This window comes from Electrona antarctica (genome assembly GCF_951216825.1).
Source record: "Electrona antarctica genome assembly, chromosome: 22".
In the NCBI taxonomy this organism is placed as follows: domain Eukaryota; kingdom Metazoa; phylum Chordata; class Actinopteri; order Myctophiformes; family Myctophidae; genus Electrona; species Electrona antarctica.
The window spans coordinates 16,260,540-16,400,088 of NC_136805.1; the positions used below are offsets into that span (position 1 = coordinate 16,260,540).

Here is a 139,549-nt window from a genome sequence, read left to right on the forward strand (position 1 = left end):
TCTGGTTTGAGATGAAATCCCTGCAGGCATCCATCCGCATATAAAACAGAAGTTGTAACGTTGACGTACAAATTGACTCAGTGAAGTGGTCCAGGGACCGTGTGGAGTCATGTCAGGAGATTACAGCTGCGCCTGTTGGAAAGTAAGTACATTTACTCAAATACTGTACATGAGTACAATGTTGAGGTACTTCACTTGAATACACCCTGTTTTCATTACTTCATACTTCTACTCCACTACATAGGCCTATCAGAAGAATGGCCGTAGCCTATTGCTACAGTACTTGTACCGTGAGTATACTTCCTCCACCAGTGAGGCTCAGGGCTGGGCGCTCAGCGGTTATCTGGCCTTTTTCTCATTAACTGGAAGATGAAAGCGAGGAGGCTTGTCTCGGGCTCAACGCGTCCCTCAGAGGAACCCCGGGAAGACGCCGTTAATAAAGGTCCCTGCATGTGTCTGTCTGCGGGGAATCGCTGCGGTCTCTATCTCTCGCAAGCTCACATAAACGAGTCGCTTTCGCTCTTTGAGGCGACGTTCATGAAAGCCCCGTGTCCCCCCGACCTCCCATCTGTCTCCTGTCCTCCGTGTGTCCCCAAAACTACAACATGAACAGTCTCCTGTCCTCCGTGTGTCCTCACAACTAACTACAACATGAACAGTGCTGAACATAATGTTTGGAAACAGACAGGCAGTGTAGAGGGCAGCCAATCATGAAAACCTCGCCACTACATGGCTACTAGACCATGTGTGACTATAGACTAGAATGTCTGGTCATTGATCAGCTCTGCAAGCTCAAAGCTGATATTTGTTTTTAAACATTTACTGTTTTTGTGACTACATAACCTTTTCCATCAGTTTAGGATTTAACAACTTTATGAAGAGCTTTGTCGTCCCGACCTCTCCTGTTTGAACAGAAGATGGTTTAATGGTCTTAAATACTGCGTACAGTCTGGTATTTTTCTCTTTCAGAAACCTTTTTCCCTGTTGTTTGACCTTCAACTTTCTTTCTTCTGCTTCTTTTCTCCTTTTGACATTTTATCACATTGTGTGAACACAGACATGCAGTATAACTATACGGAATGTTTGAAATTAGTCTCTACAAAGGTGCTGCGACTGTGTACAGTAGGTCATGTCAGTGCATCATCACTGAGTTTGAAAAGAAAGAAGGAATTGTGACCATAAAAAAAAACACATCTCGTGGTGCCTTTATTTGCAGGCTGTGTAGGCCATCGGTTATGGCTGTGATTATTTTGGTGGGTGGCAGGCAGCCACCTCCCAAAAGTGCTATCTGATTGTATTAAACAACGTCAAACTCACCAACATTGCAGTTGTATGAAAAGCTTGAATGATCCTCTTTCTATCTGCAAAGTGTTTGTTTTATAAAAATCCACCGTAGATATGTTATGAGCTACTTCCTGTATCAGGTGATTTGGAGTTTTGGAGTTTGGAAGCTCTCCTTTTCAGTAAAGCAACCTCCTTCTGCCTCCTGCATTATGTCCAAATTCAAAACAAGTGGCACGCAGAGCCATTGAGTGATATCCAACGAGCACTTCCAAATTCCAACACTTACAGTGCACACACACTGTAGCGCCACGGAGATGCCAAATGCCGCTTGCGGCAGGAGTCGCTTCCTGGTTTTTAGACAGCTGGTGGATGGAAAATGAATCTTCCACTTGCCGCGGGGGCAAGCATTTACGGTTTTCTGGCCGATGCTGCAAGTTGCAGCGTGGGTGGAGCTTCTTTTCCATCCACCAGCTGTCTAAAATCCAGGAAGAGACTCCTGTGTAGAAGCACCCTTATGGGGGCATGGTGGCACAGTTTGTAGTGCTGTCGCCTGTCTGTCGAGACAGACAGACAGACAGAAAACTGTTCTGCGGCTGTCCCCTGCAGTGCCATGCGATCAAAAATACTACTTTAAAAAAGCATTACTGTATCTGGGATTATTCTAGACATCCAGAGGCAAAACTGTCGGTGTAATTACTTATCTATTGGTGCTGATTGATTAAGCCCTACTTAAAAAAGTGAGATGTAGTTTGCTGTAAGTCAATGCAATTTCCCATTGGAATATGCATTGTATCTTAATTAACAGAGGACTTGACTTGATTCATTATTTGAGGCAAAACAAAAACAATACCTTTGGAACATAATTTCACAGTCTTGTTAGGGTTCATGTGACCTCATGGTTCCAGGAGGGGGTTCCAATTGTGTGAAGGAAATAAGAAAGAGGCCCAATTTCTTATCAGTACGGTTGCTGTGCATAGAGCAACATAAGCCAAAGAAGGAGAGGTCACATCGCACACTCTCCCACACTGGGATTCAAACTGCGGCCGAAAGTTTGCATATTTGAAGTGTAACACGGGTGCCGGGTGGGGTTCTGACTGAGTTTGTTGTCCCAATTTTTCGTACAGCGGTGTCAAGTGAAAAGTGCCAACCTACAAGTTAACAACACGCATCAAGATGCTATTGTATTTTTATTCAATTCATTATTATTAACATTCTGGCCTGTAATGACCTGGCGTCTTAAGTTAAACTATGGGCGCCAGGTTGAAATTGTTCACAGCATACAAGTACCGACTGACAGGGACGAAACTCCCTTTACCAAAAAGGCACGCCTTGTGAATTGTAATAACTCTATTCTGTCGTATAGCCACCCATGCAGTATTGGAACTTGAAGACAGTGTTCCGCCTCAGAGGCTTGACAGAGATATCAAAAAAGGAGACTTTGTTCTGAGAATTCAACCAATTAAACCTTGAAGGAGCTAGTGATGGAAAAAAAAAAGCTTAATAAAAAATGAACTTCTTGACAGCGCCCTGACCGTTTGAAAATTCTGTTTGAAACCCGAGCTTATGAGAATTCCTGGTCTTCTTTGCAGTGCTTCGTTTGTCTTAGCAATTAAAGCACAGGATAAAAGCACGAGGACCCTCGCTCCGTGCGGATCCGGCGGATCAGAGACAAAGAACAGTTATTATATCACATGATGGCGTGGAGATGAAAGGAACATGGAGCTATTCTGAGCCCATGACACAGAGGTAGAGACATAGGAGGGAAATTTAACTAGATACAATTAGTTGTGTACTAATGTGTACATTTTATGTACTTACTCCAACCTTTCTGTTGACATAATGGGTTGAGATAGGACCATTGCAGAGACACACACACACACACACACACACACACACACACACACACACACACACACACACACACACACACACACACACACACACACACACACACACACACACACACACACACACACACACACACACACACACACACACACACACACACACACACACACACACACACACACACACACACAGGCTTCTGCAGACCGTAATCACTATACATAGATTCGCTCGTGACAAGATGTGACATGGAATTCCGCAAAGCAATCGTCAAAAGAAAATAATAACAGGGCCGCCGGTATGAAAGATGCAAGTCAATAAGCCTGTGGTTATAATTTGAAACGGGAGCGGTAGAGGAAATAATATACATTAGAAAAGAATGACATTCATGACGGGATGACAGGCAAATAATGACTTCTGGTCTCGGATAATAAATTCTGAGGACATGTTTTTTCTTTTTATTATTGTTACTATTATTGTTTGGCCTGACAGATGATGAGATAGAAGCATCACATTTGTAGGCGAGGAAAGGCTTCTGAGAATATTATACCCCCCGTGGAACTTATTAGCTACCATAAATAAGCTGCCCAAGCCTTAATTATATGTGGTTTCTACTGCTCTGAGTCTTTATATGAGTTGAGAGCTTATACAGTCCACGGTACTGGAGTGGTTTTCAGTGGTGGAAAGTAACTAAGTACATTTACTTAACTGTACTTTCTTTACTGGAGTATTTCCAATTGTCCGTACTTTTAATTCTACTACTCTACATTTCAGAGGCAAATATTACAAATATTTCTACTTTTACTCCACTCCAATTATTGGCAATTTAGTTATACTATAGTTACTTTGTAGGTTTGGATTTTTATTATTACAAATCATACATCAACCAATTCAGCCCTATATACACTTCAGCCATTTGAAAATAGCCAATCTACAATGTGTCACGATGCGACGCATTGTAGATCTGCTATTTTCAAAGGAGTTTTTATACATTTTGAAAACTTGAAACGAGACATTCTGCATACTGACTACTTTCTACTTTTGGTACTATACATTTTGATGACAATGCTGTACTTTTACTCAAGCACATTTTTAAATCCCGGACTTTTACTTGTAACAGAGTATTGGTACTTTTACTTAACCCATTTTGGGCGGGAACCCCTTTTGGTGTTAGCATTATGTTATGCTTTAGCTATTGAAAAATAGCAGATCTACAAGCTCATAGCGCGCCACCGAGTGGCGCGCTACGAGCTTGTAGGTCTGCTATTTTTTTCGACTGACATAGAAACATAGCTTTTTCAGAAAACTGTCAGGATGTAGAAGACAGGAGTGGTATCTCACATTGCAGCCTGCTGTCTAGTGTCTAGTGTCTAGCCACGAGCTTGAAGCGTGTCCCTAGAAAGTGTGTTTTGAACTTGCCCATGCAGCGCCTTTCTGCCACGTACTTCTCTCTCGGGGTGCAAAGCTTTTCGGCGCAGAACCCCCGGCACCTCAAGTAGAAAACAGTACAACTTTTTGGAGACGAGCAATGGTCATTCATGTCACTTTTTCTCTCGACTGAGCGATCAAAGTCGAAGAAGTGGGAAAACTCCCGTTCCCCTTTGCAGAACTTTCTTATAAGTGTTATATATGTATAACAAAGTTTTAAACTAGCTGTTGTTGGTGTGAAATTAATCAACATTGGCCTATTTCTTGATAATTTAGGGCATTGTTTCTCTACTGTACCTTTTCAGGCCGAGAGCCCCCAAAATAATCATTTTTGAACTTGGGACCCCCCCACTCTTCAAAGGTATATTCAGTGATTTCACTTCATTCAAATATCACTTATTTTTTCTTATGTTTTGGATAATCCTCCCTACTATAGAGAGTGCTGACCATATAAGGAGTTCCTCCCTGTCCCCAGTGAGCCCCTGGGGTCAAAAACCCCTAGTTTCGGTTTGGGCTTTGGGTGGCAAAGCCTTCATCCAATCAGGATGAGAGGGGCCTTCCTCCAATCATGATCGAGTGGGGCGGGCATTGGTGCACGTGCTGTTGGTCTGTTGTACTTCCCCCCACTGTAGAGCGCGTGCATGTGCACAACTTGTTACCGGGTGGACCGTTTTCTTTTCCAAATCACCCAAATCACTGAATGATCCTTTAAAGCCCTTGAACGATTGAACGATTTAAATCGTTGAATGATTTAAATCTAATAATAGCAATCAATTCTTTGCCTATTTGAGTTCAGGTTGGTCACATTGGACCTGTGAAGACCTCTACAGTGTGGACAGTAACATTTCACAGAGCAACCTTCACTTATATAGTCGAGTAATTTTTGACTTGAGTACCTATTTTGTCTGGCACTATCTGCGGACACAGCCCCTAAAAGATGAGAATATACAACGCCCCGTTTGACATGGGTGAGAAAATGCCGAAAAAGAAATGAACCCCTATCTTTCCAAATGAGTGCCATTAGCTCTGAGAGATTGCAGAGGCGGAGGCAGGGGGAGGGAGGGGAAGAGGAGCGTTCTCACTTCAGCAGTTTGGCATAATATCTTCATCTAATAACAGTCATTTCGTCAAACCGACCCACTTCCTGGTTCCTAACTGGGTCTTGAATGACTACCTTGTGAATTACCTGAGAGAGTCGTTCTGCTAATGGCTTTTTAATCACCTTGAAAATCACTATATCCTCCTCTGTGAAAGTTGCTCTGTTTCTCTGAGGGAACAAACTTCTCACTCTGCCTTAATGGCCCTGCCAAGCAGGATGCCATATTGTTTTCTTTTTTCTGCTGCTCGGTGTGCGTGTGCGTGTGTGCGTGTATTATTATAGGCTACTTGTGAGCTCGCAATGTCCCCACAAGTTTAGGCTGTAGTAGAATTTGAGTAATGGACATTGTGAGGACATTGGGGAGTTAGTCTTACAACTAGGAATAGTTAGTTTTAAGCATTTAGAGGTCAGGTTTAGGGGTTAGGCTAGGAGGATTTATGCTTGCATGCCGGTGTTACGCACCGAAAATAGCTGACTCACAAGCTCACAATTTGTCACAGTGCGGCGCCTTGTGAGCTTGTTGATTGTCTATTCAGTCATTTTTAGACTTAAGGTTAAAACTGAAAAAAACCCATACGGACAGCATTCTTAACCCACAATATACAACAAAAATACACTGGTATAGGGCCCTGGGGGACTCCATTCAACCATATGGGGTTTAAGTGGTTAAAATCTAAAATGTCCTGTATAGTAAGTAATGTGTGGGCTTGCATGTGTGCGTGCGTGGACGCTCATGCGCATTTGGTGTGTGGTGTGTGCCTGAGCATGCTCTGCTAATGGCGCTCGTGCACCTCACCAATCTCCAATTTCTTCCCCATACTGTCCTGCTTCATCACTGACGCACGGCGGCGACGAGCGAGCAATAAGCCTACGCCCCGCCGCCGCAACACGCTGAGCTATAGGACAAATGGATGGAGACAGCGCAATTCCTTCACCGTGGAGGAAAAGAGTGTGCATGTGTGTGTCTGTGTGTGTGTGCGTGTGTCTGTGTACGCACGCAGGTGTGTGCGACTGTGCGTGTGTGACAGTGAGAGTGAAGAGGGGCGTAATCTAAATTGAGTCAAATCCATACAAAAAAAGATGGTATTAGACCACTGCGGTCTAGCAGCGTCGCTGTAGAGAGACTAATAAGGGAATTAATCCTGCCGCTACGCCTCAGAAGCTTCCTCCTGCCTCTTCCCGCTGTCCTAATTTATCATTTTCTTCCCCCTTGGCAACAAACAAAAGCACTGAACTCCTCCATTCCACCGTCGTATAGAGGCAGACCCATGCAAGATTTTTTTTGGGGGGGGGGTCCAGTGCCAATCCATATTTTTGAGTGCCCCAGACCACCGATTACCAATGCTTTGACCGATATTTTGTAATTAAAGTCTAATCTTGAAATCATTTTGAAAAATGTTTGATTAAGGTAGCGGGTTGATACAAGGATATAGTATAGTCTAGGGGTTTGTATAGTCTAGGGGTGGGGCAGCTGGCTTGGATGCACCACGGTGGTGGTGCATAATGTGTCCCAAGTTCCCAACTTGGCATATTGGACTTGTTTCACAGCACACCAGTTACACTTAACCGTTTGGGAATCATTGACCTGTAGGCCTAATTTATATGGTAAAGTTGGTGTTGAGGGAAAAAGCTGAGGGAAAAAGCAGCAGACCTAGTATAGGGCCTGCAGGGACCCATTAGGTCAACTATAAGCATATAGGGGTCATTGCGTGATTCCACTCAAAATTACCCCATTAATTTTTCAAAAAAATCTATTATTTTAAGCCTAGAATCAAGCCAGCCAGGCTCCATGGTGAATCATGGTGAATCATGACCATATAATTATATGATATAGGCTTTGTTCTGTCTGACAGACAGACAGACAGACAGACAGACAGACAGACAGACAGGCAGGCAGGCTGACTGACTGACTCAGACATGTACACACGTGGTCAGTCATTGGCACTGCTCAAAAAAAGACAAGTAAAATACACTTTTGCCACATGCATGGGCTGCATCTTGCGTGTAGAGGAGCGAGCATAACAATGACAAAACGTTCCTCTTGTCACATCACGCACACAACTTCCAGCCAGTCTACACTGTACCTCTCTGCCCTTTATTGGTGGTCATCTTTATGTAACGTCGGTCCCTCGCGAACAAAACAGGGCCCGTGACCTTGACTTCATAAACTGAAGCATTGTCACTTTGTGTGAGTCGAGGTGAATCTGTATGTGTTGGATGGAGGGCCTCGGTGGGGGGGTGTGGGGGGGGGGGGGTACGATAGCGGCTGCTGCTCGAGCCCCGGTGGCGTTTGGCCCCCGGGGGGACTGATCCATAATTCATGAGGTTAGTCCTGTGCATGTCGTGGTGGCTTCTTTCCACCGAGAGTAAATGACGCGGGTGACTGGCAAAACCAGACCATTGTCATGCTGCAACTGTTGGCCTTATCTGCCAACCAGGAAGATCTACAGAATATGTATGGTATTCAGAGCGCTGTCTGCATTGTAATGACATTCCAGGGAGGTGAAAAGGGAGCGCTGACCTCTGCAATGCATGCTTGTCTACATATTTTATCCCACATGAACCCTAGCATTCCTATTCTGGGGAGACCAAAAAAAAGCAAAAGGCTTAGCATCTACAAGCTACAAGGGAAATACTCACCCCATGCATGCGGATGCTGTCAATGCACTGAATGGGACATTATCACGTTTAATCAGACTATATTGATTGGTCTAAGTAGGTGAGATACTGACCTACTGACGAGCTCAGTAGGTGTTTTGTCGTTATTCTGTGGGTTGATGATGCCAATAAGGTATCGTTTTTGACCACGACGGAGGCGCACCGTCTCAAGCGAACTTGAGCCACGAGAGGCACCACCGTGCCGAACGTTTAGTCGATGTTTTGTCAACTAAAATATTATATTTAGTCAACTAAAACTAGACTAAAACTAACACTGATGGACACACACTCGGAGCCGGAACCCTGAATGCTGCATAGGACGGAGTGGAGAAGGTCACAGAGAAGGCCAGGAGAAGTCCCGAGTTGATGTTGGCTGATTTGCCTCGTCAACACCAAGCTTCCACATCCTAATTAACATTATAACTCCTAAAGTCATGGAAGCATTTGCCTGTGAAATGCTGCCGTGTTAAGAGAGACAATTGCTCCATCAGGATATGACAAATGGGATGTATAAATGCTGAGACCACCACAATACATCAAAAAACACCATATGTTGAATATGCTTATGTGCACTGCTGAATCAAAAGTGAGCCTCCCTGCCCATCTGTATCACTATGCAGTGGTGTGAAGTAACTAAGTACATTTACTCTACTGTACTTTTTTGAGATATTTTACTTTCTTTTCTTTTTTTACATATATTTTACAATTTGCTGTACTTTTACTTCAACTCCACTACATATCGGATGAAAATATTATACTTTTACTGCTCTACAATTATTTGAAAATGATTTACTTTGTGGATTTGTATTATTATTATTACAAAACATACATTAACAACTTTAGTGCTATATACATTTCAGACATTTGAAAATAGACGATCTGGCCCAGGCTGCCGGCATGGTGGTCCATGGCACCCTAGGCTGCAATGCCAACCTGACAATGTGTCGCGGGTTCGAATCTCGATCCCGACGACCTTTGCTGCGTGTCAGTCCCCATGTCTTTCTCCCCATTTCCTGTCAGTCTACTGTCCTATTCGTCTCGCGTTGCCAGATTGTTGCTTCTTGCAATTTTCAAATGCTTTCCATCATACAGTCTGGAGCAACGGAAGCTCTATCATGAGCAAGCGATAAAGCGGAAGTGGAAACTCTTCCCAACCTCCGTTTCGACTTTAGAGTCGCGCAAATGTATCCTAATATAAATATAAATCATCTAAGCATATATAGCTAGCTGTTTAGCATATTTTAAAATATATTTTAGAGAACGGAAATGGCAGCTTCCTTACTCGGATTTGGTAGGTGTAACAGACTCTATATAGCATTCAGAGATTGTGGAATAGTTGTCTGGCTATGCGAGACCACTGTCTGTCATATCAATGAAGGCTTTAAAGCCCAAGAATAAATTATATAAAAAAATTAATATCTAAATTTTGTTTCTACATTTGAAAGGTTGTGAAACCTTTCATTCTGCATAAGCAGTAGCCTACTTTCTACTTTTTGCACTTCAAGTAGATTTTGATACCAATACTTTAACGCAGTGGTTCCCAAACTGTGGTGCGTGCACCCCTTGTGGTGCGCGGGCGCCTTCTAGGGGGTGCGCGACATGAAAAGGCTAATGGTGGTGCTATGGTTTTATTTTAAATATACTAACATATTATGCCAATATATGGAAAGTATATGCAGAATATAGCCTATGCTGCCTATAAATGCCATATTCAGGTTCATATATGTATGTGCATATGTGGATAGATAGGAAATGTATGTCTTTATATAGCAATATGCAATTTATATTTCCATGTCGGGGGGTGCGTCAGCTAGGTCAGGAGGTAACAGGGGGTGCATGGCCAAAAAGGTTTGGGAACGGAATGTAGAATTCCGGACTTTTACTTGAAAAAGTCATATTTTTTACATTGAAGTATTGATACTTTTACTTAAGTAGAAGTAAAAAAAATATGTGAGTACTTGTTCCACCACTGATATACAGTACTATATCACCCAGGCTTTCATTACCACTGGCTCATTACCTCTCCTAATACCATGTACCTCGCAGCTGCTCTTTGTCAGCGGTAATTAGGCGATGAACCGCACAAAAGGATATTGAGAGGAATTCTAAGAGCAGCACTTTGGAATCATATAGACACAGATATCTCCTAACTTAACCAGATATAACACAGCCACAAGGAAGGTGCTTTGGGAAGAGTGGTCCTAAAAATCTACTGTAGCCTGTGTGTGCCCAAACACGCTGGCAAGAGTGGAAAAAGTACTTGTGTTACTGTTACTTATACAGTAACAGTATCAATACTGCAATGTAGAAATACTCCATTACAATTAAAAGTCCCAAATTCAAAATTTACTTGAGTAAAAGTACAAAAGTATTGGTATCAAAATGTACTTAAAGTACCAGAAGTTGAAAGTTTACTCATTGTTCAGAATGTTTTCAAATGTATAAACTTTCTTTTTTAATAGCAGATCTACAAGCTCACAATGTGTTGCATCGCAACGCAATGTGTAGATCAACTATTTTCAAATGGACAAAATGTATACTGTATAGGGCTGAAGTGGTTATGTATCACAATCTACAAAGTAACTAATTGTACAGTAAGTACAGTACTTGAGTAATGAGTTACTTTTACACCACTGGTGCACACACGCACGCACACACACACACACACACAGGGGCGACTCACACGTGCACAAGAGATTGATGTATGCTTGTTGTATGAGATGTATAGCTGATGCAAGCTCGCAATGCATTTCCAATGGGAGTCGCATGGTTTGACACAACATTTGTGTTGTATGAAGGGGAGGGGGGGGCAGTCGAAACACAGTCGAAAGCCAGACAACACAAATGTTGTGTCAAACCATGTGACTCCCATTGGAAATGCATTGCGAGCTTGCATCAGCTATACATCTCATACAACAAGCATGCATCAATGTTGTATGCTAGATGTAAAGGTGTGAGTCGGGCCACAGTGGTGGAAGAAGTACTCGCTCACATGTTGTACTTAAACAAAAGTACCAAGTAAGTACTCATTTTGCAGAATGTGCCATTTTACAAGTTTCCAAATGTTTCCAAAATGCTTTGAAGATTCAAATGTTGTAATTAGGATGACTAATTCCTTAGCTTCGCGAATTAGGGGCCGCTGTCAGCTGTGTGTGCTCGGGCACACGCAGGCGCACACACGCACGCACGCACGCACGCACAGTTCTTCAAGCGAGGTTGAATCTAAACCTACAAAGTAACTAGTAATTCACATTTTCAAATAATAGTGGAGTAAAAGTACAATATTTGCCACTGAGATGTAGTCGAGTAGAAGTAAAAGTAGGCCTACTGACATTTGGAAACACATTTGGTAAACTATATACAACGTTTACTTAAGTACAGTACTTGAGTAAATGCACTAGTTTCTTTCCAACACTGCACACGACACACACGACACACACGCACACACACAGGCACACACAGGCACACACACGCACGCACGCACACAGGCACACACAGGCACACACACGCACACACACAGTCTGAGTCGGCCACACACACATTCTCTCAATAGAGAATATTGCAGCAGTAGTCAATTGGTTTAGTGAGGTATATTGAAATCGCTCACTCTCTCCGCTTACTGCCATGCCTCGTTGAAGTTTCTTTCCTATCCCTCCATTCTGCCTTCAAAACAAACAAACACCGTACTTTCTCGGCTCGCCAGTTACTGGATGCCTGGATTTCTTTGTAAACAAATCAAACGACCAAACCGACAATGCACCTGCTGAAAAAAAGACTCCCTAAGAAAACGGCTTAAAATCAGAGTCAGTGTCAGTCACACACTTTTCTTCCACCGCCAAAGGTGTAAAAGAACTACCGGTAAGTACATTTATTCAAGTACTGTACTCCTGGACCTTCGGAACCATGCTTTTCCGTTGAGGCAATCCGGGGACATCGAGGTGGTTGAAATCCCTGACCACCTCGAGCCACGCAGCTCGTAGTGGCTCTGTACTCCATGTTGAGTGGCATCACTTTCATTTTCTTGGCATTGTGCTTAAGGCTGATCTAAGCCTCACTCTATTTCCACTGCCAGTAGTTCCTTTCCTTTCTCTGCTGTCTGAGAGACTAGGCCACTTTTTTCTCCCCTTGGAGCCCTCAAATTAATCCGACACAAGCTGGTACCTCTAGGGGTGTGCTGAAATATCGATATTGCGATATATATCGATACATCCTGCGATAAATAATCGATATCAACGGCCATCCATCATTTCCTTTGTCTCAGTTTTGGCACGTTACTGTCACAGGCATGGTGGGAGTGATCCTATTACGCAGTACACAGAAAACAGGTACAGATAGATAGATGTCCAGTCGTTGATCCAGTTTGAGTTATTTATTGAAACAGAAGTGAGCAGTTGAAATTGTAAACATACCAGTTGTATTGAATTGTTATTTTCTTTCTCTGAGTGCTGAGTGCTGGTGCTGGTAGGAACGGTGTGCTCCCATGACCCTGTGTCCTAGTCTGTGTCCCATCTGAATCACAGCACCTGTGCACCCTCTAAATACACACCCAGTGCTGTCAAATCTAAAGCCCGCCACCAAGTGTTCAAAAACAATATTGCCAACAACAGAAATAATACACCACTATCATAATGGCTCCTACACACCGGCCCCTAATTGTTTTAAGTGTAGCGACACAATTACAAAAATAAACATAAGGAGCCAGTATTAAATTCACATTTTCACATTGTTCATTTGTTCCATTTTCTTTCCATAATTTTTTGTGACAATTTCCAAAAAACAAATCAAAAGATAGTGTTGGCATTCAAAGTCTCTTGGAGCCTTGTGTGGTGCATTTAATGTTCTTTAGTGTCTTTCAGTTTTTTTGTTTTTCTATGAACAGGAGTTCCAGTGCATAGCCCATGTGTGCATCTTGTCATGTGTGTGCTGAAGTACAGAGGCATCTCTGCATGCTTCCCATAGTACCTCGGTATTTGAGGTGTTTTACAGGCCGGAATCCTGGGTTCTTCGGATGGAGGTGGTTTAGTGTGCAGGGTCCTGGACTTGTCTCTCCTTTTCATTTTCCTGTGTTCATTTGGCTGTTTGTGGACATATTTCAGATATTTCCTGTTGACATACTGTCGAGTTGGATAGGTTCTGGGATGATCGATCTTTGTTGATTCAGTTGTACTGTTGCTGTTGTAGATTTTAACCATGACTTTGGCTTCCATTTCCATGCCAACTCTTTCACTAGAGTCCTGCTTATTTTCCAGGATGGGGATTTGATGTCTCCTTTTCAGGAGGGAGATTTGGTTGACATGAGCAGCAGCAGGGCAGCCAGTCTCATCCCTGGTGGTGTGGTGACTGTGGTCTCCTCTTAATGGACCGTAGATGACCCACCCCAATAGGGTCCTCACAGCATATGGTCCGTCTGCCTGGCTGCTGACCACCTCCAAAAGGTTCCAATACCTTTGAAGCGTTTGTGCCAATGAGTAGGTCAACACCAGAGTCTATTTCAGGTAGTGTGATGTGTTTCAGGTAAGGCCATTGTGACAGGTCATTTTGTCTTGGGATGTTGTGTTGTGAAACAGGCATGGTTTTGTGAGTAAACACATCAGGGAGTTGTGTGAAGTTGTTGGTCTCAGGCTTCACTTGATTCATTGTACGGAGAAGTATGTTTGTCTTTTGTCCTGGAATGTTTAGCCTTTTCATTAAGCTCTCTGTGCAAAATGTAGAAGTGCTTCCGTGATCCAAGAATGCATACGTTTGCAAAACTGTGTCTCCTTTGTGGCTCTTCACTTGTACCGGTACTATGGAGAAGAGTCTCCTTTGTGGCTCTTCACTTGTACCGGTACTATGGAGAAGATGGAGTTTATCACTGGCCCCAATATGCCCACAGGTGAGGTGTGACAACAGCATTGCTTCCAATTTCCAATTTCTCATTCTGTTCTGATTTTAGTGGTTGTTCGGTTTGTTCAATGTGGAGTATGTCAGGATGTCTTTGTTTGCATGTGGCACAAGTTAAACAACCTCTGCAAAATGTCGACAAATGTCCTATTTTTAAGCAGCCAAAACATATTCCTTTTTTCTTTAGGAAATCCATTTTCTCCCTGTGGCTCTTTTCCATAATCTGAGGACACCGCTCCAATGTGTGGCCACTTTTTTTGCAGAACAGACATGGGTTGTGACTGATGGATGCATTTGTTTTCACTCCATTTGAATCATTTTCCACCACTGTTTCTATGGTTGTTACAGTGGTTGCAAAACTGCTTCTTCTTGGAAGGTCTCTTTCTCTTGGTTTAGTGATGGCGGATGTTTTGACAATTGAGGTCTGCTTGGGGTCCTGGATGTTTCCAAAAAGTGGGTCGGACATTATCATCACTTGTCTTTCGATGAAGTTAACAAGATCAGGAAACATTGGCCGACGACTTCCCTCTTTTAGCTCACAGGCCCTGGTCCTCCATATGTCTCTCAGTTTGTATGGCAGTTTCAAAAGAATGGTCCTCATGTTGGAAGTCACATTCATCTCATCCATGTAGGATATATTCTCCATAGCATTGCAGCAACCTCGGAGGAATAGAGAGAATGCTTCCAACCCTTTTGCATCCTCTGATTTGATTGTTGCCCAGGCAAAAGCCTTTTCCATATATGCCGTGGCAATCTTATTCTCATTTCCAAAATGCTCTTTGAGCAAATGTTTTGCTCTTGGGTAGCCTTGTGACAGAGGCAGATGTTGGCAGCTGCGGACAAGATTTTTTTGGATGCCCTCTTGTATATTGCGCCAAAAAATTTAGACAGTCACCATAATCATCTGTCTTTTTCTCAATTGCCCTCTCAAATGCCCTCATAAACATTTCATATTGTAATGGATCACCATCATAAACCGGAATGTCTCTGGGTGGTAAAGTTGAATACAGATTTTGTTTGACCAGTAAAGCAGTTATATCATTCTGTCTTTGTAGCACATTGCAAATGTCACCTGCAGGGGGTGTACTATGAATGACATGACCTTGAACACCTTTCTTAACATGAACCTGTGTATTTTCAGTTTGCATAGTTTGATTTGGTACATTTTCAGTTTGCACATTTTGCCTTGTGAGAGAGTATTGCAATAGTGTTGTTTGCCTGGGGAGAGAATATTGCATGTCTGGAGTTGTATAATGAGCTTTGGCAGATTCTTCATAAGTCTTTTCCTTTGGCCTCACAAACTGTAGCTGGGAGGGAGGCTTTGTTTCCATTAACACTTTTCCCTTTTGTTGGGTTTGAGCAGGTAGGTATGTGTTTGGATCTAATGTAGTTGTTTTCCTTTGAGTAACAGCAGCAGCCGCTCCTTGTATATCCGAGTTCATCCCCATTGATATTCTTGAACCTTTTCTTGATCCCATAGTTTCCAGTACCCGGGCCTTTGCATTGGCTGCTGCCAGTTTTGTCTCCATCTCCAGTTTCTCTTTTTGCATTCTGAGTTGTTCCTGTTGCTTTGTGAATTGTTCCTGTTGTATTCTTTGCTGTGCTTCAATCTGATGTTTCTTTCCCAAGGCAGCCATCTGTTCCATCAGAGCAGCTTTTTCAGCCTGAGCAATAATGAGAGCAGATGATGTCGATGAAGATGCTTTGGATGTGGTGGATTTGCGTGTGGATTTTGATCTAGAAATATTTGACACACTGTCATCGGGTCCAACATCATCAGAATTGATATACTCAATACTCAGGTTTTCACTTTCAACAGGGATGTGTGTTATTGGTGGTTCATTTTCAACAGTGATCTTTTCAACAGTAGGATGCATTTGAGATTCATTTTCTTGGGTGACAGGTATGTATGGCTCCGTTTCAACATTGACAGTGACATCATGTGTAGTTTGCTGTTTCATTTCTGACAGCCATACATGTACATCTTTAATGAAACCCTCAAGAATATCAATATTTGGTTGAAACCATTGATTCTGCCTCTCAATCTCCTCTTCAGGCAATGGCAAAACCACCACTGACGAATGATCTGCTCTTGCTTCACCACACAAATGAATTATTTCAGCTAAGTGACATTTCACTGCTCCTACATTGTCACTTGACTTCATAAGTTCCTTCAATGTTCATCTTAATTTAGCAGCCTTTTTAACTGCCAATCCTCTTGAGTTTTGATATTTTTCAACCAACATTTCTAAGCCTTTGGCTGTATGTTTCAAAATTATTTTTTTCCTTTTCAGGATCCTGTGCCATGTCGGCATCTTGTGGCCGGGCATCACCATCACCACCAGACATGATTGTTCATGAGTCACAGCCAGCTTCCACACAACTCACCCCAATAGAGCTGCACAGGTGTTTCCTATCACCCGTCAATTAGTAGCATCGGCAGTGAAGCAAACGATCTGTCCTTCCATTTGTGGCTTTTTGATGTCCTTGGCGTCCTTTCTTTTCCTTTTCACTCGTAGTAGAGCGACGTTCCTACTAGAATGTAACGGCCATCCATCATTTTCCTTTGTCTCAGTTTTGGCACGTTACTGTCACAGGCATGGTGGGAGTGATCCTATACGCAGTACACAGAAAACAGGTACAGATAGATAGATGTCCAGTCGTTGATCCAGTTTGAGTTATTTATTGAAACAGAAGTGAGCAGTTGAAATTGTAAACATACCAGTTGTATTGAATTGTTATTTTCTTTCTCTGAGTGCTGAGTGCTGGTGCTGGTAGGAACGGTGTGCTCCCATGACCCTGTGTCCTAGTCTGTGTCCCATCTGACACAGCACCTGTGCACCCTCTAAATACACACCCAGTGCTGTCAAATCTAAAGCCCGCCACCAAGTGTTCAAAAACAATATATGCCAACAACAGAAATAATACACCACTATCATAATGGCTCCTACAATGTTGTTCATAATAAAGTGATGAACAACATGTTTAGAAAAGGAGGAAATGACAGCTAAAATAAAGCAAATCCCACTCTCAGATTCCACAGCAACCAGAAGTACTGAATGTTGATGTTATCGTTATCGAGGGCCTAATATCGCGATATATATCGTATCGTGAGGTACCCATATCGTCCCACCCCTTGCGCAACCCTGTGCGCAAGCTCGAGAGCCGAGCGCATTAGACGAAACCGTTTTCGCTCGTTCATGTGTCTGGCCCCATGCAGCCACAATACGCTGCAGTACCTATGATCGCCCAGCATGTCCATTACGCTCCATAGTAGTTTTTATTTATTTATTTTTTTCCATAATGCGTGCTGTCGGACCAATGGTAGACCATTTGGGAACACTGGACTGTCTTGACTATAATTCCACGGCACCCCTGAAACCTAGAGCCTCTGCTCTGCAGTAGATTTGTGATTCTCGGGGCAGGAATGGAATGGAGCCAGGGTATCTCCTCTTGTAGGACACCAACCGGTATCTCAAACTCATTAGTCCCGCCATCAGGAGACAGGTCTTTGGCCCGAGTCTGACTGTAGCTCACCGCTCTCGCCTGCATGCACCATCCTTCTTGGGGATTCCACACGCCCGTGGCACGTTGAAGTGTTTATTAAAAAGTGATCTAAGCATGTGTCAGCCGTTGAACTAAATCATGAACAAACAAAACAGCATTTTTTTTTTGTCTGCATGACCTTGTTTTTAGTTTTGTTTTCATAAGCAGTGCTAGCCGCTTCTACACCCATGTGTGTGTGTGTGTGTGTGTGTGTGTGTGTGTGTGTGTTTCTTTGTTTGTGTGTCTGTCTGTCTATATGTATAGCTGCAAACAGTGGTGGAAAACCACTGCTTGAGTAAAAACGTTTTAAGTAAAAGTATCAATACTGAAATATAGAAATACTAAAAAAATCCGGAATTCAAAATGTTCTTGAGTAAAAGTACAAAAGTATTGGCATCAAAATATACTTAAAGTACACATTCTCTAAAAAATTTAGTGGAGTAAAAGTACAATATTTGGATCCGAGATGTAGTGGAGTAGAAGTAAAAGTATTGGAAATTGGAAATACTCCAGTATAGATAAAAGTACCTCAAAATGTTACCTAAGTACACTTGAGTAAATGTACTTAATTACTTTTTACCACTTCCTGCAACTAATTGGCAACTATTAAAACCCGCTGGCTGACACTGCACACGTGGGAGCGAAGCTCATCAAAGGCACCGCTTGCTTCACACTTGGGTGTGTGCTTTTGTATGTTTTTTTAAGAGCCAGGGTGAAAACCTACAACAGAACACAGAAACACACTAACACGAGTCCTCAAGCTTCCGAGCTCACGCACACGTGGTGTGTGTGTGTGTGTGTGTGTGTGTGTGTGTGTGTGTGTGTGTGTGTGTGTGTGTGTGTGTGTGTGTGTGTGTGTGTGTGTGTGTGTGTGTGTGTGTGTGTGTGTGTGTGTGTGTGTGTGTGTGTGTGCGTGCGTGCGTGCGTGCGTGCGTGCGTGCGTGCGCCTGCCCAAGCACACACAGCTGACAGCGGCCCCTAATTCGCGAAACTAAGGAATTAGTCATCCTAATTACAACATTTGTAAGCCTTCGGTGTAAGGCCACCCTGGCCTCGGACCAGGTGAGTGGGCGCCAGGAAGCCGTTAGCGGGCTGAGCCCATGCCTGCTGTCAGCCTGGAGTGACAGAGTGGCTGCGGACCAAGGCGGGCAAGGGCAATCTGACTGTGGGCACTGAGGAAATGACGGGCAGATTGGCACCGCAGGCTGTCACGAGACGGACACATGGCAGTGTTGGGTGGGAGGATGATGGCGTAGGACACAACAGTAGTCAAGGTAGTGACAGGTGTAGGTTGCACACATTAGCCACGTATTTCATGATATTTTTGGAAATGTTCACCTATAATGAGTCAAACATGGCCAGAATGCCAGGTTGAAAGTGACTGTGATAATCAACATCAGCAGGCTACCGAGCATAATAACCACCTACATTCAAACACATGTGGCCCATAGGGCAGGAACCTGCCCTATGGGGGCAGGAACCTGGGCAGGAACCTGCCCTATGGGGGCAGGAACCTGCCCATAGGGCAGGAACCTGCCCTATGGGTACACTAGCCTCGGAAGTACACTAGCCTATATAATAATAATATAATTATAATAATGATCCCTCTGCAGATTTGGTCTGGCCCCGCTCGGTTAGGTTAGGGATTGGATTTTGCCTCCCCCGAAGTTGTGCGGCTCCAATCAGGGACCAGTATGCCAATATGTGGCGGGTTTATCAGAATTGCCAAATCACATGGGAAGAAGTCATATATCAATCCTCTCCTTTGGCAAATTGAGATCAAGTCTTCTGGGCTACAGACAGGGCTATACTCCACACAACACATTTTTGCCAGGCGCCAAGAGCGCAGACTCAGAGTGCATGAAGCAACACGTGGACGAAGACAAGTAATGAAGAAACGAGAACAAAGCAACATCCAGTGTCCACATGGCATCTGCCTGCATTGGGCAAATGGCACAACCTACGGTAACCAGACACCAGTGAGCGAGTGGCAGACGCTGGCTTTCCAGCAGCCAAACCACACACCCTGCAGGGTGCAGAGAGGCTTTGGCTGCTGTCTGCGCCATGATTAGACTGCACATCTACTTATTATACACATATTATATTTCTTTCTTTCTGGAAAATCTTAAATCGGTGGATTGGGATAGATGTCTACATTAATTGTCACAATACAGTGTTTTCCGTTGTCGTTGCCGGTCAGAAACCTCTCATCTCCATATTCTGTCTTTTTGCGTTTTGTTTTTTGTTTTGTTTTTTAAATTAATGCCGACTTGATCATACTACAGTGGCACACAAAAGCATCAAAAGTAGCAGATCCACAAGCTCAAAACACGATGCGAAGCAATGGGTGTTGAGCTTGTAAATTGTAGATCTGCTGCTTTTGATATTTTTGAATTTTAATCCTGAAAAGTAACACTTTTTTCCACCCGACAGAGACGATATACAGCATTGATATTTAAAAAAGTTGTAATGAGTAGCCTACTTTTGAACACTTAAATAACCACTTCACCCATTTTCGACCTATCTTTTATTATAATTGTCCTCACTAATGCAATTATAATGTGGTACCTTTTCATCTCCTAATGGAGTTTTTTTCAGGTCCAATTTTTTAAGAACCCAATGTTACACGTCCTTTAATGGATGGTGTCAGGTCATTCCACATTGTGTGGTATCTTTTTAAAGCAAGTGCTCCAGCCAGCACTTAAAACTCAAGTACCATTTTGATTGAACAACTTTTAGCTTGTAGCCGAGCAATATTTGACCAGAAGTATCTATACTTTGACTTTTATGACTTTGAAAATAGCCGATCACACAACGCGTTGCATCTTTTCAAAATACTTTTAAAAAATTGTATTTAATTTTTTTAGACATGTGAAACGGGACATTCACTTTTGGTATGTTAAGTATAATATAATGCTAATACGTTTGTACTTTTACTCAAGTAAATTTGGATTACCAGACTTTTACTTTTAACAGATTATGTCTACATTGCAGTATATTTATACTTTTACTTAGTGAATAATGTGAGTACCGTAGTTGTTCCACCACTATTGAACACCGGTGAGTGCATGGTTTTCCAACACGGCAGCATGCCCGCTGCCGGTCCAAATCAAACACCCTGCGTGAACCAGAGAGGCTTTTTGACTGCAACCTGCGCTGATTAAACTGCACATCTGGGATGCCACTCACACATTCAAAATGATCCCGGGCTAATGAGAATCGCAACAGAACGGGGAAGACGTGATGAATTCTCCGGCAGCAAACAAACTTTGTCAACACTTCCACCGGCGAGCGAGGCCCCAGTGGAAATTGAGATTCTGTCAAAGTCGACCCCCTCCCCCCTCCCGTGCCCCCTCAAGACTCTCCAATAATCTTCGCCCTCATCTCGCAGACGTACGTACTTGAAGTTCGCCTCCGATAAGGCCGGCCGGAAGAGGATCAATACTTGACAAATCAATCCGATCAATGATCAAGGAGATTAGGGGAGTGGAGGAGAGATAGAGAGGATGCGAAGTGCTCTCTCGCTATAGCCGCTGCATTCCTGAGTATGTATGAGTATAGGTGCACTTGAACATACCTTCAATGACACAGACAACAGTTGTTATGTGTCCTTCGTAGGCCTACGGGAGCCGTCCAAAGTTAGCTCTGGCCTGGATGAGCCTGCATGGTTACACTGAGACATAACTCGCTGTAGTTCAAATGAGTCGTTTTCCCAGGAGTAGTTATATCAGTTACATATCAGATACACAAGCCTTGAATTCTTGTTTTTGTCACATTCCTAAACCAATAATTCGATGACCATTCGATGTCATCGAATTATCGACTCTTTGAGTCGATCAGATTATTGGCTTAGGAATGTGACAAAAACATGTTGTGTGTATTGTAATTGATAGAAAATAAGTTTTTTTTTCTGGTGAACTACTCCTTTAACCACCAATCTCAAATATTGTTGAGCGGAGTCCGTCAGGGCTCTATAGTAGGGTATTATTTTTTTCTAGATTTTTATCCCACATTTTTGTAACCCCATTTTTTCACCAGCATCAATTATCTAATGTAATCATGGGCGCTACACTACCTCTGCCAACCTGGGGAGAGCAACGGACTGACCTCATACTGTATTTCCTTCACTGCATGAGAAGTCCAAGTTCTTTTCACCTGATGGGGGAGTTTCCCTGCATGGTTGGAGGTAGCGTGTGGAAGGAACACGTTATTCCAACCAGTTCCTTTCACCTCCATCAGGGTATTTTCTGTTTCATGTTTATTGTGGGGAATGCTTTCGCTGAAAATAGTCTTATCGACAGTGAGCTTGTCGATCTGTTAACTCATTTTCTGCTGGGTTGTATAAAGTGGTTAAAGTCTTACTGTGTAACATTCATTTTAGTAGTGTTTTTGGCGACACCTCTCGTAGTTCCAGTGTTTGTCTATACGTAAGTACTGCTCAAAAAAGTAATGTTGCAGGGTCCTATAGTGTCCAGCGATATTTTGGAACAGAACAACAAGTTGTCAGGAACGGTATTCATTAAGTAAATGTAGAAATAAACACATTTCCGGTGCATTTCCAGTAACTACACGTCCTTTTAGGTGTGATTGTCTGGGGCACACACTTTTAGTGTTTAACACAGAATTGTAGTGTTTAATAGTCTTCCGAGAAGTTGTTAAAAGAAACATTTATGTGAAATTGAAAAGAAAAAAGTGACATTTTTATTATTATCAAAACAACTTTAGTTTAATTGAAAGGGCCACCAAAAGAAACTTTGAAGAGCACTGTATTAAATGAACAAATGGCTGTATTTCAGTGCATTATGCATGCGCGTACTAAATTGTAGTGTACACACACCACTTCATCACCACCCCAGGTGGTCAATCTTATAAAAAAAATACATTAATTCTGGTATATGATTGCATAACTTGCTTCCGCGAATGAATTCATCTCAATCCAATAAGCGACGATGCCTCCGTGAACTCATTCCCTTTTTATTCCCGCCGCCGTTACAGCCCTTAACCAAATCATGATTAATGGCGTCGCCATCCGCGGCATTACTCATTAGCTCTCAGGCAAAACCGCTGCTCTACTGTGTAGACTAGCGTGGTGCGACTGCGGCGCCCATGGGGGGGAATGATGTGTGTCATTACCTACGATGTCTATGTTACTGCGCCCACAACTCCATCATCTATGCTTTACATGTCTATTAACGCATTTTCTTTATTTTTATTTTTTTAATTTATTTAAGGCCCTCCCAGCTATGATGGCTTCCATTCCAGGACAGAACTACATTGATGCAAAGCACTGATCAAGTCCCTCATTTTAAGGTTATACAAATTTGTATTCAGATGACAGTTTTTTAGCACAAAGGAGGGTGTTACATTATTAGGGGGGGAACCAATTTAGTCCAAGGTATAACTCGGTTAAAAAAAGGGGGGGATGCTATTTCAATTTTCAGCGCTGAATGAGTTCACTGGCAAGTGCCACCACCTAAATAAATAAACAGTGGCTCTAGGCGGGCACATTGGATTTTTTATTTATTTATTTATTTTGGCAAGGAGGAAAAATAACTTATTTATAAATGCAAATTACAAAGTGGAAGGCAAATCCATACCCTTCTGAAGGCCCGTCGACAGCAGGTTTCAAGTTTATCTTGGGCCTTGTGTGGCGCTGGAACAAATCTTTTGATGTGAGGGGGAGGATTTTGGATTTGCACGGGCTAGTGCACATGGCACACTTGACTACCAGGGGTTCTGGGGCGACCCTGGGCCACAATAGACATTTTACATGTGATAACACACACGTGATAACCTCTTTAATATATAGGCCTATTTCTATTTACTTGCATAATGGGGATGCTTTAGCACTTTGCAGACATCACCTGTAATTTCATTCATGAACTATTACCCAAACGTTGTATGGTATTCTCTTGAATACTATAGAACGCTCACCTCAAAACACAGTCACCCCGGGCGTACAGCTGGCGGAACTGCTCAGCCTGGTAAATTATGCAACAAACCTAACCTTATTCCTAACCTTAACCTCAGTAAAACGGTGCCAAAACCTGACCCTATTCCAAATTCTAACCTTATTCACAGTAAAACAAAAAAGCGGTCAGCGTGGGGTTGTGGAAAAACATTAGGCTGAGCATGTTCTAAGGCGAGCATTCCTGTTACCGTTCTCTTTGGACTGCTTCAGAACATACCTACACCTACAGTACGGTATACATGTACTTAACAAACAGGTCACACAATGGACCATTGATATGACATGCATCCAGCCAGTTGTTTTTGGAGTGGAGCGACACGGTAGAGCAATGAAGCAGCTGTCAAATCTGAGAATACAATACTTCTGCATTTAAAATGCTACTATGCATGCTTTTATTGTCTGACTGCCCGTCTGCCCCACCCCCAAACGCTAGTGCGTCTGCCCACAACTCTATGGACTCGCCCTATTGACCTCAATGTTGAGGCCAATCGGGGTACTTCCGGCAGACTTCCCACCCGGTGCTTCAAACACCACTGAGCAACTTCCATTGAAATTAATATCTGGGGAGGAGGAGAAGTCTGCCTTCTATAGTTTATATATAATAACTCTATTGCCCCAACTTACATGTATACAGTCAGAGGCACTGCAGAGGGAGAAAAGTGAGGGGACAATATTGGTTGGCGTGGCTAGATGGTGACCTTAACATTGTGGTGAGCGATGGCCAGGTGTATCTCCGAAGAGTATACAAATGTAACCAAATTGATTTTTTTTTTTTCATTTCTTTTATCCCACAATTTTTGTAATCCATTTTTTTCACCCATGCAGTGTCAAGTGTCTAATCTAATTCTGGCCACTACACTCCCTCTGCCAACCTGGGGAGAGCAACAGACTTCTTCTTTTCATCTGACAGGGGGGGGGGTTCCCTGGTTGGATGTAGTGTGTGGAAGGAACACGTTATTCCAACCAGTTCCTTTCCCCTCTATCAGGCTGACCAGGGGGAGGGAGTATAGAGACCAGGATTATTTTTTTTTAATGTTTTTTTGTGGTTTTCGCCTTTATTTTATATTTTTTATGGAGTAGGCTGACAGGAAATGGGGAGAGAGATGGGGGGATGACATGCAGTAAAGGCCGTCGGGATCGGGAGTCGAACCCGCGGTACACTGCCAGACTGGATTACCAGACAAGGTGCCTGGACCGCTGAGCCATGGCCCAGGCCTAGAGACCAGGATTTAGCCTCTCTTAGACCCGAGACTAATGAATACTTTGTTGTCGGTTCATAACTCCATGCTGAATTGAAACGTTGTTCAAAATAACAATTATTTTACATTCTCTAATTGTGTAGACTTCTTGTAAATGTACTCTTGAGAGTGTAACATTAAACCAAATGGACCTGTACGGGTCCATTTGGTTTCATTTTACTCTCTCAAGAGTTAAAGATCTGTAAGGGTCCATTTGGTTACCAACTCTCCATTTAGCTGGGGACCACCTGCGGAACCCCATCAGGGACCACTGGTTGAAAACCACTAGGGGACACAGGGAGAACATTCACACAGAAAGGCCCTTTCGCCAACCCCATGGGCGGTGATGACCCATGCGGTGCCCACAGCCTCCCCGGCCGGAGTCGAACCCAGGACCTTCTGGCTGTGACTGGGTGCCAGCGCTACCGACTGTGCCACCATGCCCTGACTCCTCAGACTAGTTAACATATTTGCAGATGCATATAATATATATTAAAGTGCTAATGTGGCCTTCAGTCTTTCTTTTGGGCTTGTTTGCATAGACCTGGTTGCTTATTTCTCTCGCAGAATCTGCCAACACTGGCCTCCATGAGTCTCCCTGAGCCCTCTTTTATTTGGTCAGGTTTTAATTCAGGCTTGGGATTCAGCAAATGCTCCGCATGGCTCACCAGTCACCAACGCCCTAAATCTCATGGTTGTGTAACACTGAGCTATGATATAGCTCCTATAGTAGTGAAACACATCTTATACGCAGCCTTGAGTTCGTCTGAATGCTTGAAAAATGGATTCGAAATTAATAGCTCCTGTTCCTAGACCAGAGACAGCTCATATACGCTGGGACACAGCGCCCCCCAGCGTCTGCAGTCAGAATCACACGGTTTGTAATGCACACAAGTGGTTCTCAAAGTGGGGTCCTTGGTGGTGGTGGTGGTGGTGGTGGTGGTGGTGGTGGGGGGCTATAGCTATTCAATAATTAGCTGATCTACAAGCTCACATGGCATTTTAATTTTGAAATTATAGCAAATGTTCTAGACCAGCTATTTTTGACTAACACATTCTTGAACAACACTAATCTTCATATGGGGGTCTCTGGCTCTAAATATTTTCATATAGGGTGCCTGCGGCGCCACATGATTTTCTTTTATTATTGGTTGAATACTGCCCTCTGCTGTCAGAGGACTGAAACAACATACCTCTGGAGTGGGAATACAGAGAGAACACAACAAAACAGAAGTAGCACGGAGGAACATCTCTGCTGCATTTGTAAGCAAATCCACCTTTCTTTTGGAATGAAAGCCCTGAGATGTGAGTGAGCCTTTGTGCTCCCTTCCGTGCACCCCTGTGCTCACTGACTGCACACTTTTATTTCAGGTTTGTAAACTATGCTTTCAAGCAGGCTGACTGTGCAAGTGCAACGATCCCTAAGTAGGCTATAGGCTAATGTAGAGTTACGTATTCTCGACTACAGTTTGGGTACAAAAGATTCATACTAACTGTTTATGACTTGGGTGGCCTTCTTGCGACTAGGAATAGAAGTAAATTGTCAAAGATTGTGAGATTATGTGATGTGTAACAAATCCCTGCTAATCCTGAGATCAATTCTTTAGACCAGTAATTATAAACCTTTTCAATTTCAAGGACCCTCAGTTTGATATGCATTAGGCCACGGACGGATCTCCATTTTCATACAAATGTTTATTTATTTATTATTTCTCTCTCTAGGAAACGTATCAATGTTAATTTAACACAGGAGCTTACAAAAGTTTAGAACCAAATAGACCCTCATGGGGAACCCTAAAGTTATTACGTCCAAATTTCAAGGTCAAAGTGAAGGTCAAGCTAAAAAAGATTTTCATGAAATATGATTATTAGTAGGCTACCGAGATGATTCACTTTCGGTTCGAAAAGGTCTAAGGTCTCTCTCTCTCTCCCTCTCTCTCTCTCTCTCTCTCTCTCTCTCTCCAGTGAAACGTGTAGCCTAATATTTGCATTCTGTGTGAAATGTTCTCATCATGAGTTGACACAACTACAGTTTGATACATATATTCTATTTCTATTATCGTACCCACTTCGTGAAAGTGCCCAGTATCCAATGTCAGAAGATGTATAAGCTCAAAACTCGTCTGAGTCATCATGCCCCCCCCCCCCCCCCCCCCCCCCCCCACACACTTTGAAAACCAATGTTTAACACAGTTTCTGGGGTGATTGATCACTTTTCATGCCACTATCTATGCTTAGTTACAAATCATTTGTATTCAGCGAGATCTTTATCCGAAAGTCTGTTTGGGCGACAGACTATGTTGATTGACACAGGAATAATGTCAATCTGCAAAAAGCATGAATGAAAATGAATACATTCTACAAAAAACATAATCTAAGGGGAGCTGTCCCTGGAACACAGGTAGACAGTAAAATACTGTAATAATATATAAACAAGAAGATTGTGGAAAGTAATTTACTCAAGTACTGTACTTAAGTACAACTTGGTACTTTACTTTACTTTATGATACTAGCCTACATCTCAAACATGTCAAATTTGTATGTCTTACTTTGTAGATTTGAATCAGTATACAAAACATGCATCAACCACATTACCCCTGTTTTATACATAATCTAACAGCCGATCTACAAGCTCAGAACGGCATCACTTGTAGATCTGCTATTTTCAAATTTATAGTACTTCCACTACAGTATACTGCAGTGCACATATATTTTGACGCTTTATTTTTACTGAAGTAAAATCTTTACTTTAGCTGTATCAGAGTACAGCTAAAGCCGCAACTTTTACTTAAGTAAAACATCAGACGTCCAAGGTGCAAAATTTAAAAAAACATTGGATGAAAATGAATCAATTCTACATGCAACAGATTGATAATCTAAGAGGAGCTCACCCCAGAAAACACGGTGCAGACAGGCAGGTACTAACAAGCACCATAATCAAAAATGACTGGCCTGATGTTTCCTGTCTTTAGAAATTAATGCGCCGTCAGAACGCCGCTCCCCCGCGGAAACATGCAGGTGCCACTCAAACTACAGCACAAAGCCGCAAGTGTAAATTATTGACAAAGACTAGTAGTAGGCTAATGTATAATACACACATCCACCGCGTTGAGTTCATGTGCGTGCGTTTGACTGACTGGTGTAGTAGAGTGATTTATGACCCCAGACATTTTGCCGGTGCATATTTATGATTTATGAATGGATCATAAGACCCTCACTATACCTACCGCCCCCACCCTCCCCCATTTACTCCTCTCCCCTCCCCCCACCACATTCAGGTTAGCCTCGGGTACCCATGTGTTGTATTTTGTTTAGTTTTTTGGATAAACATCTGAGGAGGGGGGGGGGGGGGGGGGGGGGAAATGTTGTTCACTTTTATTACGTGTGAATTGGATCTACAACAACTATAAGAATGGTTTCCACAAAATGTTTGTCATTAATTACATTATTGTCTCCACCAGAGTATGTTTTGAACTCCGTCCGTTTGTCCGTGTGTGTCTGTCCGTACGTACGTACGTCTGTGTACAGCTAATCTCCAGCACCGTTTGCCCGTCCGATGCCAAACTGTGTATACACTCTCCCTGGATGCCAATGACGAACCTCTGCCCCACTTTTCCACAATTTGAGGTACATTTTGCATGCACATTCCCACTAGGCCAAGGTAAATGCCAGTTGAAGATTTTCACATCAGCCTCATGGTGGCACTATAACTGGCCCATTCATGCTTTTACCTATAACTGCACCTGTAAAACTTTGTACACTCCCTAGAGGCCAAGGGAAAACCTTTGACCTGCATTTCTGCTCTTTATAGTGCTACCAGGAGGCAGACTTTTATAAAACTCATTTTTTGATATTACTCCTTCAGATTTGATGCTAATCTCACGCAAATCGGTTCTCATGATCTCTATAGTCATGTGATCAAGACGGGTCTGTTTGATTTCTCATATTCCATCCTGATTGGCTGAGATTGGCTTTTTCAGGAGTGGCTTGTTTTTTACAAAATGCTGCAAACCATTAACACAGCGTCCGATTACGGTGCAACTGTGCAGACATATTCCCACTAGGCTGAGGAAGAAATGCCACTTGACATTTCTCTAAAAACGCTCCTATAGACCAATTATTTGTTTACAAACATTGTTTGGGCCTGTTGTTTTGGGGAGCGCTGGTTTCAGTTCAACCTCCTCTTGTGAGTTGTCTAGTGCGGTGCACCCTAGGAGACATTTATACTTCAAAGCGCAACAGTATTGCGCACAGAGAACAGCTGATATACAAGCTCACCATCGCGGGACGAAGCATAAATTATACTTGATGGGCTGCAGGTGCGCGTGCAGCCATGGACAAACAGGCTCTGCTGCCGTGATCATGAGCGCACCTCCCGTTCTTATGACAGCGACTGGAGGTGTGGTTTTGAGGACAACTGCTTTGAATTACTATTATTGTTCACACACAACAGAAACCAATGGATTATATATTTCAGCCTGTTTTGTCATTTCCAGCCATGAAAAACACGCATGCGCGCGTTTTGGCATTTCCAGGCATGAAAAACGCGCATGCGTGCGTTTTGGCATTTCCAGGCATGAAAAACGCGCGTGCGCGCGTTTTGGCATTTTCAGCCATGAAAAACGCGCATTTGCGCCTGGAAAGGCCAAAACGTGACGATGCGCGTTTTTCATGCCTGGAAAGGCCAAAACGCGACGATGCGCGTTTTTCATGCCTGGAAAGGCATCGGTGTATGAATGTGTGTGTGAATGGGTGAATGTAATGCACATAGATGCACATCTATGTAAAGCGCCTTGGATAAAGGCGCTATATAAATGCACCATTTACCATTTACCATTTATGGTCTCGGACGCCATACTATAGCATGCCGTTTTTCATCATTTTTGAGGATAAAAAAAAAGACGAAAATCACTCAGACCATGGACTATAGCCCATTGTCTCAGAGTGATTTTCGTCTTTTTTTCAAATCCTTGTTTTTCATTTTCTACCATGGGCTATAGCCCATGGTCTCGGACGGCATACTATAGCACGCCGTTTTTCTTCAAATCCTCGTTTTTCATCATTTATAGCCCATGGTCTCGGACGCCATACATATTAAAAACAAAAGACGAAAATGACTCAGAGACCATGGACTATAGTCCATGGTCTCGGAGTGATTTTCGTCTTTTTTTCAAATCCTCAAAAATGATGAAAAACGGCATGCTATAGTATGGCGTCCGATACCATGGGCTATATTTGTCTCCACCAGGCCGAAGGCATGGGGAGAGAGTATGTTTTGCACTCCGTCCGTCCGTCCGTCCGTGTGTGTGTGTGTGTGTGTGTGTGTGTGTCCGTCCGTCCTTCCGTCTGTGAACAGCTAATCTCCGGCACCGTTAACCCGGTCGATGCCAAATTTTGCACACACACTCCCTGGATGCCAACGATGAACCTCTGCCCCAAAATTTCCAGAACGGCCTGTTATAGCACCACCAGGAGGCCGCTTTGTGCAAAACAAGTTTTTGGACAGTACACCTACAGATTTTGTCCAAACATCACGCAAATTGGTACACAGTCTCTCTAGAGCCATTCAACAAAACGGGTCTTTCAGATTTCTCAGACTCCATCCTGAGTGGCTAAGATTGGCTTCCAAAGTTCGCAGGAGTGCTCAGTTTCAAACAAAATGCTGCAAATCATGAACACATCGTGTGATTTCCGTGAAATTGTGCACGCACATTCCCACTAGGCCGAGGAAGAAATGCCACATGAACATTTTCAACTCAGCCTCATGGTGGCCGAAAAGTGTTTTTACCTCTAACTGCAAACTGAGTTGGCAAACTTTGTATGCCAACTCCCTAGAGGCCAAGGAAAAACCTTTGCCTGGAATTTTTCACATCTGCTCTTTATAGCGCCACCAGGAGGCCGACATATGTAAAACACATTTTCTAATATTACTCCTTCAGATTTTATCCAAATTTCACGCAAATCGGTATACATGCATAGTCCATATTCATGTGATCAAGACGGGTTTGTTTGATTTCTCATAATCCACCCTCATTGGCTACGATTGGCTTCTAAACTTTTCAGGAGTAGCCCGCTTTGTACCCGTTTTGTACAAATCGCCACAACTACTCAACGCAGCGTCCGATTGTGGTGAAACTGCATGCATATTCCCACTAGGCTTTAGAAGAAATGCCACTTGACAGTTTTCAAATCAGCCTCATGGTGGCGCTACAACAGGCCAAGCCGTGTCTCACACACACACACACACACACACACACACACACACACACACACACACACACACACACACTCGTTTATATTGCTCCTAAACATTTTGCCAAACATCACACACACACTCCTATCCTCCTGGTGGAGACCTGTGCCTAGTTTCATCTTTTTTTTCAAGTTTTACAGTTTTACAGTTTTACAGTCAGATTACAGTCGCCTTGTCTATAACCTGAAGGAAGTGGCACAAATTTTCCCCAGCAGGGAACGACTATAATGGGACAACCTGAAGCTCTAAGACTTTTCTTATCTTCTCCAAAAGTAGACTACATCAGCAACATGTGTTTATTAATGACCGTAGGTCTTTCCCAACTGCACCCTGTGCATACACTTCATAGTGGCTTAACTTTCTCTCCCTGTGTGTGTGTGTGTGTGTGTGTGTGTGTGTGTGTGTGTGTGTGTGTGTGTGTGTGTGTGTGTGTGTGTGTGTGTGTGTGTGTGTGTGTGTGTCAGATGGTGGAGTTCCCTCTGGAGCCAATGCTAAGATGTTGATCATGTCCGTCCATCTGCGTTGTAGTGAAGAGATGCTCACCATCGTGTCTATGCTGTCTGTACAGAACATCTTCTACAGACCCAAGGTAATGCACAATTATACAAAATAATCGTTTTTCATCATTTATAGCCCATGGTCTCGGACGCCATACTATAGCATGCCATTTTTCATCATTTTTGAGGATGAAAAAAGGACGTAAATCACTCAGAGACCATGGACTATAGCCCATGGTCTCGGAGTGATTTTCGTCTTTTTTTCAAATCCTTGTTTTTCATCATTTATAGCCCATGGTCTCATACGCCATACTATAGCATGCCGTTTTTCATCATTTTTGAGGATTAAAAAAAAGACGAAAATCACTCCGAGACCATGGACTATAGCCCATGGTCTCGGAGTGATTTTCGTCTTTTTCTCAAATCCTCGTTTTTCATCATTTTTGACCATGGGCTATAGCCCATCTCAGACGGCATACTATAGCACGCCGTTTTTCATCATCTTTGAGGATTTGAAAAAAAGACTAAAATCACTAGAGACAATGCACTATAGCCCATGGTCTCGGAGTGATTTTTGTCTTTTTCTCAAATCCTCGTTTTTCATCATTTTTGACCATGGGCTATAGCCCATCTCAGACGGCATACTATAGCACGCCGTTTTTCATCATTTTTGAGGATTCGAAAAAAAGACTAAAATCACTCGAGACAATGGGCTATAGCCCATGGTCTCGGACGGCATACTATAGCATGCCGTTTTCCATCATTTTTGAGGATTTGAAAAAAAGACGAAAATCACTCGAGACAATGGACATAGCCCATGGTCTCGGAGTGATTTTCGTCTTTTTCTCAAATCCTTGTTTTTCATAATTTTTGACCATGGGCTATAGCCCATCTCAGACGGCATACTATAGTACTCCGTTTTTCATCATTTTTGAGGATTTGAAAAAAAGACGAAAATCACTCGAGACAATGGACTATAGCCCATGGTCTCGGAGTGATTTTCGTCTTTTTCTCAAATCCTCGTTTTTCATCATTTTTGACCATGGGCTATAGCCCATCTCAGACGGCATACTATAGCACGCCGTTTTTCATCATTTTTGAGGATTCGAAAAAAAGACTAAAATCACTCGAGACAATGGGCTATAGCCCATGGTCTCGGACGGCATACTATAGCATGCCGTTTTCCATCATTTTTGAGGATTTGAAAAAAAGACGAAAATCACTCGAGACAATGGACATAGCCCATGGTCTCGGAGTGATTTTCGTCTTTTTCTCAAATCCTCGTTTTTCATCATTTTTGACCATGGGCTATAGCCCATCTCAGACGGCATACTATAGCACGCCGTTTTTCATCATTTTTGAGGATTCGAAAAAAAGACTAAAATCACTCGAGACAATGGGCTATAGCCCATGGTCTCGGACGGCATACTATAGCATGCCTTTTTCCATCATTTTTGAGGATTTGAAAAAAAGACGAAAATCACTCGAGACAATGGACATAGCCCATGGTCTCGGAGTGATTTTCGTCTTTTTCTCAAATCCTTGTTTTTCATAATTTTTGACCATGGGCTATAGCCCATCTCAGACGGCATACTATAGTACTCCGTTTTTCATCATTTTTGAGGATTTGAAAAAAAGACGAAAATCACTCGAGACAATGGACTATAGCCCATGGTCTCGGAGTGATTTTCGTCTTTTTCTCAAATCCTCGTTTTTCATCATTTTTGACCATGGGCTATAGCCCATCTCAGACGGCATACTATAGCACGCCGTTTTTCATCATTTTTGAGGATTCGAAAAAAAGACTAAAATCACTCGAGACAATGGGCTATAGCCCATGGTCTCGGACGGCATACTATAGCATGCCGTTTTCCATCATTTTTGAGGATTTGAAAAAAAGACGAAAATCACTCGAGACAATGGACATAGCCCATGGTCTCGGAGTGATTTTCGTCTTTTTCTCAAATCCTCGTTTTTCATCATTTTTGACCATGGGCTATAGCCCATCTCAGACGGCATACTATAGCACGCTGTTTTTCATCATCTTTGAGGATTTGAAAAAAAGACTAAAATCACTAGAGACAATGCACTATAGCCCATGGTCTCGGAGTGATTTTTGTCTTTTTCTCAAATCCTCGTTTTTCATCATTTTTGACCATGGGCTATAGCCCATGGTCTCGGACGGCATACTATAGCATGCCGTTTTCCATCATTTTTGAGGATTTGAAAAAAAGACGAAAATCACTCGAGACAATGGACATAGCCCATGGTCTCGGAGTGATTTTCGTCTTTTTCTCAAATCCTTGTTTTTCATAATTTTTGACCATGGGCTATAGCCCATCTCAGACGGCATACTATAGTACTCCGTTTTTCATCATTTTTGAGGATTTGAAAAAAATACGAAAATCACTCGAGACAATGGACTATAGCCCATGGTCTCGGAGTGATTTTCGTCTTTTTCTCAAATCCTCGTTTTTCATCATTTTTGACCATGGGCTATAGCCCATCTCAGACGGCATACTATAGCACGCCGTTTTTCATCATCTTTGAGGATTTGAAAAAAAGACTAAAATCACTAGAGACAATGCACTATAGCCCATGGTCTCGGAGTGATTTTTGTCTTTTTCTCAAATCCTCGTTTTTCATCATTTTTGACCATGGGCTATAGCCCATCTCAGACGGCATACTATAGCACGCCGTTTTTCATCATTTTTGAGGATTCGAAAAAAAGACTAAAATCACTCGAGACAATGGGCTATAGCCCATGGTCTCGGACGGCATACTATAGCATGCCGTTTTCCATCATTTTTGAGGATTTGAAAAAAAGACGAAAATCACTCGAGACAATGGACATAGCCCATGGTCTCGGAGTGATTTTCGTCTTTTTCTCAAATCCTTGTTTTTCATAATTTTTTACCATGGGCTATAGCCCATCTCAGACGGCATACTATAGTACTCCGTTTTTCATCATTTTTGAGGATTTGAAAAAAAGACGAAAATCACTCGAGACAATGGACTATAGCCCATGGTCTCGGAGTGATTTTCGTCTTTTTCTCAAATCCTTGTTTTTCATCATTTTTGACCATGGTCTATAGCCCATCTCGGACGGCATACTATAGCACGCTGTTTTTGATCATTTTTGAGGATTTTCGTCACGCTTTTTCGTCATGCTTTTTCGTCACGCTTTTTCTTCACGCTTTTTCGTCACACAATGAGCAGAAAATTAAAATAAACCATTTAAATACAACAAATTGAGCCGAGCACTGCAGGGACTTGAACCCCGTTCTGGTAAACCAGGAGTACCACACCAGTGCCTTTGTTTTGTTGTAATTTACAGGTCCATTAAATGATGATAAATGATGATAAATGATGACACATGATAAATGATGATAAATGATAAATGATGATGAATGGTAAATGGACTATAGCCCATGGTCTCGGAGTGATTTTTGTCTTTTTCTCAAATCCTCGTTTTTCATCATTTTTGACCATGGGCTATAGCCCATCTCAGACGGCATACTATAGCACGCCGTTTTTCATCATTTTTGAGGATTCGAAAAAAAGACTAAAATCACTCGAGACAATGGGCTATAGCCCATGGTCTCGGACGGCATACTATAGCATGCCGTTTTCCATCATTTTTGAGGATTTGAAAAAAAGACGAAAATCACTCGAGACAATGGACATAGCCCATGGTCTCGGAGTGATTTTCGTCTTTTTCTCAAATCCTCGTTTTTCATCATTTTTGACCATGGGCTATAGCCCATCTCAGACGGCATACTATAGCACGCCGTTTTTCATCATTTTTGAGGATTCGAAAAAAATACTAAAATCACTCGAGACAATGGGCTATAGCCCATGGTCTCGGACGGCATACTATAGCATGCCTTTTTCCATCATTTTTGAGGATTTGAAAAAAAGACGAAAATCACTCGAGACAATGGACATAGCCCATGGTCTCGGAGTGATTTTCGTCTTTTTCTCAAATCCTTGTTTTTCATAATTTTTGACCATGGGCTATAGCCCATCTCAGACGGCATACTATAGTACTCCGTTTTTCATCATTTTTGAGGATTTGAAAAAAAGACGAAAATCACTCGAGACAATGGACTATAGCCCATGGTCTCGGAGTGATTTTCGTCTTTTTCTCAAATCCTCGTTTTTCATCATTTTTGACCATGGGCTATAGCCCATCTCAGACGGCATACTATAGCACGCCGTTTTTCATCATTTTTGAGGATTCGAAAAAAAGACTAAAATCACTCGAGACAATGGGCTATAGCCCATGGTCTCGGACGGCATACTATAGCATGCCGTTTTCCATCATTTTTGAGGATTTGAAAAAAAGACGAAAATCACTCGAGACAATGGACATAGCCCATGGTCTCGGAGTGATTTTCGTCTTTTTCTCAAATCCTCGTTTTTCATCATTTTTGACCATGGGCTATAGCCCATCTCAGACGGCATACTATAGCACGCTGTTTTTCATCATCTTTGAGGATTTGAAAAAAAGACTAAAATCACTAGAGACAATGCACTATAGCCCATGGTCTCGGAGTGATTTTTGTCTTTTTCTCAAATCCTCGTTTTTCATCATTTTTGACCATGGGCTATAGCCCATGGTCTCGGACGGCATACTATAGCATGCCGTTTTCCATCATTTTTGAGGATTTGAAAAAAAGACGAAAATCACTCGAGACAATGGACATAGCCCATGGTCTCGGAGTGATTTTCGTCTTTTTCTCAAATCCTTGTTTTTCATAATTTTTGACCATGGGCTATAGCCCATCTCAGACGGCATACTATAGTACTCCGTTTTTCATCATTTTTGAGGATTTGAAAAAAATACGAAAATCACTCGAGACAATGGACTATAGCCCATGGTCTCGGAGTGATTTTCGTCTTTTTCTCAAATCCTCGTTTTTCATCATTTTTGACCATGGGCTATAGCCCATCTCAGACGGCATACTATAGCACGCCGTTTTTCATCATCTTTGAGGATTTGAAAAAAAGACTAAAATCACTAGAGACAATGCACTATAGCCCATGGTCTCGGAGTGATTTTTGTCTTTTTCTCAAATCCTCGTTTTTCATCATTTTTGACCATGGGCTATAGCCCATCTCAGACGGCATACTATAGCACGCCGTTTTTCATCATTTTTGAGGATTCGAAAAAAAGACTAAAATCACTCGAGACAATGGGCTATAGCCCATGGTCTCGGACGGCATACTATAGCATGCCGTTTTCCATCATTTTTGAGGATTTGAAAAAAAGACGAAAATCACTCGAGACAATGGACATAGCCCATGGTCTCGGAGTGATTTTCGTCTTTTTCTCAAATCCTTGTTTTTCATAATTTTTTACCATGGGCTATAGCCCATCTCAGACGGCATACTATAGTACTCCGTTTTTCATCATTTTTGAGGATTTGAAAAAAAGACGAAAATCACTCGAGACAATGGACTATAGCCCATGGTCTCGGAGTGATTTTCGTCTTTTTCTCAAATCCTTGTTTTTCATCATTTTTGACCATGGTCTATAGCCCATCTCGGACGGCATACTATAGCACGCTGTTTTTGATCATTTTTGAGGATTTTCGTCACGCTTTTTCGTCATGCTTTTTCGTCACGCTTTTTCTTCACGCTTTTTCGTCACACAATGAGCAGAAAATTAAAATAAACCATTTAAATACAACAAATTGAGCCGAGCACTGCAGGGACTTGAACCCCGTTCTGGTAAACCAGGAGTACCACACCAGTGCCTTTGTTTTGTTGTAATTTACAGGTCCATTAAATGATGATAAATGATGATAAATGATGACACATGATAAATGATGATAAATGATAAATGATGATGAATGGTAAATGGACTATAGCCCATGGTCTCGGAGTGATTTTTGTCTTTTTCTCAAATCCTCGTTTTTCATCATTTTTGACCATGGGCTATAGCCCATCTCAGACGGCATACTATAGCACGCCGTTTTTCATCATCTTTGAGGATTTGAAAAAAATACTAAAATCACTCGAGACCATGGACTATAGCCCATGGTCTCGGAGTGATTTTCGTCTTTTTCTCAAATCCTTGTTTTTCATCATTTTTGACCATGGTCTATAGCCCATCTCGGACGGCATACTATAGCACGCTGTTTTTGATCATTTTTGAGGATTTTCGTCACGCTTTTTCGTCATGCTTTTTCGTCACGCTTTTTCGTCACGCTTTTTCGTCACACAATGAGCAGAAAATTTAAATAAACCATTTAAATACAACAAATTGAGCCGAGCACTGCAGGGACTTGAACCCCGTTCTGGTAAACCAGGAGTACCACACCAGTGCCTTTGTTTTGTTGTAATTTACAGGTCCATTAAATGATGATAAATGATGACACATGATAAATGATGATAAATGATAAATGATGATGAATGGTAAATGGACTATAGCCCATGGTCTCGGAGTGATTTTTGTCTTTTTCTCAAATCCTCGTTTTTCATCATTTTTGACCATGGGCTATAGCCCATCTCAGACGGCATACTATAGCACGCCGTTTTTCATCATCTTTGAGGATTTGAAAAAAATACTAAAATCACTCGAGACCATGGACTATAGCCCATGGTCTCGGAGTGATTTTCGTCTTTTTCTCAAATCCTCGTTTTTCATCATTTTTGACCATGGGCTATAGCCCATATCAGACGGCATACTATAGCATGCCGTTTTTGATCATTTTTGAGGATTTTCGTCACGCTTTTTCGTCATGCTTTTTCGTCACGCTTTTTCGTCACACAATGAGCAGAAAATTAAAATAAACCATTTAAATACAACAAATTGAGCCGAGCACTGCAGGGACTTGAACCCCGTTCTGGTAAACCAGGAGTACCACACCAGTGCCTTTGTTTTGTTGTAATTTACAGGTCCATTAAATGATGATAAATGATAAATGATGATAAATGATAAATGATGATAAATGATGACACATGATAAATGATGATGAATGATAAATGATGATGAATGATGATAAATGATAAATGATGATGAATGATGATAAATGATAGACCATGGACTATAGCCCATTGTCAAAATATAACCCATGGTCTCGGACAGCATACTATAGCATGCCGTTTTCATAATTTTTGAGGGTTTGAAAAAAAGACGAAAATCACTCCGAGACAGCCCGTGGTCTCGGAGTGAATTTCATATTTTTTTCAAATCCTCGTTTTTCATCATTTATAGCACATGGTCGGCTGTCAGCACATGGGGGCGGCTTTGGCTCAGGAGGTAGAGCAGGTCGTCCAATGATCCATGGGTCGGCGGTTCGAATCCCAGCTCCTCCTGTCTACATGTCGAACTGTCCTTGGGCAAGACACTGAACCCCAAATTGCTCCCGATGTGCTGGTTGGTTAACCCCCATCTGGCGGAGTCAGGTTACTGGTTGGTACCTTGCATGGCCTCCGCCGCAATCGGTGTATGAATGTGTGTGTGAATGGGTGAATGTAATGCACAATCTATGTAAAGCGCCTTGGATAAAGGCGCTATATACATGCACCATTTACCATTTATGGTCTCGGAGGCCATACTATAGCATGCCGTTTTTCACTCTGAGACCATGGACTATAGCCCATGGTCTCGGAGTGATTTTCGTCTTTTTTTCAAATCCTCGTTTTTCATCATTTATAGCCCATGGTATCGGACGCCATACTATAGCATGCCATTTTTCATAATTTTTGAGGATAAAAAAAAAGACGAAAATCACTCTGTACAGAACATCTTCTACAGACCCAAGGTAATGCACAATTATACAAAATAGTCGTTTTTCATCATTTATAGCCCATGGTCTCGGACGCCATACTATAGCATGCCATTTTTCATAATTTGTGAGGATAAAAAAAGGACGAAAATCACTCCGAGACCATGGACTATAGCCCATGGTCTCGGAGTGATTTTCATCTTTTTTTCAAATCCTCGTTTTTCATCATTTATAGCCCATGGTCTCATATGCCATACTATAGCATGCCGTTTTTCGTCATTTTTGAGGATTAAAAAAAAAGACGAAAATCACTCAGACAGGAGTGATTTTCATCTTTTTTTCAAATCCTTGTTTTTCATCATTTATAGCACATGGTCGGCTGTCAGCACATGGGGGTGGCTGTGGCTCAGGAGGTAGAGCAGGTCGTCCAATGATCCATGGGTCGGCGGTTCGAATCCCAGCTCCTCCTGTCTACATGTCGAAGTGTCCTTAGGCAAGACACTGAACCCCAAATTGCTCCCGATGTGCTGGTTGGTACCTTGCATGGCTTCCGCCGCAATCGGTGTATGAATGTGTGTGTGAATGGGTGAATGTAATGCACAATCTATGTAAAGCGCCTTGGATAAAGGCGCTATATAAATGCACCATTTACCATTTATGGTCTCGGACGCCATACTATAGCATGCCGTTTTTCATCATTTTTTAGGTTTAAAAAAAAGACGAAAATCACTCTGAGACCATGGACTATAGCCCATGGTCTCGGAGTGATTTTCGTCTTTTTTTCAAATCCTCGTTTTTCATCATTTATAGCCCATGGTATCGGACGCCATACTATAGCATGCCGTTTTTCATAATTTTTGAGGATAAAAAAAAAGACGAAAATCACTCAGACCATGGACTATAGCCCATTGTCTCCGAGTGATTTTCGTCTTTTTTTTAAATCCTCGTTTTTCATCATTTTCTACCATGGGCTATAGCCCATGGTCTCGGACGGCATACTATAGCACGCCGTTTTTCTTCAAATCCTCGTTTTTCATAATTTATGGCCCATGGTCTCGGACGCCATACATATTAAAAACAAAAGACGAAAATGACTCCGAGACCATGGACTATAGTCCATGGTCTCGTGATTTTCGTATTTTTTTTCAAATCCTCAAAAATGATGAAAAACGGCATGCTATAGTATGGCGTCCGATACCATGGGCTATATTTTCATCTTTTTTTTTTACAGTTTTACAGTCAGTTTACAGTCGCCTTGTCTATAACCTGAAGGAAGTGGCACAAATTTTCCCCAGCAGGGAACGACTATAATAGGACAACCTGATGCTCTAAGACTTTTCTTATCTTCTCCAAAAGTAGACTACATCAGCAACATGTGTTTATTAATGACCGTAGGTCTTTCTCAACCGCACCCTGTGCATACACTTCATAGTGGCTTAACCTTCTCTCCCTTTGTGTGTGCGTGCGTGTCAGATGGCGGATTTCCCTCTGGAGCCAATGCTGAGATGTTGATCATGTCCGTCCATCTGAGTTGTAGTGAAAAGATGCTCACCATCGTGTCTATGCTGTCTGTACAGAACATCTTCTACAGACCCAAGGTAATGCACAATTATACAAAATAAACACCACTATTAGCTGTTGCCTTTAGCCTCCAGTGTTAGCTGTAAGTAATGCTAACTAGATTAATTTGTGAATGAGCTACTACTGAAACTGAGACGAAGTTTTTACTTACGTTTTTACTCAATTACATGGCAAAGATTAAAAACACCAAAGGCCAATGTTGTTAAAGCTCCAATGTGCTGTGGAACAAATAAAACGGTGGTGTTCTTTCTACAGGACAAGTCAGCCCAGGCTGACCAGAAGAAAGCCAAGTTCTTCCAGCTTGAGGGAGACCATCTGACTTTACTGGCCGTCTACAACTGCTGGAAAAACAACAAGTTCGCAAACCCCTGGTGCTTTGAGAACTGTATCCAGGCATGCTCCTTAAAGAGAGCCATGGACATCCGTAAACAGATGATGAGCATCATGGACAGGTAACCTACACTGGACATGTGTCTTGTTTAATTGAAATTTAAGCATTTTTTGTTTTGAATTCAATGGTACCATGAGCCACCTACCATATATATACAGTAGCCTATAGGAAAACTTATTGTCATATATTGAGCAGTCATTTCTCAATTATATATTATATTACTACCCCCAAAAAGCAGACCTTTTATTTATCCTTCGGGTAATTCAGCTTCACCCAGCTGATGGCTGCTCAAATGGTCATGATGAGCGCTCTGGGACAATTGGACAATACATACATACTGGGTGGAACCCCAGAGCTCAATCTGTTACCTTCAGATTAGCATTTAGCAGAAGGCCTTACACAGTGACTTGAAGAATGCAAGTCACACAAATGTGTCTTCACCTTTCTCAGACATAAGCTAGATGTGGTATCCTGTGGGAAAGCTTCCATGCGGGTCCAGAAAGCCATCTGCAGCGGTTACTTCAGGAACGCAGCCCACAAACACCCTCAGGAAGGCTACCGTACCCTGATAGACCAGCAGGTGGTGTACCTCCACCCTTTTAGTACACTCTTCAACCGACAGCCTGAGTGGTGAGTCTACGCTCATTCCCTGCTGGGAGGGTTTGGTTACGTTTTTGTAAGATGCAATGTGATGAAAACGAATATTAGTTGAACATTGGGTCTGTTGACATAAGTTATGAGATACTTAAGTTGAGATAGTGGTACCCTGATTGTTTCAAGGTGTACCTGGCATCAAATGTTTTTAGATTTTTACACAAAATAGTCTATAGCTACTTTAATTCGGTAGTGTCCCCCCCCCATTTTCTTTCCACCACATTCTATAATCCAAGTAGCCTTTTTAATTGCTTGAAAGATGTTTTTCTGGTTGAATCATAATAAATTGTCAACCCATTCCTCTCCACATGATACTGTTCCCAGGCTAGTGTACCATGAGCTGGTGCTGACCACTAAGGAGTACATGCGTGAGGTGACCACCATTGACCCACGCTGGCTGGTGGAGTTCGCCCCGGCCTTCTACAGAGTCGCCGACCCGACGCGCCTCAGTCGACAGAAGAAGATGCAGAAACTGGAGCCTCTCTATAATCGCTACGAGGAACCCAACGCCTGGAGGATCTCCCGCGCCTTCAGGCGACGCTGATCAACTGCCTTTTGCAACTCTGTTGTTTTTACCACAGGGACATACAGTGGGGTTCATATTGAGAGCTGCCAGCTGACAACATTCTTGACCCTTTTTCTGATTGTCTAAACAATGTTTGAGGTCATAAAATATGACATAATTGATTTCCTTTTGTTGAAGTGAATGATACTGTCTTTAATTGAAACTGTATCCAGTTGTAAGTGTAGGTATACTCTATGAAACATCAAACTCCAGTTGTTAGTGTTGGTATACAGGACCAGAACACACCTGGGCTGGCTGCCAGGATCACATCCACCAATGGGGAGGTCAGCTGCATGGATGTATGCAGTGGTGCAAAGTACTTTTACTTAAGTAATGTACTTGAGTACAATTTTGAGGTATTTGTACTTTACTTGAGTATTTCCAATTTCCATAAAAAAGTGTGTATGGAGTTTCTAGGTGAAAGTGACTTTTTGACGTGCCTATATCTGCCATTGAGCCCCATTGTAAATGTTCCAGCATGTGTGCCCACAGTAAGCTGAATTATAAAAAGTGAATGGAATTTCTCAGTGAAAGTCATTTTTTTGACTTCAAGGTCCTTTTCTTTACCAACTGCTCTCATTATACCTTAGCCTGACTGAGTGAGATTTCCGGTTTTATCTTCTTCTTTCTTCAAAGTAAAGTTTCAGAGTAAAGACCATTTTCATAACAACAAGCCTATTGGGACAAGGAACATCAGTTTGAAAGTGCAAGCCAAGCCAAGCCTTACTGAATATGCATGTGTTGTGTCGCTTGGTCTTCAACCAGCCAAAATTCTCACATGTCTCCCCCCTGCTCCGCTCCCTGCACTGGCTCCCGGTCGCTGCCCGCACAGAATACAAAACTCTGATGCTAGCATTTAAAGCAACCAAAGGTATGGCTCCCCCATATCTTGCAAGCATGATTGAACCCTACAAACCCTCCCGAGCACTCAGATCAGCCAACGCAGGGAAGCTGGAAGTACCCTCACTAAAAACGCCGGGACAACGCTCCACACGTCCCAAACTCTTCTCCCTTCTGGCCCCAAAACTGTGGAACGCACTTCCCGTTGCAATCAGAACTGCAGCATCACTCCCTATCTTCCGCCGTAGTTTGAAAACCCACCTTTTCAGACTCCACCATGGCCCATAGCACTTACCCTACCCCCTTAGACAGCACTTTTTTAGACTTAGATAGCATTTGAAACAGACTTATAGCATGTCATGTAGACAGCACAATAACAGTACAGCATAGTATAATATATATGTATAGCTTATATGTATAGTGTCATTATATATAGATATGTTCTAGTTACGTTCTTAGCTTAAGCATGTTTCTTGATAAATGCTGTTTATATATGTGATGTATTCCCATGCTTTTTGTTCTTGCTTAATGTAAGTCGCTCTAAATTGTAAATTGTAATAGCGTAATCTACCCACTGAATGAGGGAGGAAGGGAGGGAGGTGGCGAGGGGGCGAACGGGCCTGCGGGCAGAATGGACCTCCACCCCCACACACTATCTTCATTACATGGTCAATTGGCAGGGCCAGGAGTAGTTTTCCACTATAGAGGACAATAAAAGTCACACATATCAGCAGGATTTCTTTACACTTTAGACTGTACATTTTCTGCAATGCAGCCGGAATAATGTTGTCCCAGGAAAATGCAGATTGGACTTTGTAGATGTTGACTATAAATTCTCTTTTGTGAAAATCTAGGAATTAAATCGTATAGTACAGTCTAGTGAACGTACAGTACCACCAATCTAGGTATGGATGCAGGGCACTGTGAGTGAAAGCAGTGTTTTACTTTTATGTGATGGAAGCTGTGATCCTGTGCTGCATTCTAGTGGAGTACACAGGTCATTGCAATTTCACTGCATCATATGAATCCAACAGAATGCTGTCAGAATGCTTGTAGGTTCTGAAGCTATGGACAAATATATCAAATATAGTTTTATATATTGCCTGCATGAAGAAGGCAGGCGTACTAGGTGTACTGGCAGGCGGTGGTGGCTCAGGGGTAGAGTGACCGGATAGCAACCGCAAGGTTTGCAGTTCAAACCCGGGCTCCCCCAGAGTTAGTGTTGAAGCGTCATTGAGCAAGACTCTGAGAACCTCTAATTGCTCCCGATGTGCAGGTTGGTGCCTTGCATGGTTTGTTGGTGTGTGAATGTAATGCACAATCTCTGTAAAGTGCCTTAGATATAGATGCTATATAAATGCACCATGTTACTGCATACGGACAACAGAAATGATACAAATCAAAATGGTCAATCCTCATAAGTAACCGCTGCCAACACCAGAGGATGCTGTGGTTCAGAGAAGATGATGCTAGTGTGGGCTACCATAGGCAGCTGTGATGAGAGTAGTTGTATCTCAGTCAATCCAGGCATTAAAAAAAGACAAAATAGATTTACAAGATCATGTAAGCTCAAGTAAGCTTGTAGATCTGCTAATTTTGATTAGCCCAAATATAATGTAAGGCTTGTGTAGTTATAATAAACGATGAATAAAATAAAAAAGGATAAACATAAAATAAATGTAAAAGCATAGGAAGCATGTTGATTGCATGTGTCTTACAGTTAGATGGTGGATAACCGGTACAGTGGGCACCTGATTTATTTGATAAATGAGTGGCCAAATACACTATATGTTTTATGGCCCTATATTTCTACAAAATACAAAACCTGTGATGTGCAGTCATTTGCATACTTTGCATACATACCTGATTGGTGGCCCAAAACTTGGTGGGAAAGTCCCTCTTTTATGTCTGGCTTCCAGGCCAGTTGGAAAAGGACACACTGAGAGCTGGTAAGAGTATGTTAAATTGGACATTTTCATGGTAAAAGTTTAGCTGGACAGGGTTCTTTCAGACATAAGCCCCAACCGTTACATCTCAGGAAACAGGGGGAGAGAGCACCGTCTCCCAATGGTCCTCCAGCACCTTGATTACATGGGACTTGAACCTGCCAACTGTCTGTAGCAGAGGCAACCGATCAAGCGCACCACACCATTGAGCCAAGGCACCTTTGGGCATACAGCAGACGTCTCCTGGTGCTTTTGAGTTTTAATTTTTTTATTCGAGCCTTGAAAAGTTCAAGTTACTGCAGCATTGAATGAGACATGAACACAGAAAGCCTGTACTGAAAGACTCATCATTAGACCACTGCGCCATCAGTCAGACGCTCTCAGCCAAAGTCTCCTGGTACTTTTGAAGTGATCTTTTGTGTGTTAGGCTTCAGTTAGTAAAGTGAAGATAACACAGAATCATATTAATCAGATGTTTCTTAGCGCTGTTGAGGTCTTCTTTTGCATGTTAGTGTAACAGCTGGGAATCGAACCCAGGTCCCCCGCACGGAAGGCCAACATCCTAACCACTAAACCAAAGCAGTTGCCTATGGCACAGGGGAGATATGAGAGGTCATCAGGCTGGGGCTGTGAGCCCCTGCTACAATAGGCTTCAGTTAATACAGCTCTACATGTTCAAATCCCTGTTCGCCTATAGTTTAATATTGGAGTGTTTCAACTTTACTAACTGAAGGCCAACAAACACAATTACCAGGAGACTTTGGCTGAGGGTGTCTGACTGATGGTGCAATGGTCTAATGATCAGTCTCTCTGTACGGACATTCCATGTTCCAGTCCCATTGCTGCTATATAGGACAATGCTCTAGTACTTTGAACTTTTCAAGGCTCGAATACAAAATAAAAACTCAAAAGCACCAGGAGACATCTGCTGAATGCCCCAAGGTGCCTTGGCTCAATGGCATGGTGTGCTTGATATTGGTTGATTCGGTTCCCTCTGCTACAGACAGTTGGCAGGTTCAAGTCCCATGTCATCAAGGTGCTGGGATGGACCATCGGGAGACGGTGCTCTCTCTCCCCTTGTTTCCTGATAAGTAACCGTTGGGGCTTATGTCTGAAAGAACCCTGTCCACCTAACATTTTACAGATAAGAATTAGGTCAAACGTTTAAAAATAAAATAAGAATGCATTTTGGCCCATCATCTGACAGAATAGTCTGTGTATTTCATCTGACAGAATAGTCAGTGTATTTGCATACTGGGCCCCGATTATAATCGTCGACAATGGCAATGTCATTTTTCTTGACTTTTGACGATGAAAAAACGACACACTATAGTATATTTGTTTAATCATTTTTATCTTTTTTTGTAATCGTCGCAAAAACCATGAACTATAGTTCATGGTTTTGGCAACGATTTCAAAAACAAATATGAAAATGATGAAAAAACGACATACTATAGTTCATGGTTTTGGCCCATCATCTGACAGAATAGTCTGTGTATTTGCATACTGGGCCCTGATTGGTGGCCCAAAACTTGGTGGAAAGTCCCTCTTTTATGTCTGGCTTCCAGGCCAGTTGGAAAAGGGCACACTGAGAGCTGGTAAGAGTATGTTAAATTGGACATTTTCATGGTAAAAGTTTAGCTGGACAGGGTTCTTTCAGACATAAGCCCCAACCGTTACATCTCAGGAAACAGGGGGAGAGAGCACCGTCTCCCGATGGTTCTCCAGCACCTTGATTACATGGGACTTGAACCTGCCAACTGTCTGTAGCAGAGGCAACCGATCAAGCGCACCACACCATTGAGCCAAGGCACCTTTGGGCATACAGCAGACGTCTCCTGGTGCTTTTGAGTTTTTATTTTTTTATTCGAGCCTTGAAAAGTTCGAGTTACTGCAGCATTGAATGAGACGTGAACACAGAAAGCCTGTACTGAAAGACTCATCATTAGACCACTGCGCCATCAGTCAGACGCTCTCAGCCAAAGTCTCCTGGTACTTTTGAAGTGATCTTTTGTGTGTTAGGCTTCAGTTAGTAAAGTGAAGATAACACAGAATCATATTAATCAGATGTTTCTTAGCGCTGTTGAGGTCTTCTTTTGCATGTTAGTGTAACAGCCGGGAATCGAACCCAGGTCCCCCGCACGGAAGGCCAACATCCTAACCACTAAACCAAAGCAGTTGCCTATGGCGCAGGGGAGATGTGAGAGGTCATCAGGCTGGGGCTGTGAGCCCCTGCTACAATAGGCTTCAGTTAATACAGCTCTACATGTTCAAATCCCTGTTCGCCTATAGTTTAATGCTGGAGTGTTTCAACTTTACTAACTGAAGGCCAACAAACACAATTACCAGGAGACTTTGGCTGAGGGTGTCTGACTGATGGTGCAATGGTCTAATGATCAGTCTCTCTGTACGGACATTCCATGTTCAAGTCCCATTGCTGCTATATAGGACAATGCTCTAGTACTTTGAACTTTTCAAGGCTCGAATACAAAATAAAAACTCAAAAGCACCAGGAGACATCTGCTGAATGCCCCAAGGTGCCTTGGCTCAATGGCATGGTGTGCTTGATATTGGTTGATTCGGTTCCCTCTGCTACAGACAGTTGGCAGGTTCAAGTCCCATGTCATCAAGGTGCTGGGACGGACCATCGGGAGACGGTGCTCTCTCTCCCCCTGTTTCCTGATAAGTAACCGTTGGGGCTTATGTCTGAAAGAACCCTGTCCACCTAACATTTTACAGATAAGAATTAGGTCAAACGTTTAAAAATAAAATAGCAATGCATTTTGGCCCATCATCTGACAGAAGTCTGTGTATTTCATCTGACAGAATAGTCAGTGTATTTGCATACTGGGCCCCGATTATAATCGTCGACAATGGCAATGTCATTTTTCTTGACTTTTGACAATGAAAAAACTACACACTATAGTATATTTGTTTAATCATTTTCATCTTTTTTTGTAATCGTCGCAAAAACCATGAACTATAGTTACACTTTGAACCACAGTGTTTCTTTCTACCGTAGCTACATTGGTTTTTCTATCACTGAGTGGAATCAAACCAAGGAGGATCTCTCACACTTAAAGACTTGAGACGGTAGACCACTGTTAATGAACTCAATTAGAACTTTTAATGATTTGTGAGTTCAAGGTTTAAAGTTAAATGTTGTTATCTAAAATGCCTAACAACACCAACGACAGAAACATCTAGCTGCCCTCTGAACACTAACCACTTTACACAGCGAGTGAGCTGTAGTATAGGCCCGCCGCCCTACAAAGGAAATGCATTCATTCATTATTTGATCCCTACGATTAAATCCAACTGGTGTCGTCACCTTGGGGCGCTCTGTACCAAGACGATCTGACGACGAACTGGAAGAAAATGTATTCGTGTCATGTGTGGTCCTGCTGATTGAGCTGAGCAGGAGCCTGGAGGACATCCATGCTCCATCCATCCATGGGGAGGTCAGAAGCAGAGAAAGGTGAAAAGGAGGAGGCAGCAGCCATGGCGTCACATTCCCCTCAGCTGTATGGATGTATGTGACAATCCACTCTCTGGAGTCTGGAGGTGATGGAAGGAACCTAGCCCAAACATAGACTCTCGTAGAGGTTTTTTTCATTCGTCAGAATCGAAAAAACCCTCTACGAGAGTCTAAATGTTTGGGCTAGAAGGAACCCGTCATCAGCCACACTCAGCGACGGATACAGGTCCAGTGCCAGTGGGCACCTCAATGTTAAATTACCATCCCCAAAACATAAGTCTATGCTTTGGAAAATGGTTGGAATAATACATGTAAAGTATATGATTTGAACATGCCCAGTACATCTTTAAAACAACTTTATTGACCCTTCAATTCCTTGTTTATCCCCGAAATGACTGCACATCACAGGTTTTGTATTTTGTAGAAATATAGTGCCCGTAGCACTTGCCCTAGCCTAGCCCCTTAGATAGCACATTATGTAGACTTAGATAGTATTTTAAACAGACTTATAGCTTGTTATGTAGACAGCTCTAGAATTGCACTTATGTAGTCATAGCACTTTATAGTACACATGTATAATATATTATATAGTACAGTATGTATAGTTTACATATACTCCACTGTTACGTTCTTAGTTTACGCATGATTCATGATAACTACTTTTTATATATGTGATGTGCCATGCTTTTTGTTATTGCTTAATGTAAGTCGCTGACGCTCTGGATTAAGAGCGTCTGCTAAATGCCTAAATTGTAAATTGTAAATTGTATAGGGCCAAATATTGAGACAAAGCAGTGAAAGGTCCTGAAAGATACTTAACGTCAGTCTTACCCAATACCCAATCTTTCTGTTTTATGAACACAAGGCTGCTGTACTTTATACCTCATACTAAGCATTAAAGTATGAGGTATAAAGTACAGTAGCCTTGTGTTCCTAAAATCGTCATGCTTTTTCGTCACGCTTCACACTATAGCATGCTGTTTTTCATCATTTTTGAGGATAAAAAAAAAAGACAAAAATCACTCAGAGACCATGGACTATAGCCCATGGTCTCGGAGTGATTTTCGTTTTTTTTTCAAATCCTCGTTTTTCATCATGTATAGCCCATGGTCTCGGACGCCATACTATAGCATGCCGTTTTTCATCATTTTTGAGGATTTAAAAAAAAAGACGAAAATCACTCCGAGACCATGGACTATAGCCCATGGTCTCGGAGTGATTTTCGTCTACTGTAGTACTGGCCAAAATCCTGATTAACCCTCAAAGTCGACTGATGGACAAAAGGCCTCTTCAGTCTGACCCAAGTGGACCAGTGTGACAACCGCATCCTCTGTGCCGCAAACTGACACTGACAGGGGTCGAATTTATCTTTGGTTATAGGCCTACTAACAAGATGTTGTAACAGTAGGCCTATTCTTGTGATTTAATAATCACTGAAGTGAGAGGAGCTATGGGTCTATAGTCCTACTAGACCCCAGGAAATTACATCTGTCCACAAAAGATCACAGGATCTACTGAATGTGAATGTAGAGGTACTGTGTTGTAGGCTCAATATGTGAGTTTAATTGTCCCATTCAATAGATCCCGTGATCTTTTGTGGCCGATGTCATTTCTTGGGGTCTAGTAGGACTACAGCAAATAATTAAAACAATTTTTTTATAAAGAAATACCTATTTAGCACCATGTTCGAATGCCCCCGCCCCCTGTCAAAGATAGCTAAAATCGCTAAAACAAAAGAAAGCAGCAAACGAAAACAAAAACAAAAAAAACTTTCTCTAATAACAACCCAATACATGAACCTTGGTTGAAAAAAACAAAAGTTGTCCTTTAAGTATCGCTTACTCATGATAGAGCTTCCGTTGCTCCAGACTGTTCGACGGAAGCATTTGAAAATTGCGAGAGGCAACAGTCTGGCAATTCTACACTCATTCTACACTCATGTCCCTCCCCTCCCATCTCAAAGGCAGACAATGTGTAATCTGGAGTGTTTTAACCCTCTCGGCAGGTTCAGAGTAAAACACGCTTTACTGTTTACCTGTATATATTTCCATTTGCTACCAGTCCTGTAATAGATAGGTTGTGTAGTCACGTTAGTGTTTGTCTTTGTTTCTGACATACCGTAAATACAAAATCAAGTACAAATACAAAGGTTTAACAAAGTCTTTGTATGCCCTGTATATGTATGTATAGGCCTATATATGGGAAAACTTGACAGAACACGACTCGCTCACTGTATAACAAAATTAAGTAAAAACTTCTATAGACTGAGACTTAAGGAAATTTTTTTCCTTTTATTTTATCATGCTCATAAAGTGCTCTGTGCTCAAAGTGCAATTACAAAGAAAACGTTCGGTCCCTAGACCTTCGTCAGTGCTATATATTATTTCTCCTGTTATCCAAGATTCAGTACGAGCTTTGACCCTTACCTCTTTTGTGGGTGCAATGTTATCAAGAACAGTCAAAAATGCAGATTTTAAATAAGCCCAGGTGAGGTGCCAGCTGAGGTGCCATTTAGAACATCTGCCCAGTCCATCTTCTCAAGAGCTGCTGTGAAAGCTTCACTAGAGTAGCTTTTCATAGATCTGTTAATTGTGGTGTGACACTCAACTACAGATCTATGAATTTTACGAGTGCAGAAAATGATATTGTGATTGAGATTCTAGGTCTATGATGGATTGGGATGCAGGCCTTGTAACCTGAGTTATCAGCTGGGTAAGGCTATGCAAGATGCAGAATTTGTTGAATGATTTCAAAATGTTCTTCTTTCCGAAGAACACCAATTAAAATCACCCAACAAAATAAATTTGTTCTTAGACCCACAGTTTTAAAAAGATTTTGGAATCAACCAATATTTTCTTCTGTGATCCGTTAGTAAGAACAAAATCTACGCACACTGTGGAGCACTCTTAGGGTGGCTTTTCTTCCCTAGCAGAACATTTTCAGATGGGGGTCTGCAGAACGCATGTCAATTTGGGGGTTCTTGACATGAAAATGAACCACTGCTTTAGAGTTTTCAATGGGCCTAAAAATTACAATCCAACCCAAATAGACCAGCTGAGTTGAAGCCAAGCACCATACCCACCCCATAACCCCCACCCACCATCATCGCCCCCATACCACATATAGAGTACACATATATATACAGCCACCACCTCCATTTTCCCGTCCCCTTCCAACCTGAAAGCCCCCCACCCCTGGCACCACCATATCACCACATTCCTATTTCCTCCCCATTACCAAGGACTGTCTAAAGAGGACGAGACGCGAAGACCGTACGGGCGACGCCATGTTGCTCCATGGAAGGAAAGAAACATGCGCAATGGGCATACTTGGTCTGCATATTGAGACAGGCAGATATGTAGGCACGGTTGAGGAGGATAGATTATGTAGTCTGTGTGATCTAAAGGAAATTTTTATTGTCCATTCTACAACTCTATTAGGGAGAGACTTTTTAATGAGATAGATCCAAATCATGAATTTATATGGTTGGAGGACTTCGAGAAACTAAAACGACTATTTCAAAAGTACACCTTGTCAGTTGTTTTCAATGTACTTTGTTAAATGACTTGTCAGTGTTGTTGTCTTCTTCTTCTATCGGGTTTCATGGCGGTCGGCAAACCTAAATGGTGCATTACCGCCACCTACTAGACTGAGTGTGGAAACAGTGTTGTTGTCAGGGGGGGAGTGGGGAGGTCGGGGAGAAGCAAACCACACCTACTATATTTAGGAGACCATTTGTAGGCTGTGTGTACCATTTCGCCTCTAGTGGCTCCAATGAAGTTGGCCCATCTTCATACATAAACCATCTTTGGCTATATGCAGCCTACACTTCCGCGTTCAGCTTCCTTGGTCTCAACTGCGCATGTTTCTTTCCTTCCATGGAGCACCATGGAGAAACATGGCATCACCCGTACGGTCTTCGCGTCTCGTCCTCTTTAGACAGTCCTTGCCCATTACTAAGGAAGCTTAGAGAAGGAAGTGTCATGGTCACGTGACTGTGCTGCGCCATGACACTTTCATGGGAGCCAAATCTTGCACCAGTAACATGAATGTCACCAGTTACGTGAATGGAGCAAGCTGGACCAGCTCATAAACATTATTTATGAACCATTGAGACCTGTGTCATATAATCGGTTCAGGCGCATATATATATATATATATATATATATATATATATATAATTTTTGTTTTAATTATAAAATAAGACATATCACAGTTCTAATCAGTTGCTTTTCGATGTGCACAGAATGCACAGCACATCATTTTTTGCTCGATTTGGCTGCCAGACGATGGACAGTCTCACGATACTTGGCTGGCACGTACAGAAACATACTTTTTGCTCTTTAGATACCTCTATAAAATTACAGTGTACACATCGAAAAGCAACACAGCAGACAATGTGTTATGAGGAAATTTGTTCTTAGACCCACTTAGGAAGTTTTTAAGAAGGTTTTGGGATCCCTCAATCTTTTCTTAGCTGTGATTTGGTCGTAGGTAAGAACAGAATCTACGCACACTGTGGAGCACTTCTTAAGTGCAATCTGACAACATAAAGGGAAAACAGCGCCATCTGCATGATGCTCAAAGTTTGGTCTGAGGACCTCAAGGGGTCCTTGAGGAAGTTCCAGGCAGTCCACAGCAAAATATGGAATATTTTACCACTTTAATCCCATTTTATACTTTGAAAATAGCCAATCTACAAGCTCACAAACGCGTCCCATTACTGCCCATTTTGAGCTTGTAGATCGGCTATTTTCAAAACATTTTGATAAATCTTCAAAACATTACCCTAGCAGAAAATATTTTCATATGGGGTTCTGCAGAATGCATGTCAATTTGGGGGTCCTTGACATGAAAATGTTTGAGAACCACTGGTTTAGAGTTCACAACCCAATCCAAACAAACGCACGCATCTGACTGGACTTCTCTTAGGAATTCACTTAGGAAGAAATGTAAGAGGAAAAGTTAGGAACTTATTGGCGCATGAGGCCCATTGATTCCAGTGCATTCTGCCGAACTTCCAGGTGCAGTTTGGCTCCCATGGTGCGACGAATCTGCCACCTGGAATTGCGTGATAGCGAAAATGACGTTGGCGATTAACACGCCTACGTCACCTAGTAATTCATTTTCAACTAGGGGCACAGGTCTCCACCAGGCCAGGTCAGGTCGCGGCCTCCTCGTGGCGCTAAAATAGGCAATGTGAAAAGGGTGCCATTTGTTTTTATTGGCCCATGAGGCCCAATCTTTTTATTAATTCATTTTATCTACAGTTACATAAACATCAATGGCACTTGGTTGTCACAGGGGTAAAGTCCAACACGCCATGGAGCATCCGGCTTGGACGCACATCGATACAAACACGCTGTCCGTGTTCGGGAGAGGGAAGCTGTGTTAGCGACTCCAATGAGCTGGGGGAGGGGGGTCACCTGTCAGAGGGGGGTGTTGAACAGCAGGAGTAGGATGGAGGCACTACGTAATCCCGGTTGGGGATCCTCACTGGTGGGTGAGTCAGTACGGTACAACAGCATTGGCGTACTGGTCTCTATTTATTCAGGTTGTGGTGCTCGTGTGTGTGTGTGTGTGTGTGTGTGTGTGTAACGAGAAGGTTGGTGAAAGGATGCTGGGGTTGTCTGTGTGGAAAGGTTTTCAGACACGGTTGATGTCCAGGTCACACTGATTGGTCAACTCGGTCACAAGCTCCTGAATCTGTTGGGAGTTTTGTTGTGGATTCCTTAAAGTTTGACAACAGCTGGAATTGTAATTGTATAGCAGACATGAAGTCCACACATCAGCTCTGACAGTGGGATAAAATGTGATGGAACCAATTTGGGTTCCTCAATGTTGGATCCGGTACCTCCGGACCCCAAACCTAGTCACCATCAGAATCACCATCTATGGGTTGACTATGATCCCTCCTCAGCTTGAGAGACACACATTTGAGATCGAGGCGAACATACGGCATCTGCCCCACAGTTTTCCACGTGTCCGTCTCTTCACAGTAGCACTCGATGTTGTGGACAAAGCTACTTGAAGGCAAAGCTACAAGGAGAGACACAAACAGCCATGAGAGAAATGTCTGGTGTGGACAAGCAGACATTCATGGAGTAGAAGTGTCATACTTACTCATACTGCCTTCTGTGCCACCACTGCCACCAGTGTGGCCATCATGACCTCCTAGTACGTAGAGCTTTCCATCCACCACAGCCACGCTAGGCCAGTTGCGTTCCACTTGCATTGGGGCACACATGGTCCACTGGTTGGTCTGGGCGTTGTAGCATTCCATCGTCTTTTCAATTGTCTCAATATTATTATTATTATAATGGCAGCCACCTATGAAACCGGAATTAACAGGATAGCGACGGTTAGTGTGTTTTATTATGTGCCCAAACTACAGTGAAGATTCAGTGAATATATTATGGAACTAAGATCAGTGGTGGAAAGTAACTGAATACATTTACTCAAGTAGTGTACTTTTAATTAACTTTAGAATTAAATAATAATAGCATAATAATAATAACTAGAACTGCACTCTGTTGAGTGCTACGAACTTCAAAAATCTCAGCCTCTCTGTAAAACATTGAAATTAAATACTAAAGTCGGGTTATAACTGGCTGTCAATGGTGACGTAATTGCGATACGTTTCAATATTGGTTGGGTAACAGGTAACGTATGCATGTATAGTATGTATGCAAGTTGTAAGTTGAAAGTACTATACTGTGGTCGGCTGGCTTTTTTATGTGCGTATTCTTGGTAGGTATATATACTGAAGTTGATGGTGACGTAATATTATATGTTATTATATGTGTTTATATGTTATATATTATATGTTTCAATGTCGGGTTATAACTGGCTGTCTTTTTTAAACCCTCCTTGCAGGTTCTACCGCAGTCTGTATTATAATAAGCATTATATAATTGGACCAATTATATGAAGATATGTTGAAAATGTATTGTATTTATTTTTGATAGTAATAATAATACTACATTTATTTAGTCATTTCAAATATATTTTCAAAACAGCTGTCATGGTCGGATATTGCACCACATGATATTTAGACACTTTAGAAACTTGACACATTCTCTGCGGAACACAGGTTTCAAAAGCTTTTTTTCCCTTTTTTACACAAAGGAACGCCATTAGAGTGCCCCTTCCCCCCGCAGGCAATGTGTAGGTAAAAGTAGGTATAAATATACTCATTTAAACCTAATTACATAAGCACAGTGTTACTGGAATTTGGATGTGTTTGGATTCTCTGAACAGTTCCTGCATTTGTTTATGCAGGGAACATAGAACGTTTTTTGGGGAGGCAGGGGAGTGGGGAACATAGAAGCTTGGGAACATAGGGATGACCCCTATGATACCTGTAGTGGTCAAGAGGTGCGCGCACATCACAGTAAATTCAACGGGTGCTCGAACAAAAGAATAAACTGCAAAATAAGAAGAAAGTCTGCACACCATTTTAAAAGATCCCGAAAACATTATTTACCAGAGCGGAAAAAACAATCGTTTCGGCGTCTGTGGCCTTCGTCAGTTATACCTGTATACCCGACGGTATATGGTAAATAAAAGTTTTTGGGGAGCTTTTAAAACGATGTGCAGACTTCTTACGATACCTGTAACATAGATCTTTCCATTCAGAACACAAGCAGCTGATTCAGAACGTGGAATCTGCATAGGAGCGACTTCTGCCCACACAAATGTTTTAGGGTTGTACTTGGCCACCTGGTTTGGCTTCCGTTTATTTGGAGCACCACCTAGAGTCCAGGAGGACACACATCATTCACCATTAACAGAAGAAGCATTGATGCATACTAATTCCAAAGGATTTGTAAATTTTCAGTCAATCATTATGCTTGACATACACCAACACTAAATGAAAAACACCACCTCATGAAACCCAGCAGGCTGAACCTGCAGGTCCATAAATCTGTTCCATACCAATAAAATAGAGATGTCCATCCAGTGCGACCACAACAGAGCAGCTGTCCTCGTAATGCGCTGCTACACCGACAGACTCCATAAGCTGCCAGGTATCTGTGTAGGGGTCATAGCAATCCACTGAGTCTCCAACCTTCTCACTTCCTCGGCCACCTACTGCAAACACATATCCATCCAGCATCACTAGGCCTATGGAACATGTGGGGTTGAGCAGGGAAAAAATACAAATGAAATTGATCATTAGAAGTGACAACCTTGACCATACGCTCTATGCAACATCTCATTGAGTGGAAGTAGTATTAACTTCTGCTTGAATGAACCACTGCACTAATTACCGGTAATCAATATATATTAATTTAATATATATAAATGGATCCAGAGCATTGAATGCTATAATTATGGGTCAATATTGTACAGTACAATATTATCAACTGGATCCCCTTATGATGTAATTATTCTGCAGTTAGAACTGAACTGAACATGTTTCCACCTGCACAGATGCCTTTTCAGACCTGCTAATTTTAATTTCCATATACCGGTAATACAATAATAGATATAATAGCAACTGATATTGTCTAGAAGACTATGCTCGAGATATTCGGCAATGTGTAAATATCTCAAGTTGCCACATATATCCGTTGCCCTACCTTTAACGACCATCTGCTAGCTGATGTGACAATCGTGAGCTTGTAGAATTGCTAATCTATTATTTGAAGGAAAAGAATAGTGTGTGATATGTAAGGGATAATATCTGGCTAGGTGGTCATTGTCGGGAGATAATTCACCGACAGGGAGTTTAACCACCGAGGCGAAGCCGAGGTGGTTACACTCCCTGAAGGTGAATTATATCCCGACAATGACCACCTAGCCAGATATTATCCCGCTTATTACATGGCTAACTAACATAAATTAATCCATTGATCCAAAACACAACAAAAAAAGTATTCCATAACTTCGCGCTGGCTGAGTCTGCCCAGCTGCAGGGCTGAAGCACTGTCGGAAAACAAGGAAGTGAGTTGATCAAATAGAATCCATTTTCGGGTCCAGCTGCTTCGTCTATTTCTCGCTCAAATGTTTTCAAAAACATTTTTAAGAGCAATGTTTAGCTGTAAATTACATTGTGTGTCAGTAGTGTGTGTGTTTACATGGCTGTTATGTTGGAAACGGCAGTAAATCAAGCGGGCGCAGCCGCGCAGCTGGTGGTGCTCAGAGGGTTTGATTAGGCAGCGGTCATTATACAGCGGAGCGGTCATTATCATGAGATAACTCACCGCTGAATTAAGCGATTGACCAATCAGAATCAAGCATTCAACCAAGCCATGTAATAAACAAACGTACTGAATCGATAGCGTGGCTCATTCATGGCAGCCATCTTCAACCATGAATTACGGTGAACATCATAGCGCCACATCTCACTACTGTCACCACCAACATCGTATTGGCCTCCGGCCAAATACAGAGTGGAATCTATGGTGGAAGAAGAGCAGAATAAAAAAGGTATACCTTGATTGTTAAAAGAAATAAGATTTGAATAGGCATAAACAACTTCACACATCTTCCGTCTTATTGTGATGGTTTACTTATAAAGCCAGAGAATTTACCAAAACCAGTGCCAAAGAATGTTGTAATATAAGCTGCAAGGTGGGCTGTATACTGACTGGCTGCATGCAGTAGGTAACATTCATGTAGTAACCATTTTAGACTGCCTGTGATCTATCAGCAATTAAAATGGCCAACAATCACTGTTCCCATAGTAAGAGAAATCTATGAAAATCTAGGAACTAAATCGTTACCAAGAAATGTCTTCACCAATGTGTTTCTAAAGGTGTCTAATAACATGTACTAAAAGTTTGAAATTCAACTCCCGTGGGAAATTGAGTTATTAGCATAATATGTGACCATACCCTTAACAGCCTATATAATGATCAAAATGTCATCATTCTTTAAGTAGCATGTGACATATGAAACTAGGGGGTTTTCATGATTCTGAATCCATTCCAAGCATTAGTTTTGCACAAAAAAAACACTCCTTGGGAGGAAAACGGCCTCACAAACGTGATGAGGTCAGCACATTTGGTCAAGTGGATATGGCCTAATTTAGCCCAAGGAGTGTTTTTTGTGCAAAACTAATGCTTGGAATGGATTCAGAATCATGAAAACCCCCTAGTTTCATATGTCACATGCTACTTAAAGATTGATGAAATTTGGACTTTTTTGCCTTATATAGGATGTTAAGGGTATGGTCACATATTATGCTAATAACTCAATTTCCCACGGGAGTTGAATTTCAAACTTTTAGTATATGTTATTAGACACCTTTTGAAACACATTGGTGAAGAAATTTCTTGGTAACTATTTAGTTCCCAGATTGGTCAAATACCTGATAAAATGCCCTTACTACCAGTATTCCTTGACCAATAACGTTGTGCAATGTGAAGTGTCTACTCTACTGCCTGTCAATCATATGTACACTCAACTGGTGCAACACTATGTCTTGTTTACTGTATGGTGCAACACTACGTCTTACTATGCTTACTGAATGGTGAGGTACTATAGAGCGTCGCAGTCCCGCCCCCTTTCATGACGACGCCAGGCCGAGGAAATAAATCCCAATGCATTTTCCTCATAGACATTTCATAAAGTATTTATTTAAAGACCTTTTAAGCGTCGTACGAAGCCAGCTCGAGTCGTGACAAATCATGACAACAAACACAATATTTTGGACCAAACAAATAATTACAAAGAAGAAAAACATTTAAAAAAAGTGTTGTAACCTGCCGTTTGGCCCAAAACATTGTGTTTATTGTCATGATTTGTCACGACAAGAGTTGGCTTTGTCCGCGGCGTAAACGTCTTTAAATAAATACTTTCTGAAAAGTCTATGAGGAAAATGAACGGGCATTTCTTTTCCGGGTCTCACGAGAGGGACTGCGACGCTCTATAGTTGCTCTGTGGTGTGTTGAACTTGAACCAGACCCCTCACAGCTTTTGGAACCCACTGTATCCATCACAAATACACAACAGCTATCATAAATATAAACGGCTTAAACTTTGCATGCGTTTCTTAACATTCTCATGAATCTAATGAAGAGCGAGACCAGAAGTGTAGGTAGACACCATCGGGAAACTTAGGCCGCTGCCCCCCTAGCCACTGGAAGACAGATGTGAGAAAAAAAATAAAACCCTCCTCTGATAATAGATGCATTGGCTGTCCCTCTATTGGTTGCTACTGCAACGCTCACGTGCACATGCTAATTATCTTTTATGTGTGCACAAGATTACATTGATTCCTAGCTTATCCAACATAAGCTAAGATAAGATGATGGTGCTATTAAAACTAGCCTTGAACAAACACCATCACTGGATGAGGCTTAGCAGTCAGTCTATTCAGAGGTAACAGTAGGAGTCGTAGGACCCATTACATCATGTCCTAAGTAGATTGACTCCGATGGTAATCCTCACCTGATGAAACCACAGCATAATCATATACTTCCGAGGGCAGTTGTCCATCTCGTCCAATATTCTTCCACTGATTGGTCAGTGGATCAAAGCTCTGAACTTGGTCAAAGCCATCAGGCATTTCAGCCTCTTCGAGTCCAAACATCACGATCCCTTAAACAAGCAGGAGCAGCAGGTGAGAGAGTAGATTTAAGAGTTGAAGGAGAAACCACATGTATTTGGTTGAGCGTTCAGTGTGGCAGCCCCAACCCTCTGGAACTCTCCCCCCAGAGAGGCAGCACAAAATTAGCAGTCACTGAATGAATCCAGGAGACAATTGGTATGCATTTTGACACAAAACTAAATGAGAAAAAGTATGAAATCATGATACAGCCTGAATAACAAACCACAGTCATTTTTAGTGGCAGGTAAGCTTTTTCCAGCATCATCAGGTGCATGCATGTGTTCAGGGGCACATACATTGGTCAAACGTACTAACAGTCAAACATGCAACAGTCCGACAACATGCGTGACCGGTTAAGACCCACCCATCGCTCCCGACATGCGTGGCTGGTTAAGACCCACCCATCGCTCCCGACATGCGTGGCCGGTTAAGAGAGACCCACCCATCGCTCCCGACATGCGTGGCCGGTTAAGACCCACCCATCGCTCCCGACATGCGTGGCCGGTTAAGACACATGCATGGCCAGTTAAAACTCACCCGTGGCGTCCGCGTGCGGTTAGGGTTTGGAGTAGGGTGTCGGACAATTAATGCCTGTCAGACTGTTAGTACGTCAGACCAAACACATGCACCATCTGTTCAGCAGAGTACCTGTGGTCCTGCGTGGGCGTGCTGTGTTACAGTAGGGACGCTCCTTGGCTTCAGAGATGAACCTCTGACATCCCTGGTGTTCTTTCACCACATCCAGACTCTTAACAACAGTGTGGCGGTAGGACGGACTGATGAGAGGCAGACGGATTTGCTCTAGAACCTAAAAGAACACACAGAACACCAAGTATTTACTAGTCCAACTGGATATTGGGTGATCAACATAATATAACTAGAAAGATGCAATCCTGGGGAAAATTGCGATTGTGGTTGCCTATTGCATATTGTGAATGTGATGTCACCGAATATTGTCCAAAAAAGATGTATCCTGTGGAATTATAGGCAGGGGGGTGTAATAGTCATCGAATCAGGGGAGTGAGAAGAAACAAAATACCAACTAGAAAAAGTGCCCTTCCGGGCACAGGTCTCCACCAGGAGGATAGGAGTGTGTGTGATGTTTGGCAAAATGTTTAGGAGAATGTTTTTCTTTTCTTCATTTTGTTGAGGAAATGCAGAGCCAGATCACTCATAGCATCTCTGAGGATAGAATTCTGGATGAGCAGGACATGTGCAGCATTTTGTACAAAACGGGCCACTCCTGAAAACTTTGGAAGGCAATTTTAGCCAATCAGTGTACAATCTGAGAAATCCAACAGACTCGTCTTGATCACATGACTACAGAGATCATGTGTACCGATTTGAGGCATTTTGTTCCAAAAATGTGTTTTGCAAAAATCAACCTGTTGGTGGCGCTATAACAGGCCAATGTGAAAAGGGTGGGATATATTCCTCAGCCTAGTAAGAAAATGTGTGAAAGATTTCACGTAAATTGCATGCTGCGTTCATGATTTGAGGCTATTGTTCAAAACGGGGCAATCTTGCAAACTGTGAAAGCCAATTATAGCCAATTAGGATGGAATATGAAATATCAGACAGATCCGACTTGAGCACATGACCATAGAGATATTGTGTAACGATTTGTGAGATTTTTGGACAGAATCTGGAGGAGTAATATCAAAAAATGTGTTTTACAAAAGTCGGCCTCCTGGTGGCGCTATAAAAGGCAGATGCGGAAAATGCAGGTAAAAGGTTTGTCCTTGGCCTCTAGGGAGTGTGCATGCAACGTTTCACGCAGATCGGTACAGTTTTAGGTATAAATGTGAAAAGCTGCCTCATGGTGGCGCTATAACAGGCCGTTCTGGAAAATGTGGGGCAGAGGTTCATCGTTGGCATCCAGGGAGTGTGTGTGCAAAGTTTGGCATCGACCGGGTTAACGGTGCCGGAGATTAGCTGTACACAGACGGACGGAAGGACACACACACGGACGGACGGACACACACACGGACGGAGTGCAAAACATACTCTCTCCCCATGCCTTCGGCCTGGTGGAGACAATAACAATAGTCTGTTTGCCTAGCGGCAACCACACTAATTATGCATATTTCCAGCCAGCACCACGTATACATGAAGCAAGTGACTCTAGAAACTACCCTGCATTTAGAAGACCTCTGACATATTGATAGGCAGAGACCTCTGATGGTCTGGTAAGTAACGTAAGACTAACAAATGACTGACCTTTTCACAGTTCTGCTTGCGGGTAGGACACTTCTCCAACCACAGCATGGCAGCCTCAAACACCATGTCCTCCTTGGGAACGTTCAGATGGTCACTGGAGAGAACCTCCGTCAGCCTTTCCACACACAGAGAGAGAAACGCTTCCTATTGGTAGATGAAAAGACAAAAACACGATTAGCTGATACTAGTGATACATGAGGACACTGTTCCCAAGTTCCTATACTTCACACGGAAGTCAAATGTTATCATCTGAAGGGTACACTGGATGGTTTGGTGATTGAATGTTTTTCTACCCAGGTCTGGGTCAGTTGTGGTGGTGGAAGGTTGAGTACTAGTAATAAAACAAACACTGTGGTAAATGTAGGAGTCCAATCACTGACCTGCTGGTAGATGACACTGAAGTGTTCCAGAATATAATCCATGCTGTGGTTCTTCAACACTTTACAAGAGTGGTCGTCGGCACAGCAGTAAATCTCTACACAGTTATTGACATCCATGTGACGCCTCATGTAGTTGGAGCAGGCCTCTCGAACAGCCGTGACTTCCAACAAGTCTGATGCTGCTAGCAGGGCCTAGAACAAATGAACAAAATGTCTTCACTAAGCACTGATGTTATATATGACAAAATAGAGACAATGAATGAGTTTCATGGTGTAAATACCTGCACATTATCAGTAGAGATGGACACCTTTGAAGTGTAGGCATAGTTCACCAGCAAACCAATCATCTGAGGTTCCAGTCCAATGATGGTCACCCTTTCCTGTGTGGACTCCCTCATACCCGATGAAAACATGGCCTGTGCAGGTTGAAAAGCTGAATGGTTGGCTTGGGAGTGTCCATAGTTTTTCTTATTTACATTGTTAATTGGTTAATTAATTTGGATATAGCTTGATGTGTGGTGTGGTTTATGTGAAAGTGAAGGCAGACTTTAAATGTCATTCCCTATAGGCAACAGCAGGACAATACTCAGGTCAATAGGTGTGTGTATTTACCTCAAAGTAAGGGCTGAAGGAGGCCAGTACATAACGATGGCAGGGGACCTCCTGTCCCTCACAGCACAGAATCACATCACACAAGACACTGTTTAGACGCAGCCTGTTGAGACCCTCTAACACCATGTTAAGATGGTTGGGGTCCACAAACATCTCAGCATCCAGGGAGGATAGAGGTACACTGGTGCCATCCTCCTGAAGTGCAACGACAACAACATCCAGAGGGACATTTATAATCAGACAAATAAACTACAAACTAGATAAAGTGCTCCTCGGGGCACAGGTCTCCACCAGGGCAGGTCAGGTTGTGGCCTCCTGGTGGCGCTATAATAGGCCAATGTGAAAAGGGACATTTCTTCTTACGCCTTGGATGGCAATTGGATGATTTGAGGCATTTTGTTGCAAAAATGTGTTTTGCAAAACTCCACCTGTTGGTGGATGGAATACATCCCACCCTTTTCACATTGGCCTGTTATAGAACAGGCCAATGTGAAAAGGGTGGGATGTATTCCTCAGCCTAGTAGGAAAGTCTGTGAAAGATTACACGTGAATTGCACGCTGCGTTCATGATTTGAGGTTTTTTGTTCAAAACAGGCAAATCCTGCCAACTTTGAAAGCCAATGTTGGCCAATTAGGATGGAATATGAAATATCGGACAGATCCGGCTTGAACACATGACTATAGAGATAGTGTGTAACGATTTGCGGGATCTTTGGACAGAATCTGGAGGAGTAATATCAAAAAATGTGTTTTTCAAAAGTCGGCCTCCTGGTGGCACTATAACAGGCCGTTCTGGAAAATTTGGGGCAGAGGTTTATTTTTATCCTTTATTTACCCAGGAAAGTAGCTGAGCACAGGTGCTCATTTTCAGCAACGCCCTGCACATAGAACACACAGACAGACACACAGACACACACACACATTAAAACCTGGGAGCTGACCAGTACAACCACAGTCACTAAGCAGCTCCAGGGGGAGCAGTTGGGGGTTCAGTGCCTTGCTCAAGGGCACTTCAGCGGTGTTGGGTGAGTGATGACAATCACTTCCCCACCCAGATTTTTTCTTTTTTTTTAATCGAACCGGGAACCTTTCGGCTACAAGGGCGCTCCTCTAACCCTTAGGCCACCGCTGCCCATCGTTGGCATCCAGGGAGTGCGTGTGCAAAGTTTGGCATCGACCGGGTTAACGGTGCCGGAGATTAGCTGTTAACAGACGGACGGACACACAGACACGGACGAAGTGCAAAAACATACTCTCTCCCCATGCCTTCGGCCTGGTGGAGACAATAGTCTGTGATCTGGTAATGATGCTTGAATGAAAACGGTCACTCACACGGTCAGTGTCCAGTCTCATCCTCTTGGCAGCCTGTGGTGATTCACTCTGGCGGGCAGCATCCAGGATGCTGTCAGCCATGGCTGAGGTGAGTGGATCTTGTCTGCAGCGACAACAGAACGCACAACATTACTGTTACATTTGGTTTAACTCTGAAGAACATGATTCACCTTTCTTCATATTTTAATTGCCTGTGGATTACAGTGATTCAATTCAACTCAGGCTGCCCATTAGTCAAATTAGGTTGTAATAATCATGATGTGGTAAGATAAGATGTGAGCGAATTGAATATTGGAGTTACTTTGACACCACATTTAAAATGCAAAAAAATACAGCTTATTGACTTATTAGCTTATTGTTGTTGTCTCATAGTGAAGTTTTATTTAATCCAGTGATATTTATTGAGCATATCAAGTACTTTTTTGTAATATATTGCCTACTTAAACTTAACAGTTAACTGTTTTAACTGGGAGATTCCCAGTACAGCCAGTCTTCTACAGCTGGCCATTGAACCAGCTTGAGTATCAGAGTTCTTTCTCCGTGTTACTTGTTTGACAAATTAACAAGGAAATGTTTCTCAGATAGTACAAACAACTGGTAAGCATCATTATGCTTCCTATGCAGTGTGGCAGTAAACATCATGTCAGCTACACACATCCTATACTCTTCTCCCTCCTGGCTTCCAAGCTGTGGAATAAATGCTATGTAGAGATATGCTGGTTATTATTTATATGCTTTTTAGCATGCCGTTTAGACAGACCCAAGGAGGATTTAGCTATCCTAGTTTATTTGAAGCACTAAATCGTTGTATATTTTATGTGACCGGCAACTATTTGTTTGACTATAGGCATAGGAGGCCTTTGCCATGTTTCACCAGTTTCAATTGAAACGGGCCTCCAACCTCAGGAGGGCCTCCGAGCTACGACTGACCACCAGGCGTCATTCAACCCCCCCACCACCCTTGGCCTTCTCTCACTCACTCGCTGCCTTGCTCTCTCCCACGATGTTAAAGTTGTACCTATTTCCTGTTGATAACCTGGGTAAAATGTGCAGCATTGGGAGGTAAATGGGAGACACTTTATTGTGAAGGGACAACAGGATGAGAAGAGGTGTTGTTGCTAATTGTCGAGAGTAATGGCTGCGTGTGATATTGTCAAACTATTTGTATCAATACGGCTGTATCAACAAAATAATTAGGTATATGGGGGCCTCATATTTGGTCTTGAAATGGGCTTCCAGATTCCTAAGGCCGCCCCTGACTATAGGGTTCATGTCATTAATCTCATCTGAGTATAAATACCAACCTCTGTGTTTACCGTGTTGTCTCAGGTAGGGTTGGGATTTTAATCATTCCCTCTCAACTTTCTGATTCCTTAACGGTTCCCTTTAAACCATTCCTGTATTTGAAAATAATCGGCCTTCATTAAAACATAAAACAAATATAAACAAATGCAATCATACATACAGTACTGCATACCTCTGGTTTACTTTAGGGCGTTCCAGATGGACCCTTACAGGTCTGTAACTCAGAGAGCGTACAAATGGACCTGTAAGGGTCCTTTTGGTTCCATGTGTACACTCTCAAAAGTCATAGTGGGCCTTGAAACTAAAAAGTTAGAGAGCCACCGGTACTGCAGACATGAAGTCCACAGGCACATACCAGTTCTGACAGTGTGAAACGCTCACAAATGTGATGGAACCGATTCCGGTTGGTAAATGTTGGGGACCGGTTTCTCCGGTTCCGTCTCAGGTGGTCAGGTAAGGTTCAGCTGCGTTCAACAGGATTCTAAATCAAACACAGAAACAAGAAAATAAGTAAAGATATTGGCAGCAAAACGTACTTGCAGTGCTCATTATGCAGAATGTCCCATTTCACACAAAATTTAATCCAAAAATAGCAGATCGACAAGTCAAAGTGACACATTGTGAGCATGTAAATCAGCTATTTTGCAAAAATAGCCGAACAAATGATTAAAAAAAAGGGGAAAAAAGGGCAGTGTACAACACTTTTTTTAAAGAGTTCTAATTATTTGTTAGGATCTCGAAGATACAGAATTAGGTAAGGACTGAGGGCCCATATGGGGGTAGCCGCAATGTGCAACACAGAACAGGGATGAATCTAGAGTTCCATTGACATCCCATTGATCCAAATTGCTTTTGCGATCTGCTTGTATTAAAACGACGTTAAACTCACCAACATTGCAGCTGTAGGGAAAACGTATCCTCTTTCAAACTGCAAAGCGTTTGTTTCATAAAAGAAACACCAATGAGCTACTTTCTGTCAAGAAATACCATGCTGTGGTATACTTTGGAAGCGCTCATTTGTATTAACGGGTCGTGCTGCTGCCTTCTGCATTATGACGTGCAAATTCGAAACAGGTGGTAGGCAGGGCCGTTACAGAAAGTAGCTCATACGATGTCTACGGTGTATTTTTATGAAACAAACACTTTGCAGTTTGATTGAACACGTTCTGAGCAAAACTCCTCCCTGATTCCTGGCCCTGTTGCGCCCCTCACTACCGCCCATTGAGAATTTACGTCAGAATCGGCCACAGACGGAATTAAAACACTTCTTTATTGAAAATTATGGACTAATACATTGCACAAAGACGCCGCAGAGTTAAGTTAACATTTGGGGCTCGACGGTAAGCAACTTATATTTGGGGAGGGGATCTAAGACTCGTACATACAAATGTCAACATAATTGATAAAATACTCTGATAATCTATTCGGGGGCTAACCTCGCAGCTGGGTGCACGGTGCAGCAACAACGGGGACATTAGTCCAAGCTGGTGTCCATGTACAAAAGACAGCCACGTTACAGACTGTAAAGTAAAGAAATGACTTAGTAAATAAAATGTCCATATTAACAAATAGAATATTCTCTTTCAAACGTATGAACTTAAGACAAACAAACCTCACTCGAATCCCGCATCTGTTGTTCAAATGGAGGAAGTGTAGTGTAACCATTAACAGTGTCCCCTTGGCTGCCACGACCCCACACCATTGGTTCCGGGCAGAAACATAAAACTCTTTTGTTTCCAGTGGTGGCGTGGCGGCAACGAAACAAAACCACTTTCCAAGAAATACATCATATAAACAGTCAAATAAATATTTAAATAATGCATTATTTCTCCCCTGGAAATAAAAACGTCTGGGTTTCCGAGGCTAGGACTCGAGAGGTAGCAGCATGTGTTGCCATGCCAAAGCGGGTTTCTATAACTTCCATATCCTACCTCGAATTCAAATCTACCTCCCAACATAAGTGCAGAAAGATGTATTGTCTGTTTCCATTTTAATTTTATGCAATATCTCGAATCAACCAGTAGATGTCCTACTACCTGACCTCAAGATGTCAATGTCTAAAAGAGAGTAGGGACTCATAGAGATCACCTCTGTTCCAAGAACCACTGATCTGTTAGTTCAGTTGTATTAACATACTCTAGTCTCTACCATTACACACATTTACACACACTTGCAATGCTTAAATGATCTCTCTCTAGTGACTAGAGAGATAATTCAATGTCCTGTTGATACTGCATGTGTGTAATGTATACCGTATAGCCTAGGCCTACACGTGCAGTAGCAACAGGACATATTCAGATATTTCTGCAGTTTTTTATGTTATGTAAAGTCAGTTAATATGTTTATCGTACAAGTTAAATGCCCTGCATAAGCACTGCATTAACAAGACAAGTTGAATTAGTTTGACTCGTGATATACCGTAGGGTATTATCTTACAATAACACATCTTTAATCTGGATACTGTGGATAGTCAACAATAGTTGTAAATATTAACTCTTTATAACGTTCATTGACAGTAGTAATACAACACAGTAACCATCAGGCAAGAATTCAGATTTTACATCAAGGTTTAATCCACATTATTGGAATTGGAAGAATTGTTTTTTTTAAATAAATCTTCTCTCCTAGGAGACTCTGGTCCCTGAAGGCACATAATATTTTAAGATGGAGGTCCGCAGCCAAATACATTTGGGGGTCCCTGACATGAAAAGGTTTGAGAACCACTGTTTTGGAAACACTTGTTAATGGGACTGTCATTTGACCATAAATACAATCATATATTCTACAAAACAGAGTAAATATTCACCCTTAAAGACTCTCAATGTGTTATCATGTCTAACTGAGGGACAGTATCATCATCATCAGTGAGAATTAATGGAAAGTGAGTGTTTTTCAGTGAAAGTGTGTGTGAACTGTGAAGGTATGTATGTGTGTTAGTATCAGGATCACAGCATGGCAGCTTTCCTTCATTCCTGTCCAGCTGGACTCTGATCCTCTGAAGTTTCCGTTTCAATGAGAGATCAGTGGCTGACCCTGAAGTCTGGAGTCTGCTGCATATTCACATTTATAGATTATCCAGAGTGGACCCCCTCCTCTGGTAAGAGTCTGCTAAACGTACAATTTACAATTTAGGCATTTAGCAGACGCTCTTAATCCAGAGCGACTTACAATAAGCAAGAACAAAAAGCATGGGAATACATCACATATGTAAAAATGCATTTATCGCGAAACATGCGTAAGCTAAGAACGTGACTAGAACATATCTATATAATGACACTATACATATAAACTATAACTAGAACATATCTATATAATGACACTATACATATAAACTACACATATATGCTATACTATGCTGTACATATATACTATGAAGTGCTATGACTACATACAATGCACTTATTGTGCTGTCTACATGACATGCTATAAGTCTGTTTCAAATGCTATATAAGTCTAAGAAGTGCTGTCTAAGGGGGGTAGGGTAAGTGCTATGGGCCATGATGGAGTCTGAAAAGGTGGGTTTTCAGACTACGGCGGAAGATCGGGAGTGATGCTGCAGTTCTGATTGCAACAGGAAGTGCATTCCACAGTTTTGGGGCCAGAAGGGAGAAGAGTTTGGGACGTGTGGAGCGTTGTCCCGGCGTTTTTAGTGAGGGTACTTCCAGCTTCCCTGCGTTGGCTGATCTGAGTGCGCGGGAGGGTTTGTAGGGTTCAATCCAGAGACAGACGGTCGTCTGTCGGCCAGTTTGAAAGCGTCGTGAGCTTGTCGGCAGGAGACTCCCGATGACAAGCTCCCGTCGTCTTGCCGATGCGTTGGAACCCTTTGATGAAGAACCCAAGGTGACTCCAGACCAAACACACTTGTTCAGACACACCCAGCATCCAAAATGTATCGTTTCCAACCTCAACATCCCAGCTGTGAGTCCCCGAGTTAAAGCCCTCAGAACCCGGGACAAAGGTTAAAGGTTAAAGCCCTCAGAACCCATTATAAAGGGCAGGTCAAACCTCTCTTGGTTGTCAGGGAGCAGCTGCCATTCTCCACATCTCACACTGGTCAGATCGTCAGACAGGGTGTATATCTACTCAACCCCACTCGTGCCCCCACCATAGAATGTTGACTTGCATGGAAGCCCCTGCATGGCTGCGTGCACCCCAAAATGCATAGGGAACGACACAGGGAAAAGCATCCACATGTGCTGCTCTCCATATTTGGGAAATTGTTTCCATTCTGCGTTACGTCATGAGGCATTAATGTAATACTGTATATACATGTCATGTAGCGTATACCATAATTAGAGTTAATCACAACGGTAACTACTGTGGTGTTCTGTTGTATCACAGCACAACCTGAAAACATGTGAACATGGCGTGGTCAGACAGCAGAAAGAAACTCTGTGAAAACCTTTCTGGAGAGGGAAAGGCCATCGCCGTGCTGACGAGCGGAGGCGATGCTCAAGGGATGAATGCTGCCCTGCGTGCTGTGGTTCGAATGGGAATACACGAGGGAGCCAAAGTTTACGTAATTCACGAGGGATATCAGGGCATGGTGGATGGTGGGGACAATATAAAGGAAGCCACGCAGGAAAGCGTTTCAGGCATGCTACAACTCGGTGGAACGGTTATCGGGAGCTCCCGCTGCCAAGAGTTCCGTACCCACGAGGGCAGACGGAAGGCCGCCCACAACCTGGTGCAGTGCGGCATCACCAACCTCTGTGTCATTGGCGGAGACGGCAGCTTGATAGGAGCCAACATCTTCAGGGAGGAGTGGAGTGTGCTGCTGGCGGAACTGTTGGACCAAGGTCTAATCCACAAGGACGCTGTTCGCAAGTACTCTTCTCTGCACATTGTGGGCATTGTGGGCTCCATCGACAACGACTTCTGTGGGACTGACATGACCATCGGCGCCGACTCGGCACTCCACAGAATCATCGAGACGGTGGATGCCATCATGACCACGGCGCAGAGTCACCAGAGGACATTTGTCTTGGAGGTCATGGGCATGAACTGTGGCTACCTTGCCTTGGCGAGTGCCCAGGCATGCGGGGCAGACTGGGTGTTGATTCCCGAGATGCCCCCAAAGGACGGCTGGGAGGACATTATGTGTCAGAAACTGTGCGCTAATCGCTCCACGGGTACACGACTGAACATTATCATAGTGGCCGAGGGAGCCGTCGACACGCACGGCAAGCCCATTACTTCTAATTTAGTGAAGGATCTTGTCATCGGACGCTTGGGCTTCGACACCCGGGTGACAGTCCTCGGCTATGTCCAAAGAGGAGGGACCCCATCTGCTTTCGACCGCATCCTGGCAAGTCGCATGGGTGTGGAGGCGGTCCTAGCGCTGCTCGAGACAAAAGACAATAATCCAGCCTGTGTTGTGTGTTTGTCTGGCAACGAGACTGTACGTCTGCCTCTCATGGAGTGCGTTCAGATGACTCAGGACTTGCAGAAGGCCATGGATGAGAGGAGGTTCGAGGACGCCCTCAAGCTCCGCGGGAGAAGTTTTGAAAACAAGCTGAGGACATACAAGCTACTGTCTCACCGTAAACCTGAATCAGAGCTGGCGACCAACTTCAACGTGGCCGTGTTGAACGTGGGCTCCCCCGCAGCGGGCATGAATGCCGCGGTGTGCTCTGCCATCAGGGTGGGCATCTCCGAGGGCCACAAGATGTTTTCCGTCAGTGATGGCTTCGAGGGCTTCTACAAGGGACAGATCAAGGAGGTCAAATGGGCTGATCTGGGCGGATGGACAGTCAAAGGCGGATCCCTGCTGGGAACCAAAAGAACACTTCCTGCAAAGCACATCGAGCAAATTGCTGAGCAAATGCGAAAGCATAACATAAATGCGCTGCTGGTTATTGGCGGATTCGAAGCCTACGTCTCACTGCTGGAATTGTCAGCGGCACGCGGGCAACACGAGGAGTTCTGCGTGCCCCTGGTCATGGTTCCTGCCACCATGTCCAACAACGTGCCGGGCTCGGACCTCAGCATTGGCGCCGACACGGCCATGAACGCCGTCACCACGACCTGCGACCGCATCAAGCAGTCGGCCAGCGGCACCAAGCGGCGCGTGTTCATCGTGGAGACCATGGGGGGCTACTGCGGCTACCTGACCAGCGTGGGAGGCTTGGCCGCGGGGGCCGCCGACGCCTACGTCTACGAAGAGCCCTTTGACATCAGAGACCTGCAGGCCAACGTCGAGCACTTGACAGAGAAGATGAAGAACAGCGCTCACGGACAGCTGGTCCTCAGGAACGAGAACAGCCACGAGAACTACACGACGGACTTTGTCTACCGGCTGTACGCCGAGGAGGGGAAGGGGGTGTTCGACTGCAGGAAGAACGTGCTGGGGCACATGCAGCAGGGTGGGGCGCCCTCTCCGCTCGACCGCAACGTGGGGATCGAGATGGCGGCGAGGGCGATGCAGTGGATCTCCAAGAAGCTGCGGGAGACACCAGTGCGAGGCCGAGTGCTCGCCACCTCCGAGGACTCGTGCTGTGTGCTGGGAATGCGCGGGGACCTGGTCTTTCAGCCCGTCGCGCAGCTCAAGGAGCAGACCGACTTTGTCCACAGGATCCCTAAGGAGCAATGGTGGCTGAAGCTGCGTCCGCTGATTAAAATCCTGAAGTGGTCTTAGCAATTATAGGCCTTGGGCAAGATGAGTTCAATCAATAAATATCACGATTATTTAACCACTCTAATAGGCCAGTCAATCTAAGATTTGTCCCAAAAGAAATTGCAGTGTAATCATTCAAGGTTTTTTATAATCCTTAGGGTCATCCAAATAACATGTTAAAAACTATGATTTTATATAAATTTTGGATCATGGTAAATTCAGGGGTTGAAAGTTGGGTACCATTAACATCCTATAAGGCAAAAATGTCTATGCATAATGTCTTATGCATTAAGTCAAATGTAACGTGTCACGGGTTATTCATGATTCTGAATCCTTTTTAAGCATTAGTTTTGCATGAAGAACATCCCTTGGGCTAAAAACGGCCATAAGTAAGTAAGTAGCCTTGCCGAGCCATGAGGCCCATAGGGCAGGAGCCCATCCTGTTTCTGTAGCGTGAGGCAGCTTGATGTACAAGTACACCCCCTGGACATGACGCTAGTATGTCGCAGGGACTTACCCCCAATCCAACTGTCACGGGGCAGCATGTGCCCTATACACAGACAATGATTGGGGACATTGCATAAACTTTACTACGGCTGCTTCCAATTAATTATCAATCAGCCGGCTTGGAAGTGGCGGGTCAAGTGTTAACTTATATGTTCTATTGATACTGTAACTGAAATGCATTGCTGAAGTGTACTACTAATGGTTTTAAAGGTATTTATTGATTTGAAGTTGAATTGAATTGAGTCACCTCTCCCCTCTGCAGTGGCATTCCTGTTGATTGGGAAGGTGCTGCAGAGGAGGGGTGTTTGATTCGAGAGCAATCTTATTTAAAATAAAACTATAGTTTGTGTATGAATGGACGTCTGGAATTTCATGTTTAAGTTAATGTTAAAACCTTCAGTAATGGTGTGTTAACTCATTGGCCTTTGTATGCTTATGGTGAGTTAATTGAATTGCCAATTTGCTGTGATATGGTTTGGTATGTCTCACTCCTATAAGAGGGAGCCTGCAGCTGATGTGTGGGAGTTAGACCTTGGTTGACACACAGGTAACAGCCTAAGTGAGAGCTGCCAGGGCCCTTTGGAAAGTAAGGGTATGGCCTGTTACAGCTTCTCCTTGTTTTAGGTGTTGTTCAGTAGTGTTGTCTTCAAGTGTGTTTATGTTTGTACATGTGTTATGTTGGCCAAATCTTGTTTTTCGTCATTGTCTTTGCCGAGGCCGCACTGTATCATAATCTGCACTGGACTGGAAAGGTGAATAAAAACCCTAAAATGGCATTCTTGGACTCTTCTGTCTTTTTGGAGCCTTGGCCGGTCGGCCAACTTCACACCAACCCTTGATGCTGAGTGTCAAGCAGGGAGGCATTGGGTCTCATTTTTAGAGTCTTTGGTATGACCCGGCCGGGGATTGAACCCCAACCTCCCAGGGTGGACACTCTAACCACAAGGCCACTGAGCTGGTAAAAACGGCCATAGCCATCATCAAATGTGATGAGGTCAGCACATTTGGGCTCATTAAGGGCAAGTGGCTATAGCAGTATTTAGCCCCAGGAGTGTTTTTCGTGCAAAACTAATGCTTGTGGACAGACACCAAAATCTGGATATAGGAGGTGCTAGTCCCCCTCAAAAAATATATATAGTGAAAATTTAGTGGATTATATAAAACCTGAACTGGTGTTAGCATTGATGTATCTGACTCCGTCCGGGCAGCTGAGGCACACGTTCTGCAACCAGTGGTTGACATTTACTCGAGTACTGTACTTAAAAGTAGCAGAAAGTGATATTGTTTTGTTCAAATAAGTGTTAATTGCTCTATATTCTGCCAGTAATCATTGCTAGAGTGTTATGTTCAGTAACAGGAGTCTCCATGTCTCTCCAGCTTTGTAGTAAACAGAAATGTTTTAGGTCAGTGTACCGATTTGATCCAATCAAGAGAAATAACTCATACAGAATAAACAAGTGAAACTATGTGGAAGTGATGAAACAAAGAACTGAGCAGACAGAATGGGTAGACTACTAATTGGATGAAATTGGCAAGACACCTGAAAATGTATTTTCTTGTTTATTAAAGAGCTGGAAAGACAAGCTGGAGAGCCTTGGTTATTGACCAAACTACTATAGCAAGAATACTAGAGGTCTAACCTTTTAAATAGATATTTTGTTTTAAACAAAAGTAACTAAGTACAATTTGGTATTTTTATTTGACTTGTTTGATACTTTATACTTACTACTAGTTACTTTGCAGATTTAGAGTAGGCCTACAAACACATGTTATTGTTAACCAATTAACCCATTTAGGAGTTAGGACTGAGACCAGATTCTACAAAATGTCTTCTAAATCTTGAGTTTTCGGAAAAACCTAGAAAGAAAATGCTTTGGTCAGTGATTCTCAAACAAAAAATTTCATGTCAAGGACCCCAAAATGTAATTGGCCACTGGCCCCCCATCTGAAAATTTGTTTCAGCCAGTAGCAAAGATATGACTTAAAAACGTTCGCTGTGAATAAATATATTAAAAGATTTGCGCCACATTTTCACGATTTCAAAAATAGCAGATCTACAAGCTTGTAGTGTGGGACTCTGTGCCGCGCTATGAGCTTTTAGATCTATTTTTCAACAGCCAACAATCCATCTTGTGAGACTACTATTACAGTAAAACAAGAGTCAAGAGAACAGTCACACCTTTTAATAGTTTTTAAAAACCCACAAATCACATCTTCCCCTAATTTACAAAAAAAGATGATTACAGTAGCACGTATACACACACTTGATGAGTGTCATGAGGTGATAAGTTGAGTAGAAAAACAAACACGCAGTCAAAGAGATAGTTAAAGCCCCGACACCCATTACAGGATTATTCACTCACTCGCTAAGAGGGACAGACCAAGAGAGAGAGAGCTACTGATGTAAAAGGAAATAGGAGTGTGACAATATAGATACTGCATTGAAATATCGATATTGATATGTAAACAGCAACATATCGTATCGCTTTGCGTTTTGCAATGCAAATAATCGATTGTATCAATACTACTTGTGCATTGTATTTAGCAATTTTAACAAGAAAAAAAATAAAGAGAGGTTTAATAACTTTCCTTTCCATATTGCCTGCACCATCCACGTTTCACACAGATTTAATGTACCAGTATTTGCTAAATAATTTTAAATCATTGAATCGTATCGCCTTGAAATTGAATGAACCAATATCGTCCATGTATCGTATCGCTGTTAAAATGTCTTGTTACACATCTACAAGTTACCGAGCAGCGATTCCCAACCTAGTATTGTATAACAGGGGTGGGCAACTTTGACGATGGAGAGGGCCACTATATTTCAACACTCACTCCCTAGGGCCATATTACTGTCGTAGCAAAAATAGCCGATCTACAAGCTCAAAACGCGTCGCATTCGAAATGAAATCTTGAATTAATTTTTTCTATTTTTTAATTGGAATCCTGAAAATTAACATTATGTAATTTCAAATGCCTTTAATTATACTTGTGTTGAGCATTGAGCTACTAATTTAGACTGAAGTAATTAAAGCGGGTCATGTTTGCATGTTGTGGAATTGTAACAGTTGAAACCAATGTTATATCAGTATTCTGACATTAACCTGAGGGCCGCATGTGGCCCCCGGGCCGCCAGTTGCCCACCTCTGGTATAACACATGCAAACACCAAGATGTGTTATACAATACTATGTCCAGTTCCATTGATCCAAGCCCGGAACACAATCGATTGATCAATCATTAATAAAATAAACATGCTCCAGCAAAGCGTGCGGCCCACCCATGCTCAGCTGGTCAGATGGGTGGGCCACACAGTTTTTGAGATTGTCAAGTGCAGTGGTTCCCAAACGTTTTAGCTCAAGACCCAAAGGAGAAATTATTTTGCCGGGGACCCAAACTAGTGAAAATAGCAGATATTCTTTTCTTAAACGTTTGTTTTCTAATTTCTTTCAATTTTCTTTATGTAATTACTAAAAAAATAGTGTTTTTTGGGGGAAAATGTAGGAAACAAAAAGTAAAGCGACGCATAAAATTTGTCTGTGACCCACAAATAGGTCCCGACCCAGTGTTTGGGAACCAGTGATCCGGGAAAAGGTTGAGAACCGCTGCTATTATAGATTGCATGCACAGACACCAGTGGACATAATGTGCAATAGAAACCTGCCTTTTTTAGCACAGTCTTGCGGAACATGCCACACATGGGTGACAAATAAGCCCTCTTGAATGTTGAAATGTTTTCCGGACATACATACCGTGTGCAATAGACATGCCATAAACCTGCTACACGTCTGAGAAGTAGTAAACAGAGCAATTCCACTGACTTATCCGCCATTCACACTGAGCATGGTAAACTATAACGATAACGGTGTTTTTTTTTGTATAAGTTATAAGGTCAAATTAACGTTGACACTCAAGAACGATTTAGTTATGTTGTTTTGGCTCTTATCGTTTCTGTGTTGATGATGCTTTGGTTTCATGTGTGGTCCCTGGTTGTATGTATACATATATATACATATATACATATATATATATATATATATATATATATATATATGCTGTCTGATGACGTTACTTCTGTTTGTTTAGTATTCCTCTCAGCATGTCGTTTTACGTTTGTTCTGTTGTGCTAGTTGATATTGTTCTACACAGCACTTTGGTACAACGAAAGTTGTTGTTAATGTGCTCTATAAATAAACTTGATTTGATTTATGTAAACAGCACACCAGATGTCCAGCTGTGTCAAGAGCTCACACGGAGGGAGACACAGGGAGAGATGGATATACGGCGTGAGGTATTCATACAGTAATAGTCTCCTCGTCACCGTTAGCAACAAAACATTCCGAGAGTCAGTGAGACCGACTGCATTCCAGATGTCCTTCTGAAGGATTTTTGAATTACCGCCAATGCAATCCATCGTTCAAACAATTGTGCTGAAAGTGATCCAAACGATATCGTCCACGACCATCATCGTCGGTATAGTTGTGGTGTGGTGTGGTGTGTGGACGCTGCCAAACATTTGGGTTGGAAAGATTTTTAAAAACACGATTTATAGTTATCGTGATTGTTAATCATGTGCTCAGTGTGAATGGCCCCTCAGGCTTGATTTATGTAGTCGCATCGGTGTCGCGCACCGCAAAACAGCCAGCCGCACACAGAAAGTAGCCAATCTACAAGCTCGCATTGTGAGCTTGCCAGTTTATGTACGCGACAATGGCACGCAACCATGTATAAATCAAATGAAAGATACAAAGACAGGACAATGCTGGAGATGAACGGGTTGCAAGACCTCGAATGATGATAGGCATTGTGTGTGTGTGTGTGTGTGTGTGTGTCCATCCGTCTGCTGGGACAGACGGGAGTGATCTCAGAGGCGCGTCTGAAGGAGTTGCACCCCTTCCAGCGCCCGACATGTCGGTGGTCCTCATCAGGGCGGTGAGCGTGGGCCGCCAGGAAACCAGCACCGCCAGTACGAGTGTCCAGTTCTACAAGACCCGCATGAAAGGACTGGCACCGTACGTCACCTGGACCATCAACCTCAACACCAGAGAGAAGCCGGCTGGATTCTGCCTCCTGCTTTAGGACAGACGCGCGCACACACACACACACGCACAGTCACACACATGCACAGTCACACACACACACGCACAGTCACACACACACACACGCACAGTCACACGCACACACACACACACAAGCACACACACACACACACACACACACAAGCAATATTTTTATTATTTTGTTATGACTTGTTTCAGTTGTAATTTAGCAAATTTAAAACCATTAAAAAGGTCATCCTTACGTACTAATGCCCGACATATACCTCGTATACACTCACGTCTGACGCGTTGTTTACAATGGAGGCATCAAGAGAAAAAAACCTGTTGATGCAGCTTTCAGAGCTCGCGCTAGTACAGGCCATTTTACATTAAGTAGACCATGCGAGCAGGCAGACTCTTGTCGTGATGTTTGCGTTTACCAAGTCAGGGCCTTTAACACTGCTGCTTGTTCCTCTACTGCAAGTCAATGGTTTTCATAGTGGGGTCTGGGGACCCACGGGGGTTCCAGGGGGTGCCCAGCCTAATGATCGATAGTTACAGTGGGAACCAAATGGACCCTTAAACGTCTGTAACTCTGAGATTGTAAAATGGAACCAAATGAACCCACACAAACAAAACAGTTTGAGAACCACTGCTGTAAGTGGTGCAGTATGTCCTCTAGGGGGCAGCCTGGGACAGTTAGAAGCAGCTGGCTGCCACAACAGCAACATTCATTCATTCAGCATTTCATGGTGGGCGAGACTCAGTGAATGAGTAAACACGCACGTGCGCACAAACTGGCTTACTGCTCAGTGGAAGTACTCAGACAAGTACTGCAGCAATACCACAATACTCTCTTACTAGTGAAATGCCTCTAATTGAAAATGTGCTTGAGTAAAAGTATTGACTAAGAAAGGAAAGAGGCCGCACAGCTCGTAGTCACGATGCTATAAACTTTATTAAGCCAACATTTCGGCAACCTGCTTGCCGAAACGTTGGCTTAATAAAGTTTCCTTTCTTAGTCAAAGTTTTATTTCCTGCGGTCAGCACTTCCCCACTACTGGTGTGTACCTTTTTGTTTGAGTAAAAGTATTGACATCAATACTTACATAACCAAAGTAAAAGCACTGAACATTCAAAATGTTTCAAACAACAAAAACAGATCTACGTGTTGGTCGCTTCTGGATCGGCTTTTCCTGAATAGCTGAAGTATGATATAGGGCTTAGGTGGATAATGTACGTTTTGTATGCAACTAGAAACTACAGTTTTGAAATGAAAGTAGTGCAGTCAATATCTGCAGAAGTATAGAAAAATGGACATAATCGAGTTAGGTAAAGGAACCTCAAAATGAGTACTGTACGAGTAAATGTACTCGGTTGCTTACCACCAGTGGTGGACAGACAGCACAAGCACAGGCCTTTGTGTGGAGTAGTAGTGGTGCTGGTGAAAGTGTTTTGGAGGGGCTCCAACCCGGTGTCAGTGCTTTGCTTTCTAACAATAGACGTCTGGCAACACAGACAGTTTCCTTCTCAGAAGCGACCAACGCTGTTGTTATTGTTGGAGCGCCGCTCTGTTTCTGTCCTCCGTCAGATAGAGATGAGAGGCGCAGTGCATATAGATTAGAATGTTATTATTAATGTTTATGGCTTCCGACAGATAAGAGATGAGGTGCAGTGCATACGCTATTATTATTTGTTTTGTCCTCTGTCAGATAGAGATGAGGAGCAGTGCATAATATGTTATTATTATTGGTTTTGTCCTGTCAGAGAAGAGAGGACCAGGACCTTGTGTACTACCTTTACACACAAGATGTAACAATGAAGCACTACAGCCTTGAACCTTGTAGCAGTGGGTAGATTAGAATCGCACATTGACTCAACACACATTGCCCATCCCCCAATTCCCAAAAGTCCGGGACCAAAGAAAAAAAGTGTTTAAAAACAAAGATTAGAAAAATGTTTAGATCTCATAAAGTAAAAGTGAAATTAATAAAAAATAAAATAACTTATTGATAGAAATCTTTAAATATTTATTTTGATCTTCAATATGTAATTGAACAACCAAACAAGTACATTTAAAATACATAATTATATATGATATAAAATACAACTTTCTTTGATGTAACCATTTAACTGAGAATGTTTTTCAGCACACATTGGCTGGATAACTGCACATAGCCTACCAAGTCATATAATTGCAGATAAATCGGCCAGACAGATATCGTACTGTACATAGAGCTCTAGTTCTTTCATTCAGGTCTGTGAATGTGTCCTTGGTTTGATTGCTAAACAGTACTGGCCTGTTCTCTGCTAGTGATTTTGTGGCTTGTCTTTACCGTCATGGCCTGTGGTGCTGTATCAGTACTTTGTGATTGGATATGACAGCACAACGAAAAACATAAAACCACCATGGTGGTGAAAAACAAACTGCTGACGAGGCTTGCATCATCCTTCAGGGTAACAACAACTACAAGAGAACTAACTAACTACAACAGATGCGCCCACTACAGGCGTTTGGACCCTCCCAATCTTTGAATGTAATATATTCCAGTGGTTCTCAAACCTTTTAATTTCCAGGACCACCCATTATTCTGAGTATACAAATGGAACCAAATGGACATTTGGTTCCCTTTGTACAGTAACAGACCTGTAAGGGGTTTAAACCCGCCTCCCAAGGAACCCAGAATGTCCCCTGAACCACTTTGGAAACCACTTCCCGCTCGTTTTTATTGTATAGATGTAGTCAGCAATGCAGTATGTTCTGCAAGCCATGTATACAATTCTAGAGTTGCGTCAATGATGCGTCACAAGTGCTGTGTTTATTACAGTAAGAACCATTTTTTTCCTTCTTAATGCATGGCTTTTGAAATTACGTCAAGTAAGTCTATGGAATTTTAATTCATACAATTTTTTGGTTAGAGCACTTTTAACAAAAAACGTTTGCCAGCCAAGTCTAGGAACTTTTAATGTTTGATTTAGGGCACTTAAAGACGACGTGGCCAATATAAATACATCTTGTGACTGGTTTCGATTTATACAATATTTCATATATGTCTCGTAACGTACAGAATATAGTGGCAGTGAATCTGCAAATGTGTGGCAGCCACAGTGGGCGCCCCTCACAAGTGTGATTTTTAACAAACAGAATGTATCAAAAGCAGGCAGTTCAGAGCAAGGCCAGACCTGATTATTTCCACTCCCAAGTTTTAGGTAGAATTGAATAATATTGCTAGTAGTGAGTTAAATGTGTTAGAATCAACGGATAGACTGCATTTCATCCATGATGCTAAAAACACATGTCCTGTTGTTACCTGTTAATTCCTATTAAAGCTTCAATCCATCATACCTTTCATGTCAATTGTTTTTACAAGAAGAAAGGTATATCTACTATTTTCTCAGAATTCTCGCCTTTTATGAAATACCCAGAATCGGGATGATAGGGTAGGGTTTCATGTGGTTAAACCCAGCATGACTTGTCTAAGTAGGTTAACTGCACATTAGACAGCATTGTAGGCTAGACAAGGTGACACATTCTACAATGACTTCTTTGTATTTCTTGGTATTAATACATACGGTAGATAGATGCCACCCAAGCTTGCATCACAGTATCATTTGACACCCAACAGCTACCCATACAATAGTGTTACGCTCTGAATATATTCAAAGCGGATGATCAAGTTCCCCTCGCAGATTTGCCTGGTGGCTGAGGGCTCAGCCTGTGCACACAGACCATAATGCTCCTAGTCTAGTGAGTGCCAAGGACCCGGGGTCCAATCCGGGACCACCATCTTGTCTCGCATGTCTCTTGTCTCGCTCTCTGCCCCTGGTTTCCCGTCTCTCTACAACACTGGTTCTCAACCTGTGGGTCGGGTCCCCACATGATTTTGAGGGGGTTCCCAGATGACAAAATAAGGACCTTGAAGACCTTTTTAATACCAAGAATAAAGAAACGAAAGAAAGCAAAGAAAAAGACCATTACTGCATAAAAAGTAATCAACAAACTAACTGTTCAAACATTGGCCAAATTGTCAAATGGCATAAGAAAGAGGAAAATAGTGGGGAAAAGAATTGTGAAAATAGCTGACATACAAGCTCACTGCTATTTTCACAAAACGAGTCCAATCAAATAAAATAAAAAATTATTTCAAAAAATAGCAAATATCACAGCCAACATGTAAATGGATAAAGTGGTTAAAATGATTGTGATGCTATCTATATTAACTACTGTGATGCTATACTATATGATCCTTTTCAATAAGGATATCAGCGATTTTACCAGAGGTGGCTAGTGTCATAAGCATTATTTTAGATAGGTGACGATACGGAATATTGGAGCACCCTGTGTCCAAATACACCTCAAATTTAATTATTAAACACTCTCTTAAGATCTGGACACAGTTCAGACGCGCCTTCTCACTTTCTGGCTTCTCAATTTGTGCCCCATAGTAAGAAATCATAGTTTCAAACCCTCAATTATAGATGGAGCATTCAACATTTGGACTGAAAAAGGTATCAATCAGCGATCTTTTCGGCGAAGGCGTTTTTATGTCTTTCGATCAAATACGGTTGAAATTTGATATACCCCGCTCTCACTTTTTCCGATTTTTGCAGCTTTGTAATTTTGTAACATCTATTACGGATTTCCCATCACAACCACCAGACTCCCTTTTAGACTCCATTCTAAAGCTCAATCCACACTCTCTAAAGGGCTAATTGGGTCAGTTTACTCTTTATTAAACTAATTTGACCTGGAACCACTTATCTCATTAAAGAAATCAATGGGAGGGAGAGTTAGGGACACACATTTCTGATGATGTTTGGAAAGGAAGCGCTGGATAGGATACACTACTCTTCAATCTGTCTAAGGCAGATCGCCTTAGACAGATCGCCTCCACTGGTCCAAAGTAAAACTATCTAAGTTTGTTCCTACCATTGATCCTATATGTGATCGTTGCAATCAAGATCAAGCTACTCTCGATACTATTTAAATGGAAGGAAAAATTCCCACCAACCTTTAAATCATGGGTTAATGATGTTCTACATCATTTGACATTGGAGAAGATCTTTGAACTTTATTGAGAGGATGGCCCCTTGAGATGTCGCATCTCGTTTTCGAGGGGGTCCTATACATACAAAATACAAACAATACAGCAGTGCAAGTACACAGTACTAAAGACACAACATGACATACAGTACAAACACACAGGACATACACATACAGGTACAGTTAGCTTGCTCCCCTTCTCCCACCCCACCCCTGACCCCCAACTCGTTTATATATGGAAATAGAGAAAAACAGTACTATAACCAGTAAGAAGTAAACATGTGAGTAAGTAGTATTAGAAGCATGAACAGGTTGTTTGGAGATGTGAATATAGGGAAGTCCTGAAGCGGCCTAGAGAGGTAGTTGATCTGAGTGAAAGTGGAAGGTTGTTCCAGTCAGATGGAGCTTTGTAGTGGAATGACCTGCGTCCGGATACCGAGAATATTCTGTTGGGAACCATGAGATAGGAGTGTTGTGTGTGTCTAAGTGGGTATGGGGATGTGAATGGTTTCAGGGACTGTTTCAGGTATGAAGGGCAGTTGAGGTGGATGCATTTGAAAAGGAATAGGTACCAGTGGTGTTGCCTTCTAGCCTTAGGCTGCAGCCAGTCAAGTGAGCTGTACAATTGGCAATGGTGGGTTCTGTATGGGCATCTATTCTAAGGACAAATCTGCACAAGGAGTTACATAATACATTAAGTGGCTTGAGGTGAGTATCAGTGGCGTTTTGGTATACAATGTCGGCATAGTCTACGATGGGGAGTAATATTTGAGAAATTATTCTTTTCCTCACTTCGAAAAAGAAACAGTTGATGGATGGGTAGAGTGAGCACAGGCTGCCATATGTTTTTTTAACTGTTTGATCAATATGAAGTTTAAAAGAAAGTTCTGGGTCCATCGTGACACCGAGGTATTTAAATGAGTCCACCTTCTCAAGGTTAGAACCGCCCTCAAAATAGATCGATAAATCGGAGGAGCTTTGGACATTGCGTGTGTGGCCGAACAACATGCTACAGGACTTCCTCATATTCAGTAACAGTTTATTATTTTTTAGCCATTTTTGGACCAGGTTGAAGCCAGACTGTAAAAGGTGTTGAATTTGGTGAGTGTTCTTTTCGGCGGCATAAATGACGGTATCATCAGCATAGAGCTGGATTTGACAGTGGGAACAGACATCCGGTAAGTCATTAATAAATATGGTGAATAGAAGTAGCCCCAATATGGAACCCTGGGGGACGCCATTCTCAACTGTTAAAAAGTCTGACTGAGATTCACAAGTCTGACTGAGATTCACTACTCCACAAGAGGGTGCTTTAAAATGTTACACAATTTGGCAACCTTTTTTAACATATATTGAGAGGATGAATGCGACTTGACATCAACAATCCTTAATAACTCATAACACTGACCCTACTGTAATTGTTTTTATTTCATTTTTAATTTTGTTATTATTATTTATTTATTTAGTTTGTGTATTGTGTCTTATATTTTATCAATTCCTTCTATTTTTGAATATGTATACAGTATTTGTATGTGCTTTTTATTTCAATATTAATGGTACGAGATACCGGGGTTGTGGCTCTTTCGGAGCGGGAACTCTGGGGGGAGAGACTCATATGTGACTTGAAAATATTAATAAAGAAACTTTGATAAAAAAATAAAATAAAAATCAGACCCGTCTGAAGTGAGTGGTGCTGTACTGTACTTGTGCTGTATATACTGTACTGTACAAGCCCCCCTTCCCTGGCCTGTGTGTCTGTGCAACAGTGACACCTGGTGGTGAACAAATCTATAACGCTATTTTCGTGCTTGGACAGACCCAGGGACAGACCCAGGGACACACATAGCTGTCTATAGGAGTGGTTGCACCACTCACAAAATAAAATGGTAAATGGTGTATTCATATAGCACCATTATCCACGGCGAATTACATAGATTGTGCATTACATTCACCCATTCACACACATTCATACACCAATGGCAGAGGAAACCATGCAAGGCACCATACCTGCACATCGGGAGCAATTAGGGGTTCAGCGTCTTGCTCAAGGACACTTCGACACCAACTCTGGGGCAGACTGGGATCGAATTGGGCAAGTGGCCACTCTACCCCTGTCGCCCTGATCTTATACATCTTATACTGTAGAATAGATGGCTATACTCCTGCAGAGGGACAGTGTAAACAAATACAATTATTTCAGAACTAGTGCAACCTTTTCCCGTCTGTTCGTGTCATCATACTGTAAATACCAGTAAAAACGCACTTCCTTAAGATTTCCCAACAGCTGTTGAAAGCTTGTGCTTTCGCTATTGTTCCTCTCTGGCAGAGGATCATTCACTTTGTGCCTCCTTTGTCTTTGCGACACCCAGTCTCAGGTGGCAATCAGCCACCGCAGATTACCGCCACTATCTGTCCCCGAGCCGAGTGCTTCCTGCTCCACCGTCACCCTATCTGAGCCCTGACACTTCCTGCTGTGAAACAAGCAAAACGACAGCACCATCTGGAACGTACGTAGTCACACCTCGGTGCTGGAAGAAGTACTCTTGACTGTCTACTTGAGTAAAAGTAACACAATCAATACCACAATGCAGAAATGCTACGAGGAATAAAAGTACGGGATTCCAAAATTAAAAAAGTATTGGCCCAAATACTTAGAGTACCAAAGGTAAAAGTACATTATGCACAAGGTCCAATTTCACAAGTTTTCAAATGTATAAAAATCCTTAGAAAATATCATATCTACAAGGCAAGCTCACAATGGGTTGCAAAGTGTGTGTCTATTGTGTCTATTTGTGTCTATTTTAAATGGTCATAGCATACAGCAGGGTTCCCCAATAGGCGGGCCGCGAAAGCGCCCCCTTGTGGCCACTGGAAGAATTATTTTGTTTTGGGGGGGTGTCCCAGATATAAATGGCATTAAATGGGGGTCAGTAGCCTATGCATGTCAAACTGGGCACACCCTCAAGGACCACTGGTGGTCCCCGGACCACTGGTTGAGAACACATTTTAATTAATTAATGAAAAAATAAAAAACCCAATTTTTCGCACTTGCGGACTCCCTAGTCAAAATATGGCCCTTGAGGAAAGTTAATTGGGGAACCCTGGCATACAGTATACAGTATAGGGGTATGCACATGCCACATACAGGCTGAATAGGTTAGTGTGTTTTGTAATTATAATCCAAATCTACAAAGTAACTAGTACGTTAACTAAAGTTTTCAAATAATTGTAGTGGAGTAAAAACTGCAACATTTGCTCGTGAGTGAGCTGAAACAACACGGTTTCAGATCACGCCAAAATTTGGGAAAGGTGTCCGCCATGTGTGACTAGAAAACAAAAATGTGGACGTGCTGTTCGTCTGCAAAACAAACAGGTCTGGGCGCAAAACGCTCAAACAAACATTGTTTGCTTTTGGCCAATCAGTCAATAAAGCCAATCAGTGAAGCAGAACAGAGCTGTTAGGAACGATAATGACAGTCACTCAAACGTCAATTTAACCGTCAAGGATTACCAGAAAACATCATTAATTGTGCCGCCGGCTTCCTCTAAAGTGGTCACACTGGCAGCGGTGGAAGGTAGACCAAGTATATTGAACATATGAAAAGCTTTAACAAGCATTTGTGACAAAATAATAACTACATTTGATCCACAGGATCTGAAAAAGAACAGTTTTTGGACATATGAGGTTTCCACCCGCCAGACAATATAATAACAGAATTAGAGTTGTTCCGATACCAATACCAGTATCGGAAAAGCTGCCGATACTGCCTAAAATGCTGCCATCGGTATCGGCGAGTATGCCAGTCGATGCCATTTTGATACCACATAATGTATCGCATGATGATTTCATTTAAGGTCCTTGCAGACTGGACACGTTTTTCAGAAAACCAGCAGAAAAACATTGCTAAAAATCTGAAAAACGCAGCAATGTGCAGGGACTGTACTATTTATTTAGATTATTATTTTACTAACTGGTAGCTGCACATTAAAAATGAAGGGAATTTGTATGTATTGTACTATATCGGTGGTACTAAAACTTTTACATTTCAAGGAACTCCATAACCATGTGTACTCTCTTAGAGTTACAGACCTGTTAGGGTCCATTTGGGACCTGCTCAGGGAACCCTGAGAGTCCATTAATTGTCCCCACTTTGAGAACCACTGTCCTACTTTTTTTAATTACACGGATAGGTACTGAATACGCAATTTACGGTTATCGGAATCGGTATCAGGCAGGAAGAAATGGCATCGGTAGATCTCTGACCAGAATGAGTCAGTCCATGATGGAAGTGAATCAGCCAAGCAGCTTCTGGGAAGGGCAGGAACAGGACCGTGCTGGACATTTACTTAACCCATTCTGACCTGAGATCAGATTCTAAAAATGTCTTCTACATCCTGACAGTTTTCTGAAAAAGCTATGTTTCTACGTATGTCAGTCGTTAGATTTTTCAAAAATAGCAGACCTACAAGCTCGTAGCGCACCACTCTGTGGCGCGCTATGAGCTTGTAGATCTGCTATTTTTCAATAGCTAAAGCATAACATAATGCTAACACCAAAAGGGGTTCCCGCCAAAAATGGGTTAACCCATTTAGGCCTGACGTCGAAATAAGAAAAACGTTTGCTCTGAAAGAATATATATTCAAAGATTTGTGCCGCATTTTTACGATTTTTCAAAAAATAGCAGACCTACAAGCTCGGTGGCGCGCTATGAGCTTGTAGGTCTGCTATTTTTCAATAGCTAAAGTATAACATAATGCTTAGTTAAAACACCAAAAGGGGTTCCCGTCCAGAATTGGTTAAGTACTGTACTTAAGTACAACTTGAATTCCCTTGAGTATTTCCATTTTTCGCTATTCTATTTCCGCTACATGTCAGAGGCAAAGATTGTACTTTTGACTCCACTACAATAATATTAAACTTCAGTTACTAATTGTATTATACTAAACGTACTGCTCAAAAGAATTAAGGGAACGCTTTAATTCCCTCATTTATTTATTGCAGTTTTCCAGTGAACTGGGACATTCTGCATAATGAGTACTGCAAGTATATCTTGATGTGAGCACTTAAAGGACCACATCAACCTATCTTCATATAATAGGTCCTCACTAATAATCTTGAAGAAATGGTGCAATTTTTTTCTACTCGGTCTGTGTCTCATAGGAGGGCTGTGGGCAGTTCAGAAACCGTCTTCCAGTGACATCATCGACGGGGAATACAAGCTAATAAAAACTGCAGGCTTTCTAGTTCTGAAAAGTTGCAATGCGAAAATGGAAGCCATCGTTCTCACGATAATGAAAATCTAAACATTTTTGTAAAAAAATCTTGTTTAAAAAATAATCTGCCTAATGATGATGTCACTGGAAGACGGTTTCTAAACTGTTTCTAAAAGAGGATAGGTTGAAAAGTGGTGAAGTGGTCCTTTAAGTACTTTTACTCAAGTACAATTTAAAATAGGCGTTTTTACTTGTAACATGATTTTGGACATTGTGGTATTTTAACTTTTACTATAAAAACATCAGAGTACTTCTTCCAGCAATGGAACCGGGGGACACCACAATGACTGGAGACATTTCTAAGAAACCACAGGCTGCCTGACACGAGGTCTGCCTTTCTGTTTGTGTTTAGGAACAGCATTGTGAAGGAGAACCCAAGTGGCTGTCTGTGTGGGAGTCAATGAGTTCTGTGTTTAGGAACAGCATTGTGAAGGAGAACCCAAGTGGCTGTGTGTGGGAGTCAATGAGTTCTGTGTTTAGGAACAGCATTGTGAAGGAGAACCCAAGTGGCTGTGTGTGGGAGTCAATGAGTTCTGACAACCAACTCATCACGCAGTCACCAGTAGTTTTTAGTGGATATGTAAAAACATGTTGAACTTTGGTCAAACCTTGGGATGTGTAGACAGTGCTTCTGTAGTGGCATGTCTGGCAACAACAACAATATCCAAATGAAATCTAAATATATTGTCCGTCAACGTTTATCTGTTGCGTTTCTGTGCTCTGTGATTCGAGGAACCGGAAGAAGCGATTCCATTTACTAAACTTGAACCCCAACATCCATATTCTGGGGGGGAACAATAGCCAAAAATATCTCACTTGTAGATCGGCTATATCTGTATAAAGTGTATAGCCAACTCACGTTCAGTTTACTACATCAACAGGGTTTAATACCGTAAGTGGTTAAAACGGTCTCGCAGTCGCACTTTTATTACTATCCGCCAACGAATGCAAATGTGAATGAATGTCAACAAACGGCACCAGCTGAAACGGAGGTCACCCTGACGAGCTGCATTCGCCATCTGGTACGGTAACTGCACCACCGCCCTCCACCACAAAGCCCTCCAGATGGCGGTGTGGACGGCCCAGTGCCTCGTCAGACCAGATGGCAGAGTGGACGGCCCAGTGCATCGTCAGAGGTGAGTTCTGCTCCCTCCAAGGGAATGTACGAGAAGCGCTGTGTAGTCAAGGTTGAGCGGAACATCAAGGACACTCACCACCCCAGCGACAATCTGCTTAAGACAGTAGTTCTCAAATAGTCTCTGTGGAATCCTCATATGTCCACAACTGTGACTTTTCAGGATTCAAATTCAAAAATGGCAAAAGTAGCAGATCTACAAGCTCAAAACGCTTACTTTTGTGTGACGCTGTAGTATGAGCAAACAGGGCCCTAATTTTCAAAAAAATTAAAATAAACATGTTAGAAAATGGAGATAAGAGGTTTCAGCCGGACAGCAACAAAATACCTTCTAAATCGAACAGGTTTCTGAAAAACCAATTGCTATACATTTTAGGTAAGATCTAAAAGGACACAGATTGCTTTCCAGATGTAAATGGATTAAGGGTCTTTTGCTCAGGGACACTTTGACACACAGAGCGGGGCCCAGAGGTGAACCCGGTGACCAGAAGTTCTGCTTAGCAGACGACCTCTCGACCACTGGGCGCTCTGCCCCAGTTACTCGGTGTACGTGTGCTTGTGCGTGCTGGGGTTGTGTGTGTACCTGCTGGGAGGATCTCAGAAGAAGTTCTTGATGAGGGGCGTCACCAGTTTAACCCACAGCTTGACGTGGCGGTCGGCACGCTCGAACGTGGAGCTGGACACCTCTGTGGATCTCATGTACAACATCTCCTGTTCCTGACAGGACAGAGTGAAGGACAGTGTGTTTAGTTTGCGTCAGGGGTCTTCGACAGGGGGTCCAGGACCCCCCGGGAGTCCTCAGAGATTCTGAAAGCGGGCCGCCAAACCTTTTGTGATTGGGACATTTCACCTCTGGAAGAACCTGCAGTCACTCACTCTTAATAGGATTTGTAGTACATAACAGTAGCACAATTTGATAATATAATAAGTATGTGTGTTTGACTAGGGTTTGACTGGATTGCTGAATTCCTACAATGACCACAATGCTTTGGTGCACTGCTCCTCCTTGTGGAGAGGGGGGAGGCTGTGTGGAGGTGTGACTTGTAGTCCAGGAAGGAAGTGAGACCACATTTTCATGACAAAGTTTGGTCATGAACATGACGCCATGACTAAAATATCTAAAAACACATAATTACACATAAAAACCCCAGGAAAGTGTTTCATGTGTCATTAAAATAAGGTTGCAGTAAGTGCATATGGCCCTTTAATCACTTGAACCCTTGCATCCGTATTTTGGGGGTAACATTAGCCGGAAATCGTGTGAGCTTGTAGAGTTCGGTTTTCTTTTCGAGACGAATGCGAACGGAAATAAAATCCTGGGTATCGAGGCTAGTAGATCGGTTATTTTCGAGCGAAGAGGGAAAAAAGAGCAGACAGAGCCAAAAGGTCAAGTTTGCGAAGTTTTGAGCGTTTAAGTCATTGAATGTCTGAAAGCACACATTTAACATGAATCCTCTGCTTCATCTCTCTCTAAGCTAAGGGGTCCTTGGCTTGGCCTGAAAAAACATTGCAGACCCCTGCTGAACATCGTTTTTCAGTTTTGTGGGGACCAAGCGGACCTCATGTATAACATTCTATTCCAGACACATAGGGCAAAAGAGTCCAACACAAAAACACAATGCATTTACATTGTTTTCCATCTTTGTGGGGACCATGTGGCTCTCATGTAGACCATCTCCTGTTGCTGGCATGCATTTACATTGTTTACCAGCTTTGTGGGGAAGACAAATCACGGAATGACAGAAATGAAGCCATTCAAGGAGTAAAGCAGCGATTCTCAACCTGTGGTTCGGGGCCCACTGGCGGACCGTGAGGATATTGCAATTGAGCCTCCAACTAGTTGGCAAAAAAACACTACGATTTTAATGATAATACAGTATTAATATAAATGGTATTTCTTCTTAAAAAGCTTGAAAAAAGGGGACATAATTTGGGGGTGAAGGAATAAATACCTTTAAGATAAGAGAGGGTTGAGGCTAAGGGTTAAACAAATGAACACATTCAAACAAGTCATAAAGTAATATGCATGCGTGCTGCTGTGTGTACATGTGTGTGAGTGCCTGTGTATGACTGTGTGTCTGACGGTGTGAATGCATCAACATCAGGAGAACTGAGTCATCACTTCTGGCTGTAAAAACAGTACCTCCTGCAACTGGGCCTGCAGTTCCTGGTTCTTCGTTACTATGGCGATCTGCGCCTCCAGGTCGCGGTGAACGGAGCGGTAACCGAAATTAGGGGAGCCAATCAGAGTCAGGCAAGGCCTCTCCTGACCCTGCAGGTAATACCACAGACCTGGAAGAAGAGGGGGGAGGTAATGCTTAAAACATTTTTTTTCTTCTTCTGAAGCCACATTTTCCAGTAGGGATTTTTAAGTCGGCCAAAAACCACAGCTAAAAAGGAAGCACATGCCGAAACCCCCGGAGTCTGTCCAAAACCAAACTATGAGAGAGTGCGTGTGTGCTTGCATCCTTGCCCCGAGGCTACGACAGGATGACTGTACAAGCCAGCCCCTCTCACGCTACACACACTAATGCTCGCAAGCAGTGACAAATAAAAGTACTTTTTTTCAACTTTCAACAGACAAAAAAAGGAAAAGTATCAGCACTTAACCTTTTCAATATATTTGAAATAGGGCTTAATTGTTTGTTTGTTTGTTTTTTTTGGGGGGGGGGGGTCCCTAAGAGTGCCTTCCTAGAAATGTAGGAGGCAAAACTACTATATTTCTATTTAAAACATAGTGTAATGAAAGTCAGCAGCTTGCAAAAAATAAAATAAAACGAAAACTCCCGAAATGTACTTACTTACAGTAGCCTGTGTTTGTCGCATTTGATGACTGGCGGATACTCAAAGTGACCTACTCCTTTAAACATGATTTATAGTATAGCATAGTTGATTTTTTGCATGCACGAAAAAAATATTTTTTGGCTTTTAGTTTTAGGCTCACCATTAAAAATGTAAAAAAGTACAAAAGATACAAACATGTGCGTGTGTGGTCACCATTTCCTACCCAGAACCCACCCAGAACCCACCCTTGGCATGGAAGGTCCACTGTGGCCGATGATACTCGTGCAGATGCACGCGCTCCTGCTGTCCCAGTTGGCACACCTTGCTGTAGAACTGCCGGGCGATGTGGACGTACGCCGCGGGGATGGCCCCGGCCACGCCCTTGGCGCCGAAGAAGCCGTTGACCTCCGGCGAGGCGGTGAGGATGCGGTAGTCGGCCCCGGCGCCGAGCACCAGGCTCATGTAGGCCCTCGTCAGGTTGAAGTAACCCGACGTGAGGAACACCGTGGCGTCCGGTCCCGCGTCGGTCAGCAAACGCTGTGGAAAACGTAAAACAGGGGCACTTATTAAGCTCAGTTGAAACCTGCCGTTCAGAGGTTTCTCAAAGTCAGGTGCCGTCCATGGATAATGGTTCTCAAGGTATTCATGCCACTACCCCCAAATGGATGTATTTGGATGCAGATCTACAAGCTCACGATGCGAGACGCATTGTGAGCTTGTAGATCTGCTATTATTCCAAATTATTTCAATATAATTTCCAAACTATTTCAATAATACTCTTTCAAATATTTTCCAAAATAGCAGATGTACAAGCTTGTAGATTTGCTTTTTTTGAATAGCCAACATATAAATGGATATAGATGGATCCTCTAGCCACGCCCTGAAGAAGACAGGGTGCTGTCGAGTATTTTAATGTTTTAACATGTAATTAATAGTCCCGTCAACATATTAAAGGCTTTTTAAATGTATCCTTGCTCAGAGTGTGCTTGAAGCCTGTCTCGATGGGACCTCTCTTCATTATTATTCTGTTTCAACTTCGTGAGCACCTCATCACCACCTGGACAGGAGTCAACTCATCACCCTGCGAATTTGCCTTTTGTCTTTTCCACAATCTCGTTCGTGTTAGCAAGCATTCGTTTCTTCTTGGCATAATTGCTCATGCCTTGAGTAAGTGCCAAAACCGCCATTAAACGTTTATGACAAGCAACCACAACAGAGTGGCTGGTGTCTTGTTCACCTTGCATGTCTGTGGTGACTTTTACAAAGAGATTGTAATTGTGCAATTGGGATGTGCCTTTCTATGGTACTGAAGCCTCTTCTTTCACTCCCGCCCCAAATTGCACCAATGCAACTAGTCGCAACTCCTTGCAACAAAACAGTTTTAAGGTCAACCGCACCAATACAACTGCCATTGGGGATAATGGTTGCATGTAGTTGCAAGGCGAATCATTGGTGTGGTTTGGGCTTTAGAGACATAAAAGCCGTTCTTCCAAATACGAAGAGCACGCTGAGGTCATATACTTCAGCATACTTTACATTTTTTGACAACCGACTGGGTCAGTTGTCCAAAAAAAATTCGAAAGTTACAAAACTCACTTCATAATGCCATTTCAATCTCCCTCTCTCATTCGCTGGCTTTGTTTCACAAACTATCAAAAGATTGACTGTATATAGGTTTCTTATTAGACAAGGCCTATTCACCAGAGGAAGCAACTGACATGTTGACTAATGGATCATTTTACGCAACAGGTACGCTCAACCTGTTCCACATCCATAGATCATTGTGCAAGTACAAGTATACGACATGCCGTGTTTAGCACGGGGTCACCTCCTGTCAACACATCCAGGAACTTGGCTCAGCCTCTGAACAACACTATGGGACATCAATCAACCTGTCACAACTAACAACTACAGATGAAAGTTACAATAAGACATCATTCTGCCCGTCACAGTCAATAACCTACAAATTCAAAGACGATGGGAAATGACTCTACCTGCCACAGTCTCCAACCTGCAAGTAAAAAAACCACTATGGGACATCAATCCACCTGTCACAAAGATCAATCTACAGATGGAAATTACAATAAGACATCATTCTAAGTGCCATAATCACCAACCGAACCTACAACTACAAAGACTATGGGACATCATTCTACCACATAAAACAATTTGGGGATTTCCAGGACCTGAATGGAAACGTGATATCCGTGATATCCTTTTAGACTAAGTGTTTGACTGTATTCTGTACCGTTTACATTTCTGCCTAATAAAGTATTCAATCAATCAATCAACCAATGGTGTAGTGGGAATAAAAGGAGTGGGCCACGGATAGATCCCTGGGTGACCAGTACGGTCAATAAGTATATGTAGGGTTTAAGTGATAATTACCTGTAGGAAATACATAAGATATGATTTGAATGGCTAAAACATGTATAAAGAATTCAAGGACATTTATTTCCCAGGCTCATACCCACAGAACAAAACATGTTACATGCAAGCTTCAGTTTTCATTTTGGTTCAAACCTCAACTGAAAGAACTAGAATTTGTACAGAATATAAATATCTTTTCTTTTTGTCACATTAGTGTTCATTTCTTCTTGGTGTAATTAACGCACCAGACAGGTGTGGCTTTCTAAGAAAAACGACATCATAAACGTTTATTACAAGCTGGTATATTGTTCACCTTGCATGTCTGAGTGGTGACTTTGACACAGAGATTGCGCAATACCGGGATCATGAAAAGCTTCCTATACATCGTGTTCATTTCTTCTTGGTGTAACTAACGCAGGTGTGGCTTTCTAAGAAACACGACATCATAAACGTTTATTACAAGCTCGTATAGTGTTCACCTTGCATGTCTGAGTGGTGACTGACACAGAGATTGCGTTTCAAGCTTGTAGATTCCTTTGCCGTTTTTTAATTTGAATACAGAAAAGTTGGGGAAAAAAAACGTTTTGGACATATGAGGTTTCCACCAGACAGAGACGATAACATAAGTACTGTTGAGTTGATGTGATTACAAGCCGAGACTAAATATTTGAGTGACAGACAGTGCTGGCAATAAATCTGGAAAATTAATGTACGCCTCATCACAGGCCAGAACTGTCTCCTCTACCCAGGAGACAGTCCATTCCTAAACTTTTGTTTTTAAAGAGAATATATTTTGAGAGGCCAAATTATCTCAATTAACAGTTGACCAAAAATGTATTTCTAAAATGAGAAATGATAATCTCATGTTAATCTCATGTTATGAATATAATGAGAACGTTAACGTTAATTTTTTGTGCTTCATAGTTCTAAAATCCCAGACTCAAATTCAAACATTCTTGATCCAATTTGTGCATATTTTGAACCACACGACATGAGATTTACAGCCCATCTACGTACGATCACAGCGTGATGGGCTGCACGCTAGAGCGCGTTCCCCGCAATTCATGAACCAAGTACACAAACAACCACTTTGCATAACAGGTTGTGCAATTGCTTCCTCACATACATTTTGGCTACAGTACTTCAGCTACAGTATATCTGCATTCTGCACGCAACAACAATGTCTCCTCCACCGTCGAAGAAGAGAAAAGTACTAGTTCAAAGCAAACTTTTTAGTTTTCCTACTGCGAAGTCTGCAATGTCATTAACCCATTTTGACCCGAGATCAGATTCTAAAAATGTCTTCTATATCCTGACAGGTTTCTGAAAAAGCTATGTCAGTCGTTCTTCAATTAAAAAAAGAATTCTAAAAATGTTAGCTAAAGCATAACATAATGCTAACACCAAAAGGGGTTCCCCCCCAAAATGGGTTAAAATAGCTTTCCGCCAGTAAAAAAAATAGTAACGAAGATGAGGATACTATTATGAAGCTGACGCTAGCTGGTAGGCTAAACTGACATTACCTCAGGTACAGTAGGGTACAACTATCTTAATAATAATAATGAATCATATTATCCATCCATCCTTCTAGTTATTTCAACACTCTGAGATCTCTCTCTCTCTCTCTGTCTGTCTGTCTGTCTCTCTATGTTTAGGGAACATATCAGTGTGCTCACATAATGATCATTATAGTTAGAGTTGGGTGTGAGGCTTTAGGTCAGATCGGGGAGCCACACTCACCTGTGTGATCTGCTCGTCCACCATGATCCCCAGAGGCTTCATCTGTACCAGCGGGAACACCCAGGTGTCCTCTCCACCCTCGCCCCGCTCCCCTGCCCCGCCTTCGTCCTCCGAGTCCTCCTCCGCCTGCACGTTCAGGATCTGTTGCCGCGTCCGAGCCGCGTTGACCACCTCCATGATCCGCTTGTTGGCCGACGACGAGAAATCCTCCCGGTTGCCTGGAGAGAGGGCGCGAGAGACACAAACCTAATGTCACTAACCATCTCACAGAACAGGATGAAAAAGTACTGTATGCCATCGCTTCCAGTTTGGTAAACTGGACCAAAATTCTGCCAGTTCATCTGGATTATTTGTGTCACCAGTGGTTTGGGTAACTTCAGACGCACGCACGCACGCACGCACACACACACGCATGCACGCACGCACGCACGCACGCCAAGATCAGTGTGAGTGTGGCACTTTAAAGTACACACAGATGCATGCATGCACACAAGTGAGTGCCAATATTACAACATTTCATGCGATTTTTAAACTGTAAAACCTGAGCGATACTTAGTTGCGCAGCACTATTTCAGAAGGATAGGGAAGTCATTTTTTAGCATAGGCTATTTTTGGTGCGTCACACCCTTAGAGTAAGGTCACACCGGTGAGAACTGCCAAACTATGAATAATTCAGCCATAACTCCAACCCTGACCTCTAAACGCCTAATCCTAATCTGAATTGTAAACTCATCTCTAAAGAAATCCGTTTTTACCATAAAAGTAACATTTTCTCTTAGTTGTGAGGATCAGGAACAATGTCCTCACAATGTGTATTCCTCAAAATTATACTGTACTTGTGTAATTATACTGTATTTGTGGGGACATTTGGACCACACACACACCTAATGGGTATGGGTTCTCTGGAGTCTGACTCTGAGTGAGGTGTTCTGAGAGTGTGCGTGCCATAGAGGCGCCTGCAGCCACTTCCAGCTGTGAGTCACAGAGGAGGATTTGGGAAGCAGTGGAAATGCAGAGTCAGCCTCTATTTTACTGTAAGCCCAGTCTTCACCATCACCTTTCTTACCACCATTCATTATCAAATTCACTGTGTGTGTGTGTGTGTGTGTGTGTGTGCGTGTGTGTGTACATCATTACACGGGACTGTGTGTATGTCTCCCAGTCTGTGTGTGTGTGCGCATGTGAGTGTCTGCCTGCCACCCACTTCCCAGTCCAAACCGTCTTCCAGAAACATTGTGACATCACTACTCTATTTCTGGTGTCCGTTTCAACTGCAGACATGATGTCATTCAACCCGCTGTCCAACATCCCGGCAGTCTGTGATCCAGTTAGAGAGACACACCCCCCCCAACACACACACACACACACACACACACACACACACACACACACACACACACACACACACACACACACACACACACACACACACACACACACACACACACACACACACACACACACACACACACACACACACACACACACACACACACACACACACACACACACACACACACTTTTTTGGGGGGGGGGGTCCGATGACGATCCCAATGTTGGAGTCCTAGACCAGTGGTTCTATATTTGGCCACAAACCCCCATCTGAAAATATTTTGAGCCAGGGACCCTCATAAGAGAAGATTTGTGTAAACTTTTTCATGACTTTCTTCAAAAATAGCAGATGTACAAGCTCGATTATCCAACGTGTAACACACGTTGGACAGATATAACAGACAAACAGATATTTAACTGAACCACTTAGGCCCTATGCAAAGAATCTGCAGAGATGTCATTGAAAAACGTCAAATAATGGCTAATATATCTACAAAACTGATACATCAGGCAGGCTCCAACACACAGAGTGTTGCACTTACAAAACTATGACAATTTCACATTCAGTACACCGTTAGTGAACCACAAATGTGACTCCAAGTTGCTCCAACATTTAGCTTCTCTCTCACACACACACACACACACACACACACTTTGGTGCTCTCACGCTCCATTAGCAACATCTGACTGCATGACCTATCTGTCAGTTCCACGGGACTGACGAGAGTCTAACAGACCATGAACTGTCAAAATACATTTTAAACTGTGACAGCTTGCGTGACCCAGTGTGAAATGCAGCAACGGTTCCATTCTCCAACGCCCTATTTGTACTGCAAGTCGAGAGTTTACACGACATCTTTATAGAGCGTCACAGTCCCGCCCCCTTTCAGAACGACAAGTGGCCCAGGAAATAATTCCCCATAGGCTTTTCAAAGACGTTTACACCGCGGACAAAGCCAACTCGGCTCGTGACAAATCATAACCATGTTAATAATCATGTTTTGGGCAGATCAAATAATTAGAAAGGAGAAAAAAAGGCAGGGTACAACACTTTGTTTTGTTTTTCTTCTTACAAATTATTTGATCTGCCCAAAACATTGTATTTACAGTATAGAGGGTATGCGTGTGACATCATCATCAAACCCGGAAGTTATACAAGAACGCCTACGGAGTGGCAAAAAAACGACTTTCTGGCCTTGACAGCCCATACATCCAAACAGAAAAGTCCTATCTGATTGCATTAAACAACATTAAACAATGTTAAACTCACTTTGCCTGTTGCTTTGCCACTCGATTTGCCACTCGATGTGCCATTCACTTTAAGCATGCGCATACCCTCTATAGTCATGATTTGTCACAAGCCGAGTTGGCTTTGTCCGCGGTGTAAACGTCTTTAAATTAATACTTTTGAAAAGTCTATGGGGAAAATGAATGGGGAATTACTTCCTGGGCCACTCATCATTCTGAAAGGGGGCGGGACTGCGACGCTCTATACACAATTCCATTTAAAGCTGCTATAAGCAGCAAAATTGTAATGGTTTTTGGTATTCAGACAGCCAGCAATGAGTAGAACGCTCCCAAAAGATTTAGTCTCTGTGACACATCTAGGGGCCACAATCAGCATTCAAAGATGTTCCTAGAACATTGGTCGAAAGAAAACCTGGTCGAAATGACTAACCAATCAGGAAGTATACAGGCAAATCGCCTAATGACAAAGCTTCTAGGAAGTTTTTTGAATGCAGATTGTGGCCCCTAGATGTGTCACAGAGACTAAATTTGGGGAGTGTTTTACCCATTGCTGGCTGTCTGAATACCAAAAAAATAAAAAGGTCATTCAAGTTTTGAGTTATTATTGCTTATAGCAGCTTTAAGTACCTGCTATTTAGGTACCGTATATTTCCAAATAGTAGCTCTACCGCAATCTACAAGCCAATCTACAAGTATCTACTTGTAGATTGTCTATTTTTGCTGCGCAAGATGCTTCCATAGAAGACAAGCTGCCTTCTATGGAATCCAAATTAGTAAAATCAGGCGTGCCGACTGAGAACTGTAATCTATGCGGCGCGCTGACCGAGTGTCTATACCTTTGTACGGGTGCACCATGCCGTCCAGCATGCTGACCGAGTGTCTATACCTTTGTACGGGTGCACCATGCCGTCCAGCATGCTGACCCAGTGTCTATACCTTTGTACGGGTGCACCATGCCGTCCAGCATGCTGACCGGGTGTCTATACCTTTGTACGGGTGCACCATGCCGTCCAGCATGCTGACCGAGTGTCTTCTATACCTTTGTACGGGTGCACCATGCCGTCCAGCATGCTGACCCAGTGTCTATACCTTTGTACGGGTGCACCATGCCGTCCAGCATGCTGACCCAGTGTCTATACCTTTGTACGGGTGCACCATGCCGTCCAGCATGCTGACCCAGTGTCTATACCTTTGTACGGGTGCACCATGCCGTCCAGCATGCTGACCCAGTGTCTATACCTTTGTACGGGTGCACCATGCCGTCCAGCATGCTGACCCAGTGTCTATACCTTTGTACGGGTGCACCATGCCGTCCAGCATGCTGACCCAGTGTCTATACCTTTGTACGGGTGCACCATGCCGTCCAGCATGCTGACCGAGTGTCTATACCTTTGTACGGGTGCACCATGCCGTCCAGCATGCTGACCCAGTGTCTGTACCTTTGTACGGGTGCACCATGCCGTCCAGCATGCTGACCCAGTGTCTATACCTTTGTACGGGTGCACCATGCCGTCCATCATGCTGACCGGGTGTCTATACCTTTGTACGGGTGCACCATGCCGTCCATCATGCTGACCGAGTGTCTATACCTTTGTACGGGTGCACCATGCCGTCCAGCATGCTGACCCAGTGTCTGTACCTTTGTACGGGTGCACCATGCCGTCCAGCATGCTGACCCAGTGTCTGTACCTTTGTACGGGTGCACCATGCCGTCCAGCATGCTGACCGAGTCGTCGGGCTGCAGCTGCAGAGACACGTCTCCCACGGCGTCCACCAGCTCCGAGAAGAAGTCGGCCACTTCGCCACAGTTCTCCAGCAGCACGTATCGGTCCTGTCGGTTGGTGAAGTACGAGTCACTCAGGTTGGCCCTGAAACACAGCGGGAGGAAAGCAGAGGTCGAGGGTGGACAGGAGAAAGGTATATATGTCAACATTCCAGTTCATAACCTGAATCACGTCATGCCCCTCTCGTCTGCAGTAGTCTTTATCGGACTGGGAAATTGCTTGTGCAACAAATAACTCATCTAAAGTTAAGTACCATTTCCAAGTACAAAAGGAACTGCCTTAAATTTACTTAAAAGTATAACGCGGTGGTGTAGTCTAGGAATAAGCCCTCTACACACGCAGTGTGTACAATTTGTTTTAATTTTAAATGTACAGTTTGGCATGTCTTCCAGGGACAATTACGTTCACGATCAAATCAATCAGAAACAACCATTTACGGCATCTGAAAAAAGCTGCCGAGAGGTAGTCTCTCGAGACAGACTGTAAAGAGGGCTCCATCTTTCCTTTAGTTTGTGACGATGGGTTCTCAGATTGGCCGAGAGGCAACACAGCACAGGCTGGCTGCATATCAATGGTCCAGTGTGTGACCTGTTAAGTACCGTAGGCTACTTTTAAAAGAAAGATTTTCTGAAGCAGTCCAGGCATATGAACCTTTGAATAACACGCAGTGGCTGATGATGGATTTATGAATCAACAAAATCGACAGTGCTGGATATGTGTAATTATTTTTGTACTGTACACTATACCCATTATGCAAGTAAAGACAATACAATGTGATATTGTGGGTTAACAGTTAAAATTACTACACAGGCCTCTTAAAAGGTGATTTCAATCGGCGACTGTGCGCGTACGTGCTCGTGTGTGTGCGTGGGTGGGAATATTTACAGCATATCCTCATTCTTATGCAAAACCAAAACTACACACCACTGTTATTATTATAACGATAAAGGTAGTCTTCGAAATACACTGCAGTGTTCTCTCTTGATCGTTAATACGATCTGCCAACTATGTTTACTGTATACTGGCAAATGATGTCTCACCTACATGTAAGACTGAGAATTGGGACGTATCATGGCCTTCAAAAACATTTCAAATTACACGTTAACAACAAATGTTGGGTGAAAATATAGTTGAGATAGATCTGTTACTATACTTACACAGTATGCAGCTATAATTTATTTCTACTAGCCATAAGCCTATCTACTGTATGTTTGCATACATCTTACTCTACTCATACCAGATATCTTACTCAACTCAGGAATATTTGAATATCCGACCTGCTTTCCCTGTTCTTTATTTCTATCGCTATTCTTCCGTTCCCTGGAAACGGCAAATGATGGGAGCCTGTGACGTGCCAATTAAGTTAGAGTCTGGCAGAAAGTTTGACGTTTCTTGAAGTTGAATTCTAAGTAAATTTGTTTTGAACATTTAGTCAGTGGGAAGTATATTTAAAGACTTAAAAAGACCATGTCAGCATCAATGAAATCTAGCCTGTTGTCATTGACGACAAGTCTCTCAAGCAAGTTTCAAGTCCCCGCAAGTTGCTTTTCATGTATTGTACTCGGGTACAGCAGTAACAACGAATAATCTTTCTTTGTTTCTCCCGGCCTCTGAATACAGTACAAAGGCCTCCAAACAATTGTAGTGTCTGCCACGTACCCGCTGATGATGATGTCGTCGTCAAACAGGTAGACTTTGATGTGCTGGACTCCGATGGTCTCGTTGAAGCGCTGGGGGACTAGGAGCTTCAGCAGCCCCCGCAGGTCGGGCGTGTGGTACAGAGAGACTCGCATATGATCTGTGAAGCGCTGTAGTAGAGGCAGCAGCATGGTCCTCGAGTTCACCTGGCCTGCGCGCACGCAAGCACACACATAAGCACACACAAGCACACGCAAGCACACACACACACACACACACACATACACACACACACACACACAAACGCGTATTTCAGTGTGTTTTTGTTTTGTATCCTGGTTACTCCCTACATTATGCTGATTGTCAGAAATGTCATCTAAACAAGAATGCTGGTTTCCTTTTCCTGGGGGTTACCCTGCGAACACTACGGCTACCTTTAACAATGACCGGTTTAATATCCTAAAGTTTAGGATATTAAACCGGTCATTGTTAAAGGTAGCCGTAAATGTTCATGTATTGTTTAGGACCTAAACAATACATGAACATTTACCAATTACCGGTATTGTTAAATTAGGAGGTTGACAATTTGGTCAATAGCCAACTTTAACTTTCTGCAATCTTCACATATTATGTTATATTATTATGTCTCTTTTTAATCTAGACCGTTTCTTTACTGATACCCAGGATTATTTCCAGGAGATTCAGTTTATTTAGCAGCATGACATGTCAAAGCAGCCTCGCACAAACAGAACGCAGAGATTAAAATAGGGTGCATTTTGCATCCCAAAACGCAGTTTATAGTTAAGGGACGCAATAAAACAACGATCTCTGCATCCACGGGATGCACTACTATACTGTTTTTTATTCTAGTTTATTTTGCTAGCTTTAGTTATAATAATCATTTCTTCTTCTCATGTCTTATTTTCTACATGAATATATAACCACATTATAACCATATACAATGAAATGGGAGTTAAATGCTGCAATTTGTAAAAATGGCAAAATATGACTCCTAACGTTGTTGAAGTGGGACTCATAAAATGTCCCTGGGACTCATCTAAAAGACTGCATCCCAGGACTCATTACATTGAAAACCTATTTACATCACTGAGAACGCATACTTGGCGCCACTCACCTCGCGAGCCACGTGTGTAGTCCAGCAGGACGGAGACTTTGAGGTCAGGCGCGTCCTCGTCGTCCTGCGAGCGCTGCAGTGCTTCCTCCATACAGTCCACCTGAACACCAACAGGTGAGGAACTGTCATTATACAAGTGCATGTAGACACACACACACACACACACACACACACAGGCACACACACAGGCACACACACACAGGCACACCGACTCTTATGACAACGTGAAACACCACCACAGGAAACCATGGCCTAAACTTAACCCATTTTGACCTGAGATCAGATTTTGAAAATGACAGTTTTCTGACAAAGCTATGTTTCTATGTCAGTCTTTCTTCGATTTTTCAAAAATAGCAGACCTACAAGCTCGGGTGCGCTATGAGCTTGTATATCTGCTATTTTTCAATAGCTAAAGCATAACATAATGCTGACACCAAAAGGAGTTCCCGCCCAAAATGGGTTAATAAAGTTTCACTTCACCCATTTTCAACCCATCTTCTTCGTATAATTGGTCCTCACTAATGCCCATTACAAGATGGCACCATGTTGTCTACTTGCTCTGTTTCCAGAGAGCTGGGGACAGTTTAGAACCCTGCCTACCAGTGACATCATCGGCAGGTTTGGACAATTCAAACAAGATTTCAAACAGTTTTATTGTTAGTAGACCTTACCCATTCTGAATATATGAACACCAAATTATGTACAGTGTGTGGGTGATGCAATGTAATAGATCACATTACTGATTGGGAGGGAATTGTCCTGTCTCGCTATAGCGCACGTAGGCTACGCTATCGCAAACATAGCAGATTTATCCCCCAAAAAGCATGTTTTTGCAATAAACGTTTTAAAATTCCGCATTTGTGGTGCCCCCTATGGATGAAAATGGAATTGCTTTGGGCTCTCCGTTGACTAAACCACCCTCGACATGTGAATGAAATTTGGGGTGGATTGGACATTCCGTTGGTGATTTGTGTCATTTTTTGGAGGCAAGCCCCTCCCACTAACTTTAGACGCCGATTACAGCCGAACGATACGGACTATGTAAATTCTGCCTGTGGTGTTGTAATCGATCCAGAGATCAAGTGTACCGTTTTTTGTGAGATCTGCACAAAAGCTGTAGGTGGAAGAGCAAAAAGTGTGTTTTGAAGAAAAGTCAAAATGGCGGAAAATCTATCCTGACGCGAATGGGTGTGGCATATATGGGATGCGTCATGACCCAAGGAATCCAGGGAAGTGAAATTTTGATTTTACGACCTACGGTTCAAGAGTTATAAGGTGAAATGTAAAGTGGGCTGTTATAGCGCCACCATGAGGCCTACTGATGTCATTATTTATTACATTTATTAATTTTAATAATTATTATGAACCTCCCCTCCAAGTGTTGTGACTGTAGCTCAGACGGTTTCTGAGAGAAAAATACTTGATGCAAGTTTTCGCATGTTCCCATGTAAGTGGATGGGTAATTTTAATGCACAAATTAATTATTAATCAATAATTTGTAAAAAGGGAAAAGCTATGACAGTGTTTCATTCACTCACTCACTCAGACACTCAGACATTGAGTGAATTATAGTATGGTGATGATGATGATGATTTTGTTAATGCGAGAATCTATTTCTATTTCAGCATGCTAACTGTCCAGGAAGAGAAGGTCTGAAAGTCTGTAAGCAGGTTTCTGAACAGACCAACAGCCCACCATTGATACAGAGTGAGTAGACAGAAATTGGGCCATCTTATGAGCATTAGTGAGGAGCAATTATATGAACATAAACAGATAGAAAATGGGTGAAGAGCTCCCTTAACCTTACCTTTAGTGAAGTTCTAAAACTGAAACCAAAGTGTGCATCCACGAACACACGCGGACACTGTACATTTACTCAAGTACAGAAGGCCTACTAAGGTACTTTTACATTACTGGAGTATTACCAATTTGCTATAACTTTACTTCTACTCCAATACATTTCAGAGGCAAATATTGTACTTTTACTCCACTACAATTATTTGAAACTTTGAGTTACTATCTTACTGTGTAGATTATGATTATTACAAAACATGTATTAAACACTTCAGCCATATTTAAACTTCGGTAATTTGAAAATAGCCCATCTACAAGCACACGTGTCGGAAACACGCAAACTCGCATGCACACACGCTCTCTCACCAGATCTTGCTCCAGAGGGCCTGTTCCCAGATATAGCGAGGCCATCACCACTCTCTTCTTGGCTGTTTTTATGCGTGCCTGAGAAAACAAAAAAAAGACAACTCAAATCAAAACACCACCAATGTAACGAGACACTTTAAAAGCATACTTAGCATGACTGCAGTCATGTTTTTGGTTGGTGAGGGTTGGCTCATTGATTCAAGATTCTGTACCGTTACATCCTCCTTACATTGCTGCATCCTATTACAAACTTATTAAGTATAAGAGTGCAAATCCTGGGTTTTGCATTCTGTTGCAGCAATAACTGAAATAGCAAATAAATAAACATTTAAATATCTATATGAAGAGCAGTAACAATTGCACAAAGAAATAAAAAATAAACAAAGCAGTCAATGCACAGTTTGATGTGCCTTATTTAGGTGATGTGTGCATGTTATTAAATGGCTTGGTTTGATTCTGAATGGTGTGTTATAGACCAGTGATGTTATTACAGACGTTAACAGCAAATTCTGATCAATAGGGGGCGCCAGCGGCTGCTGGGAAACCGGAAGGTTCCCAGTTTGATCCCGGGCTCCGCCAGAGTTAATGTTGAAGTGTCTTTGAGCAAGACACTGAACCCCTAGCTCCCGAGTCCTGATGAGCAGGTGTATGAATGTGTGGGAGAAATGGGTGAATGTAATGCACAATCATGGTAAAGTGCCTTGGATGAAGGCGCTATATAAATGCAGCCTTTACTATTTAGACAGAGCACCTGGAGCATATGCATGGCGCTTGGTTCTTGCTCTGCTGTATCCAACATGGCAGCCAAGTAACTCATTTTACAGCTAAACATGTTTCTGAAAACATCTGAATTTTTTTAGGAAAGAACCTTGACTCATATTTGATCAGCACTGCCTAGTGGGCTTGTTGTCACATGCATCACATGTGACACAGCCAGATGCCTCAGCTGTCACTTTCTCACAAATAGGCTCTGTGTAACTGCAGTCCTGGGTTTCCATTAGGTGGCATACCTATTTCCTGTTCCACTTCATTTTCCCATAGCTTCATTTGATTGGCTCTGCAACAGATTTCACCATGTATCGTCAAATAGTCTTGTGCACTTTAATAGCATATCCTGTACTACTTGAAAGAAATACTGCACTTTGTGCACAAGTTACTTTAGTTGCGAATCTGTATTGCCTCATAAAACACTGCTAAACCATATAGATACACTTTATATGCTATAGGCTAGAGGCGTGGCTGGAACTCCCTTCTACAGATACACTTTATACCTTTGTACATTGTTCCTGTAGTATGCATATGTTGTTATGCTTGTTTCCTAATGTAATGTATTCCACTGTCTGCCTGTTCTGCTTTTATTTATTTTTGTTTTTATGTATTGTGTGGGGACTGCAGCTGTAAACTAGCATCTTTGCTAAATTCGGCATATATGCGTTGCATTCACATGTAATGTCCATTAACATGCACTGTCCTGTCCAAATAAACGAATAAAGTAAAGTACAGATTTGACCTGGAAAGGTGCAATTTGTGTTTCCCGTTCAAATCTGCAGTCGAGCCAGTCAATAGACCATAGGCTCTCTCCCTCTTTCTTATGGCTGCATGAACTATCAATTATTGTCTTCGAGATTATTCTATCAATTACTTTTTCACGACGCCTTGTGAGCATCTGCTATTTATACTACTATTTTGGAAAATCTTTGAGGGAAACAAAAAACAAAAAACAAAAGCCCACCCACTTACCTTCATGGCCTGGTAGAACTGGTCAGGAGAGGTGAGGATGTGCACGTGGGTGCCTGGCACCCTGAAGGCAGGCACGTGCTCCGCCATCCAGCTGAAGCGGGCGTGGAGACTGCCGTCCGCTCCCTGGGTCCCGGTGGGCATGGAGATGTGACGGGGGAGCGGGTCAGCCTCCGCCAGGAGGGGGGCCAGCAGCAGCACCGAGGACCTGGAGGAGACCAATGGGAGGGGGGAACACAGCGTCAATACAACAAGATTACATGGATTTAAGCAAAATAAAATCTCACAAGTCACAAATGAAAAAATCACACCCGTGTGAACTTAGTGGTGCAATTGAGAACTTGAGAATAATGTTATTTTTTCTAGTTTTGTCCTTAAAAGGCATGTTTTTGGCTAATAAACACACCTGGGTCACCTCTGGCTGGATGCTATATACCCCCTGCTGGCCTAGGTTTGAATCACACCAGAGCCTTCCTCCATACCAGAGTTTAGTACCACTAGTAGGTACTTTGGACTGGAGTACTCCTTGAGGTAGTCAGAAATGTCAAATCGTCTCCCCCAAAATGAATTTAATGAATTTAAAGTTTTTCCTTTATTGATAGAGTAGGTGAAGACAGACAGGAAACGAGGACAGAGAGCGGAGACGCCGGAGAGTGGCATACAGCAAAGTTTGTCAGGAATTGGTCTCAAACCCACGAAGCGCTGTCAGGGTGCATTAGGAGCCTAGGTGCCTGGACCGCTAGGCTGGCCTGGGCCCACATGAATGATTTATCATTGAATGGATTATCCTTCCTACACACAATGATTTTGGAGAGATTTCTGTATCCTAGTAAAATATACACTCGTTACCTGACAGCACCCCTGCTGAGCACACAGATTTTACTCTTAAAATAGAACACTGTCACGAGAGATCATAAAAGTGACATGAGATGCACGTGACAACAGCTCATGAATGCGATGGCGATGTCGCCATCACAAATGGCATGCGACCCATTCGGGAGGGAGAGCCACCAGGATAAAAGGGAAACAAATCGCAAGCTCAGTCACCCCACGCATACGTCGTTGGATTCCTTTTTAAACTATTTACAACATGGCCTCCCTATTTTGAGCATGTCATTATGGGTGAAGATTTTCCGAAGAAGTTCTACAAGCTTCCACAATAATGATTCTAAAACGTACAAAAACTGTGAAAATTATAGATCAATGTCTCTCTTAATTGCTATGCATTGTGAGCTTGTAGATCTCCAATTTTCACCAAACAAAGAAAATAAATACTGGTCTCTTTAGTGGTTAATCAAACAGAGTAAGGAACCAACTAATTACATTCATAATCGATTAAATCTATCAAATGAAAAACCCAGGCAAACCACCGCAAAATACATATGGTTTTGATGATTACTGTGTGTGTCTGTCTCTTCTGTCTAGTGACCTTGAATTCACCCCAAGAAGCCCCCTGTCTTTTTTTCTTCCCCTTTCTCTCTGCCGCATCCGTCACACCAATGAGTCTGACTTGCCACCACATTAAATGAAGAGGGATGGAACCTCAGACGGGCGGACGAGCACGCGCACACACGTGCACACACGCACGCGGGCGAGCGCACACACACACACACACACCTTGTCTCGTAGATTTTTACTGTAAATTGCTCTGGATTGAGAGCGTCTGCCAAATGCCTAAATTGTAGATCAGCTATTATTTAATAAGGGGTGACCTGACCACACACACACACCACGTAAACAACTAATCTTAACCCCTCCTTGACTCGCTTCCTAAATATGTAAGCCAAAGTCCCATATATTTGCATAAAAGCATTAAAAAAAATCTCTACTGGAGGATCAGGAAACTTTTCCTCACAATGTCTCACTCTCATTCTCAAATTATACTATAATATACTTGTAGGGACATCTGGCCAAGTACACCCCCCCACCCCACACACACACACACACACACACACACACACACACAAACACGCAGTCAGAACTTCAGAAGTCATTCCACTGCATTATTTTTGTCTTCATACACGCTGCTGTTGACAGTCTGGGGACACAGAGTTCGGGTTCGGGGAGGAACAATAGGAGCAAACAGCTTAAAGCAACTGTCTGAGTGAAACCATCAGGGGAGAGACAAAACAACATTGAACCCAGTTAAAAACAGCACACGCCCCTGAAGGCTCTGGACGGTCTAGGACAATGAAAAGATGCCCTGCTGGAGCTCTTGCAACGACATGTGGAAGAAAGGGGGATTTCTCTGTGGTTTAAGGGCTCTTGTCCAGTCAATTCAATTCCAGTCACAAACCGTAAATGCATTTTATAACTGCTGCAAAGACAACTTAATTGTACGGCTGCAACTATCGATTATCTTCTTACGTCATTAGTGACAGACTGTCACTCAACTGTGTTTATTTTTATTTTTTTACATTATTTAAACTTTCCACCTATAATAATGACGTCCAAAACAAACAGGAATCAATTAATCAATCATTTTATTATATTATTATCAATATATATTTATGACTGATAAAAAAATCGATTACCGGTAGTTCAATGAACTGTTGCACCCCTACTTCCTTGCGCTGTGTTCATAGCTTGGGCTAAACCTTGTGAGTTTTATTGCAGTCAGTGCAAACTACAAAGGTTGGCTGAGTGATGGCAACCTTATGCAAGGTACTGAGCTTCCTACCTGACCTTAAATGGGGTGACTATTCTGAAACGTTTCTCATCAGCATTTACCATGTTCACGTGGTATGGAGCACAGTACAGATTCATAATTAATATACAATAAAAGTATACAGTACAATACACAATATACATACAGTACAGAAATACATCAAAAAGGCATTCATAATTTTAACAGTGGAAGAACATTTTTCAGAAAAGCACACTTTGTAGATCACTTTTTGTTTTTCAGATTTTAGAAATAAAATTAATTTAAACATAGATGAGCGGGTTATAAAATAAATTGGCAGGGTTTTTTTGTCAATAGTTCATAATGCTAGCATTCTTCAGCATCATACTTGATGTGGTTGATGTCTAAAATGATGTCCCCCATCCTGATAAGCACTTTGGAATTGTGGGAGTTGAGGCAGTTGAGGCATAACATTTTGTTTGACTCGGTTCCACAAATTGTGAAAATAGCCTACAAGCTCACAACACCTATTATTTGACAATTTGGCAAATATTTGACCAGTTTTTATAATAGTTTGTTGATTACTTTTGATGTAGTAATGGTCTATTTTTTATTATAAGTATTAAAAAGTTTTTACAAGTCATTAAATTGTCATTTTACTGTCATCTAAGCCAGGGGTTCTCAACGTTTGTGTGTCTGGGGAACCCCGTAAATGCATTGGCCATGTCTCTCGACCCCCGCCCCGTCCCCCAAAACCTGCTCGACGGCACGGCACGGTAAAAAGATTAAATATTTTAACATTGATGCCGTCTGCCGTTACCGGTTCTGGCTGCCGGGCTGCCGTGCCATCCTGTTCCGTTTACCGTCCTGTTCCCGTCCACTAACATGAAGTCCGTTTGCCGTCTACAGCTTGCCTGATTCCATGTGACTGCAGCATTAGGGTCTGAGGTAGGTTGTCGGTCTAATGACAGTCGGTCGGACCAATAGTATGTCTAAACTAAAGCCTGTAGCCCTGTACCCGGAGAATCACTGTTCTAGGGTGCAGGTAAATGGTAATTGGTGCATTTATATACTGTAGTGCTTTTATCCAAAGCGCTTTACATAGATTGAGCTCTACATTCACCCATTCATATACCAATTGCGGAGGAAACCATGCAAGGCACCAACCTGCACATCGGGCGCAATACATTTGTGGTTCAGTGTCTTGCTCAAGGACACTTCGACACGCCCACTCTACCCCTGCGCCACTGCCGGATTTTGCTGAGAAAAGGAGACTACGTGAATAAAGTAAGGGTGTGTTTAACAGAAGACCTATTGTAATAATTGTGTGTGTGTGTGTGTGTGTGTGTGTGTGTGTGTGTGTGTGTGTGTGTGTGTGTGTGTGTGTGTGTGTGTGTGTGTGTGTGTTCGTTTGCCGGATTCCATTGGTCTGATGTGATTCAAACCATGTGATGGACATCACAACATCTCTAATTTCACTTCCTATAAAAGGCTTTGCGTCTCACTTAATGGCTGAATTTCACGGGTTGTTGTGAGATGATGATATAGATCTTCTAAGTTTGTGTTATCAATCACCCTTTACATATATCCTCCACCACCAACGATTACAGAATCTCAGCTATTTGACTGCAGTGCAGGGCTGTCATTTATGTCTAAAGGCGGGGTCTTTATTCTGCATGGAGCATGGTGTCTTCAAAAACTGTAGAAGGCCAAGGACCCCTTAGCTGCAAGAGAGATGAAGCAGAGACCCCCACTACATACTGTATAAACTTACAAACTAAACTATTTCATATATTTCATATAGTTTCACACTTGTTTGACAACACTGTCATCAGTATCATCAGTATGTTGGATTCATGTTAATGTGTATTTTTCAGACATTTAACCACTTCTTAACCCTCATAGTAAACTTGACATTGGCTTTCACTCTGTACTTTTCATTCTACACTAAACCTCTTTACCAAACATAGACAATCTACAAGCTCACAACTCCTCCCAGTGTGAGCTGTAGATCTGCTATTACCGACCCCTCAGAATAAGGATGCTAGGGTTCAAGTGGTTAATGTTATCACACAAAGATTTGCCCGCCACCTCTGTAGTAACTCTGAGGACCCCACAGGTGTCCCGGACCCCATGTTGAAGACCCCATGTTTGTCCGATTTTCCAGGTGCTTGAAAAGCGCCTGGACTACATTGGCTACATCTCTACTAGCGATTGTAGTACTGACGATCTTAGTGGACACTTTTTCATGATCGACTGCCTCTAGGCTGCCTTTAAGCCAATGGGAGACTTACCCATAAAACCCATAGTTTGAACGGCATAAAAACCCATACTCTTGAGCTTGCTGCACCTGGCAGTTATAAATGAGTCATTCTTGTGTATTATCCATTCCAGCGTTAATTGAGCGGATATGAAATTTAAATCTGTGGTAAAGTGATCTGTGTCGTCGCTATGAACCAAGCATGCCAGAGGCACAACAGTCAGTTTCCATGTAACATGATGTTACATGTAGGCTATTCCCCGATTGGATGAATGGGTGAATAATAATACTATAACACAGTGTTCTTTAGAGATAATAAGCTAGGGAGAGAACATAATGGCATATAAAGTGTCATTTTAGATTTAGCCACGTATGGCTATTCAATAGCAGATATACAAGGTCATAGTGTATCATTTCGTGCCACGCTACGAGCTTGTAGATCTGCTTTTTTTTTTTAAAGGGTGTGTACTTTTACTACTGTGGCATGGGAACATGCCTTGCAGTCAGAACACAATGTTACTGAGCAAATTATTATGTAACATGAACAATGAATGGGGGGAACCTTAGAGTATAAGGGGGAAACATTAACAACCACCACATAGCATCCAGATGTTGCATGAACTGAGCCTAATACAAAATAAATGTAAAAACTTATATATATGTGTATGTATATGGTTGTTGTGGTACTGTACTGTACTTAATCATTATGACTTGTTTCACAAACAAGGGGAGACTCAGAGCAGGGTGACAGACAGTAAACAAGCCCCATGGACGCCATTATGTGGGTGTTTTTTTCCTTTGCTCTGGATCAAAGTCGTTCCTTACCCTCTCCTCCTGTCCCGCGTGCGGAATAACCTGTCAGATATTCGGGTAAAGACCCCGGCGATGGCCGGTGTGTACACGGAGTACACCAGCCTCCTCCACGACATGGGAGCCGCCATTGCTGCTACCAGCAGCCCAGACAGCACTTTGAACACACAACTTTATCGACAGGGACCGCTTGTGTCACCCTGTGGAGAAATAGCAGATCTACAAATTGAAAACGATGACACCATAGCTATGGCTGCGACCCGCTATCAGCTTGTAGATCCACTGTTTTCTTTTTGACACGGTGACACTCTCGCGAGATGTTGCGTGAGTTTAATTGACAGTGGATGACAGAAGGTGACTCTGAACATAATTGTTTTTATTATTATTATTATTATTATTATTATTATTGTTGTTGTTGTTGTTATTAACAAATACGTGTCCTGTTCTTAATCTATATTTTATCAAATAAATATAAACTCACTTTCCATCGTTGGTTGAAATTATTTAAGTGCGACCTCTCGTGGCTGAGTTCTGAATTAATTCAGCAAATTCTGCTATCAAGTCAGCTACAAATTAATTGCAGTAATTAAATGACTATACACAGCTACACATAATAAAATATACAATGTCAATTGTACATTTGATTGTACAATTATATATAATGATTGAACAGACAACAACGACAACAATAATAATATTATTATAATAATAATAATAATTTGGTTATTTAGGTTAATTTATAGGTTAATAATTAAGTTATTATTATTTTATATTGTTATTATTTTATAGCCTATACAAAAAATCGAATCAAAATAACAGAACAAAAACAAGACAATGTGTGCAAAACGTGAAAATTAAAAAGAACTAAAAAGTGCATTAAGCAACTTAATAGTTACCTCGACCATTAAGCTATTTTGAATAATATTCTATATGTAAATGGTATAGCTGGCTTTCTTGTTAACCAAACCAATGCCTAAGTATAAAGTAATGTCAGTGGGCTGCTTACACTAAGCTATAATATAGTTGCGTTTTTTGGCCCTGCAATATTCGTGTGGTTTGTGTAAACGCATCATGCCGTCATCATTCATCATTTCGTCAATAATATTCTGTATTCCGCCATAAATATGTTCTGCTTTTAACTTTTTCACCTTGTCGAGAAGGGAACCCACCAATACCAGGAAACAGTCCGCTAAAGGTCACGCTGATTATTTATTGGCAATCTGCCAAGAGCGTGCGTGCGCTGCCGTGCCGCGTGTGTGTGTGTGTGCGTGCGTGTGTGTGTGCGTGTGTGTGTGTGTGTGTGTGTGTGTGTGTGTGTGTGTGTGTGTGTGTGCGTGTGTGTGTGTGTGTGTGTGTGTGTGTGTGTGTGTGTGTGTGTGTGTGTGTGTGTGTGTGTGTGTGTGTGTGTGTGTGTGTGCCTGCGCGCGCGCTGCGTGCGTGTGTGTGTGTTTACTGGAAGAGCCTTCTGAACGGGGAAAGGCGGAGCTCTTACGAACATCGGGGTTTATACTGGCCGGAGGAACAGCCTACCGTAAACCCAACAACACACACACACACACACACACACACACTGACACACACGCACGCACACACACACACACACACACACACTGACACACACACACACACACACGCACACACACACGCGCAGAGAGAGAGGGAGAGAGAGAGAGAGAGAGGGAGCGAACACAATATCACCCACATTCCACAGGACTAGGAAAAGAAACCCCACGCAGGGACCCACATTCTGGATTTTAATGACTGACTTAATAATTTATACAGGCCTGGTGCTACTTTTGGGGAGTTTGGACACCTTATCCCCGTACGGAGGACAACTGCAGCGCAGGATAGGGCACGTCTACAAGGTAAGCATTAATATAGCGTATAAGCCCTTACGCAAAATGCATGCAAAATCATAAAGGCATTTGCAGATCGTCATATTTGGACCGTTAGATCGCAGCAATTCAAGACACATCGTGCATACTATAACAATGGTTTAATGTCACTATATAGAATGTCTTATTTTGTGTGCGCTTCGCTGCGGCGCAGTGCAGCCAGCCATACGGTCGGTGTGTGCATGTATGTGTTCAAACCGGTTCAAACGCACACAGCCTTTGCATTGGTCCGTAGAAAGTAGGTTAATGACTGACTATAGTATACGTGTACATATCGTGTTCATGTGTGTCTACTATTGTATACAATGTTAGTTATGTTGTTACACCCTAGATAGAATGGAGGGATGGTGTGTGTGTGCTATGCGCGGCATTGAGAGCATTTTAACTCTATGATTGAGAGTCCCGTTATTATTATGATGATGATGGCGCCGCTCGTATAGCCTCTAGACCCGCTTATGGCTGCATGCATCATGCATGTAGCCTACAGTTGGTTTAACTCCGAGAATGTAGCCTACTATAGTTAAACACAACATGTAACCAAATGGACCCCGAAGGATTACATTTGTAGGCTACATTCAGGTCAGGGGAGTTATTTTTGGACACGCTGAGGATTTAGATGTGTGTATGTTTCTATTTTAGCCTATTTGAGCAACAGCGAGGCGATCATTCAGACCCAGACTATGCTGAGCAGAGCAGGACGGGACATGCTATTCAGAATGAAACTGGAGACCCGCCGGGGCCTCTGTGACTGGGAGTGAATGGGAATGGGGGGGTTATTTATTGAAAGAGGGGAGAGGGAGAGAGAGAGAGAGAGAGAGAGAGCGAGAGGGGGGGAGAGAGAAAGGCGCGCTGGACTCATTCACAATGACCCCGTTTCAGAATTCCCTTGCGGGACGCGCGATCGAAGACAATTGAAAGCAATCAGGATCTAGTTGCTGTCTGGGCTGCACAGTTGCCTGCTCCAATCCGGGCTGCAGGAGTCAGGACTACACACTCCAGGACAGACAGCAGGCAGGCAGGCAGGCACACACCACACCACCACACCACACCATCACCACCAGACCAGAGCAGACCCCCAGAGCCCAGACCATGCATGAACCAAAGAATTCGTTTAAATTAGCTATATCTAAATATAACCCCCTCGGTCCCCGCCAGCCACTCACTCGCTTTACCGGCCGTGTGCATTCATCATCATTGAGATAATTGCACTTCACATGAATTATGTTGAGTGAGAGGGGGAGAGAGAGAGAGAGAGAGAGAGTGTGTGTGTGTGTGTGTGTGTGTGTGTGTGTGTGTGTGTGTGTGTGTGTGTGTGTGTGTGTGTGTTGGTTTAAAGTCCATCCAGTAGGCTAAATAAATAACACGAAAGTCCTGTTTATGATCAGTGCTTCCTTAGCCTACACATCAGAGAGGAGAATATAGGTACAGTGCATATGGATGTCATGTCACATTTCGTGGTCTAGTCATGTTTGCTCATGTAGCTTTATATGAACATATATTGTGCCAGGGACTGGAGGGACCCCCAGACGAGAAGATTTGTGTATTTTTCAAGATTTTTCGATTATTATTATTATTCATTTTACAATTATTTTCAAAAATGGCAGCTTGTTGTAGCCCAGGCCTATACATCTGATATTTTAACAGCCTATAAGTATGACATAGGTTTTAAGTGATTGTGATGATGCTAACACATTTAACTGGTGGACCCCCAGGCCCCTGGAAATACCAAAATATCCTACGTTTTGGGTCTGAGAGGCTAAATCTCATCAAACGGTGCAGTCTGTGGCTCAAATGCCAAATAACTAATAGACCTTGATATGAAAAGGGTTGAGAACCATGCACTGCTCTAATGCAATGTCCCCCGTCCCCCTCTCATGTGTGTCTCTGCAGAGGTGCATAGGCGGTGGTCTCTCCCAGCCCCTCTCTGGATGCATCAGACTCCTCTCCCCCGGGACCCTGGACCCGGTGTGTGAATCCACCCCCCTCCTCCTCTCCCCTCTCTCCTCCCCCTCCCTCGTCCTCTCCTGCTGCCTCCTCCTCCTCCTCGCTTCCTCCTCCACCTGTCCCCCCCTCGGCGGGCCCCCTGCCTCCGGACCCCCCTCAGGTGGTACTGGGGGCAGGGGGTCGCCGCCATCATCACCACCACCATGGCGACGACGCGGTGACGCGCCGCGGCCGACACGGCAGCAGCCAGGCGGCCGCCATGAGCAGCTTGACCCCCCCAGCGGGCGGCAGCGGTGCTGGTGGCAGCAGCGGACACAGCGGTCAGGGTCAGGCGGGGTCCTCCTCTGGCCTCAACCTGGCCCACCGCTACAAGCCCTTCAGCTCCCACGCACACTACCAACAGGTGAGTCTTTGAGTCGGTCCGTCGCGTCTGAGTCGGTCCGTCGCGCTGTGTGTGTTCCAGGGAGGGGAGGCCTGCATGCAGCGTGCCAAGAGTTACATTTTGCAATCGACAATCTAGGCATTTAGCAGACGCTCCTGTCCAGAGCGACTTACATTAAGCAAGGTTAATATCGAATGCAGAGAGACAGTGTGGTGCCACAGGTAAACCAAGAAAATAGCATCAGTCTAAAAACAATATACTATCAAAATAATAATCCGTCCATTGAAACTATAGGACATCAGGTAAACAATGAACCTTTAACATTGGTGTGACGAAAACAACAGGTGCAGCTGCGTTTCGCAATAGGCCTATCTCACAGCCCCCTTTCCACGCCCCCTTCCGGTAGATAGTGGTGTCATTTAACATTAGCATTTACACGTTTTTTTCTCTGGAGAATCTAAGTACATTTCCTAATGTAAAAATGTGACAGACCAATATTATTATGAAGCAAACAAGATGGTAAATCAGCTCGAACAGATAGAACAAACCTTACCTTGAGAAAACAAAAGTTGTAGACTTCTTAAATTACCTCTGTTAACATGTAGTGTCTATGGAGTGACGTCACGCTATCACCACTAACACCGAAAGGGGGCGTATTAAGGGGGCGGGGAAATTCTGTGAGATAGGCCTATTGACGAGATCAGAAAGTTTGTGAACAGCGCAGAGCCGTATTTACGGGTAGAATGTCTATGGATGTTTTTACACAATATAAAATAAAGTGTCCAGAACATTAGCTATGTCTAGTTTGTCAGCCTGTGGGTATTTAGAACTAAATTGAATATATCATCAAATGTTGCGTTCTTCCTGAAATAAGGTTAATGAATAGTACTGCTCCGTTGCCACAATGCCAGTGTTATCTCCCCTGAAACACATTAGTGGTTGTGGCGATGTCATGCTGACTTGATCCATAGGCTATATCAGTGGACCCATGTTATAAGGACCCCCCCATAACATGAATTTCAGACCTGTAAAGGGTCCATTTGAGGGTCCCTGAACCCCACTTTGAGAACCACTGGGCTCTGTGTAGAACTGCATTCCTGGCTTTCCAGAAGGTTGCATACACGTTCCCTGTTCCGCGTCTGTTTCCCATAGAATTCGTTTAGTTGGCTCGGCAGCAGATTCGAACAGGAAACACAAATGGCACCTTTAGGTGTCTGCTGCTGCCAAGTCACTCAAACAAAAGCTATGGATAAATGAACCGGAACAGGGAATACGTAATGTCACCTTCTGGAAACCCGGGACTACAGTTGTTACGCACAGTCACAGAGCCGATTATTATGCAGAAGGGGAAGTAGCTGTGTGCTGAGGTTATGGCAGAGCTCTTTAGTTTCTATTGGCTCCTTTCAACTACAAAGGTTCACCTTCCATAACCTCAAACTGAGTGATGGATTGTTTGTTTATGTCTCCTTTATAACCAGAACCACACCTGAAGGGGGAGTTATATCATTTAAAAAATGTATGTACTAGTATGTACTTGAACGGACCACATTAACCCTAGTTTTAGCAAAATGGTCCAAATTTCAGGACTAGTTGATGAAGGTCTAACAGACCGAAACGTTTTTAAATTCCCCATTAAACAAATTTTCTTGCATTTGAAGACAGCGTGCAGGAGGTTTTTTTGTTCAGTACGTTTGGGCCCTCGTCTGGTCTTCTCCTACACACCTGTTTCCTTTGTAGGTGTGCAAAAGACCCAAAATGTTCAAAAATATTGAAAAAGAAATGGAGAAAATAGCAGATGTACACAAGCTCTTGAAGTATAAAATAGAGCTTAAGTGGTTCAAAATGGCGGCGACAGCAACGCTAACTCCTCCCACTGGTTCCCATAACTTATAGAGCCTCTTGGGCCCAAATCTTAGAGCTAGAGAGTGGAGCGGACGAAGAGCGACAGCCCCGCCCCCCGCTATTCATTTCAATGGAAGTTGCTCAGTGGTGTTTTGAAGGACGAAGTCTTCCGGGTAGTACCCCTCGAGCGTCGATATTAGCGGTTGGCTCCTATGAGAGTACCCCCCACTGCGGTCAGTGGCTTCAACGTTGCCCAGCCATTCTGGGGTCTTGGCCCAATTTAGGTTCTGAGAATCTTATCTGAAACCGAAACATAGCATATATGGAAAAACATCGGGAACCCGTGGAGCCGGAGTTTCCTCCTGTCCTGACAGAAAATGTGGTATTGTTGTAATCTGGACGCCAGGTTGAAAGTGGTTAAGTGTGTCTGTGGGTTTTATGAATATTTAACCAAAAGTTTTTTTCATACATTTTGAATATAGCCGAAATATATATATATACAGTAGGGCTGAAGTGGTTAGTGTTTTGTAATAGGCCCAAATAATAAAAATCAAATGAACTAGTAGTAACTAAAGTTTTCAAATACTTTATAGTGGAGTAAAAGTATTGAAAATTGGAAATACTTTACACCACTGAGTTTCCACCCGATGCCGATGGTATTATTATGTATATAGGATAACACCTACTCGTTCCACTTCCTCCATGCAGGTCATGTGTGTGCTGCGTAAGCTCCAGGAGAGCGGCTTCTACTGGGGCGCCGTGGGGGGTCGGGAGGCCAGCTCCCTGCTGCGTGGCGAGCCCCCTGGCACCTTCCTGGTGCGCGACTCCTCCGACCACCACCACTTCTTCACGCTGTCCGTGCAGACGGCGCGTGGCACCAAGAACCTACGCATCCACAGCGAGGACGGCCACTTCTTCCTGCAGCCGGACCCCCGCAGCACACAGGAGCCACCACGCTTCAACTGCGTGCTCAAACTCATAGCCCACTACATGGGCAAGGGGCCGGGGGGTGCAGCTGCGGGGGGCGCCGCGGGGGTGAGGGGCGTGTACCTCATCCACACCGGAGGCGAGCGGCTCCCGCTGGAGCTGACGCGACCGCTCTCCTCGTCGCTCTCGTCCCTGCAGCACCTGTGCAGGAAGACGTTGAACAACACCGTTGTGGGGGGGCCGCTGGAGCACGCAGAGGGCCTCCCGCACACGCTCAGAGACTTCCTGGAGGAGTACGACGCCCCCATATGACAGACCAGTCGGGAATCGCAACAAGGGGAGCCCGCTTGAACACGTGAACAGCGCGGCGGGTGAGAGTATAGCCTGCGCGGTGCGCTTTCCGTGGTGACTGACCGGAGGTTCAGATGTCGATCCACGGGGTCAGTTGTCGGAATGAAGCACGCGTCCGAGCGGACCAGAGAGACGTGTGTTTTCACACGGCAGGGTGGGGTTGGTCTTCGCTCGGCCCCCAGACCTTCCCGTTCGCCACCGGGCATGATCTGGGAAGTGGTGGAGACTCGTCTGGGTAACCACGGATACCTCACTCGTCCCCCGTCCCCCCCCATCGTGAAAATGAACAGCCAATTCGGTGAGGGGCAGGTGAAAGCCAAAGGTCAAGGGGTCACCTTGGCCATCTTGGATTGGCTCAGACGCAGAGCGGAGCCTCGTAGAAGTTTATTTTTCTGTTTGATTCTAAGCCGATCGGTGTTGACAATGACGACGGAAGCATGATCAATACGTCACAGTGAGGTGTGCAGGCTCTGTGTGTGTGTGTGCTTCACTAGACTTGTGATCCTGTTAGGGATGGGACGACAATCGTTATTATTGTTTATCGTGATGAAAAAAACGTATCGCAGAGATTTTAGTGTATCGTGAAATTGTCCTCCGTCATACACTTTAGGATGAATTAGCTTTTGTTGAGCTGGACATTCAGTACCACTTAAACCCGTATATGCTTGATACGGACGTGTAAAGAGCGCATCTTATTTCACTCTACACAAATCGATTCGCCAAAAATAGCAGATCTACAAGCTCACAACGCGTTGTGTTGCAACGTGTTGTGAGCTTGTAGATGGATGCTTTTTGGCACACGTTCTCCCCCAGAATAGGGATGCTGGAGGTTCAAGTGGTTAACAGAAGTGACATTTTAAGTTTTAAGCATATTTTGATTATCGCGATAATATCGTTGATCGCAACATTCTTTGCCACAATAAATCGTGACTTGTTATTTTCATATCGTCCCATCTCTAGATCCTGTGTTCTTCCCCTTCACCTGTCCTGTCCGCTCCTCCCCTCCCCTCCTCTCCTCCTTCTCTCCTTCCTTGCCTGGCCTTTCGGTCGTTCTCCACTCTGACATTTAGAACAATCTGGATCAGTGGACAGAGAGAAAGAGAGCACTGAACACTGAGGCTTAGAGAAGAGAGAAGAGAAGGGGAGGGAGAGAGGGAGGGAATAGGGGAAAAGCCCAAAACGAGGGACCCGAAGCAGAGAGAGTGTTTGTTTGTCTGTGTGAGTGTTAGAGCGAGAGAGAGAGTGTGTGTGTGTGTGTGTGTGTGTGTGTGTGTGTGTGTGTGTGTGTGTGTGTGTGTGTGTGCGCGCGCGCGCACGCACGCGTGTGTGTGTGTGTGTGTGTGTGTGTGTGTGTGAGAGAGAGATGACAGAGTGAGAGAATACAGTATGAGTGTGTTGTGGTGGCGTACACATTTCCACTGCAGCTTCCCAGCCGGCATTGCCTCATAGAAGGGTGTGGGGCAAATCATGACTGGAGACGCACACTGGACACACGTTCGCCTTGGCTTGGAACAGAGGAGGCAGAAACCTTGCATCTCCATATTTTATAATTGGTATGTTTTTTTTTGTTTGTTTTTTACAAATCAATGCATACTTCGCCCTATGACCGTGTCGTGCTGCATTATAGCAAAAATAGCCGATCTACAAGCTCACAACCCGTCACATTCACAACACCTTGTTAGCTTGTAGATCGGTTGTTTTCACGATGTTTGAACATTTCTGAAAGATATTTAGATGTCCGTCTGTAACGGCATGTCCAAGAAGGAAGCCAAGGTTGAAAGGTTAAGTCATGTTTGTTGGCTTTGATACATAATTGAACCGATGACTTGTGACTAAATAATAACCACATGGGATCCTGAAACACAGATTATTTTTTACACGGCATCTATCCCATAACCCTGGAGGGTCGTTGGGGCACCACAGACACCACCATTTTGGACATACAAGGTTTCTACCGAACAATGACCCAAAAGCGTCTCATCCTCTCCCCTTTATCCACGTTACCCTTCTATCATCATTAGCCATCCTCTCTTTCTCTCTCCACTCAGGGTACAGTATTATGCGTGACAGTGACAGAACGCAGACTGTTGTCGCATGAGACAAAAGCCTTGGCGGACGACCAAGACTAACAGTAGACATTATTTTTATTATCCAACTACACCAGTGCTTCTCAAACCTTTGTATTTTATTACTAGGACCTCCCATAACTCTTGAGAGCATACAAATGGAACCATTTGGTTCCATTTCGAACCATTTGGTTTCATTTGTACACTCAGAGTTACAAACCTGTAAGGGTCCATTTAGAACCCCCACAACGACATCATCAGTCAAAAGCTAACGAGTCACATCACGACATGTTATGAGCTTGTAAATTGGTTATTTCCATATTGCTGGAAGCATAAAATAGGGCTTAAGTGTTCAAATTGTTACTCGTTTTGCTGGGGACCCCCTCAAGGCCGCCTGCCCTGGGGGGTCCCCATACCTCACTTTGAGAAGCAGTGCCCTGCACCTACAGTACATTAATATTAATCTCTGTAAAAGGGGAATGGCGAACTGGAAGTTGCAAGGTTGATTATGTGAAACCAGCCCTGCCGTTTTCCCTCCATAAATCAGCTCCCCATTGCGTCTCCTGACTCTCCTCGCTTACCTGATTGTATGAAAACGTCCCACTTTTTTGCTGTTTACGTGTGCGTGTGTGCGTATGCGTCGTGCGTGCGATGTCTCTCAACAAAAGAAACTGCTCTCACCCTGCGAATTCCCTCATATTCAGCAGTCATGAAGATGACAAGGACGTAGGAAAGCAAGGGAGGAAAGGAGCTGTGCTAATTATGTGATCCTCATCCTACATATTGAGTTTCTCTCTTCCTTCATTACCTCCAAACTAGTCTCTCGAGACAGACTGTTGACTCCATCAAATTCAAAGGAAAAGAGGGCGCTGTTTTTACTTTACTTTTTGACGATGGGTTCTCAGATTGCCTCCAAACAAACAAGGTGTGTCTCCCTGGGTTGTGGTGGGAAACACCAGTCTTCCCATACATATTTGTGATGACACATCTAAAGCCTTTTCTTAAAGAATACAAAACAACAATTCTCAGACTTGGGGGTTGGATCAACGCTGAGTTTCGGTGTTGCGTTCTTATAGTATTTGTGTTTTTGAACACACCGCCCTTACGCAAACATTGACAATGGGAGTGAGCGGATTTTTAGTGGCGTTTCTCCATCGGTTTTCCGAAAAACGCGTCCAGTGTGCAACCACCTTTACTGTCTGCTATACAATGCTGGTGGTAAAGGACCATCATTTACTTTGAGAGTGAACAAAACAGGTTTTGTTTGGTTCCATTTGTACACTCTCAGAATTACAGGCCTGTAAGGTAACCCAGTACATGGGACCCTCCCATGTACTCCACTTTGAGAACAAGTGAGGTATACAGGTATATAGGAATCGGTAAGGAATCGGACCGTTGAGAAGTAATCGTTAAAATCCTAAAGGATCCCAACCCTAAATGCGAGTATGGGAATAGTGATTGGTTTTAGTTTTTTGGTATGCTACAACCACAACACAAAGTAAAGAACACACATGGAAACACCTATGGAAAGGCAGCGTTGGTCGAATCCCAGTCCTCGGGGGGGGTTTTGTTTACATGTGTCGGGCGCCGAACACGGACCTTACATGTGTGTGTGTGTGAATTTTTGTTGTTGTTGTTTTTTTGTCTTTTATAAAGACGGCCCTGCAAAAGGCTGGCCACAAAGTCTGGCAATTATAAGCTGTAATATCTGAAACGAAAGAGTTACGAACAAATGAACAAACAGAAAGAAAGAAAGATAAAGAAATGCATTACAAAAAAAATAAATGAAAGGAACTTTGCACATATTTATATTTCTAAGATATTTCATTAATTTATATTAAAGAGCACTATTTTTACAAAATGAAACGACGTTCCAATGTGTGTTGATTTGCATGCTACTCAAGTTATTTCCTCGCCTCTTTTTTTCCCCCTTTTTTCTTCTTACCCATGCACTGACAGAGTCAACATTGACGGGAAGAGGGTCATAACTTAGAGTTACAGTCAACGTATTGTTTTCATATCTGTATTCCATCAAGGCTTGGCCCACAAAGAGATTATTTATTCAAAAAAATGTCTTTTCCTGGGTCAAACAAAGAGCTACTTATTCAGATCAGCAGGCGGCAGCTTAAGGAGGGACCTACAGTACAGCGGACCTACACACACAGGCCTATAGAATATCCTCGCAGCTGTCGGACAGAATCCTTAATGTACATCCATTTCATGATTTTATGATTTAATAAAAAAATTATGCCCAAGTTCAGTGGTACCAAACTATTTAGCTTGAGACCCAAAAGAGAAATGTGATGTCTCCCCCCGGTTTCCAAACAGCCGATCCTCAAGCTCAAAAGTAAGGAAAATACTCTACGTTGCTTGTGAGCTTGTAGATCGACTATTTACAGGTCTTTTTGGAAACTTTTTTTTAATGCCCAAAATAGGGACGCCAGGTTTAAAATGGTACTGTGGTGGTTTTTACAAATATTTACATAATAACTAGAAAGGTGCAATTCTGGGAAATTGCAAGTGTGGTTGCATGGACAACAATTTCAAGCATTGAATCTTGCACAAGTACAGTACACCCACATGACGTCACAGCAAGGACCCTAGTAAGTTTATACAGAGTAAATAAATAAAAAGATTATACAGGATAACGTAGGGCAATTACTATAGTCTGGTTGCCCTTAACTATACATTGGATCCAGGGGAACACATTTACATTACGTTTCCTGAAAAGTAAGCGTTTCTTTGGACATAGAGTACCAGGTCTCCACCCTCCATGCATGTGTAATACTAGCAGGGTGTACATGCGTTCCTTAGGTCTCTCCTCCTAGTCCATATACATGTAGGAACCACCATTCAAAAGAAAATAAAAAACGTCATCACTTTCCATTTTCTCCTCTCCCAGTCCCACTGCATTCTGGGTAAATTCCATAGACATCACTGTAGTGGAGGGGGGGGGGGGGACACAAATTAGTAGCCTATGTTGGTGGATGAAAGCATAAATTCAAGTACTCAACAGTACATTTTCAGAAATTGCCCCAAAAAACAAACATGACATTTCAAAAATAGAGAAAATAGCAGACCTACAAGCTCACAATAACGGTTATTTACTAAGATCGGCTATTTTCACTAGGGGTCCTAGCAAGAGTCACATCCTAGAAATGTAGTGGACAATATTTGAAACATATAGTGGGGTGAAATTTAGCAGCTTGAAAAAAGCTAAAAGTATATACATTGGGTATATAGTAGTATTTTGGTGGATGTGCGCTTGCACGGCCGTCCATCCTACACACATGGACAATGTGCCATAATAAAAAGGACACATTACCAGAAGTGACGAGTTGTTTTAGGTTACATCACTCTGTACCTCTCTCTATCTCTCGCACGCATGCACGCACCACGCACGCACGCACGCACGCACGCACGCACGCACGCACGCACGCACGCACGCACGCACGCACGCACGCACGCACGCACGCACACACACACACACACACACACACACACACACACACACACACACACACACACACACACACACACACATACACACACACACAGCAGTCACTGTGCAGAAAGATGACTTTGGGGTGGACCTAACTGGAAAGGAATGCAGACCGTTTTATACATCCTGCCTGAGGGACAGAGTGAGGACACTTTTGCAGCTTATAGAGGGAGAGAGAGAGAGAGAGAGAGAGAGAGACTGCGTATGCACGGGTGACTGTATACATATGTGTAGGGCAGGCCTACTTGCATTTCTATACTTGTAAGGGGCAAGATGGTGCCACAATTATAGTAGAATTTGAGATAGACATTGCGAAAACCATTGATTTTCCTGGTCCACATGATAGAAATGGTTGTTAGATATGGTTAAAAACTACAATTACAATTGTAAAATAGAAATGAGAAAATAGAGTTATTCATACAGCTTGTAGAGCTTCGGGGATCGGGTTATAAGAATGGCAAAAAGAGTTGTGAAAATGGCATTGATAAAACCGCTGTTCTAAAAACCTTATGTTCTCACAAGTATAGTAAGACAAACGTGTGTGTGTGCGTGCGTGCGTGCGTGCGTGCGTGCGTGTGTGTGTGTGAGGTCAAATAGGTGAAATGGTGCACGTGGAGCGGATTTATGATGGTGTGTGGTTGTATAGTATGCGGCCAATATATAGTGGGCTCGTGCACGTGAGTGTGTGTGAGAGAGGGTGGGGGGTGGGTCGGGGGGGGGCTAGATTGCTGGCAGTAAAATTATGCATGTTGAGAGATTCTTCTCTCTCTCTTTCTCTCCGTTTCTCCACACACACGCACCCCCCCCACCCACCCACACACACACACACACACACACACACACACACACACACACACACACACACGGTTCCCATTCCCTGCATACCTTGTGTTCTGTCTGAGGCTGGCTTCCAGGAAAAAGGCACTTTAATTGAGTTGAGTTTTTACGGCTTGCCTGGTGTATGAGCATGAGAGAGAGAGAGTGTTAGAGAGAGAGAGAGAGAGAGAGAGAGAGAGAGAGAGAGAGTGTGTGTGTGTGTGAGAGAGACAGATATAAAGGCAGTAGGTCTATTTTTGTGTAGATGTGCTTGTGAATGTGCTTGTGTTTGTGTATAGATTTGTGATTGTCTGTCTGTCTGTCTGTCTGTCTGTCTGTCTGTCTGTCTGTCTGTCTGTCTGTCTGTCCATCCATGTATACAGCAAGAGAGAAAGAAACAGCAAAGTCTCTTAAATATACAGCCCAACCTAAACCAGCTCAGTGGTCTTGTGGTTGTTGTCTGCCCGGAGACTGGGACGTCAGGGTTTGATCCCCGGGCCAGCCGGGTCAATCCAAATGACTATAGAAATGGAGAACCAATGCCTCCTTGCTTGGCACTCAGGGTTCAATTGGTGGTATGTCCCTGCGACATACTACACTCATGTCCAGGGGTGGGTGGGGGATGTACTTGCTAGTTGCTACAGGAGACAGCTGATAGGCTCCTGTCTTATGGGCCATGCCCATGACTCGGCAAGGCTTACATACTAAAACCTGAAGGTAGCTCTCCAGTTTCCACCTGCACTGGCGTTGGCGGCAGTAAAGTGTTGAAAAGCGCCTGTTCGCTGTCTGTTGCGTGGGGTCGCAAGTCGTAGGCAGCAGGCTGGTTGTGGAAAAAGACATCAAGCCTAGACTATTTTTAGCACCATAGTAGCCGGTATCTGCCCTCAGGTGCATTCAGCAACTTTTTTTCACACCTTCCGACCGACTGATCTCCCGACTTCATTCGAGTGCCTGTGTCTGTACTGTTAGTGAGTCTTGCCTTTCCTGCAGGCGTTGACCTGGGTTGGCTCCGACAGTGTCAGTTTGCTTGCCACTAGCAGTGCCCTGCCTTGTCTGTGACCTGTGGTAGGTCTCCATAGATTACCACATTTTGGATGTGGTCCATCCATGTGACACCTAGTGCCATTCGTAGCATTCTTTATAGACTCCACCCAGGGCCCTTTACTGTTGTACTGTGAGGGTCCATGTCTCAGCCCCATAAAGCAGCGCTGCATGACTCCACTGTATACTGTAGCTACGAACAGCCGCCTCTTGAGGTCTTCTCCCATGTCTGATTCCCACACTCTCCTCATCCCGTGCAAGGCATTTCAGGCGAGTGCTCTCCGGAACTTCAGGTCCTGTTCCGTTGAAGCAGTGCAGGCCACGAGATATTTGAACTCCTCGACTGCCTCGAGCACCCTCCCGTCCGCAGTGGCAATGGATTTGTGCTCTTAACTCTCAACATGGCATGCCTATTTTGAGTATAGGCAAGAATTTCAAAAATGTTAAAATGTATGTGAAAAAATGCAGAGCTACAAGCAATAAAATAACAGCTGTACAAGCTCACCACGCCTAGCATTGCTTATTATTAAAGGCTTAGAAGTTGTCACTTTAATTGCGACCCTCTATTTAATTTCTGACATTACAGTATGACGCCTCTGCCTCTCCACCTGCACGGTGAGGTCACTGTGCCTCCCACACAGACCTGAATGACCAGTCCGGCACAAAGAACAAAGACTAGACTCCACAAAGCACACCACTCATGTGTTGTTTCTCCTCATGCTCCTTAATGCCCTGCTTATGACACATCCAAGAAAAATGTGCGTGTTCTGTGTTTCTCTGTGATTCCCCCCTTCCACTGCGCATTGCGTGTGTGTGTGTGTGTGTGTGTGTGTGTGTGTGTGTGTGTGTGTGTGTGTGTGTGTGTGTGTGTGTGTGACAGGGTTTGCATGTGTGCGCAAGACAGAGAGAGGGCAATTGCACAGAAAATGACGCAGTTCAACAGACAAACAGAAATGATTGAGTTCTCTTCCCAAAACACAACCAGTATAGTCCTGTTTCACATGGACACGCACACACACACGCACACGCACACGCACACGCACACGCACACGCACACGTGCGCACACACAGTTTAAACAAACCAACTCATCGTGACTCATTTTTTTATGTTCCCCAAGGTTGTTATATGCGTGCGATGTTGGAGTGTTTTTGGAGGCTTCACTTCTGTACACAGAATCTCCTGCGGTCCTTAGAGAGTTTTTCCACCGTGATTCACTTGGGTGATGACTCGCTTGGTCCAATCCGGGGTCGGGACTTTCTTTCTGCTGGTCCAAGCACAACATCCCATGATGGCTCCCACCACCACACAACCATGTGGTGTGGACCAAGTACTCGACTCCAGTGCTTGAGTCAAACGAAGTATACTCGCATGTTTTACTTAAGTAAAATACTGTAATGTAGATATACTCGGTTCCGTATTCAAAATGTACTTGAGTAAATGTACAAAAGTATCGGCATCGAAATATCGATCGAAGTACCAAAAGTAAAAGTAGTCATTATGCAGAATTTCCCGTTTCACGGCTAAAAATAGCCAATCTGGGTCTCGGTGGGGCACAGCTATAGCATGGTCTCTCCTCCACGTCCATCAGTGCCCATACCCTATAGGTGGGTTTGGCGAAAGGGCCTTTCTGTGTGGAGTTTGCACGTTCTCCCCGTGTCCCCTAGGGTAGGTACCCTCACAACATGCAGTAATCCTGGTCTCTATACTGCCTCCCTCTGACCAGCCGGGGTGCCTGATGGAGGGGAAAGGAACTGGTTGGAATAACGTGTTCCTTCCACACACTACGACTACGTCCTATACCGGTGACACTCCCACCACCTCACTCCTCCCTCGTGCATTGTAGGAAGCATGAGCTCAATTCAGGGCTCTCCCCAGGTTTGCAAACATGTGACCGACCAACTTAATTCGAGGGAGTGCAGTGCCTGCCGTCGAGTCGTTCGGATATGCGGTTCCAGAACCGTCGATCCAACTGATCCGCCCATACTGATACGCCCATAAAGATACGCCCATACTGATATTCCCATATAGGGCGCATACCAATAGAGGCCTACTGATGACATCAATATATGGGCATAAACAGGACACAGGTAGAAAGACAGATACAAAGATCTCCATATTAAAAGGGACACAGGTAGACAGACAGATACAGAGATCTCCATATATGGACATAAAAGGGACACAGGTAGACTGACAGATACAGATATGAAGATCTGATCTTCACAGATGGGACACAGACAGATGGGTACAATGGTGACAGCCCCTGGGCCCTGCCACTGACTCAGATATATCAGTCGGATAGGTGGTGCGAACTCTAGATGTGAGGGCAGTGTAGCAGCTATAGTTTTTCCACAATAATAATCTAACTCGCTCTAGTAATAATCTATAAATGCACCAAGTCTCTGTACGTCTACTGTGTACGTCTGTAATCCACGTAACTCGAGAACCGTTCGCCCCACCCACAGGGAGTGCAGTGCCCGGTGTCGAGTCGGTCGGACCCATGTCGCCTTTGCCGCCCCAACCCTGTGGAATGCACTCCCCAAAACACTCAGAGATGCCTCCACCCTCCAAACCCGCCCTCAAAACCCACCTCTTCAATATTGCCTTCCCTACATACATTTTTTTTCACCGTTTTTAATGTTTTTATCCCTTAGCTTTTAATGTTTATTTCTTTTCTAATAAAGTTGTTTTTATTTTGTTGCTATTCCTCTGCCCCCATACAATGTGTCATTGGGTACTCAGAAAAGCGCTATATAAGTTTGAGATATTATTATTATTATTATGTCCGACTGCCACAAAAGGCCTCTGTCCGGGCTCTGGACAGGGCCCCTGCCCAGGCTCCATATATGGAGCTGGCCTGTTCTGACATCACAACACATGGCATGCCTGACACAGAACTCCATATATAGGAATAAAGGGACACAGAGAGACAGATACAGAAATCTCCATATATGGACATAAAAGGGACACAGACAGATTGGTGGACGGGTACAACGGGTATTGCATAGCCGGGTGGGGCATGGATCTCCAACTTCCATCGTTACCGATTCGGTGCTCTACAGCCGGCACCGGTCTATATAGTTCCACGTAAATGTGATTTTTAACAACTTCTCTAAACACCAATAAACACTATCTTTATTTGTGTTATTCAGCGTGCCCTCGATACTCACGGAAATATTACAGAAATGTTTATATTCATGTATTCCAGATCCTCAAGTGGGTGCTATAGAGGACAATGACAAGGGACTGACAAAAGTTTGTCGCCAAAAATACTAAAGCGAAGAAGGTTATACCCTGTATGACTTTAAGTGCACTTACAGGATTTCACTCGGTACTCGCCAGGGGCCTTTTCCAGCATGTACTGAATGTATGCACGTTTCTTTTAAACGTTTTGGCCACCCACAAACCTCACAGAGTGAAATTCCAACACAAATTCTAGTGGAATTGCCCAACGGATAGAATGCTTTGAATGCATGCCCAGAGATACTATACTACACTGCAAAAACTCGGGAGTGTTTGTTTAACTCTGAGGGTATTACCCCAGTCTTCTTGTGGTATATTGGCCTATTCCAGTGGTTTAAAGTGGCGTCCAGCCCCCCCAGGGGTCCGATAGCACTGGTTCTCTCTTTAAATTTCCCCAGATATATCAGCAGAACTTTAATACAACGAGATATGAAACTTTCAAATCACGATTATTGTGGCTAAACATATTTGCAATAAACCAAGCTCAACTTGTGAGCCTTGCAATGTCTTAAAGTCTCCTATTGACCGATGACCAGGTCATCAAAATAATTATTAGCGCAGGAATGGCAAAAAAAAAAAAGAAAACGGAAAATCTTCATGAATACAACTAAGACTTCACGGGTGTGTAATTGATAGAGAATAAGTATTTGTTTGGGGGGGTATAAACTTCTCCTTTAAGTAAATAATCTGAAATCAACCCCCTCAAAATCATTTGAGGACCCCCCCCCCTGGGGGTCCTGGTCCAGAATTTGAGGATCACTGCCCTATACAATGATACATACATAGCAGGCTATGTAAAAGTAGCTGTTCTGCAACACATTGTGCAGATATGCTATTTAAAAAAAAGAAAAGTGAAGCCGCGAGCATGGGGGGTTTCTTTCCAGGAAGGGTCTTTGGTTTGACTGCGGACTCCTCCTTTCCAGGAAGAGCCCTGCTCGCGGCCAACAGGCTCTAATAGAGGAGAGACGCTCCCTCCATCAACTCAACCAGCGGAGCTATAGGGCTGTATTGTCACAGCCGCTTCTGATAAAGACCCACCACCTTCCAGGAAACCAGAGGTCTGCCCTGCAGAGCTGCAGCATTCCTTCACCATCAGCAGAGAGAGGGGGGGGAGGGGAGTGGTAGAGAGAGGGGGACAGAGAGAGAGAGAGAGAGAGAGAGAGAGAGAGAGGGGGAGGTAGAGAGAGAGGGAGAGAGAGAGTATAATATAGACAGGGATCAATAAAAACCATATGAGCAGCATACAGATGGACAGTCATGTACGCTTGAGAACATGTGTGTGTGTGTGTGTGTGTGTGCGTGCGTGCGTGCATGCGTGCGTGTGTCTGTATGTGTGTGTGCGTGCACGCTGGCCAATGCCCACGCATGCACACACACAGACACAGAACGCTGCAGGAGGCCATCTATCTAAATCTTCAAGCTAATTGTGACACTGACACACACACACACACACACACACACACACACACACACACACACACACACACACCGAGTATGTGTCAAGCTCGCACCAATTCACTGTGAGTGATTTCACTTTCACACACAAACACACACAAAAAAACCATTTCCCATAACACCTGGGCCGGTTGCTTAAAGTGTGGGAGTGTCTTACCGTCAGTGTGTGTGTGTGTGTGTGTGTGTGTGTGTGTGTGTGCGTGTGTGTGTGTGTGAGACCCTGTACAACCCCACAAACCAGTGTGGACCAGTTTTGTGACAGAAAGAGACTCACAGGGTGTATATTGTGTTGAAACAGGAGATGCTTAACGTAAGGCATTGTCTTGCTTTGTTTTCCTTTGTGTGCATGTGGTGGACTTTGACTGTTTGACTGCCCCCCCCCCCACACACACACCCACCCACACCAAAAATACAAAAAAACATATTTTTTTTCAAAATAACTCTAAATTGTACTTAAAACTCTATCGCTGCCGCCAGTCTGCCCAAGAACTGAGCTATAGGCTATGCCACCATTGACCACCATTCATTTAATTAATTTTCTTTTAAAATTCTCTGTTGGACCTATATGAACACGAAATATATCAAAAGAAACTTTGGAATGTCTGGATTCATGTTGAGTTGATAACATGTTTTGTTATGTAGATATCAACAGATAAATAAAGCTTGTTCTCCATGTTTACCTCTGTCTGAAACTACTATCAGAGTTAGACGCAATTGAATGTTTCAAACACATCTAGTCTAGGTTCTACTATAGCTACACATTCATGCCATATATCAAATTAAACCTGAGGTTGTCGAGTGTAATTGTAAAAAAGAATATTTAAAAAAAAATGTTGCATTATCAAAATATCAGCCTCTAAAATGCAGCATGCATGTCAACATACTGCTGTACTTTGTGGCCCCAATCCTTCTTTGACTGCTGATAACTCTGAAATGGCACATGGTAGAAACTTAATATTTTTTTTGGCTGGAAGTGGACATTCTACGCTGTAGGATACGCTGTATCTGTGGATGCATGTTTCTCGAAAATCAGTTTTTGAGAAAAACCCATCCATGGAAAATGTTCGGAGCCGATTTCCGATCACCGATTCGATCGGGACAACCCTAGTACACAGTACAGTACCTGAGCAAATGTACTTAGTTACTTCATAGAAACACCTACTGTACATCAACCCCTGTGGCAGAGAAAGACAGCTCAGATGCCAATCGGTTTACTCTAAAAACAGCCACATTTATGCTTTAGTTGCCAACAACAGCCGATCTCCATTGTTCACAATGTGTCGACAACTGAGTTGAGGCTGTTTTTAGAGTAAACCGATTAATTGGCATCTGAGCTGTCTTTCTCTGCCACAGGGGTGTCCAGGGACCCCTATTTTGAGGGGGTTCGAGGGGGTCCACCTGCAGCAAAATGAGTTAATGTAGCAGCCGGCACCATGGCACCGTCGGAGGTGCGTCAGGCAGAAATGCCCAGCAAGTCTTCTCACTTGTGCTTACATCTGTTTCAAGCTCGGTATAATGGGTATAATCCTGGCCATGGAAGGTCTGAGGAAGGGCTGCGGCCCGAAACGTTACCACTTCAGTAAAGATATAATTGGGAGCATAAAATGGTGTGCAGATTTTTTTCATTTCTTCATTCGAAAGAATAAAGCCTGTCTTTCACTCCTTGGCAACATGGCCTAAATCTGCAACACAAGCAATAAGATGAAATGTGATTTAGACGAGATGAGATTAGATTATAGATAAAATAAGATAACTTCTTACAAAAAGCCAGTACCCAAATATAGATACAGACTAGTTGTGGGGAAAAAACTGCTCTGATGTTTTACCGGAATGTAGAAACTTTGGGATTTCAAAGGCACAAAAAGAAAAATACTTGAATTTGTCCAAATGTCAAACCTTTTCCAAAAATAACAGATCTACAGGCTCAAATTGCTTCACATCACAACAGCTTGTAGTTTGGCTATTTTTGAATAGACAAACTATAAATAGGGCTTAATTGGTTGACGTATCGTAATCTAATAATCATCTAAATCTACATGGTAATAAAGTGGAGTAAAAAGTAAAGTTTTACCACGAGATGTAGTAGAGTAGAAGTATAAAGTAGGTTATTGCAAAATATAAATATCAAATAAAGTAAAAAGAAAAAAATACCTAAAAGATTACATAAGTACAGTACTTGAGTAAGTGTATTTAGTTACTTTTTACCACTGATATAGACATGTAGTCACAGACAACAGCAGCTGTAGTAAAATACAATTTAAATGAAAATGCGTAATCACAGGGTCAGATGTGTGTGAACTGTGAATAGTGAAAATGTTAAATTAAATTGAAATACGTAGAGCACACGGACACAGAACATACTTCACAAGAATTGTACACAATAAAAACCAAAGTAAACCAATGGTTCTCAATCATTATCATGCCAAGGACCCCCAAATTGATCTCCATGGTCACTGAACTAAATATTTCACACACAAGCCACACAATTCTGACACCAAAATCGTTTGTTTTTTTCCCTTCTTCTCAGAGAGACAAATCTGGCAAAAATCCACTTTGTCATTAACCTTTCCCTGTCCCAGCAACACACTATCACAAGATCTTGCAATAGTAAACATAGTATACGTTCGCGAGATCTGTTGCCCGGAGGGCACCATTTGCGTCCCATTCCAGCTCTATAGAGGCTCAAATTGGGGTGGTGGATCAATCTGTGGTGCGGCTGTGGTCAGGAGATAGAGCAGGTCGTCCAATGATCCATGGGTCGGCGGTTCGAATCCCGACTCCTCCTGTCTACATGTCGCAGTGTCCTTAGGCAAGACACTGAACTCTGCATTGCCTCCAGTGGTTGCCACCATTGGTGTGTGAATGTGGGAAGTGAGGACGCTGGCGTCGACTGTTCGCCGCTTCACCTCCCAATGTATGAATGAATGGACCATTGTAAGCACTTTGAGTAAGCATGTAGTGCATATAAAAGCGCTATAAAATGTAATCCATTATTATTATCTTTGATATAGCCTAAAAAAGACAATTTATGGGGGTGAACTAGCCCTTTATCACTAAGGATTTGGCCTGTGCAGGATGTTAATCTCAGTGATGAACAGCAGAGCATGGAGTCACAAGGTTTTTAAGTGTCTACAGTGACATGTTGGCTGTCAGTGATTGGCAGCAGTGCTATCTCCATTGTGCTGAGCTGCTTCTCCTCAAGTAGGGGAACAGGCTACATTAGAAATGTCGTCTTGACACTGAACTCTGACAAAGTATATGTCCTCAAGTAAATACAGAAGCATTACAAAGTAAAAATTCTTGTTAATATCAATGCATTGCTGCTGTGTTGACACCCCCCCCCCCCTCCCCCCCCAAAAGGAACGGATATCTTAATAGAAGCAGGATGAATGAATGATAATGAAAGATTCAATTATTTTTGAAAGTAGCAGATCTACAAGCTCATAACGTGTTGCGGTGTGACGCGTTGAGATCTTGTAGATTGGCTATTTTCACTTAATTTGAAATAGGGCTTACAGAGGTTCATTCATATTTCATAATGTAATTTTGTAAGTTTGGGAGTGAAAGTCCTGACTGAGCTTGCAAAACAAAAGAGTACTCAAGCAAATGTACTTGTCCAGCACTGAACCCTGAGCCCTTTGCTGTTCCTACGTTGACATAACAGACGGTGCTAATCCACCCCTTGAACATAAAGCAATGTTAATGGTCAATCCTATTAGTTATTTCAGCTGTGAGCATGTTTGTGTGTTTGCCTGTGTGCATGTGCGTGTATGTGTGTGTGTGTGTGTGTGTGTGTGTGTGTGTGTGTGTGTGTGTGTGTGTGTGTGTGTGTGTGTGTGCATGCATGTGTGTTGTTTATGTGTACGTGCATGTGTGTTTGTCTGTACTTATGTACTTGTGTGCATATATATCAGAGAACTGGGAACAGCCACCTCATTAAGGTAGATTAAGCTGCATTTCCCGCAAAACTTGTCATTCACACACACACACACACACACACACACACACACACACACACACACACACACACACACACACACACACACACACACACACACACACACACACACACACACACACACACACACACACACACACACACGCACTATACTTGTGAGGACCTCACAGCAGCATGACGCGTTATGAGCTTGTAGATCAGATCTATTGGTTGCAAACAGAATTGCACAGTGTAAATCAAGCCTATAGCCGATCTAACATTTTTATAATCACCATGAAACTTAATAATTTGTTTCTTGTTTTCTTGTGAGGACCAGTGTGGACAGACAGACAGACACTGATTGATTGATTGATCAATTGATTGATTGATTTATTGATTGATTGATTCTTGATTATTTTTGTTGCCATTTTACAACCCGGAAAGGTTGTTATCTAAAATATAACACAGATAGGTAATCTCTTATTTCCTTTGTCACCCAGTCTGATCGTAAAGTCTGTGACTTTTAGCCTTACTGAGGTTAATTTTGTACCATTTAAAAAAGAATGGATTCAGTTTTAGCTTCAGATTTACCTATAGGTGTAATGATAGTTTCAGCGAGCCATGTGCAGATTTTACAGTGCTTGCCTCAGTAATTTAAAGGGCAATTTCAACCTGCAATTTGTTATTGTCAGAGACTGTACACTACCTATTGTGGAGACACTTGGCCCTCACAAGTATAGTGACACGCACGCACGCACGCACACACGGCGTGAAGGATTACATTGGTTCCAGAATGGAGAAACGGGGGGCTCTGCTGTGAGACAGACCACCAGCTGACAGTCTTGGCCAATCAGAATGCAGCATGGAGCCATGGACACTGAGCCCCCATCCATGTACCGCTGGTTTATAGGGCCCTGCTTCACAGAAGTCACATGACTTCCCAGAGAGAGAGAGAGAGAAAGAGAGAGAGAGAGAGAAAGAAGGGGGGCTGAGTGATTGAATAAGTGAGAGAGAGACAGAGAAAGACAGAGAAAGACAGACAGACAGACAGACAGACAGACAGACAGACAGACAGACAGACAGACAGACAGACAGACAGACAGACAGACAGACAGACAGACAGACAGACAGACAGAAACAGGGAGAGAGAGAGAGAGAGAGAGAGAGAGAGAGAGAGACCACATGCACAGAGGGGAGAGAGAGCGAGGTGAAAGGGTGAAAGGAGGATGGCAGTGAGAGGTGAACTGGGGGTGTGGTTAAGTTGGTAAATGGATGGAGGTGTGCGTGCATTGCGTGCGTGCGTGTGTGTGTGCGTGCGTTCGTGCGTGCGTGCGTGCAAGCGGTAGAACAGAGCAAGGCAGAGACAGACAGAAAGTGATGCCGTAGCTGCTGCAGGCTTCTTCTGGGAAAGTGACACAGCTGACTGAAGCCACAGTGGAGTGTGATGAATGGCTGGCATTCTGATGTCATGCACATCAATCCAAGGACCTGCATTTCATATCGTTGTGTGCACGCACACACACACACAGTCACACACACACACACACACACACACACACACACACACACACACACACACACGCACACACGCACACGCGTGTAGCAGAGTAGCACACTGTGTAGCAGAATAATTCCTCTCTAAAGCTTAATTTTTTATAGGAACTACAAAGTGCATTTTAAAACTGTTTTTAATATTTAATATCATATTGTTTATGTCCCTCAAAAATGTTTTCTAATGGTTTGAGCCTAAATCACCACTCTGATTATTTCATATTTGAGTCATAGATAAACCCAGGCTTGTTTTCATTCCATGCCAGCTTGGAAAATCAACAATGGCGGACATTGTAAACAAAGTGGAAATGCAAATTTGGAACTGAAGACTGAAGAGGGGGATCAAATTATACAAAGTAGGGCGATACAGATGACATCACGCATATGACCAAATCAGCTGAGCTGTCGAATGTCGAAATCGATTGTTACTGGATAAAAGATATGAACCACATGTGCATATTTGGCCACTTATATGAATCATAGATATTTTTTTCAATTTGTTAGTTTGTGCCTGAGCAAACAGGAGACCATCGTAACCATCAGTAAAGGGTTCCTCTGTAGGCCTACTGAGGTATACCCACAATGCAACGAAACAACTTAAAAAGAAAATGCATCACATATAAAACGACATTAAATATAAATAAATATAACCACCATAGCTGTGTCCCAATTGAGCTTAACTGTCAAGAACTGTAAAGAAAGCATGTGTTCACTGTTAAATGAGAGTTACACATCTGGCAAATCTGGCAATCTGCCAATTATCACATTGAACAGAATTTTGCCAATGCCTTAGCTCTTGGCTTGGGCAATCCTGCAATCTACAGGCCTCGCACGACTTATTTATGGACAATACCGCTTACTGCTTCGAACTTCCTAAACACGCAGCCCGCCAGAACAGTAGAAAACGGTGTTAAATTAATCATCTAGCTTGTCAGAAACGTAGCTACGTTATCCAGGGGTTTATATTCTTTAATCCATGTTTTGATCCGATCGTATCGTTAGCCACCGTTCGTTAGTACAACAGTCCAAGTGGGACAGTGGCCGCGGCCATTT

General features: G+C 43.0%; 5 protein-coding genes across 11 annotated transcripts; 3 read left to right on the top strand and 2 right to left on the bottom strand.

Moving 5' to 3' along the window:
* The first annotated feature begins 26,139 nt into the window (after nt 1-26,139).
* On the top strand, nt 26,140-43,056 carry LOC306915657 (ATP-dependent RNA helicase DHX8-like). 3 transcript variants are annotated; one of them, XM_079493133.1, is made up of 5 exons: nt 26,140-26,215; nt 31,670-31,794; nt 41,278-41,474; nt 41,864-42,043; nt 42,392-43,056. In XM_079493133.1, the coding sequence occupies exons 2-5, from the start codon at nt 31,702-31,704 to the stop codon at nt 42,609-42,611; spliced, it is 690 nt and encodes a 229-aa protein (XP_079349259.1). In that variant the 5' UTR covers nt 26,140-26,215; nt 31,670-31,701; the 3' UTR covers nt 42,612-43,056. The 3 variants fall into 3 exon arrangements, with proteins under 3 accessions (XP_079349259.1, XP_079349260.1, XP_079349258.1); XM_079493134.1 differs by lacking the exon at nt 26,140-26,215 and adding an exon at nt 28,504-28,579; XM_079493132.1 differs by lacking the exon at nt 26,140-26,215 and adding an exon at nt 40,915-41,039 and having other exon boundaries at nt 31,678-31,794; nt 42,392-43,055.
* A 10,938-nt stretch (nt 43,057-53,994) lies between these two features.
* Nucleotides 53,995-68,001, bottom strand: LOC306915459 (kelch-like protein 24). 3 transcript variants are annotated; one of them, XM_079492790.1, is made up of 16 exons: nt 67,918-68,001; nt 67,742-67,825; nt 66,661-66,786; nt 66,305-66,397; nt 65,001-65,103; nt 63,669-63,863; nt 63,338-63,472; nt 63,057-63,248; nt 62,677-62,820; nt 61,105-61,264; nt 60,297-60,446; nt 58,173-58,301; nt 56,835-57,023; nt 56,510-56,650; nt 55,020-55,226; nt 53,995-54,935 (listed from the first exon to the last, which is right to left on the bottom strand). In XM_079492790.1, exons 5-16 carry the CDS (start codon nt 65,079-65,081, stop codon nt 54,766-54,768), a joined length of 1,893 nt encoding a protein of 630 aa, XP_079348916.1. In that variant the 5' UTR covers nt 65,082-65,103; nt 66,305-66,397; nt 66,661-66,786; nt 67,742-67,825; nt 67,918-68,001; the 3' UTR covers nt 53,995-54,765. The 3 variants fall into 3 exon arrangements, with proteins under 3 accessions (XP_079348916.1, XP_079348917.1, XP_079348918.1); XM_079492791.1 differs by lacking the exon at nt 67,918-68,001 and having other exon boundaries at nt 67,742-67,901; XM_079492792.1 differs by lacking the exons at nt 67,742-67,825; nt 67,918-68,001 and adding an exon at nt 67,195-67,219.
* Nucleotides 68,002-70,668: 2,667 nt separating this feature from the next.
* On the top strand, nt 70,669-72,942 carry LOC306915008 (ATP-dependent 6-phosphofructokinase, platelet type-like; the record flags this gene model as incomplete). Its single annotated transcript, XM_079492250.1, has 1 exon — nt 70,669-72,942. The coding sequence occupies one exon, from the start codon at nt 70,669-70,671 to the stop codon at nt 72,940-72,942; it is 2,274 nt and encodes a 757-aa protein (XP_079348376.1).
* A 2,654-nt stretch (nt 72,943-75,596) lies between these two features.
* On the bottom strand, nt 75,597-113,721 carry pgs1 (phosphatidylglycerophosphate synthase 1). Of its 3 annotated transcripts, none has more exons than XM_079493166.1 (11): nt 113,562-113,719; nt 107,854-108,058; nt 106,114-106,191; nt 103,954-104,053; nt 102,840-103,029; nt 101,086-101,264; nt 96,817-97,034; nt 92,952-93,243; nt 92,066-92,214; nt 90,506-90,639; nt 75,597-78,500 (listed from the first exon to the last, which is right to left on the bottom strand). In XM_079493166.1, the coding sequence occupies exons 1-10, from the start codon at nt 113,675-113,677 to the stop codon at nt 90,520-90,522; spliced, it is 1,647 nt and encodes a 548-aa protein (XP_079349292.1). In that variant the 5' UTR covers nt 113,678-113,719; the 3' UTR covers nt 75,597-78,500; nt 90,506-90,519. The 3 variants fall into 3 exon arrangements, 2 of the variants coding, with proteins under 2 accessions (XP_079349292.1, XP_079349291.1); XM_079493165.1 differs by having other exon boundaries at nt 75,597-78,503; XR_013788866.1 differs by lacking the exon at nt 75,597-78,500 and having other exon boundaries at nt 93,028-93,243; nt 113,562-113,721.
* A 1,438-nt stretch (nt 113,722-115,159) lies between these two features.
* On the top strand, nt 115,160-120,852 carry LOC306915369 (suppressor of cytokine signaling 3-like). Its single transcript, XM_079492695.1, has 3 exons — nt 115,160-115,411; nt 117,332-117,788; nt 120,318-120,852. The coding sequence occupies exons 2-3, from the start codon at nt 117,645-117,647 to the stop codon at nt 120,846-120,848; spliced, it is 675 nt and encodes a 224-aa protein (XP_079348821.1). The 5' UTR covers nt 115,160-115,411; nt 117,332-117,644; the 3' UTR covers nt 120,849-120,852.
* Nucleotides 120,853-139,549: the final 18,697 nt, after the last annotated feature.

Coding starts and splice junctions, on each gene's coding strand:
- LOC306915657 (XM_079493133.1), top strand. CDS start 31,702: ATGTTGATCATGTCCGTCCATCTGCGTTGTAGTGAAGAGATGCTCACC. Junction 31,795..41,277: donor ACATCTTCTACAGACCCAAG/GTAATGCACAAT, acceptor TTCTTTCTACAG/GACAAGTCAGCCCAGGCTGA. Junction 41,475..41,863: donor ATGATGAGCATCATGGACAG/GTAACCTACACT, acceptor CACCTTTCTCAG/ACATAAGCTAGATGTGGTAT.
- LOC306915459 (XM_079492790.1), bottom strand. CDS start 65,081: ATGGCTGACAGCATCCTGGATGCTGCCCGCCAGAGTGAATCACCACAG. Junction 56,651..56,834: donor TGGACATCTCTATTTTATTG/GTATGGAACAGA, acceptor CCTGGACTCTAG/GTGGTGCTCCAAATAAACGG. Junction 55,227..56,509: donor TGGAAAGATCTATGTTACAG/GTATCGTAAGAA, acceptor CCGGTTTCATAG/GTGGCTGCCATTATAATAAT.
- pgs1 (XM_079493166.1), bottom strand. CDS start 113,677: ATGGCGGCTCCCATGTCGTGGAGGAGGCTGGTGTACTCCGTGTACACA. Junction 97,035..101,085: donor CATGGTGCACCCGTACAAAG/GTACAGACACTG, acceptor CCCTCTCTCCAG/GCAACCGGGAGGATTTCTCG. Junction 93,244..96,816: donor TGGACGAGCAGATCACACAG/GTGAGTGTGGCT, acceptor CGTTTTCCACAG/CGTTTGCTGACCGACGCGGG.
- LOC306915369 (XM_079492695.1), top strand. CDS start 117,645: ATGAGCAGCTTGACCCCCCCAGCGGGCGGCAGCGGTGCTGGTGGCAGC. Junction 117,789..120,317: donor CCCACGCACACTACCAACAG/GTGAGTCTTTGA, acceptor TCCTCCATGCAG/GTCATGTGTGTGCTGCGTAA.